The 144179-nt window shown below is 46.3% G+C and overlaps 1 protein-coding gene across 3 annotated transcripts; it reads left to right on the top strand.

The window, feature by feature from the left end:
- The first annotated feature begins 34464 nt into the window (after positions 1-34464).
- Positions 34465-140881, top strand: LOC147429746 (nicotinamidase 1-like). Of its 3 annotated transcripts, none has more exons than XM_086495982.1 (6): positions 34465-34486; positions 50724-50905; positions 126500-126683; positions 126761-126894; positions 140048-140233; positions 140512-140881. In XM_086495982.1, exons 2-6 carry the CDS (start codon positions 50765-50767, stop codon positions 140605-140607), a joined length of 741 nt encoding a protein of 246 aa, XP_086352108.1. In that variant the 5' UTR covers positions 34465-34486; positions 50724-50764; the 3' UTR covers positions 140608-140881. The 3 variants fall into 3 exon arrangements, with proteins under 3 accessions (XP_086352108.1, XP_086352106.1, XP_086352107.1); XM_086495980.1 differs by lacking the exon at positions 34465-34486 and adding an exon at positions 34535-34629; XM_086495981.1 differs by lacking the exon at positions 34465-34486 and adding an exon at positions 34633-34768.
- The last annotated feature ends 3298 nt before the right edge of the window (positions 140882-144179 follow it).

Below are 144179 nucleotides of genomic sequence, written 5' to 3'. Positions count from 1 at the left end.
GAGATTCACTATTTGGGGCATGTAATTTTGGCTATACAAAGTGGTTGCCATTTTTAGATGGCCTTCTCCCAAAAATCAAGAAGGGATTCAAATTTCCTTGGGATTTGTAGATCTTTACTGACAGTTTGTTAAAAAATATGTTCATATTGTTCTTCTTATGATGGAACAATTGAAAGCTAAGGGGAAAACCTTTTAGTGGGGAGATGATCAACAACAAAATTTTGACGATCTCAAGGTTGCACTAGCTACAACTCCCATTTTAGCTAATGTAAACACTGATAGCCTAAGCAAATGTTGCCAACTCACCCAAGTGATATAGGGCAGGGGCGCTCTCGTCCGGGATTGCTTGTGGATTAGGGGTTGGCGTACGAGGGGTCCTTGGGTCCGTAGCTTGGTACGTCGGTGTGCCATATGGTGGCCCAAAGTTCATATGTGTGGCCCTAGGCATAGCAGATGTGGGATGTGACCTTTTAATGTTAGCTGGTATGGCCCCACTGGAAGAAGTGCTTGGATAAGGTGGTCGTGGAGCATAAGCCGTCGAAAAAATTGGGGGTGTATGAGCTACATGAGCATGAGGGACAACAGGTACGTATGATTGATACACACTTATAGGTAATGTTGTAGGCACTGTGCTACTAGGTAGCAGTGCTTTACAAACAAATGATGTCCATGGTGTATTTTTCGCCATGCTCATCACTAAGGTAGACATAGTAGCCGTGGTGTCGTCGAGAGAAAGATGAGATAAATTTGGAAAGGTGAAACTATTGCTTGTGGGCTCAGACTCTCCTCATACTGTACTGAGACTCCCGGTGAAACAACATATGAAGGATCCGTCGCAATCATTGAGGGGGTCTCCATTTGTGATAGGTCGGTTGTATGGCCTTCCCTGTATCCAAGAATTTCATGAGACCCGTTGAAGGCATGCTTATCCCTTTGTTTTGCCTCTCCAACTCAATAACCCTATGGATGACATCACTAACTCTTTGTTGTTGCTCCTATAAGCTAGTAGCGCCCGCTATGGATTGTAGAACGACTAACCAACCCATATGGTATGTGTGACCCATGTATAGGTTGGCTAAAGTCTTTGTTTGTAGTTCATACTCCCAATTTTCATTTAGAAATGCCCCATCTAGGATTGAGGTACTAGGGGTGTCCTTCGAAGTAGATGCAATGTGGCTCCCTATGGTCTGACCCTTGATGACTGCTAATTCGGGAGTACTCGATTGGTCAACTGGCATGAATGTTGTCATAGGGCCCTTTGCCTTTAGTTCTCTGAGTTGTTATGTCTTGCGTAAGCTTTTAATTTCCTTTTTTCTAGCTGCCAAGATATAGCGCTCAACCTCTTTAATTTATAGCAAAAAAAAACCGAGTCAAAATTTTGAGCCGATTGTGTGGCATATCTGTTTTTATTTTGAAATTTTTTTTTCAAAAATTATTAGAAAATTAGAAATTGCCAAAAATGCACAAAGTCCAACCAAAAAACAAAAACTACAGAATTTGATGCAAAAAATGCAAAAATTAATGCAAAGAATGCAGAATTACAACATAAAATGCCGAGGACAGTGCAAAAATTAGTGAAAATGCAAAAAACACAGAAACTACACTATTAAAACACCTTTTCTCAACCAAAACAACAAATCTATACTGTTGTCATAACAGATATGCACAAAACAATAATTGAGCTACTAGATCTAGCATGCCGCACACAAATCTGTGCAAAAAAACAAAAATGTTACAAAAAAAGCTACAGAGTTGCATCTGGAGCTTGACACATAGCGCCTCCTCGACAACGGTGCCAAAAATGTTGGATCACAAGGGCCTTGCTATGCATCGTGTGTGAGTCACTAAGGCTGCAAACACACAACCTAGATGTAGGTAAGCTCACAGACACAGACAGGTGTGTCACTCACCTCTGTGTAGCTGTTGATGCAGGAAACTCGAACCGTCTGAAGAGGGAGCTCGTCACCCGGTGCTCAATCACCTTGTTGTTATCGTACTGCCGCTCTCACATGCGTGTGCACATGCGCGCACACACACACACACACACACACACAACATGAGATAGCACATGAGGAGACCAAGAGTAAAACCATACATTTGAGAATGAGAAAAAGTTAGGGTTATAGACCACTTATGTAAGTTGTCTCGTCCACATATGGGTGCCCACACTTGGCCAACAATGAAACATCTTCTCTCTCTCTCTCTCTCTCTCTCTCTCTCTCTCTGTCTACTAAATCTGGTGGGCGCCTATCATTGGTGATCACCCTATGACTACACATGTGGAACCAACAAGCCTGACGAATAACTCAATACACATAATAATAATAATAAGAATGACGCTCAAAGTTAGCACCTTGGTCTTATCTTGGCAACCAAAAACCCTTTGTCAGCTTTTCCCATGTTGTAGGTAATGCTACGGTCACACACATCAAAGTGATACAACTTAAACCATTAGGTAGTTGTGGACCATCATAGGTATCCTTACTACTAGTAAAGATTGTAAGTAGATCGATAAAGTGAACTTGGAGTGAAGAATCTCTTGTTGAACTCTTATCTATTGCCACTTGATAGCTTAGAACCTCTTTCCTTGAAAGCACAAGTGTGAAGGGGTCAAATAAGTGAGCATCAACACTTAATGAGTGAGTCATACACAAGCTAGCCAACGTAAGGTCTTATTCTTGTATTGGGGCTACTAGGAAAGATTTTTTATCAAAGTACTTTCTGATCTTTAAATTTAGCTATCCTTGGATAGGAGTGGAATTTGTAGTCAACCCTTCAATGGCTAATCCTGAGCTGATTGGAGCTCCACTCTCTAGAGAGCGATTCTGAGGTATCCAATGAAATGAAATTGTTAATTGAGCTTGGATCAACCAATATCAATACTCTCTGCCGATTCAAGTTGCCCCACCCTTTCAAAAGATGTCTTTTACCTTTCTCCTTCCTAGTATTAGCTTGTACATCAAGTATTGAATTGGATGTAGGAGGAGGAGAATATTTCTTAAGCTATGGGAAATCTGATTTCTTGTGGCCTTTCTCGCCACAATAGAAATATTTGCCCCCTTCCATGGAGGCCTTCAACTAAGAGGGAGTGTGGAATTTTCTTTTCTTCACTCCCTTTGGCTTCTTTTTTGGGCCTTTGGGCTGATTTGTGTGGAGGTTTTCTTCTCATTATTGAGAGCCTTCTGCTTTACATGAAACATACTAAACTCTTGATTGCGAGGAGTTCCTTTTGAATTGTTAGGTTTTAGGCCAATGGCCCATGGCCGGGCGCCCGTCCTCTTGTATTCTTTTGTTCATAAGAAGGAGAAGAGAGTTACTCACTTCCTAATGCTCCACCCAAAAGTTGTGTGTCTCCTGTATCCCCTACCCTTGTCTCCTTCCCTCTTGCACTCACCACACGACACAATCTACAAGTGGTATCAGAGCTCAGGCACCCGACCTCGAGCCCCGGCTAATCGCGCAAGCAACAACCCCAATCGAAGCATTGGAATCCATGAGAGCTTGGAAGCTCTACCATTCGAAAGGCTTAAGCTTGCAAGACAATCGAGGAGCAGTGCAGAAACAATTGAAGGCTTTGGTAGCCTCTGCAAGAATTGCAGGCTTGAATTGGATAGCATCGAGCAGAATCGAAAGCAAAAGCTTGCAAAATCAAAGAGAATCGGGTAAGCACTCAAATCGAGCGAGCAGGTGTGTGTAGGCCTTGAGGAGAACAAAAGCCGAAGCAAGGCTTTGAGAGCAAGCTGTAACCCAAGCTGTAACCAGGGCTGTGAGCAAGCTTGAGAAAGGGGTAGCATTAGACATTGAATTGCAGCAGATCTCTGCAGCTGTTCAGATTTGGCAGCATTCAATAGTGCAATAATAATTCGATCTTTAAAAAAAAAAAAGGGCCTTACACATACCTTTGTGTGCAAGTGCCCGCTCCCACGGAGCGCTCAACACCACGACTTTCGACAACTTCATTCCCCGCTCAGACATTCACGTGAGGAAAGAGCTTGAGAGATAGAGAGGTGTGAGAGAGAGCATGGTTTTGCGACATCTCCCGAGTCTTGGGGCCACACCTGAACATCATAGTGCACCGTCTGTCTCGGTTTTGGAGGCTTTTGTCCAATGGCGGAAGGCGACATTGACATCGACATCATCACCACTCTTAGGCTTTGTGTGTGTGTGTGTGTGTGTGTGTGTGTGTGTGTGTGTGTGTGTGTGTGTGAGAGAGAGAGAGAGAGAGAGAGAGAGAGAGAGAGAGAGAGAGAGAGAGAGAGAGAGAGAGAGAGAGCTCTGGCTTAGACACTGACACCACATCTCAGACATCAGGAGGTGGATCGCCTCTCAATTAGTCCTTCAACATCGACTTAGTTTCCAACATCTTTTTGACGGCACGACACATCGGTTTTGACACCGATTTCAATGACCAGAACACTGTTCTTGTGCATTACGTGACGGATTCCAATATTGAACCTTGACGCCAACGTTCCCACGATGACCATCTTCCCACAGACGGCTGTGCTTGTGACATGCATGGGTGAGGTACCTCTACCACAGAGGAGTGACACCCGACATCGGCACCGAGTGCACTGATCGTGCTCTACAATAGTTTTTCGACTCTGAGCACTTTTTGGCAGCTATTCGACTAGCAGATTTCTACCCGGCTGTGAAAATCGACACATGTCTACACTGACATGTAGGTTACATGGGGCTTTCAAGCCGTTTACACACATTCAGGTTTCCAAACACTTACAGACTATCGCTTTTTCAAGCAATTTCAGTAGTTTTTTTGACGTCAGTTTCTCTGCGGATAGTTGTCTTGAAAGATGCATGTTTAATTTAGCACACTATAGTGCTATTGAGCTCTTTTGAGAGCAAATATCCCCATAGGGTTCACTTTTACTGCATGCAGCAGTTTTTGGTGCCTATTTGAGCGCGGTCATTCATGTACGCTGAGTTGCGAGGAACACTACCCATTGTACTTCATGTGGAGTCATTTTTTGACTTTTTTGGCAGTTTTTCCGACCGTTTCTAAAACTTGGACCCAAAGAGCCCTTTCTGAGACTGTGACTAGTCTTTTTGTGTCTGTTTAGCCTTTGGAGGATCGATAGCGTGATGTTTTCTTTGACCTGGGGAATTCTAGAACGTTGAGATACCTTCGGTGATACAGGTAGCTAGTTCCCCTCTTACGGTAGCGTTGCCATAGGATATATATATATATATATATATATGAACAGTTTTGTGCTTTTAATGTCGAGTTGGTGGTCACACATCAGTGGTTTTGAGCAGTTGATGCCTAGTGGTTGTTTTGAGTAGTTTATGCATTTTTTGAGTTGCGTTTTGACTCCTCATACTAAGGAGACTCTGCAGGATTTTTTTGCGAGCCCATTTTATGCATTCTTGGCACTTCTAGTTGTTCTTACACAGTGATTTTATTACTTTTGATTGAGTTTTTGCTCCTATTCTAGGGGAAACTCTGCCCAAATTATCCTAGGCAATTCGCTATAAATTTTTTGGCTACATTCTCCTAATCATGGTTGTGAGTAGTCATTGCGAAAGAGAAGAGTACTACATCAAAAAGCTTGATGGCTCAAACTTTGTCATTTGGCGGTAGCATATGCAAGATGTTTTGATCAACAAAGGCTTAATAGCACCCTTGCGTGCAAGAAGAGAAAATGCATACAATAATAATGAGTGGGATGACTTGAATGAGTGTGCTATGGTGACCATTCGACTACCCCTTGGTGAATCCATTTACTTTATAGTAATGGATAAGACCAATGCCAAAGATTTGTGGGATGCTCTATGTCAGTTTTGGGATGGCAACAACGCCTCGAACAAGGTTTTCTTGATGAAGAAATTGGCATGCATGAATATGAAAGAGGGCACTAATGCTAGTTCTCACTTAAACGAGTTCAACAATGTGTACTCATTTCTTATTTCAAAAGCTCTCAGTTTCGATGATGAAATGAAGGCTATTTTCTTGCTATGTTCGCTACCATCATCATCGGATACCTTCAACACAACCATAAGCAAGTCTACACCAAATGGCATGCTAGTTTTCAACGATGTTACTGGTATGTTGCTCATTGAGGAGATTCGGCATCAATCTCTTTATGCGAGTGGGCATGGTGATGCATATGTGGCTAGTGGCAATCGTTACAAGCAAAGGTAGTGTGATCTTAGCCGTGATTGTTCACAATAGTGCAAGCAAGGTCGTAGCAAGAGTCGTGGCAAAGACATGCAAAATGTTGAGTGTTACTACTGCCATAAAAAGGGACACTTGAAGAAATATTACCGCACAATGCAACGTGATAAGGGCAAAGAGAAAGCAAAGTATGATAAACCTAAAAGTAGCGTGAAGATTGAAGAAATTAATGTGGTTGAGTCTCTAGCCATTGAAAAAGTTTCTGACGTGCCAAATGATGTGTTGATTTTCACATCTGATTTGAGTCTTGATGCATTGTTAGCTCTTGACGAGTGTTATGCGCAGAATTGGATTGTAAACTCAAGTGCTAGCTTTCACGTGACTCCTCACAAGGAGTGGTTTTCTATATACACTGCCACGCATGGCATTGTGAAGCTAAACAAATCTTATGAGCTTGATATATGCGGTGTGGGCAACATCACGTTTTCTATGCATAATGCACTGAGTTTATGCTGCACAATGTTAGAAATGTACCCAAATTGACAAAGAGTTTGATGTCAATTGGATAGCTAGATGATTTGGGTTACACTACCATATTTCTCATGGTTCTTGGATTATCAAGAAGGCAAATCTGGTCAAGCTTAAAGGCTAGAAGTTTGGCTCATTGTACTTACTTTATGTCTCTTCTGTGAAAGAGAATTCTATTTGTCTAGTCGAGCTACCGTCTACAGAGTTGTGACATGCTAGGACATATGAGTCAAAAGGGAATGAAAGTCTTTCATCATTTTGGCTATATCCCTATGTTAAATTACTCTAACTTCTCTTAATGTGAGCATTATATCTATGGCAAACAGACTAGGTTGACATCAGCGCCTTTGGACAAGGAGTTAGGGAGTCCTGTAGATCTTTTTCATGCAACTTGTGCGGACCTATGCCAGTCAAGTCTCTAGGGGGAGATTATACTTCCTAACATTCATAGACAACTCTACTAGAAAGATGTGGGTTTATCTCTTGAAGCAAAAGAGCGATGTCTTTAGTGTTTTTCAAAAGTTTTTAGCATTGGTGGAGAACCAATCGGGTAGAAAGATTAAAGCTTTGTGCAGTGACAGTAAAGACTACATTTTCTCCGAGTTCAAGGACTTTTGCAGTAAAGAGGCATTAGAAGATAGTTTTACCACACCTTACACACCTGCCCAAAACGGTATGGCTGAGAGAATGAATAGAACCATTCAGGAATGGGTCACTTCTATGTTTTCTACGACCAACTTACCTCAAGAATTTTGGGGAGAAGCTGTTATAACGGCTGCTTACTTAATCAATCGGTCACTTAGGACACCACTAAAGTACAAGGTATTGCAAGAGATGTGGACAAGCAAAGAGCCCAATTATGACAGGTTATGTGTGTTTGGGTGTGAGACATTCTCACATGTACCAAAAGCGCTTAGACAAAAGGTGGACCCCAAATTACAATAGTGCATCTTCATTGGATATGGGGTAGACGGAGACCCGAAATCTAAGAAGGTTATACGCAACTCACAAGTGATATTCAACGAGTCTACATAGAAATCCAGTGAAAGACATTGAGTATCGTAGAGTACAGTTTGAGGATGTTACCTCACTACCAGTTACACGGAATGTTGGACGTGCTAGTGATGCACCTTCCACTAGTACACACACACATGTTGCTTTGCAGAGAGCATAATCTAGCAGTGAGGCACTTTGGAGATCTACTCGTACATTCGTGCACCTGAGCGTTTTGAGCTAGGATTAGACTACTTACTAGTCACTAATTGTCGTGAACCCACTTGCTACAAAGAGTCCATTCAAATGGATGATAGCATGAAGTGGGAAGAGGCTATGCAATTTTAGTATAGCTCGATTTTAGTTAATGAAACTTGGGAATTGACAGAGTTACCTACATGTAAATAGGCATTGCCATGCAAATGGTGTACAAAAGAAGTATATCACAGATGATCCCGAGCCTAAGTATAAGGCTAGATTGGTTGCTAAAGGGTTCAAGCAAACAAAAGGCGTGGATTTTGATGAAATCTTTTCTCTAGTGGTCAAGATGACTACATTGCATCTTGTGCTTGGCCTAGTAGCCATCAAGGACTTGGAATTGGTCCAAATGGATGTGAAGACAACGTTTCTTCATATAAATCTTGAAGAAGATTTTTACATGAAACAACCAGAGGGTTTTGCGATAAAGCATGAGAAGCCAACATGGACAAACTTAGTGTGTAGACTCAAGAAAGCTTTGTATGGATTGCAGCAAGGCTCAAGGCAATCATACATCAAGTTTGATAAGTACATTCAGTCCCAAGGTTACGTACGGAGCCAAGAACATCACTGCTTGTACACAAAGAGGTTGAACGATGGTTCCCTCATCATTCTAATTTTGTACATGGAGGATATGCTCATAGCAAAGAAGTCAAAATATGAGATTGCGTTTCTCAAGGATGCCTTACGCAAGCAGTTTGTAGTGAAAGATTTGGGCAATGTACATCACTTTCTTGGTATGCATATCAAGAGAGATCGCAAACATGGTATACTTGAACTTTCGCAAGAAGAGTATATTCACAAGGTCTTGCAACATTTTAATATGCAAGGGGGAAAAGCATTGAGTACCCCAATGGCAACATACAAAAAACATAGCAAGAATGATTGTCCCAAATTGGATGCTGAAAAGGCAGAGATCGCAAAGGTGCCATATTCTTTCGTAGTTTGTTGTCTCATGTTCACCATGGCTAGCACATGGCTAGACATTGCATATGTAGTGGGAGTGGTCAACAGGTTTATGGAAAATCGAGGCAGGAAGCATTGGGAAGCAATGAAGCACATCTTGAGATCCATCAAGGGCTCAACTGGCAAGTGCTTACGCTTTGGGAATAGTGATGCATCCATAGTTGGATACACTAATTCAAATTATGCGAGTTGTGTGGACACTAGGCGATCCACATTTGGCTACATTCTTTTGTTCACTAGAGTGCCAGTTTCTTGGAGACCATGTATCTAGAATTGCACTTTGTCTTCCACCAATGAGACAGAGTATGTTGCAATTTCTAGTTCCAGTAAGGAAGCTGTGTGGTTATCTCGTCTAGTGGGAGACCTTGGTATACACTAGACTCTAGTGCTACATTGTGACAGTCAGTATGATTGCGTAGCAAAGAACCTTGTGTTTCACTCCAAGTCAAAACACATAGAGGTCAAGTATCATGTGGTACGAGATATTTTGGCTAGCAAACACATTGAGTTAGTCAAAGTTCAAAGGGATGAAAAACCCAGTGGATGCTCTAACAAAAAGCCTAGCCTTAGAGCGGTTCGCACATTGCATAGAGATGATGGGCGTAGGGTGATTGTTAGGTTTCAGGCCAATGGCTCGTGGCCCTTTTTGTTCATAAAGGAGAATAACGATAAGAGAGTTACTCACTCTCACCCAAAAGCTGTGTGTCTCCTGCATCCCCTTCCCTTCTCTCCTTTCCTCTCTTGCACTCACCACAAGACATGACGGCTACTAGGTTAGACTGCATCATAATTTGAAGAGTGTTAACTTCACGCTTTTCTGAAGGACCAATTGGAGTCCAGCTTCAAACTTGCACACCTTCTCTTCAACAAGAACTTTCCATAAAGGAGTGACCTTGAGGAGGACCTCCCATAATTTGTCGATGTAGTCAAAACAACTTCATTCTCTTTTTGAGAGAGCCAATCCCATTCTTTCTTCACTTCTTTGTCAAATTCAAGGGACGGAATTGAGCATAGAACTCCTTTTTGAACTCCTCCTAGTCTTTGGATTATGTTTTTCCATGTGATAAGCCACCAATTGCTAGTTGTATCCTTTAGATAACATGCTAACATAGAACAATTTTGAGCTTCTAAGAAGTTACCTTATGCAAAGGCCACCTCAATTATTGAATGAAAGCAAGAGCCTTAGTAACAATCTTGCTTCCATTATAGAATTCAAATTTGACATGTTTATCTTCGACTTTGAATGTCTTCTTGTGGTGTTGAAACCGGTGCTTGGAGATGGCTTTGGAATCTATGTGCATAAGAATTCTGTGTCGACTCTTCCTTTGATCCTCATCTTTTTTTTTTTTTTGGCTCCATTGGTTTTTCTACAACCTCATCTAGATGCAATTGGAGATCCTCATCAAGAACGATATTATCTAGGTTTTTCATAAAAGAGTAATTTGGCAAAGGGATTGAATCTTCTTCGTGCTGTCGGGATGTTCCCACTGGAGGATCCCTCTAGGGCCGTGTTGGAGCCCCAGTCAGAGGTATTTCCTGAGTTAAAACTAGGGATTCTGAGATGGCTCTCCCACCATCTTTGCTTTCCCTTAAGGGTCTTTAAGAACTTTCTGCACTTTTGGCTGAGCAAGTGCGGCTTGCAATTCTACCAATTGTTGCCTGAGCTGCTTGAGCTCTTCTGCTTGTCCTCCCACATGACATGTTTCTTTTTGCCAAGGACCGTCTCTCCTTAAGAAAGGAATAGAGAGGACCTCACTCTGAAACCATTGTATTGAAACGAAAGCGTGCACTTAATACTTTAAAGTTAATTTACTATTTCAAGTAGGATTTTGTACTACATAAAAGTGAGAGAGAACAATGCAGAAAGGCAACAACATTAGGGACCATAAGATGTGCTAGTCCCACCCCTTGAAGGAGATTTACATTACTTTCTGAATTGTTGGCAAGCACGAGAACCCGAAACAATGTTCATTCTTCATGTACCAAAAACTTTTCTGATGCATAAAAATGCATGGATTCATAAACCTACTGGCTGAAATTCATCATACTTGTAGCCGAGAACGACTATGTATGTTTCATACTGGATTTTTTTGTGCAGGAGAAGCTTCTACTATTATCTGCTCAAATAGGAAGTACCCATATGAATACTTCTTGACTGAAAGTGGATTTTGGAGTGGTTGGAGTGCTGAAATCTGTTTGGGCAACCAATACTACGCTTGTCTGAGTGCATCTATTCCCCGCAAGAATGCACACAAGCTCTATGGGCTGTCCTACACCTTTGCCGTGCAATTCGTGGCCTCTATGCACTCTTTACGGACACTAGTGTAGAAAATCATTGTGAAGAGAGAAAGTGGATTGAACTAAGAGCTGAGAGAGGAGACTCTGTGTGTGTGTGTGGAAACTGCTACAGAATATCCAAAACTGGTAGCGCTTCTTCCTTAGCCTAGCGTAAGATTTCTTTGGCCATTTGGCATTGTGTGTGTGTGTGTGTGTGTGTGTGTGTGTGTGTGTGTGTGTGTGTGTGTGAGAGAGAGAGAGAGAGAGAGAGAGAGAGAGAGAGAGATTGCAAACAACAAAACGATGGTTGTTCCAACTTTCTTACGCTAGGAGTTGAGTTTCTTAATGTTTATTAAATTAGGCTCCTTTCAGATTGGCTCGACCACTTACTGTAAAAGGTGTTTAAACTTTACACTTAAAAAACGAGCATTAAAGCTCGTTTTTTTGGCCATTCTGGAGCATTATATACTTGACAAATTTCATGACTCTCCCGACTAAGTCTGTTGGCTCTCGTTGGGTCTTGTTTTCACTGTTTTCAACCGACCACTTTCATGGGAGGCCACCCTCCTCACTATCTCACACGGGCATGGGCTGGATGGGATCAATAGCCCACACCATTTCGGGGATCGGATGCGATATGAGCCATCCGATGCGACTTGTGTAAATTTTGCTGAGGCAAGCCCACTCTCTAATTTAAAAATGATTTTGCCCCATCAGCCCACCTTGGCATCGAATGTGTCCAACTTGTCTACACACGTGTCCACCTTGCCTGTCCCCTAGTCCTCTCCCCTCTCAGGACAAAATGGCATGGGGTCTTGAAAGAAGACCCCGCATGGGATCCACGGACGAAGACTGCACGCACAAAAGCATAGGCACGCTTGAATGTTTGATGTTTAAAAAGTAAACTCAGACATATTTTTGTAAACTCGGACACCCAAGGTGTAAACTGAGACAAGCATAAGTACACGGGAACACGCATCCATTTCAGTGAAATTAACACGCATGCACATTTAGCTCATTGGGCTGCCACAACGCCTATTGTGTGGGTTCGAATCCCTGGGGGTGACCCGTCGTTTTTTTCACCGTCCGATTTCCTCGAGATCCCCCCGTCTGTCGTGCGTTGTTGATCCCATGGCGGGGTCTTCATTCAAGACCTTGTGCCATTTATTCATGAGAGTCCTCTCCCTCTCGGGTCCTTCCACGTGCGCACCTACTCTGTCTAGCATCCACCTGGTCCCTTTCTCTTTTAATTTCCCTCAAGGTTGACATGGAATCTAGTCTGATTCTAGGTAAGCAACTTGATGAATTTCCTTGCCTCCCCCCTCCTCCCAAAACCAAACGTTTTCCTTTTTCTACCAAATGCCCAAAGCAGCACCTTGTATATTCTTCTATGCTGGAATCCATTCCCTGATAGCTTTGCCTGTAGAAGTTGAAGATGGTTTTTGTAACAAAATTTGGGTATAATAGACTGCCACCATCTCTTGAACATGATCAAATAATAAAAGATTCACACATAAATCACATAACCATACTAGAAACTTAGAGACGGAGAGGGAAAGAGAAGATGACATAATATTGAAGGTCGAAATGGCTGACCCCTCCTCCCGCCCAAAAAAAAAGAAACACACGTAGGGCTTTTTGCATTATGAAAGGTTACAAAAAGCTAAATACAATCATGTACATCATCTTGCCCATAAGGTGGTTCTAGCATAGTGCCAACATAATGGCTTTCTTTGATCACAAGCCAATATTTTCAGCCTTCTTTGATTAGGAACATAAGACTCACTCACATAATCACTCTCATTCCTCTCTTTGCAGAAGCGTCTCTTGTTCCATCTTAGAATCCCTCTTCCTCTTGTAGATGCATCACAAAAACACACAAAATACTTCAAAAACATGTGCATGCTTCTTCTTTTGAAGAGCTTTACTTACAGACTTTTATGCATGGTTCATCATCTTCTCCAAAACTGGCGATCAAAGATGTTGTTGCAAAAAACTAGTAGACATGATTGAGCGTGAAAGTGATACCATAGATGCATAAGCTCAAAGAGAGCCATAACAAGCATAGTAGCTATGGAGATCTTTTTTTTTTTTTTTTGGAGGAGAGAGGAGAGAGAGAGAAGAGAGAGAGAGAAGAGAGAGGAGAGAGAGAGAGAAACAGTGAGCGTTTTGAGAGGCATAACCCTTTCTCTGCAAGCTGCAAGCAGCCTCTTGTGCAACAATAATTTTCGTTTTTCACCTCTTTGACTCCTCTGTTCAAAAAGTGCTCAACATGAAGCAGTAGATCTTGTTGTTTCTGGTTTGCAATGAATACCATTTTTTAAGAGCGTCTCTCTATCATAAGATAATCCAAAAATAGTCTCACCAGGTCTCTTTTTGGCAATTCAGCCAGTTCTAGACCTTTCCTTTAGTTATTTACCCACTACTTTCCTTTTGAAGAGTATCCACCACTCCTCCTTCAGAGATGGGTGAGCATGGATAATTAGGGGTTTCCAAGCTTTACTGAAGCTATCCACACCTCCCTTTTAACTGCGATTCGTGCATACTTTTGGAGCATTCATGACCTGCTTTTTAATTTATTTTAGTTTTTCAAAAGCACATTTAATTTTAGAAAGAATTCCTTCTAAAGGTTGCACATCCTTTTGACACCCTAAGTTCTTGAGATGTAGCTTATTTCTAATTGCATTGGCACCTTTAATTTTGCTTCACCCTTTTGGCAACCTAAGGTCCAAAATGCACATGAGAGTTGTCTTCGTAATCTTGGTTGTTCCACTCTTCTTATTTTCTTTGTTTGAAATGGTCAATTTAGAGAGATTAAAATCTTTTAAGTAGACCAAAATTAAATTTTGTGACATTTTTGGATTCGAAAATAGATGCTTTATGTAGACAATATTGGCAGCACTAGCCTAGACTAGTCAAGCACTGCGCGCATGCTGCTTATCCATAAGCCTTATCAATTTTAAAAAAACAATTTCATTATTGCGTACCTATGCATGTGTAGCTTTGTCTTGCTAGAATGGCTTCTTCCCGTCACTTGCAATGCCCTATTCATTCACCTGCCACCTCTCGCTCTTGCCACATTTGTGGATGTGCTTCTGTCAACTGTCTTGCTTTGGCTGACATGATTCTAGCTTCACGTTTCTTCCACTTCCTTCCCAAGGTGGAATCGACAAGTTCTACCTAATTAATGTAGAATTTAGAATCACTACTACATATTTGGCTTGATTCACCTGTCATTAGTAGATGAAATCTTTGCAGACTCCTTTTCGAATTTCTCGGATAGCAACGAGGCCAAAAAGGAACATCCAGCATGATAGCAAGCCGGATGAGTGGCTGACAAAGACGAGATGTCCCAACTCATTCCACCCCACTGGAGTTCTTTGGTTGCCTCATGGTATTCACTACTTTACAAAAAAATACGGTCGGCCCCCTTCCCCAACTATCTTCACCTCTCTTGGGATCGTGTATGCCTAAATAACATAAAAATACATCATGGTCACATATAATAAATAAAAAAATTGTTGGTGCCCTTCCCCAACTTTCACCCTCCTGATCGTGTTGCATAGATCCTTCATGGCTCCTCATGGTCGTGTCGTGCTCATGGACCACATGTCGGGTGACCTTTCCCCCATGCATGCTAGCTGCGACTTGAGGTACCTCATCCATTGCCCTTTGCTTCACCTTTCGTTTTCTCTTTGATCCAAAGGGAGGGTCTCCTCTCAATAAAAGCTCAAACAAATCGTTTTGGCATATTAGATGGAAGGATACTTCAATACTCGCATAGCCAAAAAAAAGATTGCACCCATTTATTGGCATATTAGATGGAAGGACACTTTTATTATACTTACATAGCAAGCAAAAATGAATACTAAGAACTCATGACCATAAACATATTTTGATGTAATTCACTGGAAAATTTTATGCATACAGATGGCGAAGACCATCTACTACAATTCTGGGACTCTCATTGATTAAGGTATATCTTTATAGATACCTGCTTTGGGATGAAATAGGAAACTAGGATGGGTGCCAAATGGTGGGCAAGGTGATGAGGATAGGGAGGCCAGGGCAGGTGGAAAGTAGGGAGGGGGGCCCTAAGGAGGCAGATGGCACGCGAGGCTCTTAGCTGGAAGCAATGCGAGAGCATACAGGCAAGGGATTTTATTTTTAAATGGAGGGCCTCATTTGCCCTACAGGTAACCTCCCACATGCACATGTCAACAAAAGGTGTTCCCATTGACCATGACATCCTAATTTTGAGCTCGATTGTTGCATGCATGCTAATTTTAGTCCACTAGCCTTGACCTACAGATCAAGTGGAATATTTGTAGATTCCACCTAATGAAAGTATGGAAAAGAGCTAGGTATGATAATTTGTGTCACCTTGTGGTATCGTCGCCATGGAAATCCACACCAAAAATGATGGATACTAAAATCCTTCATGAACTCATGTCTTCTCCTATACAATGCAAAATTACTCTCTTAGAGTTATTGAAAATCAAACCGCATCTATGGAGAGAAGTGTGCAAAAATCCTAGCAAAGATGGGAATGAAAATTCCTCTTCAAAATATTCTCGTAGATGACCAAACGAGTAAAATGACACAAGAGAAACCACAAGCAAAACCAATACCTGTGAACAAGGTGGGAGATTATTGTGAAGGAGAAGAAGGAAACACCACCTTGACACTAGAGCACCAGTGAGTGAAAATGATTGCTATACTTGATAGCGGGGCTACAGTGGCCATAACGACAAAAGAGATATGGGAAAAATGGGGAGACTAGCTAGCAACAAAACACAAATGAAATTGCAACTTGCACATGGATTTGTAGAGAGACCAATGGGTATACTAGAAAAAATCATAGTATCCTCATGCGGCATAGAGTATGAGCGTACCTTTGTCATAATGAATTTTGGAAGAGCAGCAATTTTGATGTTATTTTGGGGCGACCATTTATGCGTCAACTCAAAATGGTGCAAGATTGGGGCTACAACCACCTCTACTTGTGGCATTAGGGTGTTACCACGAGGGTAAACATCAAGGATCATAGTTATAGAGATGTTAATCAAACTCTTGTGGAAGATTTTGACTTGACTATTTTCCATGAAAAAGAAATACATGCACGATTGCACAAAAAAGCACATTTTTGGATTTGTGGAGCATCCAAAAGTGGAACCCTGATGCAAGAAGATTACATCCTAGGGAGATTAGTAGAGGATAAAGACCATGTTTGAGAGCCATTTCTTGAAGATTTGTTTGAACCTTTTGGATGGGACCAAATCTTGGATATTCTAGATGTGTGTGTAAATGAAACAATGCCTACAAAGTTTTGTGATAAGGACGGTATGACATAGTTTCCTATTCTATGTTAAAGGTGTTGAAGGAAGCTAATGAAAATTGTAAGTATAAAAGCAAAAAATGTGAGACAAACAAAAATGTCACGAATCATCATGCACAAGCACAAATGAAGAAAGAAAAGCAACCACAAGAATATGTCATATTTGACTTACGTGAAGAATTGACAAATGTTGTTTCGAAGATTTTGATTCTAAAAAAGGTACAAATGAAAGCAGATGAAGAAACAACGTTTCCAAGTTCAACATCAGATATTCAATGAAGTCAAGCTCAAGATAAGAACAAGGGTAAAGTTGAAGATTGATTATCTCCTACACTGATCAAATTCAACATATGTGGAGAAACAGGACTCAAAATTATATGTTCAACAACAATACACCCATATTCTACAAAGAATCTAATGTCTTATGGCACGTGGATAATGATTGAAAACGTGCCAATCATAAAGCTAGAAGAAGTAGCGTACACAAGTTATAAAAATCCAATTCCTAGCTTTGATGTGGCATAAGCCGTATTCAAGTCGATTATTGGGGAGTTCACGAACACTTTCTACATAATGGACTCCCATCACATCAAAGAGAGTTTGGTTTTGACAAACAAGTGGATGAACATCTTCTTTCGACAACAACCAACAGCTTCAACAACAACAAGAGGAATAGTTCCAAAAGCACCTCAAGTCCATGCAAAAAAGAAACGAACAACCATAGCGGAGAAAGGTAAAGCTAAAAGAACCATTGAAGCATATCAACCCCAAGAGTCAACTTTCTCTTCAACAAATCTCCATCAAACTTTCTGATCAGCATCTAGATCAAAAGCCAAACCATCAACAATGCAATGGAAACTTAAGCCAAAAGTTTATCTACCAAAGTTTCCATCACAATAAAGCCTACAAAGAAAGAAACAGAGAATCAACCAAGTGTTAGTATCCAAAGAGCACATTAAAGTGAAAGATTTAGTTTGGATACACCAACCACAAGTTCAATCTCAACAACCACAGGTGACAAGGTGGGTAGCATCAAATGAGTCAATCACTGCTCAAGGCTACTTTGAAGGAAACAAGAATGTTTAAGCGCAAAAGCCTAAAGTAATAGCCTGGAACAAGTAATTCCTTCTACATCAGCACTAAGGAATTTGCTACCCAAATCAATTGTCAGAGAATTAGAGCAACAACTACATGTCAAAACTATGCTTGTCAAGAGCAACTCTTACCTTCGAGAGCAATAGTGGAGCTCCATTAAACAATGGCAAGTCAAAGACTGACATACAAGAACACCAAACACACAATAATAGATTCATCAAGAGAGCTATCAACAACAATCCCAAGAAGCTCACACAATGATTCAAACTTGATGAAATATTGCACATGACTCGTATTGCAGTGGAACCAAGAGCTAGGTCCATCATCAAGTCAGCAACCCAAAGAAATTTAGTTCCCACAATGGCAGTCAACACCAACTCATTGCCCAAAGTGGCCACCACAAAGGAGAATATGCAACCAAATACACAATTGAACAACAATAGAACCCATCTCCATATCAACCAGAACACATCACATATGAACCACTCAAGGAAGGGGGAAGTGTCATAAGCTACAAAGCAAATTCAAAGCAAAAGACCAGCCTTAAAGACAAAGCTGAAAACCACCCTAATGAACAACTTGCACATGGTCGTGTCAAGGGATGACACAAGCTAGGAAGGATGTTAAGCGAATACAATATACGAGCGTCCACCTAGTCGGATACCACATTTTTATCGAATTGTACTTTGGTATTTTTTTGAGCTGGTGTAGCAACATTGTGTGTAATCCTGATTGTTGAGTAGCGGATCTATAAAAAAAAAACCAAACGAATGCAGGAATTGAATTAGAAGAGAACAAAAAAGCATACAAAAATCTGCTCACAAAAGGAGCAAAGGGATACACCATAAACCAAGGATACCCCATATGACAAGGATACACCATATACTAGGGATGAACCATACATCAAGTAGGAATCCATATGTAACTAGTCAAGGATAAATCATACATAAAACCAAACATCTATCCTTTGAGCGCATTGAGCTTAGTTCTGATTCGAGTCAAGAGATTTTTATCGTGTTTTCAGCTGTCTTCTAGAATGCCAATGTTCTCCACCATCTCTTCCTTGATGTAGTCCTTGACATAGTGACGCTCGCCATCCAAACCAACAGCATGAGAAAGTCTCCTGGCCATGTCCAACATTTTTTGTTTCTTTAAAAATATATCCGGCACTCATCAATGGTCAACTTCTCAACCCGTAGGGAGATTTCGTCCAAAAAAAACTTCAAGTTAGGTAGGCTCCTTCATGAACAAAAAAATTTCTCTGCTTCCAAATTGCCCAAGTAAATTCAGCTGTGATATGATTCCACACTTTTGAGGGGATTCCTACTCTATATCCAAGACTATTTCCACACTTTTGAGGGGATTCCTACTCTATATCCAAGACCTATTTCCAAGACAAGGATTGCCTTAAGCTTCTAAGAACCGATTACCAGAAGGGCTTATTGAAAGGACAATTTAGAAAGAGATGGGACAAGATCCCTAAGTTTAGAACCTTCCACATGGCTTCATAGAGAATAAGCCAAAGCAAGGTTGCTTTTTTGGGAGAAGAGGCTTTGGTTTGGTTCATAGTCTTTGCGTATGGATTTGCATATGCTTAGGATGCATGGTTGATGCCTGTCTCGGGACCCAATGGTCAACACCTATCACATTTTGGAAAAAGACTAAAAATTGTCAATCTTGGGAAGCAAGTGACACAACTAGGGCATGGAGGCATGGCAAGAGGTTGTCAATCTCTTGTTTGAACATAGTACACTCCACTTTGAGGTTCACCAATGTGCATTCTATCTACTAAAAATTGGAATCTTTCCTCTAATCCTTCACACATGCACATCCAAATCCACTAGCAAATCAACTCCAAACGACTCCAAACTCAAAAGGCAACATCCTTATACTATACGAAATAGATTTGGCTCGTCAGACTCACAATAAATATGAGCATTGAAAACAAACACAATTTTCTCCAGTAGCCTAATGGAGGGTCACCAACTCAGACATCAAGAACATGCCTACAAGGTTCTCCTAAATTTTGGGAACCTCGTATAATCAACAAAATCACAATCAACATTGGGGTGGTGAGATATGTCACATGGAAGGTTGTGGAGTTTGATGCTTGGTGCTCCTAAATCACTTGTAATGTAGAGTCCACATGTAGAGCTCAATGAGACTAACATAATGGTGCCCTCAAATTTCGATGCGACAACCAAGTGGTGTAGTGCAAAGAAATATAGCTCACAATAGAAAGAAGAAACGCACAGTATATAGAGGAAAACCTTATTTGCTCGTTTCATTCATAATAATGATCCTCAAAACCTTTATAAAGTTTCCTTTTATAGCTTGGCTCTGGTTTTATGTACGAAGGATCAATTTGCCACAATAATCACAGGGGTTACATCTCAGGCTCATAACATTAATTTCCTCGTAATTACAAAATGAGCATGGGGTATAGGTTTTAGCCAAAAATATTAGAATCAGTTTGTATTACAAAGATAAAAATTGTTCTTGGTACAGAATTGGCATTCATTGATGTTGGAATCTTCCAACACTCTCCCCCTCATATTTCATGTCATCCTTGAAATGAGTCAAAATCAAGTTGGTTGTGGAGTCTATACTGGCAAGGACTCCTACCTTCTAGTCACATGGAGACCAATGCCGCCACGAGCTTCACCCAGAGAGAAGATTCTGAGTGGCAAAGAGGGGCAAATATTGCTTTGTATAACTAATTTTGACCCTTGTGTTGGAGTTCAAGTTATCGGTGTTTGAACCTGTATGTCGGAGTTCAAGGCACATGCATATGGCAGGGAATCAATCAGGCATATCTAAAACACTATGGATGAGTGCACCAACCCATTGTTGTTGGTCGAATCATGGTGGATAGGATGTGTTCCACAGTTCATTATCTTGGAGTATCATACATTGGACGTGATCTATTCACAGTTCACGAATGGGGATTCTTACATGTAGTGTAGTCTACAATTCAAAATTTATGAAAGGAAATCAATGCTCAAGATGGAATTCTTCTAAGGAACAAAGTTGAGGGTAGCAAATCCGAGGTGTATCCAGTGAAAGGTACCTCTACTGTGGTATACATGGTAGCTTCTTCATCGACTTGGTCTCACTATTTATGTCCATTATGAGCTACAAAGAGGGTGTTAGAGTTTTGGCATCTCAAGTGAACTACCCAATGTGAGATCTCTCTCTCTCTCTCTCTCTCTCTCTCTCTCTCTCTCTCTCTCTCTCTCTCTCTCTCTCTCTCTCTCTCTCTCTCTCCTCTCTTGGTCTCTACGCTTCCACATCGTCAACTTTGATGGACTACTGGGTCAAAGGTTTTTGAAATTGGACACCGTATGAACCAGATCCATCCATTTTGTCAACTCAAGCCATTTTGAAAAATGGTTTTTGTAGCTTATCCAAATTGAGTCATAACTCGATCATTATTTCCCCAAATTGATTTTTGAAAGTTTCTCTCTCTTCTTGGATTCTATATACATGTATCTTGGTTTTCCTAAAATTTCTTGTTTTTTGGGACATTTATCGCTTAGAAATTCAATAAAAAACCGCAAAAATTAGAAAATAGCAAAATTGATTAAGAATTTTTAAAAAAACAGCTAAATATTTAAAAATGCCAACTTCCAAAGAAAAGTCTTTATCTGTAAGTTTTTGATGGATTGCTCCACTTTTTATTATTACTTTTAGCAAAAAGAATTATTATATCCATATTTACACAAATATAAGGGCTCATCTTTGGCATTTGTCCCTTATTCTTGAATTTTCTCATCTCTCATGGCATAAAATAAAAAATTGTGTCAAAAAGGAGAAATCAAACGCAAATTACAACATGATAGTCGATAAATCAATGCTCTTTTTTCTTTGATCACTAGGTCTACATTCAAAATGCCTCCCCCCTCCTAGTCAATGTTCCAGACAGTGTGTCATACAATCTAATATCTAACCAACCCAAATGGTTTTCTCATATTAAACTAATTATTTAATGTGGAAATATAACGAGAACAAGGGTTAGAATAGAGACATGTGCTTATGGATCCATATCAACATGGAGCCAAGGTTAAAGGGGTCCAAATGAGAGGTGGTCTGTCAAAGAGCAAGACTACCTAATGGAGCTTAAATACCTTAGGGTTAGCTTCATTAAAGACCTCTAAAGGTTAATGTTAAAAGTCCTTTGACCTTACGCAAGCTAGGGCTGTGCTTGAGGTGCTTGTCGTGCTTACTGACTAAGGTGCTTGAGGTGCTTAATGACTAAGGTGCTAAGGTGCTCCATGACTAAGGTGCTTGAGGGGCTCAAGGTGTTCCAAAAGTCAACAAGTATCCCTACTCATGGGGGGGGGGGGCAAGCCCTCATTGTAGGAGCATGAGAGAGAACACACACACCCTCACACAAGTCAGGCTTGCCTAAAGAAGCAACATGGACACATGTCAATTTCCTCTCCATGTTGCCATCATAAGGTGCCTCAAGCCAATTGATTGGCCTCTCAAGGGTCCAATGATACTTTAATTAGTTTAATTAATTGTTTATGCCTTTATCAAGTCCTCTCTCTCAAAGGGGAAAGGGGGACACTTGTCCCAAGGCTAGCGTGGTTACTTGATATGCACTCTGCATGTGATTGGCTAGGCTTGAAGGGGTCCAATCAACTTCGAGCATGAGCTACAAGGGGGGGTTTGAACAAGGAAGCTAGGGGCTAGCTTGGGGGGTATACTCTCGTGACACACACACACACACACACACACACACACACACACTCACTCTCTCTCACTCTCTCTCTCTCTCTCTCTCTCTCTCTCTCTCTCTCTCTCTCTCTCATTGTGTGAGGTGCAAAGTGCAAGAGCTCCATCTCCTTCTCCAAGCTTGTTGAGAAGTTGAGAGCCTACACCAACACTCTTGGCTATGGAATGCAAATCCAACCAATAGCCATGCTTCAATGCTTAAGCTTTCCATCTTCATCATCATCATTATTATGCTATCATGCTATGCTATGCAAGAAGAGTGATGATAAGTGAGGAACTATCTCTTTCTCGCAAATTACTTCTTCTTCCTCTTCTCTACCCCCATTCCCTGCTAGCTCTCTCCACCTTTGAAGATGTTTGAGGCCTTGAGATTGAGGCCGGGGATGGTTAATGCTTTACCAGTTTATGTTATGCTCGTGATGCATGAAGCTTTCCATCTTCATTGCATCACTTAGGTCACAAGGAACACAAAGATTGTATTGTACCAAGTCTCTCCCTTGATGGGAGAATATATAATACAAAAACCTATTCGAGGGGGGACCGGCTCCACATAAATTCGGTCCTCAACTATTGGCATGTTCTCTAGTTCTCTCTCTTGGGAAAGTATTTTTCATGCCAAGTTAAATAAGTATAATGGTTATGTTGCTACTGCTAAATAAGTTCACTCTCTATGTTCTCAAAGTAGTCTCATGAAAATGCTCACTCAAATTCCTTCTCTTGCAAAAGTATTGTTCATGCCAAGTTAATTAAGATAATGGTTATGTTGCTACCGCTAAATAAGTTCACCCTCTATGTTCTCAAATTAGTCTCATGAAAATGCTCACTGTAATTCTCTTAATTCACTATTCTCAAAGTTCATAGGCAATTTTCATTACATTGGTATCTGATCTATTGGTTTGTCTTTTCTTGCTTAAGAAGAGAGGTCCTTAAGTTTTCCATGAAAGGTTGGAGGTGTTCATTGCAATAGGGTAAGTGGGACAGGGATCTATTATCTTGGTTGAGAAGGACTTAGTTCGAGGTACACCATTGGGAACTATAGTCTTAATAATGGAGTCTCTTGAGGCTTGCCTTTGCCTTAACCATTATTGATCTACAAGCAAGGTCAACATGAACCATAATCAACCGAGCAATGTTAGACCCTCTCCACTAGTCTTTGCAATCAACAGACTCTAAACATGGGTGTGGCTACTTGAGAACTAAATTTCAAGGGTAAAGCAGAGTAGCAGGTAAGGTTTTTGAAGATACCAAAGCACAAAGTAATCTATACATAAGTTTAATTAGCATGGCTGACAATAACCAAGAGAGTAGAATAAAAATTGATAACTTTGATTTTGCACATGAAGGTGCTAATGATGATGCCCCCATGTTTGTTAATTACCTTGTTACTAGGTTGCAGCAAGCTATGGGCAACCCTGCTTTGCAAGCCGAAGTTACTCAACAACTTTGTGCTTAAGGGATTTCCCTTCCTCTTCAAGAGGAGAGAGAGCTTAGGAGGCCTCTTGATGAGACTCCCAAAATAAGAGACTCTCTCATAAGAGAGGAGGAATCCAAAGAACGAGAAAGAAGCAAATCCCTAAGTTCCTCTCAAGATGTGGCTCCATGAAGACATCGGCCTAGACGGTCACCAACTCCTCCCAAGAGGAAACGGTCAACCCATAGTCCTTCTCCTCCTCACTCCAAAAGGGAAGAGAGGAAACAAAGAAGAAAAAGGCAAGAAAGAGGTCACCCTCCTCTCCTTTTTCTTCACCTTCCTCCTTCCGATGAGAGCAGTAGATATTCTCCTTTAGAATAGAAGAGGAGAGGACATCGCAAATACTACCTTGTGTGGAGAAGGTCTCAAAAGCTCAATAAATTCAAAGAGGGAGGAAAGAGTATCTCTTTTCTCACCTATGATGCTACTGACAAAGTATTGGCCTTCATCCAGCAATTTGATGCGGCCTTTGGAGACAAGGTCTTCACGGAGTTCTCCAAGCTATGTCATGTAGCTATGAACTTCCAGAAATCTGCTCGTCAATGGTGGGCTAGCCTTCGTGGTAACGGCGAATCCCCAAAGACATGGAAAGCCTACATATGGACACTTTCCTTGCTAGTGTCAAGGATATCAATGAGCAACTTATTTCTGCAGGTGAAGTCATTTCAGACAGTTTCCTTTTGCAGACTGTTCTTGATGCCTTACCAGATTCTTACCAGACTTTTGCTAGTACTTGGAGACTTATGACCCAAGGAAATCCAGAAGTTGTCAAGTTTGATGCATTATGCACATTGCTGTTGACTTTCTAGAAAAAACAGGACTAGACAGCGTGCAGTTGAACAAACTTTTATTGCTTCTCAAAGAAAGGGTGGTAACAACAATGCAACCACTTCTTATGGTTCTACTGCGAGTGGAAAAACTTCTATTCCCAATGCTTCTGCTGGTAGCACTTCGTCTGGCAATTCGGGTGATAAGGGCAAAAAGAAGATGTGTTGCCATTATTGTAAAGCTAATGATCACTTGATCAAGTCGTGTCCTAAGTTGAAGGCCAAGGGGGCTAAGAAGAAAGAGGGTGGTTCCACTGCAAATGCTGGTTCCACTACAAATGCGGCCATTGTTGAGTCTTCTATGAAAGGAGACTGTAATGCTGATGTTGATGCAGAACGGGCTTTTGGAGCAGAGTGCACTTACAATCCTGTTGTCCATGATGCACGCTTGTCAGTTGCTGCAGATTCACATGTGTGGTATTTCGACAGTGGTGCTACAAAGCATATTACCTCACATCATGAATTGTTTACCTCTCTCGAGTCTGTCCCTCATAGGAATTCAACCACTTGTGCCAACAATGCCTCTTATCCAGTTCAGGGAGTTGGAAAGATTGTGCTTACTTCTGCAAATGGAAATTCCTTCATATTGATGCACTTTATGTACCTGGGATCAAAAAGAATCTCTTGTTTGTATCCGCACTTGCTAGACTCGGACTTGTAGTCAAATTTGTGGATGACATATGTATAGTTTATGATGTTAGTTTTGATTATGAAATTGTTGCATCTGGCCTTTTGTGCCGTGGGCTGTATAAGCTCACTTTGTATGACAAGTGTGGACAAAATTTTGCAAATGCTGTTGCATATTCAAGGGCTGTTTCAGATGCAAAACTTTCGCATGCACGTTTTGGTCATTTGAATTTTGCGAATTTGCTGCATTTGCAGAAATCTGATATGCTTGCTTCTTTGCCACCTCTTGAAGCACCTGTCAAACATGTTTGTGAAGGTTTTATTTTGGGTAAGATGCAGCGTTCTAAGTTTCCAAAGGATGGTTCAGTTCGGGCCACATGCAGGTTGCAGCTTGTGCATAGTGATGTTTGTGGGCCCATGCACACTCCGTCCTTGGGCAATTACCTTTACTTCGTGACTTTCATTGATGATTACTCCAGGCATGCATGGGTATTTCCGCTCAAAGCGAAGTCCAAAGTTTTTATGTGCTTCAAGCAATTTCTGGCTATGGCTGAAAATGTCTCGAAATGTACTATGGGCACCCTCCGTTCCGATCGAGAGAGGGAGTATATGTCTCATGAATTTAATGCATTTCTGGCTAGTCGTGGGATAAAACATCAATGTAGAGTCCCTTATACACCTCAACAAAATGGTATTGTTGAGAGGAAAAGCTGGTCACTGACGGAAATGGCACGATGTATGGTCAAAAGTCAAGCTTTGCCGCATTCTTTTTGGCTTGAGGCCATTATGTGTGCCACTTATGTACTTAACAGGTGTCCTACGAAAGCTTTGCAGTCTATTACTCCATATGAAGCATGGCATGATAGAAATCCTTCTATTGAGCACATGCGTGTTTTTGGTTGTTTGGCATATGCTTTGGTGCCACAAACACAACGCAGAAAATTGGATGATAAGGCGATCAAATGTATTTTTGTTGGTTATAGTGTTGAAAGCAAAGGTTAGAGGTTATATCATCCGCAAACAAAGCGTATTCTGGTTTCACGGGATGTAGTGTTTGTGGAAGATTCTGTTCAGTCCTTGTTGTCATGTACTAGAGACAATAATGTAAGCTCACACGACATCTATGACACTTTGTTTCCTCTTTTCAGTGGTGGAAATACGAATGTAATTTCCAATGAGGCAAATGTACAGCCTATGGGGGTTTCTGAAAATGTTACAGATCAGCCTATTAATGATGCAGATGTACATGATGTAATTGATGAGGAAAGGGCTGAAAATGAGAAGGCTAGAGGTATGCCAAAATGGCTGGTGCACACTTTGCGTGACAGTAAATTGAATGCACCTTTGTCTAGTCGTACTCGTTCAGGCTCTCGCCATGCATCTTATGCATCAGATTGTTATGCTTTGGTTGTGTCTAGCTTACATGATGTTGAGGAGCCTCTGTCTTTTGATGAAGCAAAACTCAGAAAATTGGATGGCTGCCATGCAATCAGAATATGATGCACTTATAGAAAATGACACATGGACTTTATGTGATTTGCCTCCTAGAAAAAAGGCCATTGGTACGAAGTGGGTTTACAATTTGAAACGCAAGCCGGATGGTGAGATCGATCGCCATAAGGCTCGACTTGTTGCAAAGGGTTCTGCACAGCAAAAAGGCATAGATTATGGAGAGACCTTTGCTCCCACTTGTCGTATGACTGCTGTGCATTTTCTATGTGCATTGGTAGCTCATTTTGGTTGGGATGTACATCAATCAGACATTGTTAGTGCTTTCTTGAATGGTGACATATTTGAGGAAGTTTATGTAACTCAGCCTCGGTTTTGTCATAAAAGGACAAGAGGACAAAGTGTGCAGATGTAAGAAGGCTTTGTATGGGTTGAAGCAATCTCCTCGTGCTTGGTATGAGAAAGCTGACACTCATTTGGTTAAATTAGGCTTTCGTAACAGTCCAACAGAAAGCACATTGTATGTAAAGCGTGAGGGTGATGTACTTCTCATTGTGGTTCTTTATGTCGATGATTTGCTTGTCATCACTGGACCAAATGAGAGACATATTGCTGAATTTAAGTCTGATTTGAATGCTACTTTCAAGATGAAAGATTTGGGGGCTGTTGCATCATTACTTGGGTATACAGTTTAAGCAGTGTGATGGTGGTATTGCCTTGTGTCAAAAAAGTTACATAGAGACATTTCTATGTAAGTTTTGACTTGAGGATTGCAAACCTATTGCCACTCCCATGGAAACAGGTTTGAAGTTGAGTCTACATGATGCTAGCGATCCTGCTGATGTCACTCTTTACCAAAGTGTTGTTGGCTGCCTCATTTATCTATGCAACAAGAGGTCAGATATTCAGTTTGCAGTCTCACAGGCCAGCAGATTTATGCATAGCCCAGGGTCTAAGCATTGGCAGGCTGTTAAGAGGATTTTCCGCTACCTTAGTGGCACTTTACGTCTTGGCTTGTTTTATCCCAAGGGGGGATCATTGCCACCAGACATACATGCTCTTTCGGACTCAGATTGGGCTGGTTGTTTTGACACGCGAGTGTCCACAAGTGGTTTTTGTTTCATGCTTGGCAGTTCATGTATATCATGGTTGCGTAAGAAGCTGAGTACAAGGCTATGTTCATAGCTACGGTTGAGTGTGTATGGCTCAGACGCCTTATGGTTGATTTGGGTGTTGGACATGACACTTCCAACAATATCTACACTGACAGTTAGAGCGCTGCAAGGACCCACTTTTTCATGCTCGCACAAAGCACATTGAGGTGCATTACCACTATGTCAGGGAGAGGCTCTCAGCAGGAGAGATCAGCTTGGCTTATGTGCCAACACGGGACAACCTTGCAGATCTTTTCACAAAGGCATTGTCTCATGAGAACCTTGCAGATCTTTTCACAAAGGCATTGTCTCATGAGAAGCTTGAAGCTTTCCGCAAAGCTTTGGGCTTACTCCCCTTTGTGGACTGATCATGTCCTCAGGGCATGGCACTTCCCTTTACTCATGTGCCAGCTCTCGTTCACCGCATCACTCCAGGGGGGATTTGTTACCATATACATGTGGTAGTGATGTGTGTGAACACACTAGGACCACCGGAGCATTTTTTCCCTCTTTAGGAGGTTTTTCCCCCCCAAGCATTGTATATACGCCCATCACTCTAGGGCTATCTATCTTTCCATTGCACACTAAGTAACACACTCTCTATTGTGTGCCTTGAGCTTCCTTCGTCTTCTCCAAGCTGTGTGCGTTTCTCTGCAACCCTAATTCCAACACTCAAATAATTGTAAGGATGGTCTCTTTCGCAAAGAAATATACATTATAAAATTAAGATTGATAGTAAGGCCGGTTCACACTGGTCAGTGAGCATCAGTCCGGGCAACCATCCTGATGTCTAGGGGAGAAGCACTTTAGAAAACGGACGTGTTAGTGTCTTCAACTCCACTTAGTATGATGTAGCTTACCAACTTCCCAGTTTTAATTAATTCTGGCTTGATGCCTTTTTCAATGATCAGGCTCCTCAAGGTGTGATCCAGGTGGTTGAGATAAAGCTTGTGTCGATTGTTTTGTCCTTTTAGCCATAGTGAAGGGAGGTCGCTAAGTTAATTCCCTTTTCAAAATGAACATTTGTTGATGTATAAAGTGATATTATTTATGGTTGGATTCTAATTGCTAGATGTAGCTATTTGAGAATATTCTTGATGAGTAGACTCCTTCAATTTACATCTCTTTTATCAAATTGAATTGCACTAGTAACAAAGTGACAAAATCAAATGGAAACATCAACTTACAAATAAGAATTCTAGGTTTTCTAACTCGTTTTTGAATGCCATGCATATGTAGTAGGCCCTAGACTACAAGGCAAGGCACTACTTTCGTTTCTTATAAATTTAGGAGAGACAATTTGCCAACTCTCCACCATACTTATGCATGGCACTCACTTAGTCTATGCACTATCTACTTTTTTTAAAATGCTTTGCATATCTTTTTTTAAAGACATACTCACAAATGTAAGTGGAGAGATTATATAATAGCAAAAAGCATTATAGCACTTACATGCTTAGATCAAGCCATGGATGCCATATAGAGATAGAAAGTACATAATGACACACATATTATTCCATCAAATAGGGCCTTTTACATGGAAGCACATAGCCGTTACAACATAACCTTGATTAACCTAATCCACCCACCTCAAGTTTCATACAACCTCAAACCATATTAAACAAGTATTGTGCCATGCAATCCACCCCCGCAAGGGATATGTCACCCTAGCCTGAGATGCATATGACCCAAATACTAGCCAACACCCAGCATAACAAGAAAAACCAACAAATACAAAAGACAAGTACCTTCATTAACCGCGCGAATAAGATGACCACTGGGAACCAAGATTTTGAGGTGAGCTATGCAACTTCAAAACACGAAGTAGAAGAGCCCAAGGCTACCAAGAAGTGGTTCGTTGCTACCACCACCATTCCACTCCTCCTTTGGCAACTTCACCCCAAGCACATCAATGTTCTCCAATTGGATCTGGCCACCATTTATGCTCTTCACAAAGCTCAAAGGGGTGGCCTCCACTAACTCCAAAAATGGGAGAAGGGGTGGGGGGTTGGGGAAACATTGGAGAGAGATCCCTATACCATGTGCACCAAACACGTGCAGTCTTGCGTGATCTTGCTTCCACCACTTGAGGGTGCCCCCACAAAACTCCCCTGTTGTGAGACTCCCCACTCATGAGACGGAGGGTGGGCACCAAAAGACCTATTTGTAAAGAAGCCCTAGCTCATCACCATGCTTAAATGCTTTGAATAGCTTCTTAAGATAAAAGGTTTACATAGCGTTGTCCTTTTGTAGTTTCTCAAAGGCAAAATTTTGGATTGCAAATTCTCCAAATAAACAGATTAATTTACTCATAAGGTTGATGAATCAAAATCTCTCTAGATCACGTGCATTCAAGAAGTTATTAATATTACCTCAATATGTATATTATATTTACACTACATGCCTATTTGAAAAACACCCACCCTCCTCTAATGCATACATAATAGTATACATTTTGGGAAATTAATAATCCTCTCCAATCAACTCATGTGATATGATACACATTTTGAAAAGTGACTACCTTGGGTCTACGTATGATGTGCCGGAGTGGAAGAAGTTCATGAGAACTGAGCAACTTAGAGTGAGAAGGAAGAAAATGGATCTTCTAGGAAAACATTATCACGTGCGACAAAGGCGCCGAAGAGGAACTTGAAATGAAGCTGAATGAGGATGAACCAACCTTCTTCAGAGGGAAACCATAAGAAATACAGGTGGTTCACTTCAAAGAGCTCCAATGCTACAATGTGCTGTAGCCAAAAAAGAGGTGAGAGTTTTTAGAGCAGCATCAAAGAATCATGCTTATTCCATCCCAAAGGATCTAAATCGTCCTTGGGAAGATCCCATGCAAGCAAAAACAAAGTGAGATCTCACTCAAGAACTCCAAGGTGTATGGCTCTCTGCGCATGACATGCAAAAGTGGAAGAAGGATGTGTCACCTACTATGATTATCGTTAAGTGACCGCCCCAGGTACGCAGAGAGTAGTACATGGTGAAGCTCCTAAGTGAAGCAACCCTCTGAAGTAAACCATCTCTCTAAAGTGGACTTCTCTGACATGTCATATGCAAATCTATATACCATGAAGTTCCTTGGTGAGATCCCACTCTCTAGCATGGGAGCTTCCCAAGAAAGATTCTACTCTCATGGGATGGAAGCAAGCATGGTCCTGTGTTGTTGCTCTCAATTTTTTGGCTAGAACCAATTGTGTCATTATAACTCTTTGAAGTGAACCATCTATATTTACTCGCCGGCATGTCATACACAAAGACCCATACACCATGAAGTTCCTTAGTGGGATGCCACTCTCATGTTTCTAACATGGGATCTTCACAAGGAGGATTCATTTCTAAAGGGATGGAATCAAGCATGGTCCTATGCTACTCATTAGAACAAATTGTGTCATTATCAATCTCTGAAGTGAACGATCTGGATTTACTCTTTGAAGTGAACCATCTGGATTTCTAGCATTTTCTATAGGTGACATATCCTTCTTCCACTTCGGTATGCCATATGTAGAAAGCCGTACACCGTGACTTGCTTGAGTGAGATCCCTATCTCCTTTTCCTTGATGGGATCTTCCCAAGGAGGATTTAGATCTTTTACGATGAAAACAAGCATGGTTCTTTGTTGTTGCTCTTGGAACTCTCTCGTCTATCTAGCTGAACACAAGGCAGCTTTTAGGATTGAGAAGATAATGTGCCTCCGATTTTTGAAAAGTAATTTATTAGTGGATTCTGATGTATATTTTGTTTTTGATTAAAGAAAGGGTGAGGGAAAGGCTTGTAGCAGGCGACAGAGGTCGTCTTTGAGTGACCCTGAGTAGCAAGCGATAAAGTGAACCTGAGCAACAAGCACTAGGGCAAGTTTACGAGGGGCTCAAAGGGGGTTGAGGGTTGTTTTTTTCATCTTATAGGTATAGTACGACAACACCAAGAACATCAGGCTAACGTGGTTAGCATAGGGAATTAATGATGAATGCTCCTACATTTAAATTTAAATGCACTATCACTGATTTTGCTGCTCTGTGTGCACCCCTGGCAGGTAGTGAATATGAAATAAGAATATGCCAATATGTGACCTAGTATGGGGCACCTCCAAGATTTATCGCAAGCCCTCCACAAGCATCTTTTATGGGGCCTATCAAGGAGCCCTTTATGACCACAAACTCACGCAACCTGCCTACAGTGGGCCTTGCTTTCTCTTACCAAAGGTTTTGAAAGTGAAGAGTATGTATGATTTTTCAAGCATGAAACAAAACATTGCAAAAGATTAAAGAGGTAACCTTTATTTGAGAGAGAGAGAGAGAGAGAGAGAGAGAGAGAGAGAGAGAGAGAGAGAGAGAGAGAGAGAGAGAGAGAGAGAGAGAGAGAGGCTCAACATTTTGTTGTTTATGATACATGTCCAATACCCTTGCTAGCTAAGGAAGGAACAACCAAATATTGCATGTTGTGTACTTGGCCTCAAGGCTCAAGCCTTGGCTGAAGAATCGGAATAATTTTCAAGTGAGCATAATTCAATGGGCATTGAAGGACGTTAGTGCCCAAATTTTGTTTTGGGCCTTGTCCTTTGGGCAATGACTCCAGTATGCCATGTGCCTTACCTTTTGATTTCTCCACAACACTATGAGCCTTATCCTTGTCTATCCATGGAACGCTTGCTCAATGTGTTGAATCTTTGCGGCTATCACTTGGTCGTAGGCCAGCTTCTCAATCCATGGCTCCTACACATGCTTTATCATCTGCAACCTGTATTTGCATACAATTTCCACCATCAAGCAATGCCTTTGCTATCACCCAGGATTGCAATGTAGTTGCACGTTGGCCGAACTGCCACCTAGCGCTCATTAATAGTCATCCTCTCCTTTAGAGCTAGCACATCACCATGTCATCAACAATTTGCAATGTGCTCCCAAGCTTCCTTGTGTGTCAAATCTCTTTTATATCGCTTAGAGAGAGAGAGAGAGAGAGAGAGAGAGAGAGAGAGAGAGAGAGAGAGAGAGAGAGAGAGAGAGAGAGAGAGAGAGAGAGAGAGAGAGCACTAAATGACTTACTAACTAATGTGAAATTACTTATGTTCACCCCAACCTACTACAACTTCACTTCTTGCCACTAATGGTGACAATACATTGCCACTAATGGTGACAATACAAATGCACTAAATCGCTGTCTTTAAGCAACTACATTGAGACTCCTTGTTTGATTGTACATGCACAACTGATTGACCATGCAGATAGTAGCTTTCTCTTCAACCCATTGTGCTACATGACTGTGATCCTACCAAAATAACTACAATCTAAAGAGAAACCTCCTTGGACCCATATGTGGACCCTTCCTCAAACGTCCATCGTGTGTGTGCGTGTGTGTGTGTGTGTGAGAGAGAGAGAGAGAGAGAGAGAGAGAGAGAGAGAGAGAGAGAGAGAGAGAGAGAGAGAGAGAGAGAGAGAGAGAGAGAGAGAGAGAGAGAATCAAATAACAGGATCTTGGTTGGGGAAGGGAGCTTGAGAATCATCCAAGAGACTTTTGCAATTAGAAGTCCCCAAAGAAAAGGTGCATAATAGAAAAGAAGGTGTATAGTAGAAAAGAATAGATAGATGGAAGCTTTCAATAGGTATCCTGGAGATGGCCAAGAGCTAGTGGTGGAGAGGAGGTAGCAGCTGTTGATCCTCCTTACGCACCTTAAGCACCACCGTCTCCTGATCTATGGCCAAGCTGCACCTTCCAGTCCTTACATGTGCACGGGGACCCACAACACACACACACACACACACACACACACACACACACACACACACACACACACACACACACACACACACACACACACACACAGAGAGAGAGAGAGAGAGAGAGAGAGAGAGAGAGAGAGAGAGAGAGAGAGAGAGAGAGAGAGAGAGAGAGAGAGAGAGTAGTTGCCAGGTAATTAGCCTCTCTCTCTCTCTCTCTCTCTCTCCCTCTCTTGGCTTGTAACTATTGGCCCTTTTCCTCCCAAGGCCAACGATAGTTCATCTTCCGTGGCCATTACCTCCTCACGGTTCCCGTAGTGGACCTTTTTATCTCACCACCTCAATTCTCCCACCTATAGTCACGTGGCACTACATGAAAACCCTTCTCTATAATAGAGTAATTAGATTAGTAGTAGTTCTACCAAGAGATTTTAGCGTTGAGGACAAAACGCTAAGCAAATTTACCTTAGCTCGCACCCCAAAGTGTGCAATAGATTTTTGCATCTGATCAAATCAGCGTTACCTTTATGCCATAAGGCATTAAGAAAGAATGTCAAGCTCTAGGTTTAGGGCCGCTCAACTTCAATTGCTCCAGCTCTCCCATCCTATCACTTGTATTTTATGTCTGCTACCCAGCTATTGTTGCCTACTCTTTTGCTGATGTTCGTTTGTATCCACCCACACTTACTTTGTTAGCTACTTAATCTTCTTGTTAAGCTTCTTTTGTGTGTGTGTGTGCGTAGATTTAGAAATTTTCTCATGTAGGAAAACATAGTCTTTTTCAATGTTTTTCATACAATGCATAACATCATGAGCTTCTGCTCGAGAGGCATCGCATACCTAGCTAGGTACAATTGGAGGCAAGGGACCGCCAACCCGTTGATACAATTGGGGGCAGGGGACCACCGGTGAGGTAAGTCACAATGTGGGAATTATTGTGAGAATTTATCCAAAACTTCTTTTGTGTGTGTGTAAGAGAGAGAGAGAGAGAGAGAGAGAGAGAGAGAGAGAGACGTACTCAGACTCCGCCTGCAATATGGTCGACCATTGACAAAGGTGCTCCCTCTTTGTCTCTCTCTCTCTCTCTCCATGTGTCGCTCCTACCTAGAGCTAGATGTTGTCTATGGAAGCCTAATCGACACATGCCTCTATCAGAATTAGTGGTGTTTTAGTCTAAGGTTCCATCGAAGTAATTGTGAGTTGAATTTCAAATAATCTCCCTCTCTCTTTCTCTCTCTCCCCCCCCTTCCCCCCCTCTCTCAAATACGGTTCACGTCATTGTTGCTAGTTGCTCCCTCATTTATGCCCCTTCTGGCATGGGTGTGTGCTACCAATATTCCTTTTCCACTACAATTCCCTAGACAGACGTGTCTCCCTTTTATTCATCATCTCCCTCCTCTTATTTGATAAAAAAGGACTTTTTTAGTGAAGTTTGAGCAACTACATGTATGGCAACTAAATGGAGCAGCAGTGAAAGTGCATTGAGATAGGACATCTATGCGTGTTTGACCTCTCTTAAACCTCAAATTGAGAATTCCAATGCTCTTATTATGCATCACGCTTAATCTATATGTATTCTATAACGGTAGAGAGAGTGCCCTTTACACGTGTCGAGAACTGCGAGATGAAGGCTACAGTCCAAAAAGCCTTTGTCGAGAGAGAGAGAGAGAGAGAGAGAGAGAGAGAGAGAGAGAGAGAGAGAGAGAGAGGGCACACATGGAACGTTCAGCCTTGCGTCCGATGGCAGAGTGAACCCATCAGGCAGGTCGTCGCATTGCGCACATGAATTGCTCCGGCCAGCGAGCATTGCTAGCTGATGTACATAGTGCAGAGCGCAGAGCAACCAAATAGCTCCACGTAAAGCTGTTGTAGCTTTTGCAGGCCTGGAAGTTCTTCAGGTGAGCTCCCTCCATGCGAACGCAGTAAACTGTTGCTGAACGGGTTGAAGGGGGGGCTCCATTGCGGCCACAGCGTTGGCTAGCCGTTTCTATACGCGCAGGGGCATGGTGGACCTTGCTGTGCTGGAATGCCCTTTTTCACCGTACGTCCTGCGTGAACGGCGCATGTGCGCACCATAAGAGAGAGAGGCCGCCTTTGGCCATACTAGTGTAACACAATGCCAATCATGTGGTGGTAAATTGGACCTTCACTTTTCATAAAGTTCTTTCTCTCTGTCACACACACGAACGAACGAGGGACGCTGCCTTGCGACGCTTGACCGTCAATCATAAAGTTCTCTCTCTCTCTCTCTCTCACACGAACGAGGTACGCTGCCTTGCGACGCTTCACCTGGACGGTAAAGTAAGTGTCACGACTCACAAACTTAAAAAATAGGATGCACCTTACTGCTGAGTGGCTGCTTGTCAAAGTGATAATCTGCCATTGCCAAGATCTCATTTCCACGAAAGAAGAGGTTCTATAAGAGTTGGAGCATGAAGTCTAACCTTGCTTGATAGAGCTGCTATTGTATGTTGCCATTGTCATCTTCTAGCTTTGCCTTTGTTATTGCAACTCTTTTATGCTACCCTAGCACCCTGTAATATGTGGGTGTGTGTGTTGAGAGAGAGAGAGAGAGAGAGAGAGAGAGATCTTCAACACTCGTCAATGGATCTGTCATGCTCAAGTTAGTTTGCAGCTATGGAGTCAGAAGTCTCTCTTTCTAGGCCATTGTGACCTCACCTTGTTAAGCTTTTTGAAGTTTACCTGCTAACTATTTGCAATCTTATTTCATTTAGGTCACTACTTTCAAGAAAAAACGGGCACGGGCACTTAAGCATGTACTTTACTTTATTAAGCTCTAGAGAACTTTCTCTCTTTATTCTCTAATTTCATACAACCTGATCGTTTAACCGTGTTCCCAGTAATTGTTTGGGCAGAAAAATTACTCGGAAACAATTTGGGCAGAAATTATAATGCTGAAACTTGCCACAAACTATTTGGACAAGGTGGAGCTTATAAGATGACCCTGAAGCTGCTAGAGAGTAGTTGTATGCACTGGAACAAGGGCTGGGTTGAGCCCTAACGCCTCCCTAAGCATGTACTTTACTTTATTAAGCTCTAGAGAACTTTCTCTCTTTATTCTCTAATTTCATACAACCTGATCGTTTAACCGTGTTCCCAGTAATTGTTTGGGCAGAAAAATTACTCGGAAACAATTTGGGCAGAAATTATAATGCTGAAACTTGCCACAAACTATTTGGACAAGGTGGAGCTTATAAGATGACCCTGAAGCTGCTAGAGAGTAGTTGTATGCACTGGAACAAGGGCTGGGCTGAGCCCTAACGCCTCCCTATAGGGTTGTCCCTCGCCTTGGAGCTGGAGAGATTGTGGTTGCAAATCTCTCCTTCAAAGGTGCGCACATGCAAAAGGCATTTCTCTGCAGCCTTCAACTCCAGAATTAGATGCTGCTGCGTTCATTTGCATGCGAGATCCCACTTTCAAGGATTTAGACGTTGCGGACGACGAATCTTCATGTCACATCAGCGAAAATTGCCGCAGCGGTTAGTTTCACCCTTTCAGTGAGATCATAGACGAGGGGCCACTAGGATGTATTTTGTTTCGCATGTCGAACTTCTTTGTCATAACACCGACGCACGACGTTAAACGTTGTCAATCTACTGATCCTATAATGGAGAGCCATTTTGAGGCTCTCCACGTGGCTCAAAGGAAAAGACGGTCGCTTTGGTGAGCAGTAGTCAGGAGTCGTGAAAGCGAATAGCCCTTATGAAGATGAATTGGGAGCCTAACGGCCACTACCGCTTGTAGCCCCTCTCAAGCTCATTATGAGCCTCTGTTGGACTGCTTTGCTTTGTTGCCTAACAGCAGACCTACACTCAAGTTGATCAAGAGCCTTTGGTGGTATACTCTATTGCTACGGCTTGCTTGATGCATGGCACACAAGCTCCACAGAAGAGCGTCTAGGCCCAGATAGCGCATATATGCTACGCTTTGCTAGAGCCCCTAATTATACACATGAGTTGTATGCTCAAGAGATGAGAGCCAATATACAGTTTTGGCCAACATACAGCAATATGCAAGTAGAGATGGGATCAGATGGCTGTGTGGACATTATGTGGCTGGGAGTCTCTCTCTCTCTCTCTCTCTCTCTCTCTCTCCACGAACCTTAAATGTTATCCTTCCACAGTCTCTAGCTCCAAGGCGAGGGACAGCCCTATAGGGAGGCGTTAGGGCTCGGCCCAGCCCTTGTTCCATTGCATACGACTACTCTCTAGCAGCTTCACGGTCATCTTATAAGCTCCACCTTGTCCAAATAGTTTGTGGCAAGTTTCAGCATTGTAATTTCTGCCCAAATCGTTTTCGAGTAATTTTTCTGCCCAAACAATTACTGGCAAGTCCTTTGTCTTAACAGTATTTGTGAGTTTGTTAGTTTTTTATAGGCACTTGAGATAGTTATCTAAGAAGCACTTGCGGCACGATTTTCATGCAGGCCGTCAACATTAGCCTAAGCAAATACTTTCAAATGCTAAGCGCTCTAGTTTTGACGTACTTGATAGCGTTCTAGTTTTGACGATGCACTAGCTACGGTAGACTTCAATAAAAGCTGTCGACCGCCTAATAGAAGGAACTCATGCTTCTACTTTTAGGTTGTTTGAAATCATAGAATGGAGAGAGAAAGCGATCTAAAGCTCAATACAGCAAAGAACACGGTTAAGTGTTTAAGTTGTATGAAATTAGAGAATAAAGAGAGAAAGTTCTCTAAAGCTTAATAAAGTAAAGAACATGCTTAAGTGCACGTTTTTTCTTGGAAGTAGTGACCTATAAGAAATAAGATTGCACAAACACTCTACATGTTTGTGTGTATGATGTTTGTATGCAGCTCTATGAAGATACCTCTTTCACAGAGCTTCTGCTTGTTGGAGTTGAGAGACTGTGGTTGCAAATCTCTCCTTCAAAGGGTGGGCACATGCAAAAGGCATTTCTTTGCAGCCTTCAACTCCAGAATTAGATGCCGTTGTGTTCAACTGCATGCGAGATTCTACTTGCAAGGATTTACACGCTGTGGATGGCAAATCTTCATGTCATATCAACGAAAATTGCCGCAGTGGCTAGTTTCACCCTTTCAGTGAGATCATAGATGAGGGGCTGTTGGGATGTATTTTGTTCCCACGTCGAACTTCTCTGTCATAACACCGACGCACGACCTTAAACGTTGTCAATCTACTGATCCTATAATGAAGAGCCATTTTGAGGCTCTTCACGTGGCTCATTGATGCTATAATGGATAGCCATTTTGAGGCTCTCCACGTGGCTCAAAGCAAAAGACGGTCGCTTTGGTGAGCAGTAGTCTGGAGTCGTGAAAGCGAATAGCCATTATGAAGATGAATTGGGAGCCTAACGGCCACCACCGCTTGTAGCCCCTCTCAAGCTCATCATGAGCCTCGACCCTCTGTTGGACTACTTTGCTTTGTTGCCTAACAGCAGACCTACACTCAAGTTGACGAATAGCCTTTGGTGGGATGCTCTATTGCTACGGCTTGCCTAGATGCATGGCACACAAGCTCCACAGAAGAGCGTCTAGGCCCAGATAGCGCATATATGGCTACGCTCTGCTAGAGCCCCTAATTATACACATGAGTTGTATGCTCAAGAGACGAGAGCCAACATACGGTTTTGGCCAACATACAGTGGTATGCAAGTAGGGATGGGATCAGATGGCTGTGTGGACATTATGTGGCTGGGAGTCTCTCTCTCTCTCTCTCTCTCTCTCTCTCTCTCTCTCTCTCTCTGACACACACACACACACACACACACTCACACACACACACACACACTTTCATGTCTTTTTGTGTGTGTGTGTGTTGCTTTTCTTGTATGCACACAACACTTCTGCAGGCTTGTCGATGGATCTCTCACAGAATCTTGGCCTTTGGGACGGTCGGTAAGGCAACGATGCCCTCTTAGTGCTTTGCTTTATGCGATCGTTACTCACCCCTTGTTTATGTATTTGGATTCCTCGACTTCCACTGGTGGATTACATGACCTGGCATTACCTTCTAGATGGCATTTTGCTGGTCAGGCCTATGCGGATCACTCTTTGTTTATGCCTCGCAATCACTATGATGATGTACAACAAATTATGAATACTCTTCACTTGTTTGGATTGGCAGCAGGTCTCAAAGTTAACTTTCGTAAATCCAAGCTATTGCCTTTGAAAGAGTATGACTGGCATAAGATATTGTGTCCTGTGGAGATTGTTCCTCCGTACGTTGCGGTTTGCCATTTGGGTTATTCGCTAGGTTGGAATGTATCGGCTATGCAGAAACTCGATTGGGTTCTCCAACGTCTGCTTTTTAAGTTAAATTATTGGAAACTGTCTTCGTGGCCACTACATGTGCGTCTCAAGATTGTCCAATGCATCCTTGTGGCTTATGTGCAGTTTTACTTGCCTTTGCTATCCTGGTCTCGGTTGCGCTTGCAGTCCCTCATGTCGAGTATTTTAGAGCATTTTTGGCGGACCTCGTCTAGCACGAAGGGTCTTCGGCTTTTATCTATGGACAAGCTGTGTTCTCCCAAGTGGCTTGGAGGGTTAAATATTTTGGACTTGCAACGTCATGTTTTGGCTGGGAAAGCTATGATGTTGCCAGGTTTGGTGCGGCAGCAGCAACCCTGGGCTCTCATGGTCACATGTTTGTGTACGCAAATTGTCACCCCATCTTTTGGTCATTGGAAACCGATTTATTGGGATGTTGTTTTTGGGAAGCTTGAAGGACACATTCCTGGATGTCCCTTTACTTCTTCTCTCATTGTTGATTGGAAGGTTGTCACTTCACATTTGGCATGGCATGGTGGACAATCCTCTGTGGGTAACTCCCTTCGTTTGGAGAGTCTGCATTGGAGCAGGGCCTTCGCTTCGACTTTGGTTCAACGGTCTCTTTGCCAAGATTATTTTCTTTCCCAAAGAGGAATCTGTCAAGTATATCAGGTAGTTGATGACTCGGGTTATGTTCTTTCGTTTGTTGATGCCATGTCCCTCTTTCAGTTGGGTCCTCACTATTCTCCTCTCTGGCGGGAAATTCAAAGGATGCTTGCTGATCACTCACCCATTCCTCCTTTGGTTGTGGACTCCCGCTTCTCTGATTGGAATCTGGCTACTGCTAGATTGGACTGCATTTTAGCTGGCAATGTCTATGCCATCATGCAGTCTGATGTATAGATTGTGCATCATGGTAATCAGCTGTGGTCGCTTTCCGAGTCATCCTTGTTGTGGTGACAATGTGTGTTGGCACCACAAGGAGCTTGAGAGGGGCTACAAGCGGTGGTGGCCTTTAGGCTCCCAATTCATCTTCATAATGGCTATTCGCTTTCACGACTCCAGACTACTGCTCACCAAAGCGACCGTCTTTTGCTTTGAGCCACGTGGAGAACCTCAAAATGGCTATCCATTATAGCATCAATGAGCCACGTGAAGAGCCTCAAAATGGCTCTTCATTATAGGATCAGTAGATTGACAACGTTTAACGTCGTGCGTCGGTGTTATGACAGAGAAGTTCGACGTGGGAACAAAATACATCCCAACAGCCCCTCATCTATGATCTCACTGAAAGGGTGAAACTAGCCACTTCGGCAATTTTCGTTGATATGACATGAAGATTTGCCATCCACAGCGTGTAAATCCTTGCAAGTAGAATCTCGCATGCAGTTGAACGCAACGGCATCTAATTCTGGAGTTGAAGGCTGCAAAGAAATGCCTTTTGCATGTGCCCACCCTTTGAAGGAGAGATTTGCAACCACAGTCTCTCAACTCCAACAAGCAGAAGCTCTGTGAAAGAGGTATCTTCATAGAGCTGCATACAAACATGATACACACAAACATGTAGAGTGTTTGTGCAATCTTATTTCTTATAGGTCACTACATCCAAGAAAAAACGTGCACTTAAGCATGTTCTTTACTTTATTAAGCTTTAGAGAACTTTCTCTCTTTATTCTCTAATTTCATACAACTTAAACACTTAACCGTGTTCTTTGCTGTATTGAGCTTTAGATCGCTTTCTCTCTCCATTCTATGATTTCAAACAACCTAAAAGTAGAAGCATGAGTTCCTTCTATTAGGCGGTCGACAGCTTTTATTGAAGTCTACCGTAGCTAGTGCATCGTCAAAACTAGAACGCTATCAAGTACGTCAAAACTAGAGCGCTTAGCATTTGAAAGTATTTGCTTAGGCTAATGTTGACGGCCTGCATGAAAATCGTGCCGCAAGTGCTTCTTAGATAACTATCTCAAGTGCCTATAAAAAACTAACAAACTCACAAATACTATTAAGACAAAGGACTTGCCAGTAATTGTTTGGGCAGAAAAATTACTCGAAAACGATTTGGGCAGAAATTACAATGCTGAAACTTGCCACAAACTATTTGGACAAGGTGGAGCTTATAAGACGACCGTGAAGCTGCTAGAGAGTAGTTGTATGCAATGGAACAAGGGCTGGGCCGAGCCCTAACGCCTCCCTATAGGGTTGTCCCTCGCCTTGGAGCTAGAGACTGTGGAAGGATAACATTTAAGGTTCGTGGAGAGAGAGAGAGAGAGAGAGAGAGAGAGAGAGAGAGAGAGAGAGAGAGAGAGAGAGAGAGAGAGAGAGAGAGAGAGAGAGAGAGAGAGAGAGAGAGACTCCCAGTCACATAATGTCCACACAGCCATCTGATCCCATCTCTACTTGCATATTGCTGTATGTTGGCCAAAACTGTATATTGGCTCTCGTCTCTTGAGCATACAACTCATGTGTATAATTAGGGGCTCTAGCAAAGCGTAGCATATATGCGCTATCTGGGCCTAGACGCTCTTCTGTGGAGCTTGTGTGCCATGCATCAAGCAAGCCGTAGCAATAGAGTATACCACCAAAGGCTCTTGATCAACTTGAGTGTAGGTCTGCTGTTAGGCAACAAAGCAAAGCAGTCCAACAGAGGCTCATAATGAGCTTGAGAGGGGCTACAAGCGGTAGTGGCCGTTAGGCTCCCAATTCATCTTCATAAGGGCTATTCGCTTTCACGACTCCTGACTACTGCTCACCAAAGCGACCGTCTTTTCCCTTGAGCCATGTGGAGAGCCTCAAAATGGCTCTCCATTATAGGATCAGTAGATTGACAACGTTTAACGTCGTGCGTCGGTGTTATGACAAAGAAGTTCGACATGCGAAACAAAATACATCCTAGTGGCCCCTCGTCTATGATCTCACTGAAAGGGTGAAACTAACCGCTGCGGCAATTTTCGCTGATGTGACATGAAGATTCGTCGTCCGCAACGTCTAAATCCTTGAAAGTGGGATCTCGCATGCAAATGAACGCAGCAGCATCTAATTCTGGAGTTGAAGGCTGCAGAGAAATGCCTTTTGCATGTGCGCACCTTTGAAGGAGAGATTTGCAACCACAATCTCTCCAGCTCCAAGGCGAGGGACAACCCTATAGGGAGGCGTTAGGGCTCAGCCCAGCCCTTGGTCCAGTGCATACAACTACTCTTTAGCAGCTTCAGGGTCATCTTATAAGCTCCACCTTGTCCAAATAGTTTGTGGCAAGTTTCAGCATTATAATTTCTGCCCAAATTGTTTCCGAGTAATTTTTCTGCCCAAACAATTACTGGGAACACGGTTAAACGATCAGGTTGTATGAAATTAGAGAATAAAGAGAGAAAGTTCTCTAGAGCTTAATAAAGTAAAGTACATGCTTAGGGAGGCGTTAGGGCTCAACCCAGCCCTTGTTCCAGTGCATACAACTACTCTCTAGCAGCTTCAGGGTCATCTTATAAGCTCCACCTTGTCCAAATAGTTTGTGGCAAGTTTCAGTATTATAATTTTTGCCCAAATTGTTTCCGAGTAATTTTTCTGCCCAAACAATTACTGGGAACACGGTTAAACGATCAGGTTGTATGAAATTAGAGAATAAAGAGAGAAAGTTCTCTAGAGCTTAATAAAGTAAAGTACATGCTTAAGTGCCCGTGCCCGTTTTTTCTTGAAAGTAGTGACCTAAATGAAATAAGATTGCAAATAGTTAGCAGGTAAACTTCAAAAAGCTTAACAAGGTGAGGTCACAATGGCCTAGAAAGAGAGACTTCTGACTCCATAGCTGCAAACTAACTTGAGCATGACAGATCCATTGACGAGTGTTGAAGATCTCTCTCTCTCTCTCTCTCTCTCTCTCTCTCTCTCTCTCAACACACACACCCACATATTACAGGGTGCTAGGGTAGCATAAAAGAGTTGCAATAACAAAGGCAAAGCTAGAAGATGACAATGGCAACATACAATAGCAGCTCTATCAAGCAAGGTTAGACTTCATGCTCCAACTCTTATAGAACCTCTTCTTTCGTGGAAATGAGATCTTGGCAATGGCAGATTATCACTTTGACAAGCAGCCACTCAGCAGTAAGGTGCATCCTATTTTTTAAGTTTGTGAGTCGTGACACTTACTTTACCGTCCAGGTGAAGCGTCGCAAGGCAGCGTACCTCGTTCGTGTGAGAGAGAGAGAGAGAGAGAGAGAACTTTATGATTGACGGTCAAGCGTCGCAAGGCAGCGTCCCTCGTTCGTTCGTGTGTGTGACAGAGAGAAAGAACTTTATGAAAAGTGAAGGTCCAATTTACCACCACATGATTGGCATTGTGTTACACTAGTTTGGCCAAAGGCGGCCTCTCTCTCTTATGGTGCGCACATGCGCCGTTCACGCAGGACGTACGGTGAAAAAGGGCATTCCAGCACAGCAAGGTCCACCATGCCCCTGCGCGTATAGAAACGGCTAGCCAACGCTGTGGCCGCAATGGAGCCCCCCCTTCAACCCGTTCAGCAACAGTTTACTGCGTTCGCATGGAGGGAGCTCACCTGAAGAACTTCCAGGCCTGCAAAAGCTACAACAGCTTTACGTGGAGCTATTTGGTTGCTCTGCGCTCTGCACTATGTACGTCAGCTAGCAATGCTCGCTGGCCAGGGCAGTTCATGTGCGCAATGCGACGACTCTGCCTGATGGGTTCGCATTGCGCACTTGAACTGCTCCGGCCAGCGAGCATTGCTAGCTGACGTACATAGTGCGGAGTGCAGAGCAACCAAATAGCTCCACGTAAAGCTGTTGTAGCTTTTGCAGGCCTGGAAGTTCTTCAGGTGAGCTCCCTCCATGCGAACGCAGTAAACTGTTGTTGAACGGGTTGAAGGGGGGGCTCCATTGCGGCCACAGCGTTGGCTAGCCGTTTCTATACGCGCAGGGGCATGGTGGACCTTGCTGTGCTGGAATGCCCTTTTTCACCGTACGTCCTGCGTGAACGGCGCATGTGCGCACCATAAGAGAGAGAGGCCGCCTTTGGCCATACTAGTGTAACACAATGCCAATCATGTGGTGGTAAATTGGACCTTCACTTTTCATAAAGTTCTTTCTCTCTGTCACACACACGAACGAGCGAGGGACGCTGCCTTGTGACGCTTGACCGTCAATCATAAAGTTCTCTCTCTCTCTCTCTCTCTCTCACACGAACGAGGTACGCTGCCTTGCGACGCTTCACCTGGACGGTAAAGTAAGTGTCACGACTCACAAACTTAAAAAATAGGATGCACCTTACTGCTGAGTGGCTGCTTGTCAAAGTGATAATCTGCCATTGCCAAGATCTCATTTCCACGAAAGAAGAGGTTCTATAAGAGTTGGAGCATGAAGTCTAACCTTGCTTGATAGAGCTGCTATTGTATGTTGCCATTGTCATCTTCTAGCTTTGCCTTTGTTATTGCAACTCTTTTATGCTACCCTAGCACCCTGTAATATGTGGGTGTGTGTGTTGAGAGAGAGAGAGAGAGAGAGAGAGAGAGAGAGAGAGATCTTCAACACTCGTCAATGGATCTGTCATGCTCAAGTTAGTTTGCAGCTATGGAGTCAGAAGTCTCTCTTTCTAGGCCATTGTGACCTCACCTTGTTAAGCTTTTTGAAGTTTACCTGCTAACTATTTGCAATCTTATTTCATTTAGGTCACTACTTTCAAGAAAAAACGGGCACGGGCACTTAAGCATGTACTTTACTTTATTAAGCTCTAGAGAACTTTCTCTCTTTATTCTCTAATTTCATACAACCTGATCGTTTAACCGTGTTCCCAGTAATTGTTTGGGCAGAAAAATTACTCGGAAACAATTTGGGCAGAAATTATAATGCTGAAACTTGCCACAAACTATTTGGACAAGGTGGAGCTTATAAGATGACCCTGAAGCTGCTAGAGAGTAGTTGTATGCACTGGAACAAGGGCTGGGTTGAGCCCTAACGCCTCCCTAAGCATGTACTTTACTTTATTAAGCTCTAGAGAACTTTCTCTCTTTATTCTCTAATTTCATACAACCTGATCGTTTAACCGTGTTCCCAGTAATTGTTTGGGCAGAAAAATTACTCGGAAACAATTTGGGCAGAAATTATAATGCTGAAACTTGCCACAAACTATTTGGACAAGGTGGAGCTTATAAGATGACCCTGAAGCTGCTAGAGAGTAGTTGTATGCACTGGAACAAGGGCTGGGCTGAGCCCTAACGCCTCCCTATAGGGTTGTCCCTCGCCTTGGAGCTGGAGAGATTGTGGTTGCAAATCTCTCCTTCAAAGGTGCGCACATGCAAAAGGCATTTCTCTGCAGCCTTCAACTCCAGAATTAGATGCTGCTGCGTTCATTTGCATGCGAGATCCCACTTTCAAGGATTTAGACGTTGCGGACGACGAATCTTCATGTCACATCAGCGAAAATTGCCGCAGCGGTTAGTTTCACCCTTTCAGTGAGATCATAGACGAGGGGCCACTAGGATGTATTTTGTTTCGCATGTCGAACTTCTTTGTCATAACACCGACGCACGACGTTAAACGTTGTCAATCTACTGATCCTATAATGGAGAGCCATTTTGAGGCTCTCCACGTGGCTCAAAGGAAAAGACGGTCGCTTTGGTGAGCAGTAGTCAGGAGTCGTGAAAGCGAATAGCCCTTATGAAGATGAATTGGGAGCCTAACGGCCACTACCGCTTGTAGCCCCTCTCAAGCTCATTATGAGCCTCTGTTGGACTGCTTTGCTTTGTTGCCTAACAGCAGACCTACACTCAAGTTGATCAAGAGCCTTTGGTGGTATACTCTATTGCTACGGCTTGCTTGATGCATGGCACACAAGCTCCACAGAAGAGCGTCTAGGCCCAGATAGCGCATATATGCTACGCTTTGCTAGAGCCCCTAATTATACACATGAGTTGTATGCTCAAGAGACGAGAGCCAATATACAGTTTTGGCCAACATACAGCAATATGCAAGTAGAGATGGGATCAGATGGCTGTGTGGACATTATGTGGCTGGGAGTCTCTCTCTCTCTCTCTCTCTCTCTCTCTCCACGAACCTTAAATGTTATCCTTCCACAGTCTCTAGCTCCAAGGCGAGGGACAGCCCTATAGGGAGGCGTTAGGGCTCGGCCCAGCCCTTGTTCCATTGCATACGACTACTCTCTAGCAGCTTCACGGTCATCTTATAAGCTCCACCTTGTCCAAATAGTTTGTGGCAAGTTTCAGCATTGTAATTTCTGCCCAAATCGTTTTCGAGTAATTTTTTTGCCCAAACAATTACTGGCAAGTCCTTTGTCTTAACAGTATTTGTGAGTTTGTTAGTTTTTTATAGGCACTTGAGATAGTTATCTAAGAAGCACTTGCGGCACGATTTTCATGCAGGCCGTCAACATTAGCCTAAGCAAATACTTTCAAAAGCTAAGCGCTCTAGTTTTGACGTACTTGATAGCGTTCTAGTTTTGACGATGCACTAGCTACGGTAGACTTCAATAAAAGCTGTCGACCGCCTAATAGAAGGAACTCATGCTTCTACTTTTAGGTTGTTTGAAATCATAGAATGGAGAGAGAAAGCGATCTAAAGCTCAATACAGCAAAGAACACGGTTAAGTGTTTAAGTTGTATGAAATTAGAGAATAAAGAGAGAAAGTTCTCTAAAGCTTAATAAAGTAAAGAACATGCTTAAGTGCACGTTTTTTCTTGGAAGTAGTGACCTATAAGAAATAAGATTGCACAAACACTCTACATGTTTGTGTGTATGATGTTTGTATGCAGCTCTATGAAGATACCTCTTTCACAGAGCTTCTGCTTGTTGGAGTTGAGAGACTGTGGTTGCAAATCTCTCCTTCAAAGGGTGGGCACATGCAAAAGGCATTTCTTTGCAGCCTTCAACTCCAGAATTAGATGCCGTTGTGTTCAACTGCATGCGAGATTCTACTTGCAAGGATTTACACGCTGTGGATGGCAAATCTTCATGTCATATCAACGAAAATTGCCGCAGTGGCTAGTTTCACCCTTTCAGTGAGATCATAGATGAGGGGCTGTTGGGATGTATTTTGTTCCCACGTCGAACTTCTCTGTCATAACACCGACGCACGACCTTAAACGTTGTCAATCTACTGATCCTATAATGAAGAGCCATTTTGAGGCTCTTCACGTGGCTCATTGATGCTATAATGGATAGCCATTTTGAGGCTCTCCACGTGGCTCAAAGCAAAAGACGGTCGCTTTGGTGAGCAGTAGTCTGGAGTCGTGAAAGCGAATAGCCATTATGAAGATGAATTGGGAGCCTAACGGCCACCACCGCTTGTAGCCCCTCTCAAGCTCATCATGAGCCTCGACCCTCTGTTGGACTACTTTGCTTTGTTGCCTAACAGCAGACCTACACTCAAGTTGACGAATAGCCTTTGGTGGGATGCTCTATTGCTACGGCTTGCCTAGATGCATGGCACACAAGCTCCACAGAAGAGCGTCTAGGCCCAGATAGCGCATATATGGCTACGCTCTGCTAGAGCCCCTAATTATACACATGAGTTGTATGCTCAAGAGACGAGAGCCAACATACGGTTTTGGCCAACATACAGTGGTATGCAAGTAGGGATGGGATCAGATGGCTGTGTGGACATTATGTGGCTGGGAGTCTCTCTCTCTCTCTCTCTCTCTCTCTCTCTCTCTGACACACACACACACACACACACTCACACACACACACACACACTTTCATGTCTTTTTGTGTGTGTGTGTGTTGCTTTTCTTGTATGCACACAACACTTCTGCAGGCTTGTCGATGGATCTCTCACAGAATCTTGGCCTTTGGGACGGTCGGTAAGGCAACGATGCCCTCTTAGTGCTTTGCTTTATGCGATCGTTACTCACCCCTTGTTTATGTATTTGGATTCCTCGACTTCCACTGGTGGATTACATGACCTGGCATTACCTTCTAGATGGCATTTTGCTGGTCAGGCCTATGCGGATCACTCTTTGTTTATGCCTCGCAATCACTATGATGATGTACAACAAATTATGAATACTCTTCACTTGTTTGGATTGGCAGCAGGTCTCAAAGTTAACTTTCGTAAATCCAAGCTATTGCCTTTGAAAGAGTGTGACTGGCATAAGATATTGTGTCCTGTGGAGATTGTTCCTCCGTACGTTGCGGTTTGCCATTTGGGTTATTCGCTAGGTTGGAATGTATCGGCTATGCAGAAACTCGATTGGGTTCTCCAACGTCTGCTTTTTAAGTTAAATTATTGGAAACTGTCTTCGTGGCCACTACATGTGCGTCTCAAGATTGTCCAATGCATCCTTGTGGCTTATGTGCAGTTTTACTTGCCTTTGCTATCCTGGTCTCGGTTGCGCTTGCAGTCCCTCATGTCGAGTATTTTAGAGCATTTTTGGCGGACCTCGTCTAGCACGAAGGGTCTTCGGCTTTTATCTATGGACAAGCTGTGTTCTCCCAAGAGGCTTGGAGGGTTAAATATTTTGGACTTGCAACGTCATGTTTTGGCTGGGAAAGCTATGATGTTGCCAGGTTTGGTGCGGCAGCAGCAACCCTGGGCTCTCATGGTCACATGTTTGTGTACGCAAATTGTCACCCCATCTTTTGGTCATTGGAAACCGATTTATTGGGATGTTGTTTTTGGGAAGCTTGAAGGACACATTCCTGGATGTCCCTTTACTTCTTCTCTCATTGTTGATTGGAAGGTTGTCACTTCACATTTGGCATGGCATGGTGGACAATCCTCTGTGGGTAACTCCCTTCGTTTGGAGAGTCTGCATTGGAGCAGGGCCTTCGCTTCGACTTTGGTTCAACGGTCTCTTTGCCAAGATTATTTTCTTTCCCAAAGAGGAATCTGTCAAGTATATCAGGTAGTTGATGACTCGGGTTATGTTCTTTCGTTTGTTGATGCCATGTCCCTCTTTCAGTTGGGTCCTCACTATTCTCCTCTCTGGCGGGAAATTCAAAGGATGCTTGCTGATCACTCACCCATTCCTCCTTTGGTTGTGGACTCCCGCTTCTCTGATTGGAATCTGGCTACTGCTAGATTGGACTGCATTTTAGCTGGCAATGTCTATGCCATCATGCAGTCTGATGTATAGATTGTGCATCATGGTAATCAGCTGTGGTCGCTTTCCGAGTCATCCTTGTGGTGGCAACACACATTGTCTCGCGTTTGGCAGTCATCTACCTTTGAAAGAACGTGTTTTCTTGTGGTGCTGCTTGTGTGTCAGAGCTCTACTTGTTGGCAGTGTATTACATGCACATCATATTGTGGCTTCCTGTTGCCTAAGATGCCTTGAAGCTGAGAAGACCGTGCCACACTTACTGTGGGGTTGTCACCACTCCAGAGTTTTCATTTCAGAAAGTGTCAGTTGCTCTTTGGCTGCGTTTTCCTTCCGGCATTTTCATAGATGCTTTTGGCTTTTTGGGGTGCTCCAGTCACGGCAATCTCAGTTTGCGGTGTTCTTTACTTGGGTTAGATTTTGGATTGTGTGGGCCATCTGACACCATAGGAACTCCTTAATGTTCCAAGGTACCTATGTTGAACCCTTTCCCTATTTCAAATTATCTCTTGGTCAAGCGTTGTATTTTGCTCATGATGCTGGAGACATCACTCTTGATGCCTACAGGATTTACTTTGATTGTTTCTAGCCTTCGGAGCCTCATCGTGCTTTGTTTTTTGCATCCCTTTCTTTCTGTCGGTTTTCCTCGCTTTGAGGTTTCCCACCAGTAAATTCTATCAAACAAGATTTACAAAAGAGAGAGAGAGAGAGAGAGAGAGAGAGAGAGAGAGAGAGAGAGAGAGAGAGAGAGAGAGAGAGAGAGAGAGAGAGAGAGGTCACTTAACTACGTATTTTTCCATTTTGTTATGTAGGAATTTGCATTTACAGAACTCATTTTCTACACAGTCAATCAATGGGAGTGGACTTGCTTAAGCAGTTGCATTGCAATATGCCTCTTCACTCCGATCCCTTCTCCCTTCCTGGAGGTCAAACCATTGGACTAGTAATTGTTGATGAAGTAAATGGCTTTTGCACTGTTGGAGCGGGAAACCTGGTATGGTCTCTTCTTATGCGCATTATTTCTTTGTGCGTGTGTTTGAGAGAGAGAGAGAGAGAGAGAGAGAGAGAGAGAGAGAGAGAGAGAGAGAGAGATTTATTAATTTCTTTTCAAGGCTGAAATTTGCTTATGAGACAGATTGATATACATTAGTGTGTCGTTCGGCTATCAAGAAGAATGATGACGGTGGTACATACATGTGTGGGTGATGAGGGAGATGGAAAGTCATGGGTGTGAAACTATTTACTAAAGGAGTACAATCATGATATGCATGTCTCTAGCTAGCTCTATCCAGTATTGAATGGGGTTTGTAAGAAATCATGCATGGATAAGGTATGGGATGAACAGTCCACAAAGGATAGACAAACTAGGGTTGTAAGATATCATGTATAAATGGGATGATGAAGGATACTAGCAGGATGATCTGAGAAATCCCTTCCACAAACAGAGTAGTGTATTGGCTGTGTGGAGTTGTGGAGTAGAAGAATAGGACCGTTGTTGTGTAGGGTGCAATTGCAGTGGAAGTGAATGTTGAACTTTGCTCAAGATGAGTGCTCTGAACTATGCTCAAGGGTTTCTTTTACTTACGGAAGGAAGAGCCTTCTGTTCCTTTAGTGAGAGAGTGCAAATGATCACAAACAAAGTGAATGACACTTTGAATGAAGGTGCTAAGATTGAGAGAGAGAGAGAGAGAGAGAGAGAGAGAGAGAGAGAGAGAGAGAGAGAGAGAGAGAGAGAGAGAAGAATACGACACAGACGGTTGTCAAACCCTCCTTCAAGGGCCCCCCTCTCTATGGCGAGAGAGATATATGCTATTGATTGCACAAATCTGGTACAATGGTCTAGATGCAATGGACTTGTCGACGATGACGACGACAATGATATAGACGACAAGACGGACTGAAATCTGAAAACGCTAGGGGCTGAAATCTGCAAAGCTAGGGGCGGGATCTATTGTGTCGAAGTGCTAAAAACTGAAAACACTGATGCTAGGGGCTGATCTGTCTTTGGGAATCTGCACAACGCTGATGCAAGATGCAAAAACGCTAGGCCTCATCTGGGATCTGCAAAACACCAGGGCTGATCTGGGACTGTTGAAAACGCTAGGTTGAAACTGAAGCCAAACGCTGGTCTTGATGTGCTGTTGGCTGGAAACGCTAGGTCACCTGCCGGTCTTGTTGAGAAGGTGCACTGTAAGTTGGTGGACTTCTGTTGCCTCTTTTGCCAGAAAGTGCTAGCGCTAGGTTTTTATTTATACATGATTAGCAAAGCTGCCCTACCCAATTTCCCAACAAAGTCACTTATCAATAATAAGTGAAAAATGGATAAAATAGGGAAAATGGGTTTTGTGCACTGTAAAATGCTCATGATGGGTTTTGATTGTAATGTTGATGATCATGCTGTGTGCAACCAGAGGATATGCAACTACCCTAAGTGCCTGGACATTCACGGCTTGCACATAGGCTCACAAAGGTGCTAGAACACTTCCTAAACTGACCTAAACCCGGGACCTGAAGTAGCTTGTCCATAGGCACATAGGGTTAGATGTGCACGTGACATGTTGAGCTAACTAGGTCGTCCTCCATTGCTGGTGATGGGTGACTAGGGGAGTGACTCTCTACGTCTCCATATCACAAGTAGGAAGCGGCCCAATTGACGTTGGTCTCTCTAGTAGAGAAGTGTATTGGCTTTATGGAGTTGTGGATTGAAATTGTAGTTGAGATAGCCCAAACTATGCTTGAGCATTGTGAGCTACCTAGGGCTTGTGGGCAAAGGCTTTTGCCACAATTACCAACATTCTCAACTAGTTTTCTTGTTATAGAGATGCTTCGAACGCTTTGTCTTTTGTCAGCAGTTTGACATCGCTTTCGCGGGAGGGCGTTACTCAGAGCACTCTAAGATTCGGAGAGCTGCCTCTTATTTTAAGGGGAATGCTCGAACTTGGTGGTCCACCTTCTATTAAACGAGACTGCGCCAGTTAAATGGCTGAAATTCAAGAGGCTTTTTATTTCTTCTTGACTGACTCGAGAGTATGAACGCGATATACGAACTGCTTGGAACCATCTTCGGATGACCAAGAAGGATACAGTGGACGCTTATTGCGAGAGATTCTGGAGCTCTTTTCTACCCGCCTCTTCATTTAAGAAGATCTCGTTCAAGGAACAGATTGAGCGGTTTACCTTGGGTCTACCTACAGAGATCCGAGATCACTGCTTGGAACAAAAGTCAACTTCCATTTGGGAGTTGGTGAGTTATGTGAAATGGGGTTTTGCCATTCACTCTGGCAGCTTGACCTACCCCACAAATGAAATCATGACTCAAAGAGCGGAACAGACTTTGACAAATGAAAGTAGAAAGAGGAAGAGCAACCCAGAAAAGAAAGATGCACGACCCAAACTCACTCCTCAGGAGAGAGCTCACTACATCGGGAAGGGAAGTGCTTTGGATGCGGGGAAACTGGACATATCTCCGCGAAGTGCCCTGATAAGGATGACGAGAGGCCTGAGAGTTCGAGAGCAGCTGAGGAACGTGGAAGAAAAGGCAAGATGAAAACAGGAGTGGTTCTAGATTGCGTGCGTACCGATCCCAACATGTTGGACGAGAGTACAGAACTTTGCCGAGCTTGGGGCAAAGTGAAAGACAAAGAAGCCCTGATCTTCTTTCATGGAGGAGCCAAGGCCAACTTCATTTCACCGGAATTGGCGATGCGGCTCGAGATCACTCCCAATCGGATGGGACCACTTGCGGAGGCTGTTCTAGTGGCACCTGGCAGGGACGTAGCCATTACACCTGTCATTGGGAAACTTCGGTTGCACTATCAGGGGTATTTGGGGCATGAGGACTTTTACATAATGCCTTTGGAAGGTTGTAATGTCCTCTTGGGAATTCCCTGGTACCACAAGAACAACGCCGTGGTCGACTATCGGGCGAGGAAAGCGACATTGACCACAGAGAAGGGCAAAACCATTGTACTTGATATTAAACTTAAGGGCGAGTGTGTCCCTATTGTATCGGCTTCGGCCATTTCTAAATTAATGAAATCCAGTATGTTTGTTTACTCGATCTTTTTGAAAGAGTTGAGTGATGAGGATAGGACAAATATGTCTGAACTTGATAAAGAACGCCAAGATTTTCTCCACTCTCATGCCGATTGCTTCTCAGAGGGCCTGCCAGGCGAGTTACCACGCGCTCGTCCTGAAGATCATACTATTGACCTGAAGATCATACTATTGATCTGATACCTGGAAGCACACCACCGAACGGGCCACCTTACCATGTGAGCTGAGCCCAGAACGAAGAGATTATGAACCCAGTGAAAGACCTCTTGGAAAAGGGTCTTGTCCAGCCTAGTACTTCACGGTATTGCTCTCCAGTGTTGTTGGTTTTGAAGAAAGACAGATCTTGGAGAATGTGCATCTATTATAGAGCTCTCAACAAAATCACCATCAAGAACAGATTTCCGATTCCTAAGATCGATGATATACTTGATAGATTACAGGGATCCTCGTGCTTTAGCAGGATCGATTTGAAGAGTGGATATCATCAGATCCGAATCGCGCCGGGAGACGTCTACAAGACAGCCTTTCGGACGACTTTTGGATTATTTGAGTTTTTGGTCATGCTTTTTGGCTTAACCAATGCTCCTGCAACATTTAACCGGATAATGGACATGATTTTTTAAGAGTATAGACTATTTGTTGGCACTTTCTTTGACGATATCATTGTTTTCTCCAAGGATGAGGTCTATAAAACATAGAGATCATCTGCTTCAAGTCTTTCAGGCATTACGAGATCACAAGTTGGTGATTAATGCAAAGAAAAGTGAATTTTTCCTGCCAGAGATACACTTTTTGGGACACATTGTGTCAGCAGCAGGAGTGCAGATGGATCCGGCCAAGATAGAGACTATCCGTGATTGGCCCGATTTGAAGAATGTCCATGAAGTTAGAAGCTTCTTGGGATTGTGCTCGTAATATAGGCGGTTCATTCAAAAGTTTGCAGAGGTTGCTTCCCCTTTGCATATCTTGACACAGAAAGGAGTCCCTTTCTCGTAGAGACCCACAGAGGTGACTGCTTTTCAAACATTGAAAGAGAAATTGACTATGAGACCAGTTTTGACTTTGTCGGACTTGCAGAAGTCATTTGAAGTATATTGTGATGCTTGTGGTCGTAGTCTGGGTGCGGTCTTATTGCAAGAAGGCCATGTCATTGCTTATGAGAGCCGATTGTTCTCAAGGCCGGAATTGACAGCACAGATTTATGAGAAAGAGCTTTTGGCGGTTATCCATGCTCTTACTCAGTGGCGGCACTACCTACTTGGAGCGGATTTTACTGTCTTTACAGACCATCAGAGTTTACGCTACTTCTTGTCACAGAAACAGCTATCGAAAAAGCAGATGCGGTGGGCAAACAATTTGTCACAGTTTCACTTCTAGATTGTCCATGTGCAGGGACATAAGAATTTGATGGCAGATGCTTTGTCTCGGAAGCCGTTGGTTCTGGCTATTTCCGCGATTCACCATAGGAGCTTCGAGGATACGGTCGACCAGTATGCCACAGATACGAATTTTGCAGACGTTTTCACACGGATACGGGATGGGGAGACAGTAGCGGGATATTCCATTCGAGATGGCTACTTGATGAGGAAAACCATGTTGTGCGTTACACAGCCGTTGAGGGAAAAGGTTATGACTGAATGCCACTGTCCGCCTTTTACGGGTCACCGCGGCATTGCTACCACCATGAAAGAGGTAGAGAGATATTTCCTTTGGTCGAGACTCAAGAAGGATGTGGACGAGTTTGTGTGTAGGTGCTTGGTATGCAAGAAGGTAAAGTTTGACAGGCATAAAGCATAGCAATTGTTGCAGCCTTTGCCCATACCCACCCGCCCTTGGGAAAGTATTGCAATGGATTTCTTTTTTGATCTCCCGAGAATCTGAACTGTTATTGATAGATTTAGGTAGCAGGCTCATCTCATTCCAGTGAAGAAAACAATCAAGCTGGATCACTTAGCGAGACTGTTTGTGGCCCAGATTTTTAGATTACATGGCATGCCTGAGACGATTGTCTCCGACAGAGACCCCAGATTCACGAGTTTGTTTTGGAAGGCAATTTGGGAGAACATTGGTACGCGGTTGCAGTTCTCGTCATCTTTCCACCCGCAGACTGATGGGCAATGTGAGATTGCCAATTCAGTGGTTTTAGATTTATTGAAGTCTTATATCTCGGATCAGAAGACTCAATGGGAAAAGTATCTACCTTTGGTGGAATTTGCCTACAACAACACGATACACTCTTCGACGGGGAAGGCGCCATTTGAGATTATTAAAGGTGCTGTGAAGGTTCCACCCTTCCTAAGCACGAAAGATAAGATTTTTGAAGCTGATGAGTATACGTCCGACTTAGACACGGCTTTTGCCAAGGTCCGCGAGGCTTTGCAAAAATCTCAGGAAAGACAGAAAAAGGCAGCGGATCGCCATTGTCGCGATTTGAAATTGAAGAGGATGATTGGGTGCTCTTACGTTTTGAGAAGGCATGTGTGAGAAAGAAGAAGGGAAAGGAGAGGCTTTTTCCAAAGCTTAGTATGAGATACTACGAACCTTTCCAGATCTTCGAAAAGATCAATGATGTCTCCTTCCGACTGAAACTGCCTGACACTTGGAGGATTCACAATGCATTTCATGGGAGTCTCTTGAAACCTTTTAAAGGTGACGTGCCCGAAGATGGGGAGCCCGATGAGCAACCCGAAGTGTAGGAAAACGAGGAGATCCTTGTTCCTGAACAGATTTTGGCACATAAGGACTGAAAGATTAAGGGTAAAGTACGAAGGCGGTTCTTGGTTAAATTCAAGAACTATCCTGCATTGGATGCGAAGTGGATGGAGGAGGAGGACCTAGCAGATACTCCTCAGATTGTGAAACTTTACCTTGAAGCTTTTGGTTTAGCATAGTCTACTCCAAATGGAACCCAGAATTCAGCTTGGTCGGAGATTTGGTCCAGTGGGTTTGCACAAGAGGGGAGTTACTTCGCTCCTTTGTCAACAGATGCCTTGATTTTTAGAATACTAGAGTCACTGATGTCTCTTTGAGCTTCAGGGATACTGAGAGCTGATAGTATTCTGTTGTATGACTTTATGAAATGGAATTCCAGAATATGAAACTGATTGGTTCTTGACTTGTTTTTAAGTGCAGGAACTGATAGACGAAATGACTGTAGCATTTTGGTCTGAATGATCTCGAATAGACATGGTTGCAATAGGGGTTAGTCGATCGGGCATCTATGAGGTCCTGAGTGGATCTAGATGCGATTGCTAACTGCATTGCCGATAAATCATGGTCTAAGATCCGAATGAATGTTGAATGTGATTTGTTATGTGATGTCAAGTGATGTCCTGTGAAGTGACCGTCGAATGGTACATGTACTAGATGTGTGTTCCTAGTGTGTCGTTACTAACAGTCAGTGTCTGCTAAGACAGTTTATGGCCTCTGTCTGTTTTACAGGCGTAATTGAGGGCGATTACAATGCTTTCAAGAGGGGGGGGGTATGTCACAATCTGGACACGTGGTTGCCCTTGGTACACACACATTTGGCTGGCTGGCTGTAGAGAAACCCTAAATGCTGATGTGGCTGGGTGCACGCGGAAACTGCGGAGGGTATGCCACGTGGCAGGCTGTACGGACGCCAGCGCGTTTTGCGGCGCATATTACGGCAGCTTTTGGCTATGCAATGGACGAGAGAGAGAGAGAGAGAGAGAGAGAGAGAGAGAGAGAGAGAGAGAGAGAGAGAGAGAGAGAGAGAGAGAGAGAGAGAGAGAGAGAGAGAGAGAGAGCTTTTTATTGCTTTATTCTCTCATGAGAAAGAGAGCCAGTGAGAGAGAGGGAAGCCTCTCTTGCTTTATTTTTCAAAGCTTTTGATTTTCAGCTTTTGGGCTTTGCATTTGGCAACCCTTGTAAACCTTTATATAGACCCTTGTAAACCTTTTGGGCTCTGCTTTTGGCAACCCTTGTAAACCTTTATATAGGTAGTTGGGCTCTCACTTCTCAGAGCATCTGGACGCAGAGTCTGAGAGTGAGTCCCGGCTACCCACTTGTACATTGCAACAAATTAATACAAAAAGAAATACCAAAAGGGGCACCAGTCTTTGGGGCCAATATCTCTAGGCACGGAACTCCGCTGGGCCAGTGTCGAATCAATTGTGAACTGTGAACTGTGAACTGTTTGAAGTGATTATTTGTGGTGTCGTGGTAGATTCTTGACTTGGAGTGTCCAAGTCTGTTACACCTAGACAGATGGTCTTAGGCATGAAGTTACTCAACGACTACCTCCTCACTCCCTTCGCAAATACCTTAAAAAGGTCGGGGCCATGAGCTTAGAGGACTGATACTCACTCACCATAGCGCAACCTGCGTCACTTGGAGGTTCTCAACATACAACTATACGCTCCCCAGATACCCGGTCTACGTCGTTCAGAGGTTTCCAGCATACAACTAAACGCTCCCCAAACACCTGATGCGTGTTGTCCAAAGGTTTTCTAGCATACAACTAGACGCTCCCCAGACACCCGAGCTTCGTCGTTCAAAGTTTTAGAACAATCATGAACAATCGTGCCAGGAGTAAATTATAAACCATTGAAACCAAAACCAAAATCAAACAAACTTGAATCGGCACCAAGACAAGTTTAAAACAGATAACATCCATTTCAAACAAATTTTAAACAATACTTTTTTTTTTTCCAAGAAAAAGATCCTTCTATTAGTTAATGAAAACTGCCCAAAGGGCTACAACCACCTCTGCAAGAGAGGGCTACAACAAGCATGATGGGGAGACTCTCCCAATGAAAAAACAACATATATACAATGAGGCTAAATCAGGAGATGGGAGGAGGGAAGAGCCCCATAGGTGGACAGTAGTGCCATCTGAGCACCCCCTGGACTATGGTGTAGAAAGGCCCAGGGCGCCAGAGTCGAAGGAAAGCCTCGCGGCGCTCCCGCATGCGGTCGGAGCTGCCCTGTAGTCCCTCAAGCTGTCCTCTGAGAGTATGGATCAGCTCTAGCCAAAAGTCACGAAGAGTCTCTGCTGGTGGCACAGGGCGAGCCTCATAGATGCGGAAACAGCAGGCCCGCCAGATGAACCAAAGTGTCAGGCCACTGATGAGCTCCCAACACTCCTCTCTCTCACTGCACCACACCTGTGGAGTAACCTCTGTAGCAGGCTGGAGTGTAGGACGTCCCCCCTGCATCACTATCATCCTGCTGGTGGAAGATAGCTCAAACTGAAGTGTCGGGCCCGTGAGGGTGGACCAAGCCGCTGCCCCCCAAGTGTACTGTCGAGCCGTGGAGAGAGCAGACATCAGCCGAAGAACTCGTAGCCACACCTGCTGGGCCGAGGGACAGTCCCAAAGACAGTGACGCTGACTCTCCACCAAATGGTCACAAGTTGCACATGTGGCCGAGAGACCACTATGCACTAGCCAGCTCCCTACTGCTGTGGCTCTATGTGCGACCAGCCACTGAAACAAGGTGACTCGCCTCGGCTGTCTGGAGTCCCACAACCTCTCCCAAAAGTCTGCCAAGAACTCAACTGTGAGACCCTCCTCCTGCCAATGACGTGCTACAGCGGGGAGGGCCTCTCTCTGTGCTGCTAGTATATGCCATCCAAGCCGAACAGTGTACTGAAAGAAGGGGACTCCTAGGTGGTCTGCAGAAGAGAAGGGGTCCCTCCATAGCCACTCCCCAGGATCCCGCTGTACTCGTGCCAGTGGACAGCACTCCCAAACCCAAAGCCTCCAGTGTCCAGTCTCAAGAGCTGCTGGGTCAGGGTCTATGACGCAAGTCCTCCCACAGATGCCCACAACTCGGATCCTCTGAAAACAGCACTCTGCTACCTGCGGGGCCTCTATTGCAACTCGCTGTAATCGTCCCCCACCCTGAAGCTCGAAGAACAGGGTTGGGACAGTCTCTGAGCAGGCCCTGACTGAAATGAGAACCTCCAGTCGTGTGAAGGCTCCCATCCACCGGGGTGCTACTGGCTCGAGAGGCGTGAGCCACTCAGCTGGAACTGACTCTGAGATGTCGTGACACATGCTCTGCACCCCTCTCATGCCCTGCAGTTGGAAACCTGTACCTCCTCTGACAAACCTGTGAACTCTAGTCAGTCACCTAGAGAGCGCGCTGGACCTGCTGCCATGGGACCCCAAGAAACATGAGGTCGACTACCAACCAAGTGGCCTCTCTGAGTGCTAACCATGGGGTTCCAGACGAGGGGCTGCCGTAGGCGCTCCTCCGTGCACATCGGCTGTCGCTGCTCCAGGCCACGCCGTAGGAGCTCCCAAGAACAAAGCAAACTCACAGCGAAACGGTCCTCCAGTCTCCTGCTCAAACCAACTCGGCGCATCTCTGTAAAGATCCATTTGGTCGAAGGTTGCCAAGGGCCTCCTGACTGAGGCACCCTGGCACGAAGCCTCTGCAACAAGAACTCCTTCCAGGGCTCCTCACCTGGAAGAAGTCCTCTGACTATGAACTTCCCTAGAAGGGCTCTGCTCTGCTGTGTTGGATCAATGATCCCAAGCCCTCCCTGAGAACAAGGAAGCGTGATGACCAACCAAGCCACCTTGGCTCGGGCCATCTGAGTGTCACGTCCTGACCAGAGGAAGTTCCTAATCAGCTTCTCTACCTGGCTGATACAAGAACTCGAGAAGATCCAGCAGGAGGTGATGTACCACATAGTCGCCAACAGCACCTGGTTGGCAACTACTACTCTACCAGCCAGCGACAGACGTGTTGAGCTCCAATGTAACAGCTTTCTCCTGATGGACAGGAGAAGAGGAGCAATCTGTTGCTCGGGAGACAAGTCCAAACCAACCTGACAACCCAAGTATCGAACTGCAGTCCTTGGGGGAATCCACCTGAAACCCTCTCGTGGCATCCAATCTGGCATAGGAGCACTACCAACCGAGAAAGCCACTGTCTTTCTCCAGTTGATCAGTGCGCCCGATGCACAACAGAAGGTCTCCAGAGCCTGCTCACATCTGTGAAGATTGGCCTCCTGGCCATCTAAGTACAAGGCTGAGTCATCGGCAAATTCAGCGTCCAGTAGCTCCTCTCCCCGAATAGGGAGTGCTAAGCCCCGAAGACCAACCTGCCGTGACACCAAAAATCTGCTCATCGCCTCCGCACAGAATAGAAAGAGAAAGGGGGCAAGAGGACAGCCCTGTTTGACCAAGCGTGTGAGCATGAAGCGCTCACTTCTCCCCCCTGCCAAAAGCACCTGACTGTGAGCCTGCCTGTACAAAGCTGACACCCCTCTGATCCAAGCATCTGAGAAGCCCATCCTGCGAAGAGTGCCCTCTAGAAAGTCCCAGTCAACTCGGTCGTAGGCCTTCTCAAAATCGAGAAGAAGAATCACAAGGTCCTCACCACGGAGCCGTGCCAGGGCAGAAGCCTCCCAAAAAGTAAAGATGTTGTCAAGGATACTGCGTTCCTTGACAAAACCTGTCTGAGTCCCATGTATAAGGCTCTCTAAAAGTGGCTGAATCCTCAAACTCAGAGCCTTGGCAAGAATTTTGTAGGTTGAGTTGAGGATGGTTATGGGGCGCCACTGTCGAATCTCATCCAAGGAGCCACCCTCCTTGGGAATGAGGAAGATCAGGCCGTCGCTCATGCTGTCAGGCATCACTCCTGTGTGCAAAATAAAGCACTACAAAGATCTGGGCCAAGCAGGTCCCAGTACTCCAAGAAAAAGCTGGGAGTCAACCCATCCTCACCTGGACAGCTACCACGAGGGAGGGCCCTCAGAGCTGTGTCTCCTCAAGCTGAAGTGGCATCTCTAGCCTCTGGCGCATCTCCTCTGTCACAAGACATGGCACCTGTGCCCAAACTTGCTCCCTGCATGCATCCTGCCGCTCTGACTGAGGCTCAGCCGACAGTAACTCACGGTAAAAGTTAGTAGCGATTGCACGCATATCCTCGAGCTCACAAGCAACTGACCCATCGGGCCTCCTCAACTGACTGACCTTGGCATGCGAATGCCGAGGCCGCACTGTCCCAAAGCACTAGTCACTCTGTCACCCACCTGAGTCCACTGAGATGCCTATTGGTGGAAGGCAAACTCATGACGCCTCTCCTCTGTGCTCGAGCCTGCTGTAACTGCTCCTCCAACCATGGACTGTCTGGATGCTGCTCCTGCATCCTCTGCAGTGAAGCAATGCCCCGTCTGAGACGCTGCTCCGCCTCTCTCGCTGCAGCCCGGCGAGCCAGAGACTCCTGAAGAAAAAAGTGGCTAAGCTGAGCTAGGCCTGAGGCCACTCTGTCTGCAGGTGAATCTTGTCTGTCCATACCCTCTGTCCAGAGAGCCTCTACCCTCTCTCTGAGTGCTGAGTCCAACAAGACCCTCTTTGGGATGCGGAGCATCGTGCTCCCACTCCTCTACCTGTCTACCACTGTGAGGATCACTGGTGCATGGTCCGAGAAGGAAGTCCCTGCCAGGATGCCCTCTGAACTCCCCAAATCACTGAAGTGGTCACTAGTGTAGAAGCGATCTATCCGCGATAGATTCACTCCTCCCACTCTGCGGTCCGATCTAGAGAAGGCAAGACTGTCTGGGGGCCTCACAAAACGTGAGTGCTGCCATGTATCTGAGACCCTCAAAAGTCATACAAAACCTCTCCCAAGCTACCAACTCGACCCCATGCACAGTAGCATGGCTGCCACCAATCCTGTCAGAAGGGTCCTCCAACATGTTGAAGTCCCCTCCTATACACCAATGAACGGCCTGCGGCAAAGACTCAACAATCTGTGACCAAAACTCTGCACAAGCACTCGCCACATTGGGCGCATAGATGTTCAGGAAGCCCACAAGGCCACCCTGAACCTGCATAGTAATCCACTGAGCCCTGCCTGGCACAAAAATCCCTCTGCCTACAATGGCCTGCTACAATGAGTCCGCAATAGTCATACATACCCCTCCCTGGATGCCTCCAGGTCCAAAAGCAGCTGACCAAAAGGTATCATACCGTCCACGCAAAATTTGACCACAATGCCGAATGCGGCTCTCACACAGATGGTGCTCCTGAAGCATAAGGAGATCTCTCTCTCCTCCCACAAGGCAACGCTGAAGCTCCTGACGCAATCGGCCTCGTTGTCGCTGAAACTGGGGCCCACCTAGTCCCTGCACGTTCCATGAGACAATCCTCATGGGGAGCGATAGAGAACAGATGCTGCCGCAGCAGCAAGACGGGCTATCTTCGAGGTAGGCTTGGATGGGGAGTAATCCGCATCCGAGCGTCCTCTAGATAGGCGTGACTGCAGTGAGTGCCTAGCCCAAGCCCAGGCAGAGCGAGCCGTACGTAACGCAACCTCCTCTGTCCAGGAGTCCTCATGAATGTATACATAGCAAGGCAAACACTGCGTATCAGCAAAGAAGTACACCACAATGTGCCTACATCTTGCTGAGTCTGGGGGTGTCACCGCAAACTTGGCCAATGGCCACAGAGTCTGCAGCATATCTGTAACTCCAAGTTCTCCCATGTGGTGAGAGAACTCTAAGACCTGTGTATGCAACCATCCCACCACTGAGTCAAGGGACCACTCTGTTTCGGTCCTACCACAGAGGGGGAAGGAGAAACCAACTGCTGAGTCCAGGGCCTCTGTCCGCCTAGCGGCGAGGAACAAAACATGGACCCTGAAACAGGCTGCCTCATGGTCTGCTGCGGAGTTGTCGAGAAAATGAGTGAACCCATAGTCATAGAAGTCCCAGCGGCGTCTGATGTCAATGCTCGTCAGCCCATGAGGGATGGCTGCAAGGGAGGATGTCTGAATCTGTAGAGGGGGCCGCAAGAAGGGCTGACCCTCTCGCGCTAGGCGACTTGTGGCAAAGGCGCTGCCAAGAGATCTCCTAGCCGCCGGAGAGGAACCAGTCGCCTGAGCCGACTGAGGAACTGGAGCAGGAGGAGGAGAGGGAGCTGGGGAGAGTGGCGGAGAAGAGGGGCTGGATGGGGCGACAGAGGTAGAGGGGCGGGGTGGAGAGGCGATGGGAGCAGAAGGCGGGGAGGATGAGGCAGAGGGAGGGAACTGTGGGGGGGGGGGGGAGCGGCTGTCGAGGGAGAAGCGGAGGTGGAGGCTGGCGTAGGGATCTCCTCCTGCTCAAGAGGACCAAAACGGTTCCCCGTGGGAACCCACTGCTGGTGAGTAGGCACCTGAGGGCCACTCTGAGTGCCAGGCTGACGCTGTGGCCCCTGGCGTCGGCGGCCACAGGCCTGCTGCCACCCCTCCTCTGCTGGAGCCCAGGCTCGGAGGGTGGCTCTGCATCTGTACGCTATGCCGCTGGCTGTGGCTGCGGGCCAGCCCTGGTAGGCTGGGGCTGAGGTTGTGGTGCAAGTTGCGGCCTCCTCCGTGGATAGGCCTTCGCTAGATGGCCCATCTGGCTGCAAATGAAGCACTGGTTCGGGAGGCCCGAGTACTCCACACTCTGTCGAAACCAACCCCTACTCACCCGAGGTAGAAGGATAACCTTCGGGAGCGTGTGGGTATCTCTGACCAAAACTCGAACTGAGGGAATGCCAACCGCCTTGGCAGCTACTGATGTTGCCGTACGAGGTGTCTCCAGGACGGTCCCAATGGCGGAACCGATCCTGGAAAGAAGTGGTAGGTACTCCCTCCGTAAACCCAGAAAGAAGACTCAGATGGGGATGTCTGCCTCCTCTACTAGAACATCCGAAGCTGGGTCAAAACCATGTCGCCACTGTCTAAAGTGGGCACGTGAGGCTCGGATGGCCAGTGGACTCATAGCTATGACCTTGGACGCCATCTCGGAGGACTCAAACTCGATCTGGTAGTAACCCCGTCCGAGAATGTGGACATCCAAAATCTTTCCCACCTCTGCGAGAAGGCGGGCCTGGAGAAGGTCTCGCAGCTCTCCTCTGCTAGGTCGGGTGCCGAGAATCTTGCAGACGACCGAGGTCGCCTGCAATCGCTCTACCTTGGCGGCAAGGCTCGCTTGCTTTGTAGGCGAGAGAGCAAGTCGAATGGTGGGCTGAGCGGGGTCGGGCGAGGGGGCTTCTGGCGAGTCCCTCTGTTGCGAAGCTGGAGCCTCCATCTGTGTCTACTGCTGTGGCGTAAGAAGAGGACGACGGGAGGGTGTTGCAAAAGGGCGTGCCAACACTGCTCCAAGGAGTTGGAACAGATGCCGAAAGTGCCGAATCTGCAGGGAGCAACCGAGGCGGAGGGTCCAAACTGATGGGTGAACGGGCTGAATCGGGGGGGGGGGGGGGGGGATAAAGCGGGTTGGGGCTGAGGGCTGAGGGCATGCGGCGGCAGCAGGGGTTGAGGCTGAGGGCGTGCGGCGGCAGCACGGGCTGAGGGCTGGCGGACTGGCTGGAACAGGGCAGCGTGTGGGGGGGGGGCAGCAGGGGCTGAGGGCAGTGCGAGGGAGGGCAGCAGGCAGCACGCGAGGTCGGGGGGGGGGGGGGGGAGGCGATGGCGATGGCGATGGCGCAGCGTGAGTGTACAGCAACAGCGAGCAAGCGCGTTGATTGGCGTAATGTTAAACAATACTTTCTGAAACAAAGTTCAAAAAGTATCTAAATACAAAGCAATTAGAAAATTTATTCGGGGTTTTGTTCGGATAGTGAATCTTTAAGGACGATTGGCTTGTCCGTCCGAATCAGTGAGTGATTGTACGGTTCTGGATCTGGAGTGTCGCATCATTTTGTCAAAGGTGGTAGTGGAAGATGCAATGAGGACAAGAACTGACTTGTGATCCGGTGGGTACCTTGACTCCGATCTAGAACACCTGCAATGCCAAACACATGAACAAGGCACACTTGTCGAGAAGAGAGATCACTCAGGTAGAAAGAGATTGGACATCTGAGAATGAGAGAGAGAGAGAGAGAGAGAGAGAGAGAGAGAGAGAGAGAGAGAGAGAGAGAGAGAGAGAGAGAGAGAGATCTGGGAGAGGCTCTCCATGCTGATAACAAATTTGCTGATACAAGTGACCAAGGGTGGTCCAGCATAGAACTGACATGCCCAATGGATAGACCCGGGGCACACACAACTGCGACTGCTACTGACACTGCCAACTGCTCCTGCACAGGAGACCACTGACACGGCCTCGGCATGTGCATCACCTCCAACATGCTCTGAGATCATAGATCTGGTGCATCTCCTCCTGGCTAGATCTAGATGTGGATCTGGATCTCGGTCGAGGAGACCTGCTACTGCATGGGCACACGGCCTGTGAAAGACCGCCGTGAGATAGCGCTGCACCGTAGAGGTGATCTCCAAGCAATGCATTTGCTGCCCATGAAAAACGTTGGGTGTCACGTGACACATCCCAACCCTATGTGTCAGTGGACAAGCTACACTACAACAGGGTTCAGTCAGTTCAGTCAAGTCTAGATTAGCAATGATTTGGCACTTTTGTGAGTCTATTCGTAGACCGTGCATGCCCAGTCACTTAGCATAGATGCATATCCTCCGGTTGCACATAGCATGATCATCGGAATTCCCATCAGAACCCATTTGCATCAGTTAGGGGAATTTTCCAGTGCATTTAGCCTATTTTCCTATTTATTGGGATTTTCACTTATTATTTTTAAGTGACTTTCCAAGAAAAGTAGGTAGGGCAATTTTGCTAAGTTAATATATAAGCAAACCCAAGTTAGCACTTTCTGGCAGAAGAGGCAGCAGGAGCTTCCCCCTCAACAGGCAACTTCTCAGCAGTACCCCCCCCTCATGACCTGCCATCGCCATACCTCCCACTTCCTTGGCGTTTTCACAGAGCATCAGCATCACCTGAAGTATTCCCCCTTCTGGCGTTAGTCCCTTGCAGATCAACCCCGCCCTCGGTGTTTTTCCCGCGACAGAACCACATCAGCATTAGCGTTTTCCCACAGTTCAGCCTGGTAGCGTTTTTGCCTTTCCTCAGCCATACGAGATCCCATGGCGATTTCAGCCTTTGCTTGATTGCCCTCACTCCCCAAGTCATCTAGCAGTTGCAGATTCATCCCGTTTGTAGCAGCAGTACCCATAGCCTTACGTTTTTGAACCAGCGTTTTCAGCCATAAAACGCAGTAGCACCTCTGCCATTCCAGCGTTTTTGGATCAGCAATTCAGCATTGGAAAACGCAGCATTATCAGCAGATGAAGCACAGCAGATCAGCCCGAGATTGGTTGCAACAGTTCCCCTATCTTTAGCCCAAGAAAACGCAGCCAAAACAGTCATTTTCAGCCACCAAAACAGCCCCCGAATTCAGCGATTAGAAGCCTACAGATTTCAGCCATTGAGTCGTCGTCGTCATCACCGTCGTCACCATCGGCATAGTTGCATTGCATTAGTCTATTGCATTCGCATTGTACACCTTTGTGCAATCAAAGTAGACCACTCTCGCCGACGAGAGTGGGGCCTTCGGAGGAGGGTTTTACAACCTCTCGGTGTCTTCTCTCTTCTCTTTCCTTCTCTTAGTCTCATTCACTTGCACGCACAATATCCACTCACTTTGTTCGTGATCATAGCACTCTCCACAAGACGGAAAGCTCTCTCTTTCCCTAAGAACTAAAAGGAACCTTGAGCAATAAAGATCACTAATCTTGAGAAAATACAACATTCATTCCGCTGCACCTTACATTGGTATCAGAGCTTTGGAAGTGTTCTGCAGTACTCAAGGAAAGAACCACAATAATTGTTTTTGCTTGTTGCGATCGCACGAACCCAAGTTTACTTGGGCGTGGCGATTCCTAATCGTGTTTTGTTGAAGAGTGAAAGGAATCCGAAGAAAGAAGGGTTTGTTTAGCCTGCCCTTGTGTCTCTTTTCACTCATTGAGAGTGGACCGTGCACTTAGCGGCCGGCCAATCGACGTGAGCGCAAGGCCGCCAAGCGGTGCGCCTGCGCAGAAAAGGGTAGAACTTTGGTGAAGAGAAGATCCTTCTCCAACGCGATCTACAAGCGAAAGAAAACCTCAAGAACCCCAAGCACCCAAGTACCTCAAGACTCAAGAACCTCAAGAACCCAAGATTCTCATGAATCAAGGACCTCAAGAACCTCAAGACCCTCAAGAACCCAAGTTCCTTGCGAGCTTAAGACCCCAAGATCATAGTGCATGGTCGTCACCCGAAGCGGCATGGATACTTCGCATTCAGGTGATGAGCATGAGAGAGGCGACGAAGGATTCTCCCCACCAGGAGATTTTTCCAACCCTCCCCCTTCGCCATCTACGCCAGACCCTATGGAGGCAATGATGAAGTAGATGATGGCCATGATGGATAGACAAGAAGACAAGCGCCTTGCTTTGGAACGCGAGCGCGACGCAAGAAAAGAAAGAAAAGAACTAAGGAAGGAAGAAGCGGCAGTACGAAATGTAGCATTGGAGGCCGATCGTGCCGCTCATAGATTGGCTTTGGAGGCCGAGCGTGAGGATCGACGAGAGCTATGCACTCAAGAATTGATTGCCCAAGTCCTAGCCTCAAAGACCAAACCACCCAAAGATCGTGGAAGTTCGTCAGGTGGCGCAAGCCACGACGCGGATTCCAACCATCCAGTCACAGAAAAGTTGATTTTCAGTAAGTATGACGGTAAGATGGATGCTACAGTTATTCATTCTTGGTTGCATCAATTTAATGCTTATTTTGCGACAACTAAGAAGACGAGCAATAGCAAAGTTTTGACGACATCTATGTACCTTGCCGGTGATGCCATTAATTGGTACCACGCATGGCAAGAGGCACAGCTAGCCGCGCACCTTGAGGCAGCCCGACGATTTCATGCCCCTCTTTTAGTTGGGCTAATTTCCAAGACAAGCTCAAGGCGCGGTTTATGCCACCTCAGTACCTCGCACGATTGAAGGACGATTGGCGCGCTCTCAAGAAAAATGGTATGCCGGTCATGTCTTTTTTCTAATCGTGTTTTGCAGCTAGGTACCCAACTACGCATGTCGGATGATGAGCGCAAAGAGGCTTTTCTCTTTAGATTGGACGAGTATATCAAGTACGATGTCGAGGTATTTGATCCAATCGATCTCAACAAGGCGGTAGCGATTGCTCTCGCACAAGAGATGAAGCACAACAAGGGAAAGCCTAAGGAGAACAAGACTTCTACAAGTACCTCGCAGACTTCTCAAAACCCTCAGAACGGTAAGAACGGTAAGAATGATAACTCTTCTAACCAATCTACCAACAGTATCTCATCAAAGAATTCTTCCAATGAATCTAAGGGTAAAGCTAACACAACTGCTAAACCTAAGCTTACTCCATATGAAAAGGTAGCACAAGGAATTGTAGGAGGATACATCACTTCTGAAGAACAAATCACTTATTCTAAAGAAGGTCGTTGTTTTCATTGTCACATTAAGGGTCACATAAAAAGAATATGTCCTAAGCTTGAATCGAATGAATCTAAAGAACCCACAGCACCCACTACATCTGTCAATGCACGATTGTGCCCGAAGTTTCTCAAGACCCTCCCATTGATGATTTTCTCATTAAATGTTATGGTCATACGTCGGGGCACCGTTTTGTCAATTTGTTTGACCCAGGTAGTATGCATGATGTGATCAGTTTCTCTCTTGTTGAGAGAGCCCGCCCAGCGTAACCGCAAAACGTTTCAGACCTGAAACGTTTCACCCGAAACGTTTCACCCAAGCGAGGAGCCTCGGTGAAACGTATGACTGAAATGCCTTTTTAGGGTGTATATAGTATTATATATATATACAGAATAGGTGTGCACATGTTAAAAACCCCCAAAAATTTTAGGCGTTCCAGCAGAGGCGTTTCACGTGCATGCTGAAACGTTTCAGGCTTTTCACGTTTCACCCTTGCCGAAACGCGTTTCGCGGTTTCGCTAAGTCCGCCTCGAAGTTAGTCCGAGATCTCCTATCGAGGTCTCTGGCTTTCATTCCGTATGGACGCTCTCATCACGGAGGAGTGCCTTGATGTGCTGTTTGCACTTCAACAGACTGCCTTCACTAGAAGATTTGTTGTTTCTCCGCTCTCAGGATGTGATATGATTTTAGGCATTAAGTGGTTTCGTGAGACTGATGCTGTCATAAAATTTGCGGCTAACACTATAACTCTCAATGCCAAAAGTGATTCTCCTACTATCTTTCATGGAGTGGACACTGTTCCTTCTCTATCTCTCATTGCTAATATGCAGGACAAGATTGAAAGGATTCGGGATAAGGAGATTCTTTCAATCTCTTTTTCTCCACAGCATGATACACAGAACTTGCATGATTATGAGAAGCATGATGATTTGAAGGATAATGATTTGTATGATGCTTTGGATGAAAAAGACAAGCATGATGAATTGCATGAAGATGATGTGATTGTTCACAAGGATGATGTGTTAGTTGATGCTTTTTCTAGCGAAGCTAACCTCGTTGTAGAATCGATCAATCACCAAGAATCGATATTGGCTCTGGAGTCGAGGTCCACAGATCCCCCACAAGACGATTCGATAGATCCCGCAGAAGCGATCTTGGCTCTCGAGCCTTGGTCCAAAGAACCATCATAGGAAGTATTATGTGTTCGCATGATTGATACACACGCATTGTTCGAGTGTTTCATTCGTGAAGGTTTCCAGTATTTTAGTCAGCATCGTTATGTGATCCCTTTTCCTAGGCATGACATATTGTATGTTGAGCACGTTTCTCTCATGGATGAGCACGAATGTATGCGGATTGTTCATGAAAAGTTGAAATGTTTGTATGTCAGGAAGTAACATTCCATGTCTCTTCCTTGGCATGACACAGTTTCCGAACGAGCACATGATAGTATGAGCACCAAGCATGGGCATTTCCATTGTGATTTGCCATAGTTGATTGATTTAGATCAAACAGAAAAGATTCGAGCGCATTGTTTGCATGTGTTTGATGAACGGGTTGTCACTCCGTCTCTATGTTCATCTACATTGCATACAGTCTTTAGAGAAGACGAGATTTTTTTCCTTCACTTTACATGGAATGGGTATGTTCATGGTTTTGTGTTGGAGATGGTTTCAAGAATTTTTAGCCATGGAGATTCTTAAAGATGAAAGAAGCAGGACTCTAGACAAAGTGGAAGCATCAAAGGAGCCACAGAAGACTTTGAGTCGCTTTCGACGTGGCCCAAAGAAGCAAGCGTTGCAAACCTTTATGAAGTTCAAGTACCGCGCGACCCACACATCAGAGTGGGTCGGCGAAGAGTTCCTTCCAGGATTCCGGATGCTGTTGGCGATCTCCCTTGACGCCATACAGTTCGGTACCAGTATCTCACTTTGAAAAGGAGGGGATGTCACGTGACACATCCCAACCTAGTGTCCGTGGACAAGCTACACCACAGCAGGGTTCAGTCAGTTCAGTCAAGTTTAGATTAGCAGTGATCTGGCACTTTTGTGAGTCTATTCGTAGACCGTGCATGCCCATTCACTTAGCATAGATGCATATCCTCCGGTTGCACACAACATGATCATCGGAATTCCCATCCGAATCCATTTGCATCAGTAGGGGAATTTTCCAGTGCATTTAGCCTATTTTCCTATTTATTGGGATTTTCACTTATTATTTTTAAGTGACTTTCCAACAAAAGTAGGTAGGGCAATTTTGCTAAGTTATTATATAAGCAAAGTTAAGTTATTTCTAGGCGAAGGCAGCAGCAGGAGCTTCCTCAAACAGGCAACTTCTCAGCAGTACCCCCCGCTCATGACCCGCTATCGCCATACCTCCCACTTCCTTGGCGTTTTCACAGAGCATCAGCATCGCCTGAAGTCTTCCTCCTTCTGGCGCTAGTCCCTTGCAGATCAACCCCGTCCTCGGTGTTTTTCCTGCGACAGAACCACATCAGCATCAGCGTTTTCCCACAATTCAGCCTGGTAGCGTTTTTTCCTTTCCTCAGCCATACGAGATCCCATGGCGATTTCAGCCTTTGCTTGATTGCCCTCACTCCCCAAGTCATCTAGTGGTTGTAGATTCATCCCGTTTGTAGCAGCAGTACCCATAGCCTTAGCGTTTTTGAACCAGGGTTTTCAGCCATAAAACGCAGTAGCACCTCTGCCATTCCAGCGTTTTTGGATCAGCAATTCAGCATCGGAAAACGCAGGATTATCAGCAGATGAAGCACAACAGATCAGCCCTAGATTGGTTGCAACAGCTCGCCTATCTTTAGCCCAAGAAAACGCAGCCAAAACAATCATTTTCAGCCACCGAAACAGCCCCCGAATTCAGCGATTAGAAGCCTACAGATTTCAGCCATTGAGTCGTCGTCGTCATCACCGTCGTCACCATCGGCATAGTCGCATTGCATCAGTCCATTGCATTCGCATTGTTCACCTTTGTGCAATCAAAGTAGACCACTCTTGCGGACGAGAGTGGGGCCTTCGGAGGAGGGTTTTACAACCTCTCGGTGTCGTATCTCTTCTCTCTCCTTCTCTCAGTCTCATTCACTTGCACGCACAGTATCCACTCACTTTGTTCGTGATCATAGCACTCTATACAAGACGGAAAGCTCTCTCTTTCCCTAAGAACTAAAAGGAACCTTGAGCAATAAAGATCACTAATCTTGAGAAAATACAACATTCAATTCTGCTGCACCTTACATTGGGCTGAACTGCTGAGCAAAAACGCTGGGCTGATCCATGCCAAAAACATTGGCTGATCTGCAGCAAAATGCTGGCTGCTCTGCCTCTGCACCAAGTCCCCTTGGGGCACCCAAGGGACGGGCGCCCCCCTCTGGGCTATACTGCTATGCTATAAGAGGTGACCCTCCCCTTGGCTATATAGGCCATACATCAGCCTGCCCGACCCAGCCCTTTACCTCCAAACCTTGGGAAAAAAGGGAGAATAGTTGTAGAGGGTAGCAGATGACCATAGTGCTTAGGGAAAAAATATGACAAGCCTACAGGAGTACTAAGGACCATGGAACCAAGCCAAAACCGAGCTAAACATGGCGAGATGTAACAGGCTTGGACACTCCAAGCGAGAAATCAATAGCAACATACAAATAGAAGCTTCAAAATCACTGAACTTTAATAAAAAAAATTAAAAAAAATTATATATAATATATATATATATATATATATATATAATATATATATATATATATATATATATAGTATAATATATATATATATATATATATATATATATATATATATATATATATAGATATATAGGAGAGAGGAGAGAGAGAGAGAGAGAGAGAGAGAGAGAGAGAGAGAGAGAGAGAGAGAATCGACCGGCCCGGCGTAGGTTCGTGCACAAAGGTATGGCCCAAAGTTTGGCCCCCCTTTCGGTATTTCTTTATCATTAATCATTGCAAAGTACCAACTCTCGAGGGACCTCTGCTCTTAAGAGTAGAAGTGTAGAGAGAGAGAGGAGAGAGAGAGAGAGGAGAGAGAGAGAACGAGGCCCGAAGGGGGAGGGAAAGGTATTGGCCTTTAGGTTTTAGACTCTATGTCCAGATGCTCTGCAGAGTGGCCCCAGGGCCTCTATAAATTTTCAGATGCCAAAAGCAAAGCCCCAAAAGCAGTTAGTCCAAAAGCTTCAAACTCAAAAGCTACTAGCCCAAAAAGCTGTCAATGCAAATTATGGAATTCCGTACAACCTGCCATGTCAGCAATTGGCAGCACAAAACGCGGAAATCCGTACTGCTTGCCACGTCAGCACAGCCAAGCGCAAATCACGACGTCCGTACAGCCTGTCAGTGCAAATCACGACGATCCGTACAGCCAGTCAACGCTTTTCTTTTATTGATTCGAGTGTCCCTAGGTCCCTAGGGCATTGTCGACAGGTGCCCTATAAGTTGGGACAACTTATGGACATGCCACGTCATTAGTTTCTGTCACTAGACACAACCCGACATGAGAAACCTACCTCACACTGCCTGGGCACAACCACAAAACAGCCCTCACTCCCTAACACCTATCCGTGGGAGGAACTGGGACCGACTGGACGAATCAGGAGAGATGCCTGAACTCTTTAACACATTCGTGGCGTGCCAAGGCATGCCCAAGAGAGCGTCACAAATTGCTCAACTGCATGATGTGAAAATTTACCTTTCCATGGTATCCTTGGATGGTTATTGGGAGAGGTAGTTTTCCCATTGGCTAGCTCGGCTTCAAGTTCTCCACCTTGTAAAGTCCATCTGCTTGAGGAAGTCGGGATGAATGAAATTCTCGGTAGCGTTGTCGACAGCCCTATAAGTTGGGACAACTTATGGACATGCCACGTCATTAGTTTCTGTCACTAGACACAACCCGACATGAGAAACCTACCTCACACTGCCTGGCACAACCACAAAACAACCCTCACTCCCTAACACCTATCCGTGGAGGAACTGGGACCGACTGGACGAATCAGGAGAGATGCCTGAACTCTTTAACACATTCGTGGCGTGCCAAGGCATGCCCAAGAGAGCGTCACAAATTGCTCCACCTGTAAAGTCCATCTGCTTGAGGAAGTCGGGATGAATGAAATTCTCGGTACCTTGGGTCAAAAAAGATAAGGGCTTTCAAGCTGTTGATTTTTCCATAAGCTTTGCACAAATTTTTATTTTTTTTCGAGAAAAAGATCCTTCTATTAGTTAATAAAACTGCCCATAGGGCTACAACCACCACTACTAGAGAGTGCTACAACAACCATAAGGGGAGACTCTCCCAACGAAAAAAACAGCATATGTACAATGAGGGCTAAATCAAGAGATGGGAGGAGGGAAAAGCCACACAGGTGGACAGTAGTGCCATCTGAGCTCACCCCGGACCATGGTGAAGAAAGGCCCAGGGCGCCAGAGTCGAAGGAACGCCTCTCTGCGCTCCCGCATGCGGTCGGAGGCCTTGAAGTCTCGAATTGCCTCCTGAAAGTAAGGATCAACTCCAACCAAAAATCTGGAATAGTCTCCGTTCGTGGCACAAGGTGAGCCTCGAAGATGTGGAAGCAGCAGACCCCGCCAAATGAACCAGAGTGTTAGGCCACAGACGAGCTCCGAACACACCTCTCTCATTGCACCACTCCTGTGGAGTAAGCTCTGTAGCAGGCTGGAGTGTAGGTCGACCCCCTTGTATCACTATCATCCTGCTAGTGGAGGATAGCTCAAACTGTAGTGCAGGGCTCGTGAGAGTGGATCAAGCAGCTGCCCCCAAGTGTATTGTTGTGCGGTGGAAAGAACTGGCATCAGCCGAAGGACCCGAAGCCAAACCTGCTCTGCCATAGGGCAGTCCCACAGACAGTGACACTGACTCTCCAAAGGATGGTCACAAGCTGCGCATGCTGCCGGAAGGCCACTATGTACTAGCCAGCTCCGCTCCCCATTGCTGTAGCTCTATGTGCAACTAGCCACTGGAACAAAGAGACTCGCCGCGGCTGTCTAGCGACCCACAATTTCACCCAAAAGGCTGACAAGAACTCAGTTGTGAGACCCTCCTCCTGCCAATGAGGTGCTGCAGCAGAACGAGCCTCTCTCCGTGTTGCCAGTATTGTAAGGTGTAGCGGAATGAATGTTGTTCTTTCTCAAGATGAGTGCTCCATAATGTGCTCAAGGTTCCTTTTTGTTCTTATGGAAGGGAGAGCCTTCCGTTCTTAATGAGATTGTGCTATGATCACAACAAAGTGAATGGACACTGTGCGTGCAAGTGTATGAGACTGAGAGATAGAGAGAGAAGAGAAATACGACACCAAGACGGTTATAAAACCCTCCTCCGAAGGCCCCACTCTCGTCGGCGAGAGTGGTCTACTATGGATTGCACAAACTGGTATAATGAGGATGCAGGTGACTCATGCAAGTCTAGACTATGTCGGTGTCGTCGACGGGGGTGATGAGGCCGACGCTAGGGCTGAAAACTGAAGGTATGTATTTGCTGTCCAAAAACGCTCAAGGTTGAATTCTGCGACTGCTGAAAACGCTGTGGAAAACGCTGATTTTGCTGGTCTTTATGGCTGAAAATTGTCGGTGCTCATCTGCTGATGCTAATGCTGAAAACGCCATGCACAAGGGAGGGTGATATGGCTCCAAAAACGCTAGGGCTGCAAATCTGGAAAACACTAGATGCTGGAATCTCCATGGCTGAAAATTCCTGAAACCATTTCGAACACAAAACCATGAACATACCCATTCCATGTAAAGTGAGTGGAAAAAATCTTGTCTTCCTCAAAGACTGTGCATGCAATGTAGATGAACAAAGAGACGGAGTGCCAAACTGTTCACCACACACACGCAAACAATGAGATCGAATCTTTCTCTTTTGATCTAAAGCAATCAATCGTGGCAATTCACAATGGAAATGCCCATGCTTGGTGCTCATACTTTCTTGTGCTCTTTCTACAAATGTGTCATGCCAAGGAAGAGACATGGAATGTGGCTTCCTTGAATGCATACTTTTCAACTTTTCATGAACAATCCGCATACATTCTTGCTCATTCATGAGTGAAACGTGCTCAACGTACAATATGTCATGCCTAGGAAAAGGGATCACATAAAGACGCTGACTAAAATACATGAAACGATCACAAATGAAACACTCGTACAATGCGTGCGCTAATCATGCGAACACATAATACTTCCTGTGAGGGTTCTGTGGACCTAGGCTCGAGAGCCAAGATCGGTTCTTCGTGATTGATCGTCTCTGCAATGAGGTTATCTTCACTAGAGAAAGTATCAACTAACACATCATCCTTCTTGTGAACAATCACATCTTCATGAAAATCATCATGCTTGTGAGAAATCACATCTTAATAATGCAAATCATCATGCTCATCATTATCATCCAAATCATCGTGCTTATCATTGTCATTCAAATCATCATCATGCAAATCATGTGTGTCTTGCTTTAAAGAAGAAGAGACTGAGAGAGTCTCCTTCTCCTGAATCCGTTCAATCTTCGCCTGCACAGTTGCAATGAGAGAGGGAGAACGAACAACTTCGTCTCCACGAATGACAATGGGAGAATCACTTTTGGCATTGAAAGTGAATGTATTTTCCGCCCAATTAATGAGAGGGTTATTCTCACAAAACCATCGAATGCCCAAAATCATATCACATCGTGAGAGAGGAGAGACTAAAAATCTTCTACGGAAAGCAGTTTGTTGAATAGTAAACAACACACCAAGACACTCTTGCGTGATGAGAGAGTCCATACCGGGAACAAAGCCAGAGACATCGAGAGGAGATTTCTGACTAACCTCTAGGCGGGCTTTCTCAACAAGAGGATTGATCACATCATGCATACTACCTGGGTCAAACAATATGACAAAACGGTGCCCCGTCATAAGGCCATAACTTCTAATGAGAGAATTATCAATGGGAGGGTGAGGAGAAACTTGGGGCACATTCGTGTTATGAGTAATTGCATTGACAGAGGAAGTGGGTTCTGTGGATTCTTTAGATTCATTCGATTCAAGCTTAGGACATGTTCTTTTTATGTGACCCTTAATGTGACAATGAAAACAACGACCTTCCTTAGAATAAGTGCTTTGCTCTTCCGACGTGATGTATCCTCCTAAAATTCCTTGTGCTACCTTTTCATCTAGAGTGAGCTTAGGTTTAGCAATTGTGTTAGCCTTACCTTTAGGTTCATTAGAAGAGTTATTTTCTGAGAGACTGTTGGAAGATTGGTTAGAAGAGTTACCGTTCTTACTGTTCTGAGGGTTCTGAGAAGTCTGAGAGGTACTTGTGGAAGTCTTGCTCTCCTTGGGCTTTCCCTTGTTGTGCTTCATCTCCTGTGCGAGAGCAATCGCTACCGCCTTGTTGAGATCGATTGGGTCGAAGACTTCTACATCAAACTTGATATAGTCGTCTAACCTAAAAAGGAATGCCTCTTTGCGTTCATCATCCGACTTGCGTAATTCGGTACCTAGCTGCAAAACACGATTAGAAAAAGACATAACCGGCATAGCATTTTGCTTGAGAGCGTGCCAATCGTCCTTCAATCGTGCAAGGTACTGAGGTGGCATAAACCGTGCCTTGAGCTTGTCTTGGAAATCAGCCCAATTGAAGGAAAGGGCGTGAATTCGTCGGCTTTCTCTACGTGCGCGGCTAACTGTGCCTCTTGCCATGCGTGGTACAATTGATGGCATCACCGGCAAGATACATGGCTGCTTCAAAACTTTGCTATTTCCCTTCTTCTTAGTTGTCGCAAAATAAGCATTAAATTGATGCAATGAAGAATGAATAACCGTAGCATCCATCTTACCATCATACTTACTGAAAGTCAACTTCTCTGTGACTGGGTTGTTGGAATCCGCATCGTGGCTTGCGCCACTTGAAGAACTCCCACGATCTTTGGCTGGTTCGGACTTCGAGGCAAGTACTTGTCGAACCAATTCTTGAGTGCGGAGTTCTCTTTGAGCCTCACCCTCAACCTCCAAGGCCGCTCGTCTTGCTTCAGCTTCTTCTTGTTTTTGTGCTTTTCTTTCTTCTCGTTCATCGCGCTCGCGTTCCAAGGCAATGCGAGTCGCTTCTTGTTGTATGGCAATTCTTTCGTTGCGTTCTTCGCGCTCGCGGTCCTTGGCTTCCCGTCGTTCTGCTTTTCTTTCTAGTTGTGCCATCATCTCCATCATCGACTTGACCATCACCTCCATGGGAGTTGGTACAACTCGTGGCGTAGATGGAGAAGGGGGAGGGTCGGAAAAATCTCTTGGTGGGAAAACTCTTCGTCACCTCTCTCATGCTCATCACCTGTATGCGAAGTATCCATTCCGCTTCGGGTGATGACCATGCACTATGATCTTTGGTTCTTATGTTCACGAGGAACTTGGGTTCTTGGGTTCTTGAGGTTCTTGAGTTTTCTTTCGCTTGCAATCCGTGTTTGAGAAGGATCTTCTCTTCACCCGAGTTCTTCTCTTTTCCGCGGGCGCACCCCTTGGCGGCCTTGCGCTCACACCAAGGTTGCTTTTTTCCACCTCACGTCGATTGGCCGGCCGCTAAGTGCACGGTCGCTCTCAATGAGTGAAAAGAGGCACACGGGGAGGCTGGTCAAGCCCTTCTTTCCTGGGATTCCTGTCACTCTTCAAAAACACGATTAGGAATCGACACGCTCAAGCGAACTTGGGTTCGTGAGACCGCAACAAGCCAAAAAAATTCTTGTGATTCTTGTGGTTCTTTCCTTGAGTGATACAGAACATTGCCAAAGCTCTGATACCAATGTAAGGTGCAGCGGAATGAATGTCGTTCTTTCTCAAGATGAGTGCTCCATAATGTGCTCAAGGTTCCTTTTTGTTCTTATGGAAGGGAGAGCCTTCCGTTCTTAATGAGAGAGTGCTATGATCACAACAAAGTGAATGGACACTATGCGAGAAAGTGTATGAGACTGAGAGATAGAGAGAGAAGAGAATAGGACACCAGAGACGTTGTAAAACCCTCCTCCGAAGGCCCCACTCTCGTCGGCGAGAGTGGTCTACTATTGATTGCACAACTGGTACAATGAGGATGCATGTGCTGATGCAAGTCTAGACTGTCGGTGTCGTCGACGGGGTGACGAGGCCGACGCTAGGGCTGAAAACTGAAGGTATGTATCTGCTGTCCAAAAACGCTCAAGGCTGAAATCTGCGACTGCTGAAAACGCTGATTTGGCTGGTATTTATGGCTGAAAATTGTCGGTGCTTATCTGCTGAAATTTGCTGATGCTAATGCTGAAAACGCCATGCACAAGGGAGGGCAATATGGCTCCAAAAACGCTAGGGCTACAAATCTGGAAAGTGCTAGATGTTGGGATCTGTTGGCGATGTGCTTGCTGATGAAATCGCCCATGGTTGAGGTTGATGGGGTCTTTGCTTGGAGGAGGAACATCCACCAAGGTTCTTGTTGAGAAGTGCTTATTGAGCAACGGTGCTCCTGCTGCCTCTTCTGCCAATTAGTGCTAGTTTAGGTTTACTTATATACAAACTTACTCAATTAGCCTACTACCAACTAAGTGGCCTCTCTGAGTGATGACCATGGGGTTCCAAACAAGGGGTTGTCTCAAGCGCTCCTCCGTGCAAGTGGGTTGGTGCTGCTCCAGGCCTCTCCGCAGCTGCTCCCAAGAGCGAAGCAAACTCACAGCAAAACGATCCTCCAATCTCCTGCTTTGACCAACTGCGTATCTCTGTGAAGATCCATGTGATGAAAGGTCTCCAGGGGCCTCCTGCCTGAGGCACTCGAGCTTTAAGCTGCTGAAGCAAAAACTCCTTCCAGGGCTCCTCCCCTTGAAGCAATCCTCTGACAACAAACTTCCCAAGAAGGGCTCTGCTTTGCTGTGCTGGGTGATCCCCAAACCCCCTGAGAACAAGGTAGAGTGATGACCTGCCAAGCTAATTTGGCCCGGGCTATCTAAGTGTTGCATCTTGACCAAAGAAAGATTCTGATAAGCCTCTCTACCTGGCTGATGCAAGAGCTCGAAAAGATCCAACAAGATGTAATGTACCACAAAGTAGCCAACTACACTTGCCTGGCCACTACAACTTTGCCTTCCAAAGAGAGTTGTGCCGAACTCCAATGTAACAACTTCCTCCTGATGGACAAGAGGAGGGGAGCAATTTGCTACTCAAGACAAGTCCAGGCCAACCTGGCAGCCCAAGTAGCAAACTGCACTCCCTGGGGAAATCCATCTAAAATCCTCACCTGGCAACCAATTAGGCATAGGAGCATTGCCAACCCAGAAAGCCACTGTCTTCCTCCAGTTGATCAACAAAATGTCGCTAGAGCTTGCTCACACCTGTGCAGGTTGGCCTCTTGGCCCTCCAAGTACAAAGCTGAGTCGTCTGCAAACTTAGCATTAAGTAGCTCATTGCCCCGAGTAGGGAGCGCTAAGCCACGCAGACCAACCTGTTGTGAAACCAAAAATCTGCTGATCGCCTCAACATAGAACAAAAAGAGGAAGGGGGCTAGAGGAAAACCCTATCTGACCGAGTGTGTGAGCATGAAACGGTCTCCTCTACCTCCTGTCAAAAGCACTTGACTGCGTGCACGTCTGTAAAGAGCTGACACACCTCTGATCTAAGCATCTGAGAAACCCATTTTGTGTAGAGTGCCCTCCAAGAAGTCCGAGTCAACTCTATCGTAGGCCTTTTCAAAATCGAGAAGAAGTATCACCAGATCCTCACTTCGGAGGCGCACGAGGACAGACGCCTCCCAAAAAGTGAAGATGTTGTCAAGGATACTGCGCTCCTTGACAAAACCTGTCTGGGTCCCATGTATAATACTCTCTAGAAGTGGCTGAATCCTCAAACTCAGAGCCTTGGCTAGAATTTTGTAGGCTGAGTTGAGGATGGTGATGGGCTGCCACCCCGAATCTCATCCAAGGAACCACCCTCCTTGGGATGAGGTAGATCAAGCCCTCACTCATGCTGTCAGGCATCTCTCCTATGTGCAAGATGTACTGAAAAGCATTGCAAAGGCCTGAGCCAAGCAAATCCCAGTACTCCAAGAAAAAACCGGGAGTCAAACCATCCTCACCGGGACAACTACCTCGGGGAAGTGCTTTAAGGGCCGCATGGAACTCCTCTAAGTGAAGAGGCAGCTCAAGCCTCTGGCGCATCTCCTCAGTCACAAGACAAGGCATTTGTTCCCAAACGGGCTCTCTACATGCATCCTAACGCTCTGACTGAGGCTTTGCTACAACAGGTCACGATAAAAGTTAGAAGCAACTGCACGCATATCCTCTGGCTCTGAAGCCACTAACCTGTCAGGTCTCCTCAACTGGCTGACACTAGTGTGCGCATGGCAGGTCCAACTACCTCAAAGAACGCCCCGGTCACTCTGTCACCCACCTACGTCCACTGAGTTGCCTGCCGATCGAAAGCAAATTCATGTTGCCTCTCCTCTATGCTGGCAAGCTCCTGGCGAGCCTGCTACAACTGCTCCTCTAACCAAGGACTGTCTTGGTGCTGCTCTTGCGTCCTCTGCAAGGAAGCAACGCCCGTCGGAGATGCTGGCTCCTCCTCCCTCGTTGCAACTAGGCGAGCCGTAGACTCCTTATGAAAGAAACGACTAAGCTGAGCAAGTCCAGAGGCCACTCTGTCAGCATGAGAGTCTTGCGTGTCCAAGCCCTCTGTCCAAAGAGCCACCACTCGCTCTCTGAGCTCTGAATCCAACAAGATCCTCTCAGGGATGCGTAGCATCGTGCTCCCCCTCCTCTGTCTATCTGTCGTAGTGAGGATCACTGGTGCATGGTCCGAAAAAGATGTCCCAGCCACCCAAGTCACATATGTGGTCATTACGTAGAAGCGATCTATCTGAGATAGATTCACTCCTCCCAGTGTAAGGTCCAAGCGAGAGAAGGCCAAGCTGCCTGGGAGCCTCACAAAGCTAGAGTGCTGCCAAACATCTGAAACCCTTAAAGTCATACATAGCCTCTCCCAAGCTGCCAACTGAGCCCCGTGCACAGTAGCATGGCTATCTCCAATCTTGTCAAAGGGATCCTCTAGCATGTTGAAGTCACCCCCAATGCACCATTGCTCTGTATGCGGCAAAGACTCTACAATGTGAGACCAAAACTCTGCACGTACACTTGCCACATTGGGCGCATAGATGTTCAGGAAGCCCAAGAGGCAGCCCAAAAACTGCATAGTAATCCACTGAGCCTTGCCAGACACAATAATACCTCTGCCCACAATGGCCTACTGCCAAGAGTCCGCAATAGTCATACATATCCCTCCCTGGATCATAGTTACTAGGGAACGTGCCTAGGGGGCCTTGGAACGCCGAAATAGTGTTCCGGCCGGTTGATCATGCCTGGAACGTCCCGGAACGGACGGGCGTTCCGACTGACCGGCTGTGACTGGAACGGATGGGCAAGAACGGACTGGAACGGGCTCGAACGGCCATAGACGGGCAGCAACAAAACGGTCATTCCAAGGCAGCCAACGGTAAAAAACAGGCATATACAGCCATCAGGAAGGTTATATATTCCTCCCTCTTCCCCCCATTCCTTCACAAATGCATCAAGGCCCTCTCTCCCTTGCTCTCAACTCTCAAGCCATAGTCTCGCCGCTCGGGCCTCAAGGCTCAAGCTCTCAACCTCTCTCTCTTGGGCTAACCCTCAAGGCTCAAGCTTTCTCTCCCTCCGTCTCAACTTTCAAGAGGTGAAGCTCTCTACCTCAAGCTCTTACGGAGTCAAGCCTCTCTCTCTCAAGTCCTCTCTCTCTCTCTCTCTCTCTCTCTCAAACACTCAAAGATCAAGCTCTCTCTCTTTCATGGATAATCCATGGCCTCTTCTTCTTGTACAAACCCCTCCGTTCATGCGGGCAACACTCAAAAGGTGAAGGAATGGTCATAGTGGGATGAAGTGACCTCGGAGGGCACCTTGTCGATGGCGGAAGGTTCTCGTGCATGGGCATGCAAGCTATGCTCTTACACGCGGAAAAGGGGGCATGACAAAGTGAGGGCACACTTTCTTCGAGTGCCGGTACATGAGGTGAGATTTTGCACCAACGTAACCATCGAGAAGAGGAAGGAGCTCGAAGAAAAGGATCGGCAATTCAACCATAAAGCCAAGCTTGCACGCAAATGTATCGACCCAAAGACCGTCATTTTCCCTTCTTCTTCTCTACCCGGTGCCGGTGGCGTGGATCTTCACCGGGTCCGATTCGTCGCCAAAGGACCCTTGCCACCTCTTGGGACCCAAAGAAGAAGGAAGAGGTGGATGCCGCTGTGGCCTGATTCTTCTATCACGACCATATCCCATTTAGGGCGGCGAGGTATGCTTTATCGATCTTCTCTCTCATTTCTTTTGTTATCGTCATTTCCGCCACTATGATCTCTAAAGTTTAAACTGTGAATAATCAATTATGATTTATTATACTAACCTCTTCTATGTGTGATCGAAATAGGTCGGAGTATTGGAAAGTTATGGTGTAGCGGATAGGAGAGTACGGCACCGGCTATGTGTTGCCATCTTCAGAGGCTCTCCGAACCACTTTGCTTGATTGAGAGAAGGTGATCGTGGAGCAAGCAACACTCAATATTCAACGGCTTTGGGCAAAACATGGCGTTTCCCTCATTGTCGACGGGTTGAGCGATACAAGGAAGAGATCTATCCATGGCCTCGTCGCATACTCGAGTGGAGAGATGTACTTTGTGCACTCTCATGATGCCACTGAGAGTGGCAGGTCTGCCGATGTCCTCTTTGCAGAGTGGACATCGGCCATAGAAACGATCGGTGAGCAACATGTGGTGGCCTTTGTCACAGATGGGGAGGCATCAAACAGGGCAAGAGCAGCTATTATAGAGGGCCACTATCAGCAATGTGACAGTGTGCTTTGTCACAGATGGGGAGGCATCAAACAGGGCAGGAGCAGCTATTATAGAGGGCCACTATCAGCAATGTGACAGTGTGCTTTTGCATGGCACACTGCTTGAACAACCTTCCAAAAGACATCAGCAGGCTAGACTGGATCGCTCCAGTCATTGCTGATGCAGTGAAGATTGTTACTTTCATCAACAATCACAACTTGGTTCGGAGTGAGTACCTCAAGAGGTCGGGCAACAAAGTGCTTCTAAAGTATTCAGACACCTGCTTCGCATTCAACTGTCTTCTTGTGCGTAGGCTTTCCGAATGTCAAAATGCGGTCCGACAGGTCTTCATCAGTGATGAGTTCACCACCTCCCCCCATGCAAAGACAGTTGCAGGGATTTTGTGCAAGGATAAGACAGAGGATCTTGAGTTCTGGAAGGAGCTCAAGAATCTAGATGCACAGGTAAAACCGGTGGTTCATTTGCTTCGAGTTCTGGATGGCATGGATCCTTGCATTGGCAAGATTTATGAGGCAATGGACCGCATGATCGAGCAGCCTGCACAGCTTGAGCCGAACGCAGAGCGATAGATCCATACGCTTTGCAGCTTGAGGTGGAATTCATATGCCTCTCCTTTACACGGGGCAAGGTACATGGTGGATCCAGAGTTCCAAGGTGCAGGGCAAGAGACAGATAGAGAGAGTTCATGAATCAATTTACATAGATCTTAAACAAGATGGTTCTAGACAGAGATGGGCGAGGCATTGTCAGAGATCAGTTGAGACAGTACAGAGAGATGCGGGGGTCATTTGGCAGTCTAGATGCTTAGCTTGATCGCAAGAAGATAGGTTCAGTGCTATGGTGGGAGGACTATGGCTATGATGGCCCTGAGCTTCAAAGATTGGCGATTCGTATTCTCAGCCAGTCAGTTAGTACCTCATGCTTGGAGCAATTGTGGAGTACCTTGAGCCACATTGCTTCCAAGAAGAGGAATCGGCTTAGAGTGGAGAAGGCAAATGATCTTGTCTTTGTTAGCGCAAATTTGAAAATGCTTTGCAAGAGTACAGGCAAACAGCCAGATCCTTTTACACAGTGGGAGATGGAGCAAGAGACTCCTCAGGCAGGTGGAGATGCACAGCCACCGACACCAGGTACTTCATCCATGGCTGAGATCAAGCCGAGCCTAGAGCTCGATGATGAGGAATGGGAGGATGTGCATGATTTACAGTCGGCTATACGAATTGGGAGGCCTCTCAGGCTAGTGGGTTTTGAGTCTTGAGTCTTGAGGCTCGAGAGTTTGGACTTTAGGACTCCTATTATCCTTACCTTTTTGTATGGCTTCGTGAGCCTTGCCCTCTCTTGACATTTGTAGATACTAGCATCTTTATGGTATATGTCACCTTCGGACTTTTGGTATTGTGGTCACTGGTTTGGCCCCCTTGTAGTCTCGACTCTCATTATGGTATATGTCACCTTTGGTTTTTTTGTAGCGCATTGGCGGGCCTTGTTAGCCAGAATTAAGCGAAAAATGTTATCTCTGACTTCTACTCTTGCAATTATTTGAGAGCTCTAATCTGTAATTACATGTGTTATTGTGTATGGGCATTGTGTTTGTTCAATGTTATGTATGTACCATCATCCATGGCCGCGGCTGTCGCACATCCCAATCAAGTCATAATAAGGTTGAACAATGGTCTTTGAAATCGTGTTTTTTTGTGGGTATTAGAGTCAAAGGACTCTAGTACTCTACTTGTTTTCAAACACACAACGCTAAAAATAGCATTATTTGGGTGTTTTTTTAGCCTCCCGTTCCGCGCCGCTCCCGTTCCGGACCCCTTCCCGTTTCCCCGTTCCGCAGGGAGGCCGTCGCCGTTCCCGTTCCGCTTTCCGGGTAATTATGCCTTGGATACCACCAGGTCCAAATGCAGCTGACCAAAATGTCTCATATCGCCCACGCAAAAGCTAACCAGATTGTCTAATGCGACTCTCACAAAGATGATGCTCTTGCAGCATAAGAAGATCAATCTCTTCGCCTACAAGGCATCATTGAAGCTCTTCACGCAATCGACCCCGTTGGCGCTGAAACTGGGCCCACCTAATCCCTGCACGTTCCATGAGACAATCCTCATGGGGAAGGAGAAAGAACTGATGCTGCAACAACTCGCGCTATCTTCGAGGCTGGCTTGGATGGGGATAATCCGCATCCGAGCGTCCTCGAGATAGGCATGAGTGCAAAGAATGTTTAGTCCAAGCCCAAGAAGAGCGCGCCGTGCGCAGGTAACCTCCTCTGTCCAGGAGTCCTCATGTATGTATACATGGCATGGTGGGCTGTGCGTGTCAGCAAAGACCACAATGTGTCTACATCCTGCGGAGTCTGGAGGTGTCACTGAGAACTTGGCCAACAGTCGCAAAGTCTGTATCAGGTCTGTAACCCCCAAGTCTCCCATGTGGTGAGAGAACTCGAGGGCTTGTGCCTGCAGCCACTCCATCACTGAGTCCAGAGTCCACTCAGACTGGTCCCTGCCACATAGGGGAAAAGAAAAGCCAACCGCTGTGTCGATGGCCTCTATCCCTCTAGCTGCAAGGAACAGTACATGAACTCTGAAACAAGCTGTCTCAAAGTCTGGTGAAGGGTCACCGAGTGAAGTCGTAGGCGAAGAAGTCCCACCTACGACGAATGTCGAAGCTCGTACGTCCACAAGGAATTGTTGCGAAGGGAGACGTCTGCACCAGAAGGGGGGTTCGCAAGAAAGGCCGTCTCTCTCGCAAAGCGACTCGTGGAAAAAGCGTTGCCAAGAGATCTCCTAGCAACTGAGGAAGATCCTACCCCATGGGTTGGTTGGGGGGTAGGAACAGGAGTACATGTGGAAGCAGGGGGGGTAGTGGGGGATGGAGGAGTGGGGGGGGGCGGGGAGCAGCAGAAGGAAAGGGGGGAGGCGGGGAGGGAGGGGCGCAAGAGAACTCGGGGGGAGGAGGAGCTGTCAAAGGAGAGGCTGAGGTGGAGGGTGGAGCGGGGACCTTATCCTGCTGAAGAGAGTCGAAACAGTTCCTTGTGGGAACCCACTGCTGCTGGCCTAAAGCCTCTGGCGACCACCCGGAGGGCCAGGCCAACGTGGTGGTCCCTGTCGATGCCAACCATGAACCTGCTGCTAGCCCTCCTTTGCCTGAGCTCACCTTAGGCTTGGAGAGTGAGTCTGCCTAAGTACCGTGTGACACTGTTTGCTTCTGCTGGCCACCCCTAGGAGGCTGGGGCTGAGCCTGAGGTGAAGGTCGGGGCCTCCTCCGTGGATAGGCCTTCGCAAGATGGCCCATCTCTCGACAAATGAAACACTGATTCGGAAGGCTCGAAGCCAACCACCGCTCACCCGAGGTAGTAGAATGACCTTCGGGAGGGTGTGGGTGTCCCCAACTAGAACACGTACTGTGGGAATGCTAGCTGCCTTGGTAGCTACAGAGGCTGCCGTGCGAGTTGTCTCTAAGACAGTCCCAATCTCTGAGCCAATCTTGAACAGGAGCGGAAGGTTCTCTCGGTGAGAGTGCGCGTGTGCAGAAGCTTGAGAGAGAGAGAGAGAGAGAGAGAGAGAGAGAGAGAGAGAGAGAGAGAGAGAGAGAGAGAGAGAGAGAGAGAGAGAGAGAGAGAGAGAGAGAGAGAGAGAGACAGTAGACCACAAACGCAAGATGTAGAAAGAGGGGGCGATCAGCTCCCATGACTAACATGAGCAGAAGACCCTGTCAATACATCAGATGATCTCTGTGTGATGAGATGTGAAAGTGGGTACCCCCCTGGTCCCATAAATAGGTGCCCAAGGGGAGGTAGGGCAAGGCCAATTAAAAATCCCCACGATCCAACAGAAAAATGATATGGAAATATATGTGGGCGCCCGGACAAAGTGGACGGCTAGCCCCAAACTCGGGCGGCCGGACCAGGTACAACCTAGACTATGGGTGGCCAGCCCGGAGACATACTAGCCGTACAAGTATGCCCTAGACATGTGAAGCAGCAGAGTGGTGTTAGTCTAACACCCCCTCTCAGCACTAGATGCTGAACAAGCCGCATGAAGCCGAAGATGTGAGGCAAATGATGAAGATGTCTGCTGCAATGTCCAATGAAGGACAATACTCCATGAGTGTAGCAGCAGTCTGGGGTGTTTGAACTGCTGAGAGATCTCCATGGTAAAGTGCCGTCACGAGCAGTGTAGCACAAACTGATGTACTCCGCTAATGCAGGGTGAAGATACTGCGTGAAGGTCCCGAACTAAGTGTGAAAACAACTCCTTGTCGTGAAAGAAGTGCCAATAGACCTGCAAGTGTCCTGCCCCGTAGGGTCTGTGGTGTCTGTGGCCAAACCGTCTGGAGAAAATGGAGAAGCCCAGGAACCGTCATGAGAATGACCGGAAGCCTATCAATGCATGAACCTGTAACCCAGTGTGTCTAGGTGGCTAAGCTGTGTAAAACTCCAGGAAGGTCAGATGTAGTAATCTGCGCCATAAACTCCTCCGAATCAAGGAAAGCCGGACTAAGCAGTTTGTACTGTAGAAGCTACCGTAAGCTGCAGCAGTCACTGAGAGACCACACGGACCACCACTGGATGCTATTCTGTCAGTAGGTAGGGTAATCCAAGATGAGGGGAAAGCGAGACTCTAACAGTGTGCGCTGTGAAGGGTCTTTGAGAAGAGGTGTGGTCAGTTTGCGTCGTCTTGCCTATATCTCCCGCCTCCAATCCTCCGGTGTCAACCTAAACAGAATCCGTGCCAAACACGCCACCAAACCGCAACTCGGTGTGGCTCTCAATGTAAATGAGCTTGGAGTGGCCTACTGCCCAGGTTGAGGGATTAAGTCTGCTGAAAGGTTACCGAGGATGAGTGTAAGCAACTCCGAAGGTAGCAATCCAAATGATCAGGAGTGTAGAAGATCAACTGCACTACCATCCAAGCCAAGCTCCGGGTGACTCCAGATCATGGATGTAGTCGTGTAATGATGTCTGATCTCCCGCATCTCGCGGGTAAACTCTCCAAGAGAGTCCAAAGCACTGAAGTCCCACTCTAGTCTGTAGATCCAAGCAATGAACTTGTCCAAGAAGAGATCCAAGATCCTCTCCCTAAGTCCATGTAAATGCTCCTGTGTAAGCAAGTGATCTGACGTGTCGAGGTCAAGTGGTAAGTGTCTATCCACCCAAGATGGTGGTGTCTTCTCTGGGAATGTGGGAATCCCATATGCCATGAGCATGGCCATATCTCGTGTGAACTCCTCTGATGAGTGCATAGGTGTGTCCATAGCAAGCCACAAGTCACCACCCCCTCTGGAGTGCGCAACCGCCGAATGATGGCTGGAATGAATGGATCTCCCAAGGATCGTACGCCCGTAGATGATCAAGCCAATGTATAAGATACTGTATACTGCAGCAGTCACTGAGAGACCGCACGGATCACCACCGGATGGTGTCCTGGCAGGAGGTAACTTCATCCTCTGTGAAAAACACAAACCATGTGTCAGCTGTCCACCCAAAAACGCAACTGCGAGGTGATGAAAACGCTGCTGTCCAGCAATTCTCAGCGTGCTCGTACGCTCCCGGCAAGGTCCGGAGCGGTGCAGAGGGGTGTAGGGAGGGTTTATCTCTGTGTGCACAGCCGTCGGAGGGCTGAAAACAGAGAAAAAAACAGCAGGTGTATATGGTTGAAATCTGTAGATCTAAAGAGGAACTTCGCCGGCAAGGCACCGGATGCCAGGTGTATATGGCCATGCTCATGGCATATGGTATTCCGACATTCCCAAAGAAGACACCACCATCTTAGGTGGACAGACACTTACCACTAGGGCGAGGGGGTACCCACTTCCACATCTCTCATCTCACAGAGATCACACATCTAATTGTATTGGGTCTTCTGCTCATGGTAGTCATGGGGGGCTGATCGCCCCCTCTTCACCATCTCTGGTGTCTCTCTCTCTCTCTCTCTCTCTCTCTCTCTCTCTCTCTCTCTCTCTCTCTCTCTCACGCTTCCGCACGCGCGCACTCTCACACTCTCCTCAAGCCGGGGAAGTAGACTGAGATGGAAGGTCTGCCTCCTTGACAAGAACATCGGTAGCAGGGTTGAAACCGTGGCGCCACTGTCGAAAATGAGCTCGAACTGCTCGGATGGCCAGGGGGCTCATCGCAATGACCTTGGACGCCATCTCGGGAGTCTCAAACTCTATCTGGTAGTAGCCACGTCTAAGAAGCTGAACATCGAGGATCTTGCCCACATCTGCGAGAAGGCGGGCTTGGAGGAGATCATGAAACTCCCCTCTGTTGGGCCTGGTGCTGAGAATCTTGCAGATAACAGAGGTGGCATGAAGGCGCACCACCTTTGCCTCTAAGGTCGCTTGCTGCATCGGCGAAAGAGCAAGTCGGATGGTGGGTTTTGCGGGGTCGAGCGAGGGGGCTTCAGTGGAGTCCCTCTGTGGTGGAGCAGATCCTCCATTTGTGTCTGCTGTTGCGAAGGCGAGCGAAGGGGAGTTGAGGGCGTCGATGAGAACGAGGTGAAGCGATAAGGCGAATTGATACCGCCGGGAAACAACACCGAAGGATAGCACGAGGAGGGAGTGGGGGAATGAAGGGCATGCTGCGGGCAGCGCGAGGAGGAAGTGTGGATTGACGGGCAACCTGGGGCAGGGCGCGGACGTGGCGGGTAGCTCAGGGCAGCAAGAGGGGGGGGAGGGATGAGGCAGGGCTAGTAGGGTCAAGGCAGTGCGTGGGGGAGTAGGGAGGATGGCAGGGATGGCGAGCGCGAGAGAGAGCAGTAGTAGTGAGCGCCAGATTCAAGACTTAGTTACAAGTTTGCAACCTGCTTCAACAAAAGTCAACATCCTAAACTTTGCGTAGTGAACATCCTCAAGCTCTGCACAATTTATTAGAACTTCCAAGAACAATGCCCTAAATATGAGGTACAAGCCCATTGGCAGGTTTAGCTCTCTTAGCCGGAGGTGGTCCTGCAGTTCTATCTGCTCTTGGAGCGGAAGTTTGCTTGGAGGACGTGTCTGTTCTTGGAGGACATGAAATGTAAGCATGCCCTGTCTGAAAACATTCAAAGCGTCGACATTCTTGTAATAGGGTTTCGCGTTGACGCTGTGTCAAACAAGGCCTTTGAGGTTGACTTCACGAGATTCTCGGGGGTTGGTTTGTTGTGGCCGAGAGTTTCGAGTGCTAGACGGAGTTTCTTTTGTAGTAAACTCTAGCCTCCCTTTCATAAGCTTGTACTCGACAGCAGCATGGTCCATAAGCTCTTGCATTGTCGATACTTATTTAGAAAGACGATATTCTTCTAAGGGTGATGGTCCAATGGTATATCGCTCGCCGTGGTCATCTAAGAAAATCAACTTGAAGAAAGACACCCGAAGATAGACGTCAAGGAACCTTTGGTTGTACTTTGTGGCAAGCATTTTCAAGTTTCCCCATTTTGATAAAATTTGGATGCTATCTTCGAGAAATCCTGTAGCTCGAGAAATCTTTGATTCTTCCGTGTAGTTTCCCAAAGCATAAATGTTTTCAAATTGTTGGAGGAACTGCAAAGCTTTCTTCCTATCCTTCACTCCAAAAAAAGCGAAAAATTTTACTTTCCTCCTATCATCCTTGAAATCTTTTGGCTGGTTTGGTGCAAACCCTGGATGTGGATGGTAGGGATATCCATACGGGCTCGAGCCATTGTACTCAAGTGGCGGTGGTGGGGGAGGTGGTGGCAACGGCGGTTGTACCATGTGTGTTTAGGTTGAGAGGGTTGTCGGTTGCATTTTCTGGTGGCGAAGGAGGTGGTACCACTTGGGGCAACATGTAATTCAGAAACTATTGAAAACTTTGCTACATCGGGAGATTTTGTCGAGGATGCCACGAAAGTATGTCGCGAAGCTCATCGAGATGAAGCTGCAGGTACTCTGTAGAATCCAGAAACGCCATTGTGCTCTGTCTATTCTTGGTAGGACCGGTATGCTTTCATAAAAGCACACGACTGGAGCTCTGATACCACTATAAGGAAATGGCACCACGTGCTTGTTAGAGTTCAGATTCCCGTCTGGTGGTAGCTTGAGTATCTCCCAGGAGCAGCTTAGGGAGTAAGGGTTGTTTTGTGGCTGTGTTCGGCCGTATCAGAGGTAGATGTACATGTTGTCGACGATGCGCTCCACGGTTTTGCTCAACCAGTAGGCTGGGATGAGGTAGGACCCCTGTTCCTAGGGTTTCCCTGGGCCAGAGTCTTGAGTGATGTGTAGTTTTGCTACTAAATATATGTGTCAGATCACTTTTAGTGAGTTTACATATTTATTAGCATTTGTTAGCCATTTATCAAGATCGTGGGGTTTTGCAATAGGTAGGGCAATTCTTGGAATTACCTACATATGCAACCCCTCCTATGCGTTGTGATCATTACAGAGCTTTAGCGTTTGGGCACACATCTCTCTCTTCTCTCTCTCTCTCTCTCTCTCTCTCTCTCTCTCTGGCGTTTTTCTCCTGCCAGCGTTTTGTGTTTTGCACTCCGATTTGCGTGCTGATCACTTCTATGCATGGCCCTCGAGCTCTTGCACCTCTAGGGTCACTTGCCCCTTGAATTAGACGAAATTCCTCGTAGGAAATCTCTCTAAATTGTCCTGTACAAGCACCCAATACTTTCCTGAGGCTCCCCTAGCAAAATAAACGATCCGAACGCTTCCACCTAACCCTCACCAAGCTGTCCAAACCTGTCCATGGCTGTAATTGCAGGTTTTTGACCCAATTTTTCGCTAGCATAACGGCGCAAAAATCCCTGTAGATCAAAAGTACACGTCAAGGACACTTTCCCTTGCCTGGAAGCTTTTCAAAGAGCTGCACGTCAATTTCAGCATGCTGTAATTTTCTGTTTTGCCACTGTTAGGTGCCTACTGCCTTGTACAAGCATCCCAAGGCCTTTCCGAGGCTCCCTTGGCAATTCCTTGCAGTTTGGGTGCGACACCCTAAACCTGCAGAAAAACACAGCAGGCTGTAATTCTCTGTTTTGGACTGTTTTGAGTGGAGGGAGCACGCCTACGTGTGTCTTAGGTGCTCCCGCACACAACGGGACAGTTCCCCTGTAAATCGGACAAGTTTTCATGCGAGAAAACTCTCCGTTTTTGCATTCCTTCGCGATGGAACTGTGCGTACCTGAAGGGGATTAGCAATTAGCTAATCCACTTTCTGTACAGAGGCTCTTGCCTTGGCAAACATGCATAAAACCCCAGAACTGTACATGGTCATTTGAGAAGCCCAACTAGTGGGGCAGTACCATATGTGCAAAGGGGAGAGAGAGATGCCCAAGAGTAAATCGTCGCGCTACATAGAGCAAGGGAGAAGGCAAGCTTTCCATTAAAGCTGTGAGTACCTGCACCCGCTACTCACACACTATAGCACACTTTTCAAGTCAAATCAGCCCCCACTCTGGAAATGGGCGCCCCCTCTTGCTAATGCTTCTGGCAGATGCATTTGGAGCTGCCATGTGTCCAGTTTGCCTCTTTTGAGTTAATTTCCTAGTACCCACCAACTTATGAGTGTCGTGAGGGGCCTAAATGACTTTGAACTATACTCGGGTTCTATTGCCGATTGGCCAGACCAACTTGTGGTGACGTGACCTTCCCGATTGTGGTTGAAACTCTTGGCCATCGACCGTTCACATTGGCCACACAATGTCCGGCCATTTGCACCTTCAGAAAGAGGGTCCCAAAAATTAAATAAGAATTATCGGAAAGAAACCAACAACTCACGTTAGCAATTGCCACGTCCTTGTGACATTACCACCCTCTTAAAATCGCAAACATCCTCGATTGTGTGCCATATATACATGTCATAGATCCCTTTTAACATCGCATGTATCCGCAAGAAAGACTGTCAAATCATGTGTACAAATGACTTAATGAGACCTTCATACTTTTGTCAAACAACGTACACTGCTATTGCACTGAATCCATGAGTACATTTCATGTGCTAGTTCTATCATTACCCCTCCTTTGCAAACGTTGGGCTGGGGCATACGTAGGCTGTAACCCAAAGGCCTCAAGGTAAAGCTGCAATACATTTGGTGACTCTGACAGTTCATGCTCTTCCATCCACTTTGCATCCATGGGTGGATAGTTCTTGAACTTCGCCAAATAGCATCTTGCAACCTGTCCCTTAACTTTTACCTGTGCAAGAGGCTCTTGCCTCTGCAAACGAGCATAATTCCACAACACTGTAGCGTACTACCCACGACCAAGTAAGCTCAAATTTCAAGATGATTTACCAATGCGTCAAAGAATCCAAGTAATCGCCTCAGAGAATCGACGAGCAGCGTGCCACCTGGCATACCCACATCACTCTCGCAGGAGATCGAGTGGCCAGTCTACTACCATGAGACCTCTCCCTATCTCATCTTGGTTCATACTTGCAAACCCTAAAACGCAACAAAAAATCAGCCCTAATTTGACCACTTTTTGGCAGGGCGAACGTTGAAAAAAATTATGTGGGAACATGCGGAATTTCCTATCTGTCTTGTGAAGAGAAACCCTCTTCCTTGGTGTCATCCGTCTTGTCAGCCATAATGTAGTTCCAAGTTCCTGTGCTTTGTGTCTTTGCTCAAAAACCAACCGAGGCTCACTTCTTGAGGAAAGAGTGCTTCTGTCCCGACAACGGAACCATGAAACCGGCCCGTAGGGCGGTAGACGTAGGCTTTCACTTGAAACTTTACTTTAGGACACAGAAGAACTTCACGAATAAGCCTTTGACTGGAATTCAACACTTCAAGACATTTCACGACTTGGTAGCTAGAACGCTCCCAAGCAGACAGCGACATCCTGTTGGCCCCAAAGACTGGTGCCCCTTTTGGTATTTCTTTATTCTTAATATACTTTAGAAAAACTTGTAAACTTCTACAAGCTGTGCCACTTTGATTGGACTGAAATTCCTCTACTCTTAACCAGATTTCGACAACATAACCACCAAAGAAGTCTCCACGAGCAAAATCCCAAGTAAACATTGACTTTCCATGCACTTTAGAGCACTTTATAAAACCTGACGAGAAATTACAGCTCGCTGAATTCTCTGTTTTGCGCTCCAACTCGCGTGCTGATCACTTCTATGGATAGCCCTCGAGCTCTTGCACCTGTAGGGTCACTTGCCCCTTGAATTAGACGAGATTCCTCATCGGCATTCTCGCTAAATTGTCTTGTATAAGCACCCAATGCTTTCCCGAGGCTTTCCTAGCAAAATAAACGATCTGAACGCTTCCACCTAACCCTCACCAAGCTGTCCAAACCTGTTCATGGCTGTAATTGCAGGTTTTTGACCCAATTTCGCCAGCATAACGGCACAAAAATCCCTGTAGGTCAAAAGTACACGTCAAGGATACCTTCCCTTGCGGTATGGAAGCTTTCGAGTGAGCTGCAGGTCAATTTCAGCATGCTGTAATTTTCTGTTTTGCCACTGTTAGGTGCCTACTGCCATGTACACGCATCCCAAGGCCTTTCTAAGGCTTCCCTGGCAATTCCTTACAGTTTGGGTGTGAAACCCTAAACCTGTAGAAAAACATAGCAGGCTGTAATTCTCTGTTTTGGACTGTTTCGAGCGGAGCGAGCACGCCTACGCGTGTCTCAGGTGCTCCCGCACACAATTGGACAGTTCCCTGTAAATCGGACAAGTTTTCATTCGAGAAAACTCTTCGTTTTCGCATTCCTTCACGATGGAACTGTGCATACCTGAAGGGGATTAGCAATTAGCTAATCCGGTTCAGTACAGAGGCTCTTGCCTTGGCAAACGCCTTGAATTGTACATGGTCATTTGAGAAGCCCAACTAGTGGGGCATTACCATACCTGCAAAGGGGGGAGAGAGATGCGCGAGAGCAAATCGTTGCGCTACATAGAGCAAGGGAGAAGGCAAGCTTTACATTAAAGCTGTGAGCACCTGCACCCACTACTCACACACACTGTAGCACACTTCTCAAGTCAGATCAGCCCCCACTTTGGAAATGGGCTCCCCCTCTTGCTGATGTTGCTGGCTAATGCATCTGGAGCCGCCATGTGTCCAATTTGCCTCTTTTGAGTTAATTTCCTAGTACCCACCAACTTATAAGTGTTGTGCGGGGCCTAAATGACTTTGAACTGAGCCTAGACACCCTTTTACTACTCGGATTCCAGTGCCGATTGGCCAGACTAACTTGTGGTGACCTGCCCTTCCCGACTGCGGGTGAAACTCTCGGCCATCGGCCGTTTCACATTGGCCATACAATGTCCGTCCATTTGCAACTTAAAAAAGAGGGTCCCAAAAATCATCGGAAGAAACCACCAACTTAAGTTAGCAATTGCCACGTCCTCGTGACACCTCCCTTGGCTTTGAAGAGTATATATGACAATTTGGGTGATTGTCTGTCTTTGTGTGTGTAGGGCCCCTTAAAGGCACTTATAAAGTCTCCCTTCAAAAAATTTACTTCATCGTAAAAAGTCATAAAAAGGCTTACTACTGAGTCGATCTGGACTCTTGTGTGTTGCTGTGTTGATAGCAAGTGGCCCGAAATGCGCCTATTCTGAGAGCGTGCCAAGATGCCCAAATGGGCTGCCAAGTGTTGTGCTGACTCAAAATAGGATGCACCAATTTGAAGACTAGACAAGCTCGAGATGCCTAAAATGCAGTGTGTACGCTATTGGAGGCTGAAAATAGCCCTTCAATTTACTTTTGCCGACAGTTGCAAGTGTTGAAGCTGCCGATTTCAAATGAAGCTATTGGTTGCTATTAATTGTGTTGCTCGGCATTGCTTGTTGTCAAAGGTGCAGCGGAAAAGGGTGAATTGAGTGATGATCTCGTCTGCAACCGCGAGCAAACCTCCTCTCGGGACCAGGCAGCCAACGGATCTACGATCTATTGTGATAGATCTCCTCGTACACAAGCTCCTAGCGCAAAGCGCCCACCATATGGGCACTGCAATCACATGCAAGTATAAACATCGCATGCTGGGAGTCTACATGCAAAGGAGAGGGAGCACCAGAGAGAGAAGATGAGATCACTGGAGAAAAACGCTAAAGAGAGAGAGAGATCTTTGGTGGAGAGAGAAAATGCTAGAGAGAGAAAGTGGCCTTACACATTGCAAAACGCTAGCAAGCTGAAAACGCTAGAGAGAGAAAGTGTGCCCAAACAGTGGATGTCTGCATTGAACAACAAGTCAAAAGTACAAGGGGAGGGGGGGGGGGGGGTTGCATATATAGGCAATTTGCAGAATTGCCCTACCTACTTGGAAAACCCCACGATCGCGGAAAATGGCTAAAAATGCTAACAAATATGTTTAACTCACTAAAAGTGACGTGACACACATATTTAGTAGCAAAAATGCAAAAGCCTCCAAACTCTGACCCCGAGAAACCCTAGATATGGGGGTCCTGCCTCGTGCTAGCCTATCGGGTGGGCAACACTGTGGAGTGCATCGCCGAGAAAGATACGTCTACCTCAAATATGGCCGGGCACAGCCACAAAACAACCCTCACTCCCTAATCTGCTTTTGGGGATAATGGACCGACCCCTCTGTTAGATTTACACCGCTCTGATGCTTCACAAACAGGTCTAGGGCATACATGTACGGCTAGTGTGCCTCCGGGATGGCCACCCATACTTGCGTATGGATATAGGGTCCATTGTCTGGCCGTCCACTTCTAGGCCGGCAGCACCCTCTATATTCCTATTTTTCCTTGTTGGATCGTGGGGGTTTTTTCCTTGCATTGCCCTACCTCCGCTTGGGCACCTATATGGGGCCAGGGGGGTACCCATAGTCATAGTTTGACATACGGTTGTATTGCAGGTCTCTTGCTCTGGTAGTCATGGGGGGACTGATTGCCCCCTCTCCCTACATCTAGCGTTTGTGGTCTCTCTCTCTCTCTCTCTCTCTCTTAGAGGATAGTGGATTGTGTGTAAACCTTGGTAAAACCAAGGTTATGGTGTTTAACACCACACCACAATGGATCAGGAAATCAGCACCTACTTTCACATATGGTCAGGAGATTGTGGAGTATACAGATACGTACACTTACCTGGGGGCAGTCTTCACTGGGCGATATTTTCTTTGAGAAGAGCAGCAGAGACTAGACTGACTAGAGCTTATGCGGCTTTGGGAGGACTAGAGAGGATGTGTTCGCAGGTTCAATTTCAGGAACCTAGGACAAAGCTATGGTTCTTTGATACTTTGGTTGCATCTTCTATGCTATATGGGGTGCAGGTTTGGGGACCGTCTGTAAGCCAGGATGGTTGGAGACATATGGAGAGGCCCTTGGTATCTATGATCTCTTGGCTGATTAGAGCCAAGGTGTCTGTACCACATGATATCATTCGAGCGGAGTTAGCTGCCCCCCTATGGAGATCGAGGCGCTTACCAATCAGTCTCCTTTGTACACAACCTATGGGATACTACCAGAGACAGATATGCCAGGCTGGCCCTAGAGTCCTCCAGACAGCTAGCTCTACAGGGGGATACATCATGCTGGTATGCACAAATGACATCATGGTTTCAGACACATGGCTTCACCATGGACATGCTGCCTCCTTTTTAGTACTCTCTACAGGCACCCTTGATGTCTCTGACACTGGTGGAGATTACTAAAGTCATTCGTCAGGATCTTATCCAGCTGGACACGAGGAGGACATGGATAGAGCCGGTACAGGAGTTGGGCACGAAGATGGCTTTCTATAGAGAGCATCTTCTCCACCTCAAAGGGGATGGGTTTGTGATTTGACCTAGCTATATGGACACACATCTTTCTCATGGCTTGCGTTGTGCCATTGGCCAGATACGCACATCCTCCCATCAGCTCAAGATTGAGACTGGCAGATTTAGAGGGATACCAGAAGATAGCAGGATATGCCGCTTATGTCATCTAGAGCTAGAGACAGAGTTACATTACATATGTCATTGCACAGTATACTATGAGATACGAGGCCGTTTTCATTGTCTATTCAGAGAGGGTTTTGGGCTTCTATCTAGGGTCATGAGCTATGAGGATCAGAGATGTCTTGGACTGTATCTACTTGAGTTACACAAGCACAGAGACACTTTACTGAGGAGAGCTGGAAAGAGATGGTCCCAGAGACAGATTACAGATTTCTTTACACTAGATATCGGACCCCCAGAGGAGCAACCAGAGGAGCAGACACCATTGCAGAGCTCTGCCTGCGCTCAATACTACCGTTGCTGGCATTCTCATAGACCGAGCATTGGAGCTAGGGGATCTAGATGCCCGCGATTGAGGAGAGGAGCTACACAACATCGACGGAGACTACAACAGAGGATTTGAGCCATACTCTCTCGACGTCTAGAGTGCAGATTAGGATGGATCTCCACCATATCTTTCCCCCTTCTTTCATTGTACTACACATTGTATTTTGTTTCAGTTCTTTTTGATTCCGGACATGGTATCAGATTCACTATGTTGTAACGGCTTGGTCTCATAGGTCATTTTGGCCTTTTGAAGACGTTAATATATCATTTCATTTCATTTCTCTCTCTCTCTCTCTCTCTCTCTCTCTCTCTCTCTCTCTCTCTCTCTCTCTTTTGCACACGAGCACTTTCACATGGTATTAGAGCTTCAGGCTCTTCATGTTCTGGCGCTTCACTTGCAGAGGTTCTCCTCCCAAGAAGATCAGATCAGCCAACTTTTTTTCTGCAGATCTGCCAACGTTTTGCAAAAGCCAGGCAGGCGATGGATTATGGAGTTTTCTGTCGTGGAGGACCCCACCTCCACCTGCATTTTTTTTGCTCCCATACCTGGCGATCACCTTCTGGCTGCTAGCGCTACACTTCTGGGACCATTCAGTCGCCGGAAAACCCTCTTCTCTACCTGCATTTTTAGCCAGATCTGCGTTTTTGGACAGCATGGCAGCATTTTCAGCAGAGGGGGGCAGCATCAGCCTTGGCCCACTCAATCTTGCCTCGTACACGGCTCGGCATCCGGTGCCTTGCCCGGCGAGATTCCTCTGATTCTACTACAGTTCAGCCATAAACACCTGCTGCGTTTTCTCTGTTTTCAGCCCACTTTGGGCTGCTACATTGATTCCCCGCCCTTCCTACACCCTCTGCACCACTCCGGACCTTGTCGGGAGCATACGAGCACGCTGAAAATCGCTGGACAGCAGCGTTTTCATCACCTCGCAGTTGCGTTTTTGGGTGGACAACAGCCTCTTGGCTTGGATTTTTCATAGAGGATGAAGTTACCTCCTTCCAAGACACCATTCGATGGTGGTCCGTGCGGTCTCTCAGTGACTGCTGCAGTACACGGTATCTTCGACATCGGCTTGATCATCTACGGGCGTACGATCCTTGGGAGATCCATTCATTCCAGCCATCATTCGGTGGTTGCGCACTCTAGAGGGGGTGGTGACTTGTGATTTGCTATGGACACGTCAGATCACTTGCTTACATAGGAGCATCTACATGTTTCGGAGGACATTATGGATTGCTACATCTGGCCTTCCTGGAGTTTTACACAGCTTAGCCACCTGGCCACCTTGGTTTGCAGGTTCATGCATTGATAGGCTTCCGGTCATTCTCATGACGATTCCTGGGCTTCCCCATTTTCTCCAAACGTTTGACTACAGATACCACAGATCCTATTGGGCAAGACACTTGCAGGTCTATTGGAGTTTTTTTACGTCAAGTTGTTTTCACACTCAGTTCGGGACCTTCACGGAGTATCTTCACCCCGTATCGGCGGAGTACAACAGTTTTCTACACTGCTCGTGACGGCACTTTACCATGGAGATTTCTCGGAGGTTCGTGACACCCCAGACTGTTGCTACACTCGCGGAGCTCGCGGAGTATTAGTATTGCCTTAAGTGGACATCGCAGCAGACATCTTCATTATTTGCCTCACACCTTCGGCTTCATGCAATTTATTCAGCATCAGGTGTGCTGAGAGGGGGTGTTAGATTTACACCACTCTGCTGCTTCACACACAGGTCTAGGGCATACATGTACGGCTAGTGTGCCTCTGGGCTGGCCACCCATGCTTGCATATGCATATAGGCTCCATTGTCTGGCCCGCTGCTTCACAGGTCTAGGGCATGCATGTACGGCAAGTGTGCCTCCAGGTTGGCCACCCATGCTTGCATATGCATATAGGCTGCATTGTTAGGCGGCCCATCTTTTGGGCGGCCGTCCACGTTGTACTGGGCGCCCTGCATATTTCTTTTTCATTATGCTGGGTCATGGGAACATATTTTGCATTGTTCGACCTCCCCATTGGGCACCTATATATGGGGCCAGGGGGGGTACCCACTTTTCAGTCATAGACTCACACATCGGATGAATTGAGGGTCTCTTGCTCTGGTAGTCAGTGGGGGCTGATCGCCCCTTTCCCCATCTCTGGCGTTTTGTGCTCTCTCTCTCTCTCTCTCTCTCTCTCTCTCTCTCTCTCTCTCTCTCTCGGCAAGCTATGGCTGCTGCTCTGTAGCGTGCTCACCTGCTGTGGCTGCTGCTTTGTAGCGTGCTCACCTGCTGCTGCTGCCCACACCAGTAGCTGCGCGTTGCCCATCTGCGTGACCTGTTGCCTGCACGCGAGTTGCCCAGCTATGCGACCTGCTGCGGCGCAGCTTGTGCGAACGCGCGACCTGCTGCACTTGCCTTGGCCACTTGCTTAGCAGGGCTTTGAGTAGGGATAATTCGACGCGGCACTACAACAGGTATTTGAAGGCAGCTCTGGCAACAGGCAGCTTCAGCAACTTCAGCGACGACATTAGCAGACCCATGTACGTCCATCGAGCAGCTTCACAACCAGCAGCAACTGAAGTGCCTACCCGGAGCAACAACACACCCAGCTGCAGCCTTGCAGGACAATTTGCAACAGAGCAACACGCAGGATTTTGGGACATTTTGGGACAACCGGGACACAATTGCCAGAAGCCAACACGGAAAAACCGGACATGGCGCCTCTCGATAAGAGAGAAGTGGAAGAGATGATTGCAAGGGCGGTCACACAAGCCAAGAAGGAGGCCGACAAGGCATTGAATGCCGAGGTACGCAAGATGGTGGAGAAAATAAAACAAATGGAGGAAGAGCGGAAGCAACTAGAGGAGCAAATCACTGGACTCAAAGAGGAGGTCAACGTCTTGAAGAGAGAAGTGGCGGTGGCGGCATCAAAAGACCTCAAGGAAGAAGGGGAGATACATGAGGCCGATAAGGAAGCCATCAAGGAGGAAATCACCAAGGAGCTCACCAAAGCCATGGAGGTCAAGATGGAGGCCACCAAGGAAGGATGGGTAGATGTCATGCGTAAAAAAATCACAGAGTAAGTAAAGGAAGAGAAGCGGCATGAAGAGACACAATGGATGCATGCCACCCTTGAGGAGAAGAAGATGAGAGAAGCCCGTATGCTCAATGGAAGGGTAAGTGGTATCAAAGAGGAGCATGGATCATCATCGGAAAGTGACGGGAAAACTTTGTGTGCCAAACTTGGGTACACCAACACCCCTTTCACCAAAGCATGGAGGGTAGGGAAAGACCCTCAAAAGAGGGTGCTCAAGCTACAATTCAAAGACCTCATGGACAAAATCACCTTCCTAAAAAAGAGGATTGCATTGAGAGGATTAGGAGGAGCCCCCATTTACATTGATGAGGATCTCACCAAGTCACAAGTGGAGTATCGAAAGCTTTGTATGCCCAAAATAATGCAAGCAAGGAAAGAGGGCAAGAAGGCTTTCTATAGAGATGGGCGAATCTTCATAGATGGAAAACCCATCGCATAGGGATTCGCGGCCTATGAGACTAAGGAGGCGACACGACATGAGATCACACTCGGAGTATGGAATTGTGACGGATGCCTATGGACTCAGCCAGGCAGACTGGAGGAGGTGATGGAGGGGAAAGACATTGTGATGCTGACAGAGACACATGAGAGCCAGGAGAGAGGTCTACCACATGTCCGGGGCTACCACTGGGAGTCCACATACAGGCGATCCACAGGGAGGTAGGGGACATCACGAGGATCGGGGGGTATACCTCTTTTAGTGAGGAGAGAGCTACAGGTTAGGGTCACAGTAGTGAGCAGAGATGTAGAGGCCCGCTTCATGTGGGTAAGGATACAACTAGCCCCAGACAGAGCCATACATGTTGCACTGTGCTACTTCCCCCCACGCGGGTCACATTTCGCAGACCATAGAGATACGACGAGCATCTACGCAGAGGAGCCACCAGAGGAGGATGCCGATGAGAGTATGGCAGAGGAGGAGGAGGAGGAGGAGGAGGGACCACAGTCACAATCACCCTTTTCGGTTCTCTCGGAGGACCTCCTACACTACCAGCATTGGGAGAGATCCTACTTGTAGGTGATTTCAATGCCTGCACATAGAGCCGACAGTGCGAGATGTATGACTTTGATGATTCCACCCTACTCCATACCATAGCGGCGGAGGATGTGGGACTAGGGAGGACATCAGAGGACAGAGGAAGTGACTCTACCAGATACGGATCACACTTATTGGCACTAGGATCAGCGCACCACCTCCTGATCTACAATGGGATGCCCCGTTGGCCGATGTCAGGTGGATACACTTGCTTCCAGAAGGGAGGCAAGACAGGACAGGACAGGGAAGGCCAGAGCACAGTGGATTACATCTAGGCTCCACAGGAGCCATGGATATTGTACGCTCCTTTACCATACCACCACGGCCCATCGGCGCGGATCATACATATCTCAGCCTCTCTCTCAGGACCAGTTTATCGACACCACCTCCCCAGTCCCCCACGCAGCATACCACTATACACTTCAATGAGGAGCTTTCCGAGATTTACAAATACCATGTGTACGTAGGGATCAACGAGCTAGACCCTGACGCCCCACTCTCCACACTCACCACTGAGCTCACCTCCATACTCCACTCAGCAGCGCTCGAGAGCTTTCCCTCGACCATGCACTCCAGCGACACATCACGATCTGGGACGATGCCCCAGAATAGATGGTATGATGATGAGTGCAAACAGCTATATCAGAGGCTTAGGGCACATCATATTACTGGGTAGATATCTGAGAGACAGATGCACCGCCAGATGGGTACTCTTACTAGACGTAAGAGGAGAGCCTTTGAGGAGACACAGTGGTGGGATGTGTACCATACACTTCAGAGTCGAGAGGCAACGATCTCTTGGAGAGATATGAGACAGCGGACCCCACCCACGCCTATAGAGGACCCAGCAGTATGGCATGCATATGCAGAGACACTCTATCAGATGCCGGCTCAGCCCCCCCTTCCACACCCGGTGGCTCCCCGACCTACAGCTCCCACTCTCTTTACCATAGATATGGTGAGACGAGGCATTCAAAGTCTACAGCACCGCCAAGCCGCGGACCACACCGAGCTTTAGGGTGAGCATTTTATATACACTACACACACTTTGGCTCCATTGATCGCACACTTGTTCAACAAGGCATTGGCAGAGGGGTTTCCAGAGAGCTGGACTATGCATACTATTGTGCCTTTACATAAGGCTGGAGACCGCATGGATCCAGCCAACTATAGGACTATCATGATTGGTCATATGATAGCCAAGATTTATGGAGCAGTTTTAGAGTCAGAGTTGAGCAGATATGCAGAGACCGAGGGGCTACGTGCCTCCGGACAGGCAGGCTTTAGACGCACATTCTCTACTGTGGACCACATCTTCACTCTCAGATGCCTGATAGAGCAGTCGCGGAGCCGAGGGAGACGCCTCTCCTGTTGCTTTGTGGACTTCCGCAAAGCCTTTGACACAGTTCCTAGAGAGAGACTACTATAGCGACTCATATCTCTTGGGATACCCCCGGACATGATATGGGCCATATATGCTTTGTATGAGAGAGTGTCAGGCAGGGTCAGATGCCCAGGAGGACTATCAGATAGCATCACTAGCACCATCGGGGTGACACAGGGGTGTCCACTCTCCCCTACTCTATTTGGTCTGTACATAGATGAGATGGAGGCCTACATCCGATAGAGAGGAGGAGCAAGCGCCGACCTATTAGGCACTTAGGTACATATTATGCTGTATGTTGATGACAATATTTTACTCGCAGAGTCACAGGAGGATCTCGAGCTCCACATACAGGCTCTAGAATTATTTTGTACACAGAGAGGAGTGACAATGAACCTTGGCAAGACCAAGGTTTTGATATTCCACACATCAGGCATTGTTCGGAGGAGATCAGTTTTTCCTTTTGAGGGCAGCCAGATTGAGGTAGTAGAGTCATATGTATACTTGGGCATCACCTTTACAGCCAGGACTGGCCGCTTCTCTATGGTACAAGAAGCCCGAGATCGTACCACACGAGCGTATGCAGCTCTAGCCATGCTTGAGAGGGGTGCCATCAAACACATTTCCAGGAGCCCCGCACGAAGGGCTGGCTATTTGACACTTTGGTGACACCATCTCTTCTATACGCTGCCCCAGTGTGGACCCCAGGATTATCAGAGCAGGCTCGAGAGGCCATAGATATTGCTGCTTGCCCGAATGATCCGGAGCAAGCCATCAGTCCCACATGACATTGTGAGAGTAGAGTTCGGTGCCCCACCCATGGTAGGGGAGGCGCTATTTCAGATAGTGGGATACCTCCACAGGCTGCGAGACATGAGGGTAGATAGACTACCTCGCCTTGCTCTTGAGGCCTCCCGCGGGCTAGCAGACTCTGGGGATGAGACTTCATGGTACGCGAGTGTGACTAGCTGGCTTCAGACATACGGCTACTCTATGGACAGATTGCCTCCCTCAATATGATCCAGATGCACTGCGCGAGGCCCTCTCACACACTGAGAGGAACACAGTTGTCAGATATGAGCTCATACAGAGACATGTAGAGCAGACTTGGCTCACACCTTTGCGGCCATTGGCCACGAAGATGGCATATTACAGAGATCATTTCCTTATGCTCACAGAGGACAGGTTCATACAGAGGCCCCACTACATGGATATATACCTACCACATGGCATGAGGGTAGCCATCGGACAGCTCAGAGTATCATCCCACCAGCTTGACATTGAGAGCGGCAAAGCAGCACGGGTCCCACGCGAGGCCAGGATATGCAGATTATGCAGGCAGGAGGTAGAGTGTGAGAGCCACTTCTTATGCAGATGCCCTCACTATGCGGAGATCAGATCACGGTACCCCACTCTATTTGACAGGCCAGAGGTCTCATTACAAACAGTGATGACATCATTAGATCAGAGACTACTTGGGAGACTCTTGGTGGAGATGAACCAGCATAGAGGGAGAGCCCTCCAGACGGGGGAAGGTGGAGAATCAGACAGGCAGACACCTTACAGACTACTTCCTGGCTAGAGTACCCATGCAGCCACAGCCACCCACACATCAGGGGATGACTTTGATACGGGCTGAGGAGGCTAGAGCTAGGCGGCGACGACGACTACCAAGATATCGCTCCAAGGCCTCTCAGAGACACAGACGAGAGGTCCAGGCCATCAAGGATCGACATACAACATATATTCAGAGGAGGGCAGAGCAGACACTAGACATGGCGGGCATAGCCAGAGTCCTCACATCAGGCTCACGGATGTACCAGATACTACACCCTGCCATCACTACTGGATGGAGCTGATGTACCACACCACCCCCCTCCCTCCTCCCCTCGCTCTCACTACACACATACATGCCTCTTTATGTACACCGGATGTTTTGTTATTACCCGGTCACCCCCACATCTGCACACCGGATGCTTTGTTATTACTCGGTCACTTACCACACTACACTTTTTACATCGGATGCTATTATTACCCGGTTATTTTGCACATACCAGATATCCAGAGGATATTCACATTTTTGTACATGGATCTGTCTCATAGGCCAGTTCTCTTTGGCGTTTTGAAGACGTAAATAAAATCTTTCTTTCTTTCTCTCTCTCTCTCTCTCTCTCTCTCACACACACACACACACACACACACACACACACACACACACACACACACACACACACACACACACACACACACACACACACACACACACACACACGCACTCTCACACCATCTCAGCTCCTGGACGCGAAACAAGTCCAAGGAAGCTGGCATGAGAGGATAATGTTGCCTGTGGAAGAGGTTTGGTAAAGATATCAACAGGGTTATCTGGTACTCTAGTCGAATAGAGCCATCCTTGGTCTTCTCACGAACAAAATGGTATTGTATCTCTATATGCTTGATCTAGGCATGGAACATTGCATTCCTCGCAATGGCTATACAACTCTGGTTGTCAGAGTACATCATGGTCATCTGTTGGGGAAAGCCAATCTCCGGAAGTAGTCTACGTAGCCACACTAACTCACTTGTAGCATTGCTTACAAACCTGTACTCTGGCTCTATGGAGGATAATGCAACTGTCGGTTGTTTCTTACTGCTTCATGAAATTGCTCGTGAGCCAAAAGAAAAGGTGTACCGTGTAGTCGACCGTTGTTGTTACAAGCTTGGTCACTCCAAGCGAGAAATCAATAGCAACACACGAACAGACACTACGAAATTACTGAACTTTAAGAGAGAGAGAGAGAGAGAGAGAGAGAGAGAGAGAGAGAGAGAGAGAGAGTTGTTATTTGTACACAAATAACAAGAGCTTCCAAAAACATCAATTAGGTCTCCCCAATCTCATAAAATTAAAAATTCTTTCAAAACATATTAAGTGCATAAATGAAGGGCGAGTTTAGGAAATGAAAAGACAAATGAAGGTGGAAAGTCAAAAGACGAATGAAGGTGGAAAGTCAAAAGCCAAATGAAGATGGAAAGTCAAAAGACCTTTTGTGTCCATATAAATAGGTGTTTTTCTACTCTTTCACTTTTCCTTTAGCGTTTTCTTCTAAGTTCTCTTTAGCGTATGTTGGAAACCCTAATTTTCAGAGTTATCGGAATCAAAATCAGTTTGGGTCAATGCGTAGAGCTCGTCCAAGAGGATCAACTTTGACTTCTGTTGCATATCCCAAATTCAAACCGTTTGAAGAGTTATTTAGACGCCTTTGCAACACAGAAAAACATCAAAAAGAATGTTTTTAGAGCTTTTTAGGGCAAAAACGAACTCCTTTTTTAGTTTCTTCTTCATTCAACTCCATAGCTTCCATTTGTTGGTTCATGTAGGGTCGGTTTTTCTCTTGAAAAAGGAAATAATTTTTTTTTTGTAGAATCTCTGAATGTTGTTAGGATCGTGCTTCGATTTGAAGAGGGCAAGGAAGCAAGCTGTGGTCTATATCACTGTAATCACGTTCGACTAGGGATCGAACAAAAACGCAGAGATACTTGCAATCTGGGCCAAAGCATGTTTTGGTGGTCCAAAAAGTGGTGTCTTGGACACTACTTTGATAGCAACTTACGGATCCCAATTTCATGTGTCCCGTATGAACATACCAACCATATTGTATATCATTGGAAAGCTTTTGACAAGGAGAATCCAAAATTGCAATGTCCGCAAAATTTTGATAAGATTTGCAAAAATTTAACTGTGTCCTACTTTTTGCTAATCCAACCACCAAAAAGTGAAATAGTGGTATCACCAATGCATGCTTTTACCCATCTATATACTTGACAACGCCTTTGTACTTCAAAACACTTACATAACTGTGAAAAAGAGAGAGCAAGTAGTTGACACGGCACGACGGAGTTCCAAGCCAAGACGCACTAGCCCCAAAGACTAGCACCCCTGTGGGTATTTCTCTATTATTACACTTTGCAAAGTACAACTCGTGAGGGTACAACTCTCTCCGAGACTCTGCGTCCAGATGCTCTTGAGGAGTGGCCCCTCGGACACTTATAAGTAGTTCAAGGGATGCCCAAAAGTAGAGCCCCCAAAAGTTTCAGTCCTAAAAGCATTCTCATCCAAAAGCATCTGCTCTCCAAAAGCCACGCAAAAATTGCGAGAAACCAGCGAGTGTGAATGACAGAAATCTGTACAGTGCCACGTGGCAGTCAACGCAAATTGTTAGCGGCCGTACATTTGCCCATGTCTCAGTCCTTTACGGAATACTTGAGTGTATGTGACAATGTGTGTGTGGCTCCTCAACGAAACTTTAAGTTAGGTGGGGGTTAGGATTTAAATCCTAACCACTCGGCAAGTCTTCACAACTTGGGGATTCCTTCTGCTGTTTGTTCTTCTCCTAAGTCTTAGCCAGTACGTGCAAAATTCTTAGGTTAGTCCAAGACCCGAAGGTCACTCAGATGTCCTAGGGCCACGTAGATGATCACAAATGCAAATACAGTGCATGGAAGAGAATTAATCACAGCGTAGAGGATTCTGCCTTGATCGAGAGATTGGTATGGACCACCTTTCTAAGGAGAGTGAGTTTGTGACTAGCCAAAAGAACGCATGGATCAATTGTGTTTCTGATCTCGACGCAAAAACCCTAACCCTAAAACTCATCACAATCCAAATGAAATGGGCACTCGTGTCTTAAGAGAATGGCCTCTCCTCCAGATCCTCGGGAAGTATTCTGGCGTGCACACTTCTGGTGAGTGGACTTTCACTCGAATCCATGGATCCTCGATAGGCCCCTCTGTAGGCTCTTGTGCGTTTTTATGAGCAAGCAATGTCTCAATTGCTTATCACCTCCTCTAGTTTCTTTGGATGTGTCTATCACAGATTGCTGACGTGGCAGATTGCTGAGTACGGTCGCTGACGTGGCACACTGTACGAGATCCCCATGAATCGCACTGATAGGCTGACGTGGCACAACGTATGGATTTTTGCTTTTTGCGCTGACATGCTGACGTGGCCTATTGTACGGAATTTCAAAATCTGCAGATTTTAGAGCCTGTTGCTTTTGAAACCCATTGCTTTTGGGCTCTGCTTTTAGCATCCCTATGTAAGAACAAAAGGGACCCAAGGGCCTCACTTCTCAGAGCATTTGGATGCAGAGTCGGAGAGCTGAGGATTGGTGGGAGTTGTCAAAGATTAATACAAAAAGAAATACCGAAAGGGGCGTTAGTCTTTGGGGTCAATCTCTCTTAGCATGGAACTACACCGTCCCGTGTCGAATCAATTGAATTGTGAAGTGTGTTAAGTGAATCTCTCTTGTGTCGCGACAAAATTTTAGACTTGGGGTGCCCAAGTTTGTTACAATGGTATCAGAGCACGGCCGATTTCTCTTCTACCGGGAAATCTGGTCCTTGCGGCACCTATGGATTTCGAAAAGAATCAGATGACTCTATCTACCACCCCTGAAGCGGGAGGCAGTACGGGAAATTCAAGCGGATTAGCAGAGAATGAGTACGGGCCACCTCGGCCCTCGCAGCATGAACTCATGGCGATGCAACGTCAACAGCAGTCGACAAGTGCGCAAAGCAAATGCTTCAGTTTGCCAAGGATCAACCAAGAAACTTCCTACTCCGAGGATGTTCTTTGAAGAAGAACTCCATGATGTTGTCGAGACCCGAATCAATTAGCGTCTAGACACGAAGAAGCCATCAAAGAAGCAATTGAAGAAGCGCAACAAGGGGATTGACCACCCCGGTTTCTTGTTTGCAACTACACGAAAACGGAAGAAGCATGTGCGTTTTGAAGGACTACCGAGTTCTTCTTCCTCTTCCATCTCGAGCGAGAAGGACAGAAAGGGCAAGACGAAGCAAGAAACAAAGTTTTGGAAAAAGGCAAAGAAGATCAGATTTTGACCAGTTTCTGACAGTTCTATGGAGGAGTCATCCTCTGACAGTTCGGACTCCGACGATCACATGTTTTATGCAAAGAAGAAACACTTTCACAGAGTCAACCAACATGATTTCCTCAAAGACAAAAACAAAAAGAATAAAGGAATTTAAAGAGGGTGGACAGTCAGTGAAATTTGAATCCTTTTCCAGATTCCGAGATGCTCCGAAGGCTTTGGCTTTCATTCAGCAGTTTGATATAGCCTTCTCCGCAGGACACTACTTAGAGCACTCCAAGATCAGGAGGGCAAGACATTTTTGAAGGAAAATGCACGAAAATGGTGGTCCACTCTTCTTCTGAGGAAAGAAGCCCCAATCAAGTGGTTGAAGTTCAAAGCACTCTTTATTTCTTCTTGGTTGACCCAAGAGTACGAACAAGATGTGAAAACCGCTTGGAACCATCTCTGGATGACCAAGGGTGACACTTTGGACGCATATTGTGAAAGGTTCTGGGATTCTTTTTTACCGACCTCTTCGTTTAAGAAGGTCACTTTTAAGGGACAGATTGAGCGGTTTTGCTGCGGACTCCCTAAAGAGATCCGAGACTACTGCCTTGAGCAAAAGTCTGAGTCCATACAACAACTGATGGGACATGCTAAGCGGGGATTATCGATACATTCGGGTAACTTGACCTACCCCACTACGAAGTTTTGACACAAAGGACCGGATAGAACTCGACAAACGACAATAGAAAGAAGAAGAACTCCCAGAAAGCACGACCCTGATTGACTGCGGAACAGAGAGTTGACTATCTCAAAGAGGGGAAGTGTTTTGGTTGCAGGGAACAAGGGCACATCGTTGCAAAGTGCCCCAAAAGGCACAAAAGAGGACAAATTGAAGAAAGGCCTGAGAGTTCTTAGGATGAAAGCAGGACTGGTACTGGATTGCATGGGAACTGACCCAAGTCAGATAGATGAAAGTACGAAACTTTGCCATGCATGGGGCAAAGTAAAAGATCAGTATGTCCTCATTTTCTTTGATGGAGGAGCCAAGGCCAACTTCATTTCACTTGAATTGGTGGCTCGACTCGAGATTTACGCCCGACAGGATGGGGCCACCAGCGGAGGCAGTTCTAGCGGCGCCCAGACGTGATGTAGCCATTACACTTGTCATTGGCAAACTTCATTTGCATTGTCATGGGTATTCAGGGCATGAGGACTTTTACATCATGCCTTTGGAAGGGTGTGACGTCCTCCTAGGAATCCTTGGGTACCACAAGAACAACGCCGTGGTCGACTATCGGGCCAAGAAAGCGACTTTAACCAATGAGAAGGGCATGAAATTTGTACTTGAAATGTAAAATTGAAGGGCAAGTCCGTCCCTATTGTATCGGCTTTGGCCATATTTGAAAGAATTGAATGATGAACAACGAACGAACATGTCTGAATTGGACAAAGAACGATAAGAATTTCTGCACACACATGCTGAGTGTTTCTCAGAAGGCCTACCAGGCGAGTTATCTCCATCTCGTCTTGAGGACCACACTATTGATTTGATCCCTGGAACCACACCACCGAACCGGCCATCTTACCGTGTTAGCCGAGCCCAGAATGAAGAAATCATGAACCAAGTGAAAGACCTTCTTGAAAAGGGTCTCATCCAACCTAGTACTTCACCTTACTGTTCTCCAGTTTTACTAGTACCAAAGAAAGACGGATCTTGGAGAATGTGCATTGACTATAGAGCTCTCAATAAAATCACCATCAAGAACAGACTCCCGATTCCAAGGATCGATGATATTCTTGACAGACTTCAGGGATCCTCTTGTTTCAGTAGGATTGATTTGAAAAGCGGATATCGTCATATCATAATCACATCGGGAGGTGTCTACAAGACAGCCTTTCGGACAAGCTTTGGTTTATACGAATTTTAAGTGATGCCCTTTGGGTTTACAAATGCACTAGCAACTTTTAATCGAATGATGGATAGGATTTTCCGAGAGCATCGATCTTTTGTGGGTACTTTCTTTGATGACATTATAGTTCTCTCTGAGAATGAACAGAGCACCGACACCATCTGCTATAGGTCTTTTAGGCATTCCGCGATCCTAGATTGGTTATTAATGCCGAAAAGAGCGAGTTTTTCTTGCCGGCGATGTATTTCTTGGGACACATCGTCTCAATAGCATGAGTACAGATGGACCCGGCCAAAATTGAGACTCCGCGATTGGCCTGACTTGAAGAATGTTCATGAAGTTTGAAGCTTTTTGGGCTTGTGCTCTTACTACCGGTGGTTCGTTCGGAAGTTTGCAAAGATAGCTTCGTCTTTGCACTTATTGACTTAAAAAGAGTCCCTTTCTCGTGGGGACCGACATAGGTGACTGCTTGTTAGACACTTAAGGAAAAATTGACTACTGGACCACTGTTGGCTTTGCGAGATTTGTAAAATCTATTTAAAGTTTATTGCGATGCTTGTGGTCGTAGTCTAGGAGTGGTCTTGATGCAAGAAGACCATGTGATCGCTTATGAAAGCAGAATGTTTTCATGGCCAGAATTGGTAGCCCAGATTTATGAGAAAGAGCTATTGGTAGTGATCCATGCTCTTACACAGTGGCAACATTATCTATTCGGAGCCGATTTTACAGTTTTTACAGATCATCAGAGTCTGCAGCTACTTCTTGTCACAGAAGCAGCTTTCGGAAAAGCGAGATATTGGGCTAACACTGTCACAGTTTACTGAGATGTCCATGTTTGGGTAAAATTTTAGTGGCAGTTGCATTGTCTCGGAAGCCCCTTGTCTTGGCTATTTCCGCAATCCATATAGAAGATGAATGGGTTTGGGGACTAGTACGCCACAGATCCGGACTTTACTGATGTTCTTACTCGGATACAGAAGGGGAGACAGTCCAAGATATTCCATACAAGATGGCTACTTGATGAAGAAAACGATGTTGTGTGTCACACAACCTTTGAGCGAAAAGGTCTTGACAAAGTGCCACTGTCCATCGTTTACGGGTCACCACGACTTCGATGCCGAGACTCAAGAAGAATGTCGACGACTTTGTTCGTAGTTGTTTAGTATGCCAAAAGGTGAAGTTTGATAGGCATAAGGCACACGGATTACTACAGCCTTTCACCCATTCTCACCCGCCCCTTTCAAAGTATTGCAATGGATTTCATCTTTGATTTCCCGAAGACAGAGTGGGCACGATGGCATTTGGACTGTCATTGGCAAGCAAGCTCACTTCATTATAGTAAAGAAAATAGTCAAGCTAGACCATTTAGCGAGACTGTGCATTGCACAGATATTTTGGTTACATGGTATGCCTGAGACAATAGTCTTCGACAGAAATTTCCGATTCACAAGTTTTTGGACGGCTATTTGGGAGAACATTGGCACAAGGTTGCAGTTCTCGTCATCTTTCTACCGGCAGACAGATGGGCAATCTGAGATGGCAAATTTAGTTGTTTTGGATTTGTTGAAGTGTTACATCTCTGATCAAAAGACTCAATGGGAAAAAAATTTGCCTTTGGTGGAATTTGCCTACAGTAACACGGTTCACTCTTCGACGGGGAAGCGCCATTGAAGGTGCTCAGAGGGTTCTTCCCTTTCTCAGCTTTAAGGACAAGATTTTGAAGCCAACTAGTACACGAGGGACATGACTGCTTTTGCCAAGGTCCGCGAGGCTCTAGAGAAGTCTCAAGAATGACACAAGAAGGCAGAAGATCGACATCGACGCGACTTGAAATTAAAGGAAGACGATTGGGTGCTCTTATGTTTTGAAAAGGTACGCCTAAGGAAGCGAAATTGAAAGGAGTGGCTTTTTCGCAAGCTTAGCATGAGGTGTTATGGCCCTTTCTAGATTAAAGAAAAGATAAATGATGTCTCCTTTTGACTCAAGCTGCCAGATACTTGGAAAATTCACAATGCATTCCATGTGAGTCTCTTGAAACATTTTAAAGGTGACGTGCCAGTTGTGGGGAGCCTGATGAGCAATCCGAAGTGAAAGAGAGCGAGGAGATACTCGTTCCCAAACAGATTTTGGCACACAAGGAAAGAAAAGTGAAAGGTAAAGTGATTCAGCGGTTCTTAGTTAAATTCAAGAACTATCCGGCATTGGATGCGAAGTGGATGGAGGAGGAGGACCTAGCAGATACTCCTCAGATTTTGGAACTTTACCTTGAGACATTCCATTTAGCTACGTCTACTCCGAGAGATGCCGCAGATCAGCAGGGTTGAATCTGGTGCAGAGGGATTGCACAAGAGGGGAGTCACTCCGCTTCTTTGTCACAGATTACATGGATTGAATAGAGTCACTGATATCCCTTTGGGTTTCAGGGATACTGCTGTGCGGACAGGATTTTGCTATATGACTTTATGAAATGGAATTTCCTAAATTGAACTTGAATGTTTTGTACTCTCTCATGTGACTTGTTTGAGTGCAGGAACTAAAAGAAGAAATGACTGCAGCATTTCGGTCTTGAAAATCTCTATAGACATGATCGCAATAAGGATTAGTTAATCTGACATCAGTGAGGTTCGGGATGGATCTAGATGCGGTTACTAAATACGTTGTTGGAGGTCATGGTCTCAGATTTGGAATGAATTTTCTGTGATTGAATTGTGATGTGATGTCATGTGAGGTGATATGACTGTCGTCTTTGTACACGTGCTAGATGTGTCGTCTCTAGTGCGTCGATACTTAAGAGTGAGTGTCTGCTAAACTGGTTTATGGCCTCTGTTTGTTTTGCAAGCGTAATCGAGGGCGATTACAATTCTTTCAAGAGGGGGGTATGTCACAAAACGGTGACGTGGCAAACTGCTGATGTGGCAGGCAGAGTACGAACGCTGACGTGACACGCTATGCGGATCCCCGTAAATCGCATTGACTAGCTGATGTGGCATAGCGTACGGATTTCCGCTTTTTGCGTTGACATGCTGACGTGGCCTGCTGTACGGAAAAATCTGTGCTAGTTGCTTTTGGCAGATTTTAGAGCCACTTGCTTTTGGAACCCATTGCTTTTGAGTTTTTGCTTTGGGGGGCTATGCTTTTAGCATCCCTATGTAAGAATAAAAGGGACCCAAGGGCCTCACTTCTCAGAGCATTTGGACACAAAGTCTGAGAGCTGAGGACTCGCGGGAGCTGTACTTTGCTCAAAGATTAATATAAAAAGAAACACCGAAGAACTCATTGCTATTCACACTCACGCTCCTCCCTCGCCATCGCTAAACCAGCAGCTCGCGCTGCCCCCTGCTCTTTGCCTTCATTCTCCCCTACCCTCGCGCTCTCGCCTTCTATCCCGCCCGCCCGCCCGCTCGCTCCCCCATAGCTTGCCCGCTTGCGCTCGCGCTGCCCCCTGCAGGCTGCCCACCTGCGCTTGTGCTACCCCCTGCCCACCTACGCTCGCGTTGTCCCCTGCCGCCCTGCATTCCTCCCATTTCCCCTTCTCCCCCCCTTTTTCTTTTGTTTCTCTTTGGTTTACTCACCTGAGCCTGGCTTGGGTATTGTTTCGTAGCGGCAGCGGCCCAACCAATTTGCCCCTTTTAACCTCTTCTTCGACGCTCTCGTTTGCCTTCGCCCTGGCCCTCGCCCGTCTTCACAACAGTAGACACTGATGGAGGATTCCCTCTGCCACAGAGGGACTCCACTGAAGCTCCCTCGCTCGACCCCACAAAACCCACCATCCGACTTGCTCTTTCGCCGACAGAGCAAGCGAGTTTAGAGGCATAGGTGGCGCGCCTCCAGGCCACCTCTGTTACTTGCAAGATTCTCGGCACCAGACCTAGCAGAGGGGAAGTGCGCGACCTCCTTCATGCCCGCCTTCTCACAGAGGTGGGCAAGATACTCGATGTTTAGCTTCTCGGACGTGGCTACTATCAGATAGAGTTTGAGACTCCCGAGATGGCGTCCAAGGTCATTGCAATGATCCGCTTGGTGATCCGTGCAGTTCGAGCACATTTTCGACAGTGGCGCCACGGTTTCGACCTTGCTATCGACGTTCTTGTCGAGGAGGCAGACGTGCCCATCTTAGTCTGCTTCGCCAGCCTGAGAAGGGAGTACCTTCCGCTCCTTTCCAGGATAGGCTCAACGATTGGGACCATCCCGGAGACACCTCACAGGGCAGGCTCCGTAGCTGCCAAGGCGGTCGACATCCCCACAGTACGTGTTCTAATTCGGGACACCCACACTCTCCCGAAAGTCATCCTACTACCTCGGGTGAGCGGTGGTTGGTTACGATAGAGCGTGGAGTATTCGGGCCCCCCAAACCAGTGTTTCATTTGTCGACAGATGGGCCATCTTGCGAAGGCCTGTCCACAGAGGAGACCCCGACCTACACCACAGTCCCGGCCCCAACCTTCAAGGGTTGGCCAGCAGCAGCGGATAGAGTCGTAGAGTACGCAGGCAGAACCACCCTCTGAGTCTGGAGCTCCAGCGGAGGAGGGTTGGCAGCAGGTTTGTGGTCGATGTCGACCACGGCCACCGTGCCAGCCCGGCACTCAGAGTGGTCCCCAGGCTCCTGCCCAACAGCAGTGGTTTCCATAGGGAACTGATTTGATCCTCTTCTGCAGGACGAGGTCCCTGCTTCAGCCTCCACCTCAGCCTCACCTCCGACAGCCCCTCCTCCCCCCGAGTTCCCCTCTACCGCCCCTCCAACTCTACCTCCTCCCTTTTCCTCTCCATCTCGCCCTCCTCCCTCTGCTGCTCCCCCACGCCCCCCCTCTCCCCCTGCTCCCACATCTCCTCCCGCTCCATCCCTGCACCCGTCTCGGGGGGCAAGACCTCCCTCGACTGCTAGGAGATCTCTTGGCAACGCTTTTGCCACGAGTTGCTTGGCGAGAGAGGGATAGCCTTTCTTGCGACCCCCTCTTCTGGTGCAGACGTCCCCCTTTGCAGCAGTTCCTCGTGACGAGTTATGACATTCAACTTCGTTGGGATTTCTTTGCCTACGACTTTACACGGTTTCTCGGCGACCCCTCACCAGACCTTGAGGCAGCTTGCTTCAGAGTTCATATATTGTTCCTTGTAGCTAGGGGGATAGAGGCCTTGGACTCAGCGGTTGGCTTCTCTTTTCCCCTATGCGGCAGGGACTAGTCTGAGTGGACTCTAGACTCAGTGTTGGAGTGGCTACAGACACAAGCCCTAGAGTTCTCTCATCACATGGGAGACCTAGGGGTTACAGACTTGGTTCAGACTCTATGGCCGTTGGCCAAGTTTTCAGTGACACCTCCAGACTCAGCAGGATGTAGACACATTGTGGTTCACTTCTTTGCTGACACACAATGTTATGTACACATACATGAGGACTCCTGGACAGAGGAGGTTGCTTTGCGCACGGCTCGTTCTACTTGGGCTTGGGCTAGACACTCTTTGCAGTCACGCCTATTTCGAGGACGCTCAGATGCGGATTACTCCACATCCAAGCTTGCCTCGAAGAAAGCACAGTTAGCTGCTGTTGCAGCATCGGTTGCCTCTCGCTTTCCATGAGGATCGTCTCATGGAACGTGCAGGGATTAGGTGGGCCCCGGTTTCAGCGTCAGAGGGGCCGACTACGTCAGGAGCTTCAGCGATGCCTTGTGGGAGGAGAGATTGACCTTCTTATGCTATAGGAGCATCATTTGTGTGAGAGCCGCATTAGACTTTGTGGTCAGCTTTTGCTTGGACGATATGAGACTTTTTGGTCAGCTACATTTGGACCTGGTGGAGGGGTATGTATGACTATTGCGGACTCTTGGCAGCAGGCCATTATGGACAAAGGTATTATTGTGCCTGGCAGGGTTCAGTGGATTACTATGCAGGTTCAGGGGTGCTTCTTGAGTTTCGTGGACATCTATGCGCCCAATGTGGCGAGTGCACGTGCAGAGTTTTGGTCTCACATTGTAGAGTCTCTGCTGCATGGCAGAGAGCAATGGTGCATTGGGGGTGACTTCAACATGTTGGAGGACCCCTCTGACAGGATTGGAGGTAGCCACACTACAGTGCATGGAGTTGAGTGGGCAGCTTGGGAGAGGTTATGTATGACTCTACGGGTTTCAGATGTGTGGCAACATTCTAGCTTTGTGAGGCCCCCAAACAGCCTGGCCTTCTCTCGCTCGGACCGCAGAGTGGGAGGAGTGAATCTATCTCGGATAGATCGCTTCTACCTAGCGCCCATTTTTGTGATTTGGGTGGGACAGTTTGCATTCTGGCCGGAACTTCTTTTTCGGACCATGCACCATTGATTCTCACAGTGACAGACAGACAGAGGAGGAGGAGCACGATGCTACGCATCCCATAGAGGGGTCTTGCTGGACTGTGTTGAGAGAGCGAGTGGTGGCTCTTTGGACAGAGGGCTTAGACATGCAAGACTCTCCTGCTGATAGAGTGGCCTTTGGACTTGCTCAACTTAATCGGTTACTTCTCCAGGAGTCTATGGCCCGCCTGGCTGCAACGAGAGAGGAGGAGCAACGTTTCCGACGAGGCGTTGCTTCCTTGCAGAGGATGGAGGAGCAGCATCTAGACAATCCCTGGTTGGAGGAGCAGTTACAGCAGGCTCGCCAGGAGTTTGCCAGCACAAAGGAGAGGCGCCATGAGTTTGCTTTTCATCGACAGGCATCGTAGTGGACCCAGGTAGGTGACAGAGTGACGGGGGCTTTCTTTGAGACAGTGGGGCCCCGACATGCGCATGCTAGGGTCAGTCAGTTGAAGAGGTCTGGCGGGTCAGTTGCTTCAAAGTCGGAGGACATGCGTGCAGTTGCTACTGACTTTTACCGTGACCTATTGTCTGCAGAGCCTCAGTCAGAGCGTCAGGATGCATGCAGAGAGCAAGTGTGGGCACAGATGCCTTGTCTTGTGACTGAGGAGATGTGCCAGAGGCTTGAGCTGCCTCTTTAGCTAGATGAGCTGCATGCGGCCCTTAGAGCACTTCCCCGTGGTAGTTGTCCAGGTGAGGATGGTTTGACTCCCCGCTTTTTCTTGGAGTACTGGGACTTGCTTGGCTCAGATCTCTACAACGCTTTTCAGTACATCCTGCACACAGGACAGCATGAGTGAGGGCCTGATTTACCTCATTCCCAAGGAGGGTGGCTCCTTGGATGAGATTTGACAGTGGCGGCCCATCACCATCCTCAACTCATCCTACAAAATTCTTGCCAAGGCTCTGAGTTTGAGGATACAGCCACTTTTGGAGAGCATTATACATGGGACACAGACAAGTTTTGTCAAGGAGCGTAGTATCCTTGACAACATCTTTACTTTTTGGGAGGCTTCTGCCCTTGCGCGTCTCCGTGGTGAGGATGTGGTGACACTCCTTCTCGATTTTGAGAAGGCCTAGGATAGAGTTGACTGGGACTTTTTGGAGGGTACTCTTCGCAGGATGGGCTTCTCAGATGCTTGGATCAGAGGTGTGTCAGCTCTTTACAGACGGGCACACAGTCAGGTACTTTTGTCAGGAGGTAGAGGTGATCGTTTCATGCTCACATGTTCGGTCAGACAAGGCTGCCCTCTTGCCCCCTTCCTCTTTCTGTTTTATGTTGAGGCGATGAGCAGGTTTTTGGTTTCACAATAGGTTGGTCTACGTGGCTTAGTGCTCCTATTCGGGGAGATGAGCTACTGGATGCTGAGTTTGCAGACGACTCAGCCTTGTACTTGGATGGCAGGAGGCCAACCTTCACAAGTGTGAGCAGGCTCTTGAGACCTTTTGTTATACATCAGGCGCACTGATCAATTGGAGAAAGACAATGGCTTTCTCGGTTGGTAGTGCTCCTACGCTTGATTGGCTGCCAAGTGAGGGTTTCAGATGGATTCCCCCAAGGACTGCAGTTCGATACTTGGACTGTCAGGTTGGCTTGGAACTTGTCTTCTGAGCAGCAGATTGCTCCTCTCCTCCTTCCATCAGGAGGAAGTTTTACATTGAGCTCCGCACGACTTTCTTTGGCAGGAAGAGTTTTGTGGCAAACCAGGTGTTTGTTGGCTACTATGTGGTACATCACTTCTTTGGTTCTTTTCGAGTTCCTGTATCAGCCAGTAGAGAGGCTGATCAGGAACTTCCTTTGGTCAAGGCGTGACACTCAGATAGCCCGGGCAAAAGTGGCATGGCAGGTCATCATTCTTCCTTGTTCTCAGGGAGGGTTGGGGATCATAGACCCAGCACAGCAGAGCAGAGCCCTTCTAGGGAAGTTTGTTGTCAGAGGACTTCTTCCAGGGGAGGAGCCCTAGAAGGAGTTTTTACTTCAACGGCTTAGTGCTAGAGTGCCTCAGGCTGGATTTTCGACCAGATGGATTTTCACAGAGATGCACAGAGTTGGCCTGAGCAGGAGACTAGAGGATGCTTCGCTGTGAGTCTGCTCCGCTCCTGGGAGCAGCTACGGAGAGGCCTGGAGCAGCGTCAACCTACTTGCACGGAGCAACGCCTGAGACAGCCCCTTGTTTGGAACCCCATGGTTAGCACTCAAAGAGGCCACTTGGTTGGTAGTAGGCCTCATGTTTCCTGGGGTCCCATGTCAGAGGGTCCAGCACGCACTTTAGGTGATTGGCTACAGTTCTCAGGCTTGTCAGAGGAGCTTCAGGGCATCTAGCTACAGGGCTTGAGAGGGTTGCAGAGCATATGTCAGGACATCGTAGAGGCGGTACCAGCTGGGTGGCTCATGTCGCTTGAGTCAGCAGCACCCAGATGGATGGGGGCCTTCACTCGACTGGAGGTTCTCATCGCAGTTCGAGCTTGTTGAGAGACTGTACCCTCCCTGTTTTTCGAGCTACAGGGTGAGGGACGCTTACACTGAGTTTTAGTAGAGGCCCCACGGGTGGTAGAGTGCTGTTTTCAAGGATCCGAGTTGTGGGTATCTGCTGGAGGACTTGTGTCATAGATCTTGACCCAGCAGCTCTTGAGATTGGCCACTGGAGGCTGTGGGTTTGGGAGAGTTGTTCACCAGCACGAGTGCAGTGGAATCCTGGAGAGTGGTTTTGGAGGGACCCTTTCTCCTCATCGGACCATCCAGGTGTCCCTTTCTTTCGGTACACTGTTTGACTGGGACGTCACATACGTTAACACGGAGAGAGGCTCATCCTGCTGCAACACTCCATTGGCAGGAGGAGGGTCTCACAGATGAGTTCTTGATAGCTTTTTGGGAGAGGTTGTGGGACTCCAGACAACCGAGGCGAGTCACTTTGTTCCATTGGCTGGTTGCACATCGAGCTACAGCAGTTGGGAGCTGGCTAGTACATAGTGGTCCCTCGGCAGCATGTGCAGCTTGTGACCATCTTGTGGAGAGTCAACACCACTGTCTTTGGAACTGTCCTTTGGCACAACAGGTTTGGCTTCGTCTTCTTTGGCTGATGCCAGCTCTCTAGTACACTTGGCGGGCAGCTGCTTGGTCCACTCTCACGGGCCCGGCACTTCAGTTTGAGCTATCCTCCACCAGCAAGATGAGAGTGATGCAGGGGGGTCGACCTACACTCCAGCCTGCTACAGAGCTTACCCCACAGGAGTGGTGCAGTGAGAGAGAGGAGTGTTGGGAGCTCATTTGCGGCCTGTCACTCTGGTTCATCTGGTGGGCCCGTTGCTTCCGCATCTTTGAGGCTCGCCCTGTACCACCGGTGAAGACAGTTCGGGATCTTTGGCTAGAGCTGATCCATACTCTCAGAGGACAGTTCAAGAGACTCCAGGGCAGCTCCGACCGCATGCGGGAGCGTAGAGAGGCTTTCCTTCGACTCTGGCGCCCTGGGCCGTTCTTCACCATGGTCCAGGGTGTGCTCAGATGGCACTATCGTCCACCTGTGTGGCTTTTCCCTCCTCCATCTCTTGATTTAGCCTCATTGTACATATGTTGTTCTTTCATTGGGAGAGTCTCCCCCTCACGATTGTTGTAGCCCTCTCTTGTAGAGGTGGTTGTAGAGGCAGTTTCATTAACTAATAGAAGGATCTTTTTCTCGGAAAAAAAAAAAAGAAATACCAAAAGGGGCGCCAGTGTTTGGGGCCAATCTCTCTTGGCACAGAGCTACGCCTCGGGCCGTGTCAAATCAATTAAATTGTGAAGTGTGTTAAGTGAATCTCTCGTGTCGCGATAGAATTTAGACTTGGGTGACCAAGTTTGTTGCAGTGTCCATAGATCATCATTGCAGTTCCAAACCACAATGTGAATCTCCTCATCCTCCTCGGTAGGCCCCTCTTTGGGCTCTTGTGTGTCTCTGTGAGTAGGACAATCTCTCAATTGCCTCCTCTAGTCGCTCTGGACATGCTGTGTCCCATAGGCTGCAAGTCCCTATGCAATGACCTTGCCACTAATGATGACGCAACCATTGCGGTATGATTCCTTCTTCCCTTGTTCTCGTGCTTTGAGCATCCAGGTAGGCATGTCTGTCTATGTTCTACTTGTATTGGTGTCAGGTTGTCATCTAGGTAGATTTGGGGGGAGGGGTTGGGGCTATGAGTTCTCGTAGAGTCACCCTCTTTCTAACGAAAGAGAACCTTGCCTCTTCGGAGAAGAGTTGGAGGATGAGGGCCCTCCAAATCTTGTTGAAGGGAGGTCCCTCTTCTTCTTTGTACCCAAGCTTGGTACATAGTTCTCTACCATCCGTGTTGGTTGTGGAGTCTTTCTTCTCCACTATGCCGGTGACTCTTATGTTGAGTCGGCCGGCTTGTCACATCTCCTCCTCCTCAAGGGTAGTGTGTACGAGAAGGGATTTCTTCTTCTTGGCGTCCACTTAAGCCTCTTCCTTCTCCGCCGCCTTCTTGACCTCTTTCTTGATGTTTCGCTTCACTACCTTCACCCATCCTTCTATGATGGCCTCCCATCTTTCCCTCAATGCTCTTAGTGATTGCTTGATCTCTTCCTTCTTTGTTCGCCTCGACAATTTCCCCTTCTTCACATGATGGGCAGTCTCGGAGGGAGGCAATTTTTGCCTTGAGTATTTCCATCTCTTCCTTCATTGTGTCTCTCTCCTTATTCCATTCCTCTCCATATTTCAGCCACTCTTTCAGCAAGGTCGCTTTCTCCCTCCATTCCTCTATCTCCTTCCTCCATTCTTTCATGTTGGTCTCGAATGTGGAGGCGCTTATTGGTGGCCGCAAATGTGGAAATTTTGCTTGCCATGGGAGAAGCCACTTTGCTTGTCACACAGAGAGAGAGAGAATGATATATTAACGTCTTCAAAAGGCCAAAATGACCTATGAGACCATCAGATACAAAGTGGTGAATCTAATACAATGTCTGAAGTACAAGTACAAAAAGTACTGAAAGTAAAAATGAAAACTGAAAATGAAGTGTGAACTGTGAAATGTGAAAATGTAGAATAGGCCCTCAATGACAGTCTGGGTGTCGTGCTAGAATGCCTCTGATCTTCTGCTGGAGTCTCCGTCGATGTAATGTGCTCCTGTGTCTCGGTCGTGGTCGGAGAGAGAGAAATGTTATATTAACGTCTTCAAAAGGCCAGAATGACCTATGAGACCAAACTGATACAAAGTGGTGAATCTGTTACAATGTTTGGTTACCTTAGTACTAAAGTACTAGGTGTGAAAAGTGTGAAAGTGAATGTGAAAAACTAAATACAAAGTATTAAATAAACTTCTTAGGAGCATTCTGGGTGTCTGGCTAGAATGCTTTTAATCCTTTGTTGTAGTCTCCTCCGGTGAAGTGTGCTTCTGCCTCTTGGTCTTGGTCGTCTCGATTTCCTAAGCTCAATCTCTCTGTCAATTAGGGTGCGTTTGGTATGAATGTGGGTACTCCTTTGTGTTGGCTGCTGGCCTCCTGCTTCCCCTTCCTTCCACTCCTGCTTCACTCGATCCGAAGAAATCTGTGATCTGCCTCTGAGGCTGTAGTGCTCTTTGTCTTCTCATTAGATTATCCCTGTGCCGATGTAGTTCCAGTAGGTACAAGCCTAAGCATCTTTGATCTTGGTATTGCATGACTCTATCTAGAGGTCCAAAGCCTTCTTTAAATAGGCAATGGAAACGCCCACGTATCTCATAGTATACGGTGCAATGGCATATGTAGTGTAATTCTGTCTCCGGCTCCATTCCGCATAACTTGCAAATTCTGCTCTCAGGTGGGATTCCCCTAAATCTGCCAAATTCAATTTCCAGCTGGTGTGAGGATGTACGAATCTGACCAATAGCACATCTCAAACCATGAGACAGGTGGGTATCCATGTAGCTCGGGCGAGTCACAAATCCATCTTCAGATAGCTGTAGGAAGTTTTCTTTGTAGTCGGCCATCTTCGTGCCCAATTCTTGTGTAGGGTCTACCCATGTCCTCTTAGTATCCAACTGTATAAGATCCTGACGGATGATTTTATTAATCTCCGTTCGTGTAATTGCCAGTGATGGAGCCTCAAGAGAGTATTGGTAGGGGGGTAATCTTTCCATACTGAACCCGTGTCTCTGAAATCACGAAGACAATTGCGCATACCAGCATGATGTATACCCTTTCATTGCTAACTGTCGAGAGGATTCGAGGGCCAATCTAGTATAGCGGCAATTATTTGTATCCCACAAACCATGTATAAAGGACACTGATCTGGTAAGAGCTTCAATTTCTATCGGAGGGGCAGCTAGTTCCTCTCGGATAATTGCGTGTGGTACAGAGGCCTTGGCTCTAATCATTCGGGAAATCATAGATACCAAAGGTCTCTCCATTGGCTTCCAATTATCCTGATCCACAATGGTCCCCAAATCTGGACCCCATATAGCATAGCCGAAGCCACCACAGTATCAAAGAGCCAAAGTTTTGTTCGTGGTTCCTGAAATTGCACTTGTGAACACATCCTCTCCAACCCTCCCAAGGCCGCAGAGGCTTTGGACAATCTAGCCTCTGCTGCTTTCTTAAGAGTAAACTTCGGTCCTACAAATACCACACCAAGGTATGTGTATGCATCTGTGTACTCTACTGTATCCTGGCCATATGCAAATGTAGGTGCCGATCTCCTAACCCACTGCGGTGTGGTGTTAAACACCATAGCTTTGGTTTTACCCAAATTCACTGACAGTCCGCTATCCTCCGCAAATTTATGTAATGCATCTAACTGCCTCTGCATTCCATCTGGTGATTCTGCTATCAATACAATATCATCTGCATACAACAACAAAGGGATCCATGACCCTGCAAGTTGAGCACCTCTGTCACCCTCTCTATCAATGTAATCTGATACCTCATCTATATACATACCAAATAAAGTAGGGGACAATGGGCATCCCTGCTTTACTCCAACGGTGGAATGAACAATGTCGGAATCCCCTTCTGGAGTATGTACATAACCAGTTACTGACCCATATAAGGCCATGATCCCCCATATAATCTCTTTGGGGATCCCTAACTCTTGCATCCTGCGCATCAATCTGGCCCTTGGTACTGTATCAAAAGCTTTCCGAAAATCCACAAAGCAACAATACATCCTTCTCCCGCTTGCTCTTCCTTCCTCAATAATGGCTGTGAGCGTAAGAATATGATCTAGAGTGGAATAACCCCTCCTGAATCCAGTTTGTCTTGTTGCCCTTATGCCCTCATTCTCTGCCCATCTACTCAGTTTTTGTTCCAGAATGGATGCGTACAGTCGGGTCAATGTGTGACCCACCATAATGGTACGGTAGTTCCCGGGTATCATAGGATCCCCTGACTTGAAAATAGGTATGATAGTAGATAATTTCCAAGATTCAGGTAATCTTTCACACATGACCCGATTAAACAGACGAGCAAGGACTTCTGAAAGTAGATCCCTTGCATGGATCAAATGTTCTGCTACTAGACCCTCATGATCATATGCTCTTCTTGTCTTCATCTTATCAATGGCTTTTTCCACCATTTCCGTAGTAGAGAGAGAGAGAGAGAGAGAGAGAGAGAGAGAGAGAGAGAGATTTATTTGCTAAAGTTTTTTCGTTTGGGTAGGCTCCACGTTCATTTGATTCACAAATTACTGCCATGGTTGAAGAGACTAACAGGCTAGCAAGAGAATTTTCAATCAGGAATTGGCCCATGCTAGTACTTCTAGACACTCATGATGCTAGCAAGCCAGAAAATCCATATCCACCTCACTGCATCGTAGGGTCTGGTGAAGAGAACTTGGTGCCTGGTATGCTGTCATTCAATCGGACACTTATTTTGTCTCTCTTTCTGTCTTTCTCTGCTACATGTTCGTCCTGAATGCAGCTCTACAGTGGCTAGAACACGATAAAAACGCCTTTTTAATGCACAAAGATTGCATCAACGGCTTTATTGGAGGCTTGCAAGCAGATGGGAGCAATCTGATTGTAGACTGGGTGCAGAAAAACAAAGTTCAAGTGGTATGTTTTTTGCAGTTCGTTGTTAAACTGGGTCTTTCATTGTTCTAAAAGGATCTCCTTTACTCAAGAGGACTCTGATGTTTACTAACAAGATCTGGTCTATGCTATGTCATTTGTATTGTTGAAACATTAGTCTTTTCTTACTGCTGCAATTAGTGTAATTTATGTGCTATTGTGGTATCCACACATTACTCGGCTTTTTCTTAACAAGAATGGTTAGCACATGATGGCTAGAGTTTGTTAGGCAAAAGAAAAGCAGAATTAATCATAATCTGTACCTACCTATACCCTTGCACAAGTGTCACACTATTCACACTATACTTTGTGTGCACGTCGTGCGTGCACACATACAGAGAAGCAAGTTTGTTTTTATTTACACCACTAAAGACTCTCTTTTAAGCATTTGCATGCTCCAAATGCCAACTTAGTAGGTTCTCTCGAATCGTGCGATAAAAGTGTTCCTTTTTGTGACTTACCAGCATTATTTTGTAGCATCAATAGCGTTCCTTTGTGATGTGTGCTTGCTGGGCTTCATTAACCCCAGCTAGGGGAACGTACTGCAGGCTGGAAACTACCCTGATGTGCAGCCTTCAATTTGGCCCTATATTGTCTTCATGAGAGCCACCCGATCAACCACTTAACTTGTTTGTTTGGAGGTAGTGGACAGCAGAGGGGATTGATGCATTAGATCTTGTCATATTAGCCCAGAATTGCTCCATTTTTTGAGAGTTACCATGGAAAGTATCTCCTTTGAGTATCATATAAGCCCAGAGTTGTTCAGTTTTCGGAGAATTACAGTAGATCCCTCATTGGAGAGTCACTTGGAGGTTTGATCAACTGATCATTGAGGTAACTCGTCCATCTATGGAACATACAAACAAATACCACTATAGTTATGGGTCGGGGGCCCTTCAGAGAGTTATTGGGAGCCCATGACTGTGTGATCGTCTCTTTTCATCAGTGTTGAATAGGAACTTGCAGCCTGTGAGATATCAAATCCAGAAATACATATGGCATTTTGGAACTGCAATGGGTCATTATGGACACACCCAGGGAGATTAGAGAAGGCAATGGAGGGCAAAGACATAAATCATGATGCTATTTACAAGATGCATTAGAGCCTAGAGCAGGGCTTGCGGAGAGTACATGGCTACAGGTGGGAGTGACTACGTAAGAAGTGTTTGCGCCACAACACTTCCAGAGGCTCAAGGGGTGTAGCAGCACTTTACAGACGAGAGCTACATGGGTGGGTACAGATCGTGGCAAGAGATCCAAGGTGTGGGTGAGGCTACAACTATCTGAGGAGCACTTCATATACATCCTATGTTAGTTCAATCTGTCAGCATCGAAGGTTGCGTGGCGACAAGGGTAGACCCAGGGAGGGGGCCGAGAGATGGGGAAGGAGAGGAGGAGAGAGATGCACACTCACCATACACATGCATAATAGAGGAGATATGAAGTATGCTAGTCTAGGAGCGGTCATCTTGATGGGAGACTTTTAAGGTTGGACACAGAGCAGGCTATGGTTTTGAGAAGGCAGAGATGCTACACCCCTTGATAAGTCGGCAGCTTAGAGGACTTATGAGGACACAGGGACTCCCACGGCCTATGGTTGCCATCTTTTCTGGCTAGGGTCAAACAAAGTCTCGTTATAACGAGATGGCCAGTGACCCAGCTTAGGAAGATTGACATGCATCTTTCCGACTGTTTGAGAGGGGGTAGTACAATGGACTACATACTCTGGATTTAGAGAGGTGGTACATCTCATCTCCTCTGTTGCCATCTTCCGATTACCTATTGGTGCCAATCATACATATCTCTCACTCTCCCTTACTTATGTAGCATCTACTTACATACCACCTACATACACACCTCATACTGCTATATACTTCATATATGATCTTCCCATGATCTTGCCGACGCCTATACCCACCAAGTATATGAGGGCATCTATCAATTGAACCCTTTGACACCGTTTGGGACACTCACTAATCAGCTATCCTCCATACTGTATACTTCAACTACTGTCATTAGCTTTCCCCACCCCAGAACAAGTGGAAATGCACCGTGTGGGACTATACCCCAGAACAGATTGGTAGAATGATGGGTGCAGAGAGGTGTACAATTGTCTCCTTGCACATCATGCATTGGAAGAGATCTCTCAACACCCAGAACTGCAACCAGATGAGGATTCTCACCTGCAATGAAAAAATGGCGATTCAAGGAGTCTCAATAGTTGAGACTTTTATGGTCACCTATGCATGGTTAGACATGTTGCCATGGCATGGCGCCAGCTCAGAGAGCTCTTCCACTCATTCCCATCAGAGATGGCACGGCTATGGAGAGGGACTATACCTTGCACCTCGGCTGCTAGTGATACCAGAGCCCCCATAGCCATTCTCACCTCATCTACTTTCTTCTTTACAGAGATGTGGAGCAGGCCATATGCTGCCTACAACATGGTGTTCAGCTGATTGCACAGGCATGTAGAGTGAGACCACATGAAATGCCAAGTGACAACATTTTTTATTATGAGCTAGCCAAGTGAAACTATTTGACAAGTCCCAGTGGCACCCCTCGTCAACGCCCACCAGCACCAAATGACTTGTGCCAGTCGACCATAGCCGCACTGGTAGACAAGAACAAGAAACTTTTGCTAGCAAGCTTGTTAGCACACTCAGCGGGATAGGCCAAAACAATGGCCTATTAACCCATCAATAGTCACTAGAAGCTGATCTGTAAAGCAATGCCACACCAGATATCCATTGCTCTGGGAAACCCATCTGCTGTATAGTATCCATTAAAAAACCCCAATCAACATGATTGTATGTCTTCCTAAATCAAGAAAGATGATGGTGAATAGATTGTCCAAGATGCATCTGACATGAACATAGCCATTTTTGATGTAGGAATGAGTTCCGACAAGAAGGCACATCCTCTCTCTCTCTCTCTCTCTCTCTCTCTCTCTCTCTTGATTCAACTCTCCTTGTCAGATCTTAAGGTCTCTTGGATAGTTCCTATGATGTTAAAATTCTCTTCTTCTTCGTCTCTCTCTCTCTCTCTCTCACTCTCTCATCTCTCTCTCTCTCTCTCTCTCATCATCATCATTCTAGTTTCATCATAGTTACGGATACATAGATTTAGTCAGTCAGTATCACTAGTATTTTGCTCCTTGTTTACAGTATTAGATCTTTGACTCTAATACTCACAAATCGTTTTGAGATTCACTATTTGATGAGAGAGATTGGATTTGAGAGAGTAAGACCTTGATTGATTGATTGAATGATTTTGAGATCTTGATAAGGGAGCTTGAGCTTGAGGATTAGCTTGTGAGAGAGATCTTTAAGGTCCTTGAGGCTTGCTTTCGAAGCCCAAAATTTCTTCTTCTTCTTTGTCTCTCTCTCCTCTCTCTCTCTCTCTCTCTCTCTTTCATCATCACTCACTTCCTACTTCATCAACCTAGGGTAATTTCAATGCTAGACTGCACATCATCAGACAGTATTTTATGATACTTCAGAGGAGATGCTGAGAGAGTTGGATGTTGCAGAGACGGGCCTATCTAGACTATCACAGGATGGAGAACACATTGAGTATGGACAACACTTGATAGACATGGGGATTGCACATGGATTGGCCATCTTGAATGGCCTACAGAGATTTCCCGCTGCGGGGGGTTTTACATGCTTTCCACATAGACATGGACTAGCACAGTGGATTATGTCATGGCACAGCCGAGCCTCATCTCTAATATCCAGGATCTCACGGTTGGACCCAGACCTGTTGGTGTGGCAGTGGATCATGCTCTTGTGTCGTTGACCATCTCTTTTCAGTTTAGTGTAGCACACAGGCTATGGGCAGCAGCCCCTACTCTCTACACCTTCACGCGGGAGACGGACTCTGTATACATAGATGGGATCTATAGACGCCTGTGCACAGAGGAGCCAGGGCGACCTCTGGAGGAGCTTACTACTATACTGACTTAGACACTACATGATGCAGCAGCAGAGGCATACCCACATACCCAGCCTGAGTAGAGACGCCGTTCGGGGAGCATGCCCCAAAATAGTTGGTATGATGAGGAATGCCGGGACACTAGAGCTAGACTTCAGAGGGAGGTGCTTTTGGGGGACATCACTCACAGACAGTCACAGATTGACTTCCGACGCCTAGTGCGGCGGAAGAAGAGGGCATTTTTGGCTCGCTTAGAGCAGGATCTATACCAGCTATTCTTGAGTCAGGACTCACGTGAGGCATGGCGGCTCTTTCATGAGCACCCCCCCCCTGCCATCACTTCTACAGAGGCCTGGGGCCAGTATGCATCATCTCTGTACACAGTTCCTGAACAGCCCCCCCTTCTCGACCCCCCCAATCCATGCCCACACACATGTGCTTTTTTCATCGTTGAGATGGTGAGGAAAGCCATTGACAGGATGAGGACTGGGAGAGCATATGATCATGATGGCTTAGTGGCTGAGCATTCCATGCATGCCAGAGATTTACTAGCAGAGCTTCTAGCAGTTATGTTTAACCGTGCCATGTGTGAGGGCTTGCCTGACACTTGGAGCCTATCTACTATTGTACCTATCTTCAAGTCGGGAGACCCTATGGAGCTTGAGATTTATCGCACTATCATGATTGGACACACATTGGCACGGTTGTACGCATCTATTCTTGAGCAGCAGCTGAGTAGATGGGCCCAAATACATGGACACCCACTTGTCTCATGGGATACGATGTGCTATTGGCCAGATACGCACATCCACACCAGCTGCGGATCGAGAGTGGGAGATACAGCGGAGTACCAGCAGAGGCCAGGACATCCCCCTGTGTGACATCGAGCCTGAGACAGAGTTGCACTACACATGCCACTGCCTCGTCTACTACGAGATACGAGGCTGCTTCCATTGCTTGTTCAGAGAGGGCTTTAGACCATTCTCTAGAGTCATGCGGTACGAGGATCAGAGATGCCTGGGTTTGTTTTGCTCGAGCTGTGCAGACATAGAGAGAGCGTGATGAGAGGAGAGGCTAGCCAGGCTCAGAGACAGATCACAGACTTCTTTAGAGCTGCCACTGGACACGCGGAGGAGTTACTGCCACAGCAGAGCTCGTCGCCTCACACCAGAGGCACACTGATCAATCGAGCGACTGAGCTGGGGAGATCCAGACGCCCACGACTGCGGAGGACTACATAGCATTGACGGAGGCTGCATCAAAGGATTCGGATCACTTTGGCTTGACATGCACGACGCCCGGTTAGACTACTGACCATGGAGGAGATTGATGAGACCCGCCAACGACCGATGTTGGATCTCTTGTGATCTAGCTATCCCAGCCAGCTGTTTAGCTGCTTAGTTCACACGTAGCAGTTCAGGATTCCATAGTATTTTATTTTGTCATTTTGTCATCTTGTTACTCTGACTTTGTATTAGATCCACCACATTGTAACTTTCTGGTCTCATAGGTCACTTTGGCCTTTTAAAGACGTTAATATAACATTTCATTTCATTTCATCTCTCTCTCCCCCGCCCCCCCCCCTTTTCTTTCTTGGCTAGAAAAGGGGCTGTATTCTGTGTACAGAAGAGACCTCTGGAGATGCTCAATGGCCGCAGAGGGCCAACTGGAAGAGTGGACTATGTACACCGTTGTTCCTATCCACAAGTCCGGGGCACTTTTGACCCCCCAAAACCCCCCCAAAACCACATCATGATTGACCATTCATTGGCCAAGCTCTATGCGCAGTACTTGAGGTAGAGCTTAGTACACATGCAGAGCAGGATGGCCTAGAAGCACCTTGACATCTACCTGAGCCGCTGAGCGTCACCTTTACTTGCTCTGCATGTCGGGTATGTAGCTCCGGTGATGCTAAAGCACCAACTTTTAAGAGCCTTGCACAAAGGGTGGGTATTTGACATTTAGTCACACCTGCTATGATGTATGCAGCAGAAGTTTTTGACTCGTAGACTCACAGCCTCATGATGTACACGGGGTCACAGATTATGATGTTATGACTATCATCCACAGCCCCACATTATAGTTTTAGACCAGAGCTAGCCCATGCTAATTGAGGTAGTCTGTGACAATGTAGCAGAGATTCGGCCGGACCTAGATCCCTCCTGGCCAGTCTCTACGAGTCCTCTGAGCTCTCTCCCAACTACTGACCATCCTGATCACTGACATGCGTTTCAAATTGTGGGCTGTTTCTCTATCTCTTCCACACACTGGGGCTGTTGATGGATCAAACCGCTCTAGGATCAATAACACCCCCATTGCATTCTCCCTCAGCATAGAAGAGAAGTTTTAGCTTACGAGGAACAATGTTACGAGACCTCAAGGTCTATAAGATGAGCCTTGATAATGATAGTACACCATGCAACTCGAGGACGGGTGTCTCTAGTGCCATCAGAACGAGCCGATAGAAAGTTGCACACTAGGCATTGCAGCTGAGATAACCCTTGGATGCAACATCCAACAAGAGGTGGTATACCTGGTACACAACCATAGCTCTCCCGAGTGGTAAGTGCATGCAAGACCAATGGCAGAGCTCCCTTGAAGTGGACTTCAAAACTGGCTCAAACTTTACTGTGCTGAAACATCAAAGCCCACATGAAATGCCAAGTGACGACATATTTGATTATGAGCTAGCCAAGTGAAACCATTTGACAAGTCTCAGTGGCACCCCTCGTCAACGCTCACCAGCACCAAATGATTTGTGCTAGTAGACAAGAAAAAGAAACTGTTGCTAGCAAGCTCATTAGCACACTCAGCGGGATAGGCCAAAACAGCGGCCTATTAACCCATCTATAGTCACTAGAAGCTGATTTGTAAAGCAATGCCACACCAGATATCTATTGCTCTGGGAAACCCATCTTCTGTATAGTACCTACTAAAACACCCCAATCAACATGATTGTATGCCTTCCCAATTTAAGAAAGATGATGAAAATTGGCTGGGCTGACTGTCATCCCCACTCAATAGCCTCAAAAGGGTGAATAGATTGTCCAAGATGCATCTGACCTGAACATAACCATTTTGGATGTAAGAATGAGTTCCGACAAGCAGGCACATCCTCTCTCTCTCTTCTCTCTCTCTCTCTCTCTCTCTCTCTCTCTCTTCTCTCAACCTGTAGCCCGCCCCTTGGCAGCGTAGCCTGCAGCCCCTCCCCCTCGCGTAACCTGCAAGCAGTGCGCCACCCCCTCAAGCCAATCCCCCCCCTCCTCCCCTCCCCCCCCCAAGGTGCAATGCTCTCAGAAAACAGAGTTTCAAAACAGTTTTTTCAGCCCTGCAGGAAAACAGAATTTGCAGAAAATAGAGAGCGCAAAATTCAAAAATATACAGAAAATTCGGAAATCGCAGAACTTGCAGAAATTGCAGAGTTTGCAGTTGCAGAAAGCAGGACTTTGTTCTGATTTGCAGAAATTGTAGGAATATGCCATGTATGCTTAATGTGGGAGAACATGTATGCATAATGTGGTGCGTGTAGTGTGGTCTCCTACTACCAGTGCAAATTTCCTCTCGTTTTTTGGCGGCGATCAAGCATGAGGAAACAAAATGATAAGCCCGACCACTTAGAGGATGCAGTTCAAAAGTGCAAGGAAGAAATGACCGAAACCATTAACAAGATTAACTGCAACCTATTGGGCACAATAAAAATGCTCGAAGAACGTGTGTTGGCCCAAGAAACCAAGATAACTACACTGGGGGATCGTGTGACGGCCCAAGATGAAGAGATTGCGTCACTCAAGAGGGAGCTCGTTGAGGCACGAAATACACTTGAAGAAGGAGAATAGCAACCTTCAGTAATAGAAGAGCTCAACACGATCAAAGAGCAAGTGCAAGCCATCAAGGAGGGGGAAGAGCAGCACAAAGAAATGACGACCTCTTGGGTGGACGTTATTACAAAGACTCAACGGAAGGCAGATGATGCCGAGAAATGGATTGAGGTTGCCAAGAAAAGAAAAAGCAAGGAAACAACGTCCCACCCCACCATTATTAACCTGACACTAGAAGGGGAGCGAAGAAGGCGTGTGCGCTCTCTATATGTGAGAATTTGCGGCCTTAAAGACAAAGATAATGTGGACGAAGAGGTAAAAGAACTCATGGCTTTGATGGGGGTTCATGACCCGATGCACTCAAGAGCTTGGAGAGTGGGCAACAAGAAAAATGGGAGCAAGGGCGAAATCTCGAAAGAAAGGGCACTCATCCTTCGTTTTTTCTCCATGGAAGCGAAAAAGGACTTTTTGAAGAAGAGACTAACTCTAAAGAAAACGGGCATCTTTCTCGGAGATGACCTTACCCTCTCAGATTGCTCATATGCAGGAGGTAATGCCAGAGATTAGAGCGGCAAGGGAAAAAGGTAAGATTGCCTTTTACCGAGATGGGAGAGTGGTAATATTAGAGCGACGCTCCACATAATGGTGTGAGGCCTATGGGACCACACTCAAAGTTGCGACCTGGAATTGTAATGAATCTATGCGCCTTGATGTGGGTGCTTTTGAGGATACTTATACGGGAAGGGACATCGTCTTCTACTCTGAGACACATCAGGCCCCTGGGCAATCTATGCCTCACATGAGTGGATACAGATGGGAGACAGGCTGTAAATAGGAGACACGATTCAGAGCGTAGAGGGCGGGGCTCAGGAGGAGTAGCAGTGTTATTCAAGGAGGAGTTGCAGCCATTGATACATATAGCTCGCAGGGATGAGCAAGCTAGGTACATGTGGGTGAGATTGAGAGCAGAGACATGCAGATATCTTTACATTGCTATTTCCTACTTCCCCCGAGTACGTTAGTGTATGCACCACCCAGCGGATAGTCCCCCTTTTCTATTTTGGATGATGACATATGGGAGTTCTCTAGAGATGGGGACATCATCATTCTAGGGGACTTCAATGCTAGGACTGCCCATCATCAGACAATTTTTTATGATACCTTAGAGGAGATGCTAAGAGAGCTGGATGTTGCAGAGATGGGACTATCCAGACTATCACAAGATGGGGAACATACTGAGTATGGACGACACTTGATAGACATAGGGACTGCACATGGATTGGTCATCTTGCACATGGATTGGTCATCTTGAATGGCCTATAGAGATTTCCCACTATGGGGTGTTTTACATGCTTTCCACACATACATGGAACCAGCACACTGGATTATCTCATGGCACAGCCGAGTCTCATCTCTAGTATCCAGGACCTCACGGTTGGACCCAGACCGGTTGGTGTGGTAGTGGATCATGCTCTTGTGTCGTTGACCATCTCTTTCTAGTTTAGTGTAGCACACAGGCCACAGGCAGCAGCCCCTACTCGTTACACCTTCACGCAGGAGAGGGACTCTGTATACATAGATGGGATCTACAGAAGCCTGTGTACAGAGGAGCCAGGGCGACCTCTAGAGGAGCTTACTACTATACTGACACAGACATTACATGATGTAGCAGCAGAGGCATACCCACATACCCAGCCTGAGCAGAGATGCCGTTCTGGGAGCATGCCCCAGAACAGCTAGTATGATGAGGAATGCCACGAGACTAGAGCTAGACTTCAGAGGGAGGTGCTTTTGGGGGACATCACTCAGAGACAGTCACAGATTGACTTCCGACGCCTAGTGTGGCGGAAGAAGAGGGCATTTTTGGCTTGCCTAGAGCAGGGTCTATACCAGCTATTCTTGAGTCAAGACTCACGTGAGGCATGGCAGCGCTTTCATGAGCACTCCCCCCCCCCCCCCCGCCCCCCTTTCCTCCGCCATTACCTCTACAAAGGCGTGGGGCCAGTACGAGTCATCTCTGTTCACAGTTCCTGGACAACCGCCCCTTCCCGACCCCCCGATCCATGCCCCCACACATGTGCTTTTTTCACCGTTGAGATGGTGAGGAAGGCCATTGACAAGATGAGGACTGGGAGAGCATATCATCATGATGGCTTGGTGGCTGAGCACTTCATGCATGCCAGAGATCTACTAGCAGAGCTTCTAGCAGTTATGTTTAACCGTGCCATGTGTGAGGGCTTGCCTTATACTTGGAGCCTATCTACTATTGTACCTATCTTCAAGTCAGGAGACCCTATGGAGCCTCGGAATTATTGCACTATCATGATTGGACACACATTGGCACGGTTGTACGCATCCATTCTTGAGCAGCAACTGAGTAGATGGGCAGAGAGGGAGGGGATACGCGCAACCGGGCAGGCAGGGTTCAAGAGAGGTTTTTCTACTCTTGACCATATCTTGACGCTCAGAGCCATCATTGAGGAGGGCAGATCACTTGGGAGACGGATCTATTGTAGCTTTGTGGACTTCTGCAAAGCATTTGACACAATACCCAGAGCTAGATTGATGCGCAAATTACAGGAGATGGGAGTACCCACAGAGCTCATTTGGGGGATCATGGCATTATACAGGTCAGTAGTGGGGCATGTACGCACCTTAGAGGGTCTATCTACACCGGTTCACTCCACTATTGGGGTGAAGCAAGGTTGCCCGCCCTCTCCTACTCTATTTGGTATGTATGTGGATGAGGTTTCTGACTACATTGAGAGAGCTGGTGATAGAGGTGCACAGCTGGCAGGGACATGGATTCCACTATTGTTATATGCTGATGATATTGTGTTGATCCCCGACTCTCCGGAGGGGATGCAATGTCACCTGAATGCTTTGCATAGGTTTGCCCATGAAAGTGGTTTGTCTGTCAACCTTGGTAAAACCAAGATCATGGTATTTAATACCACCCCACAGTGGATCAAGAGGTCAGCGCTCGCATTCACATACGGCCAGGAGATAGTGGAGTATATAGATGCTTACACTTACCTTGGAGTGGTTTTTAGTGGACTAGCATTTTTGTTGAGGACAGTAGTAGAGACTAGATTGACCAGAGCCCATGCAACATTGGGTAGATTAGAGAGGATGTGTTCACAGGTTCAGTTTCACGAGCCTCGGACGAAGCTCTAGCTCTTTGACACTTTGGTGGCTTTTGCATTGCTCTATGGAGCTGAGATTTGGAGACCTTCATTGGATCATCACGGGAGGACTGGTCGCACTGATGGATGGGGGGACATGGAGAAGCCACTAGTCTCTATGATCTCGTAGCTCATTAGAGCCAAGGCTTCAGTACCGTGTGCCATTATCCGAGCAAAGCTAGCTGCCCCCCCACTAGTGGTTGAGGCGCTCACCAGATGTGTCTCCTTCATACACCGCATGTGGGAACTTCCCAGAGACAGATGTCCACCTTGCACTTGAGTCCTCTTGACAGTTAGCCATGCAGGAAGATACAGCATGCTGGTATGGGGAGATGACATCATGATTTCAGGCGCATGGCTTCAGCATAGATAGATTGCCCCCCTTCCAATACTCATTGCATGCTCCCTCTTTGACCTTACACAATCCGAGATCACTAGGCTCATCCACCAAGACCCGACTCAGCTGGACACCAAGAGGACATGGATACAGCCAGCACAGGAGTTGGGCACGAAGATGGCTTTCTACAGAGAGCATCTTCTTCAGATTACAAAGGACGGTTTTGTGACGAGGCCCAGATACATGGACACCCACTTGTCTTATGGGATACGATGTGCTATTGGCCAGATACGCATATCGTCACACCAACTGGGATCGAGACTGGGAGATACAACGGAGTACCAGCAAAGGCCAGGACATGCCTCCTATGTGACATGGAGCCTGAGACAGAGTTGCACTACACATTCCAGTGCCCCGTCTACTACTAGATACGAGGCCGCTTCCACTGCTTGTTCAGAGAGGTCTTTGGACCACTCTCCAGAGTCATGCGGTACGAGGATCAGAGATGCTTGGGTCTGTTTTTGCTCGAGCTGCGCAGACACAGAGAGAGCCTGATGAGGGGAGAGGCTAGCCGGTCTTGGAGACGGATCACAGACTTCTTTAGAGCAGACACTGGACATCCAGAGGAGCTACTACCACAGGAGAGCTCGTCGCCTCACACCAGAGGCACACTGATCAACCGAGCGACCGAGCTTGGGAGATCCAGACGCCCACGACTGCAGAGGACCACACAGCATCGACGGAGGCTGCATCAGAGGATTCGGATCACTTTGGCCCGACATGCACGACGCTTGGTCAAACTATTGTTCATGGAGGAGATTGATGAGGTACGCCAGCGACCGATGCTGGATCGCTTGTGATTTAGCTATCCCAGCTAGTTGCTTAGTTCACACCTAGCAGTTTAGGATTCCATAGTATTTATTTTGTCATTTGTCATTTTTGTTACTCTGACTTTGTATCAGATCCACCACATTGTGACTTGCTGGTCTCATAGGTCACTTTGGCCTTTTGAAGACGTTAATATAACATTTCATTTCATTTAATTTCTCTCTCTCTCTCTCTCTCTCTCTCTCTCTCTCTCTCTCCCCCCTTTCTTTTTTGGCTAGAAAAGGGGCTGTATTTTGTGTACATAAGAGACCTCTGGAGATGCTCAATGGCCTATCACCCAGAGGAAGTACAAAAGCGAGGTAACAATGCGTAGGCTATGTAAACATCAAGGTGGTCTGTACGATGAGAGTAAAATGAATCACTGGGAGGTGCATAATGCCATGTGATGTGGGCATGATCCCGCCTGAAAAGAACTGACAATCTTGCCCATGTGTGAAGAAAGGCACATCTATGCTGCTCCGCTGCCCTGGAGGAGCTGGCTGAAGAATCTCATTGATGGTTGGGTGGTGAGCTTCTGTCGTCCACCTCCTCTTGCTGTGTGAAGCACGAAGAAGGCTGTTCCAGCCTGTGCACATGTTTACAGTTGGAGGTAGTTCAAGAGCCCTGTGGCCATTTGATGGGATGCAGTGTTGCTTGCGTCTCAAGGATAAGCTTTACTGGGGCTCCTTGATGGTGGTGCCTTGAACCGTTTTTACAGCCAGCACGTGCTGTGCAGGCATGCACAATGGTGTTATAAACAACGGGGATGGGTGGGGTTCAGTAGCAGAGCGGAAGACAACTTGTGGGTTCTTTTTTACCGGCAAAGCGCGTGTCCACATAGTAGTACAAGCACACATGACACTACTTGTTTGTTCAAAGTACGGCTACATGTTCATATCATGAAAATTTTGTCATGGTTATCTAATAGTATGAAATGTTTAACGTGTTGTCATGAACAATCACTTACACCAATTGTATGTTTTGATCTTTGACAGATGGTCGTCGTTGGCATATGCACAGATGTTTGTGTGCTAGACTTTGTGGTCACTGTGCTTTCAGCAAGAAATCATGGCATTTTGTCTCCTCTAGAGGAGGTTGTTGTGTACAGCAAAGCATGTGCAACTTATGATCTACCTGTGGAGGTTGCGAAAGGGATTGATGGGGCTTTAGCTCATCCACAGGCAAATTTCTCTTTATCCCTTGTTCAATCTTTGCATTTATGCACATACACGTGCTTACCTCACATAAAATCTTTGGACGTATTATACTACCAACAGAAGCTGAGAAAACATATACATTTGTCAAAAACCAGCAGGCTCGAACATAAATCTAAAACTAGCACATGTGCACAGCACACTGCACGTGCCCATATCTTGAACAGGCATAAGCACAATTGCTCATGGTTTTCTGAACTACTTGATTATGCACATCTCAAATGTTTTTTCCTTATTTTTTCCAGGATGCAGCCCACTATCTTGGTTTATATATGGCAAAGTCAAGAGGAGCTGTTGTTGCTGATAGCATAACTTTTCCTGAAGCCAATTCTCACCGTTGAACAGCAAACAACCATTAGCTTTTGGCTAGGGATGCTTCCCAGTGGTGGCATTTGTATAGTGGTGTTCTGCAGTCCAAGATAGATAAAGGGTGGAAAATCACCATGAGCTCAACTAAAAGAAAAATTAGGTATAAGTAAACCTTGAGAATGTACAATTATGTTGTAAGATTTATTGCAAAAGAGGCCATAAAAGATTTCAAGGGTGTGAAGGCACCTAACTAATTTTTTCATGGTTTATATTGTTTATGTGAAATGTGAGCTTGAATTTGTTGTGTATGGGTCCAGTATAACTATCATGTATCCTCTATCCTGACCTGTGTCTGAGTCTGAATGCTACATGTTAATATTCTTAGCTACCATTGTCAGCATCGTACCTGCTTGTAGCATGCACGGACAAGTGCATGAAGCACACCGTGGATGCAAAGTTCAGGGGTGAAGTCCAAATGGGATGTGAGGAGGCCTAGATGGCCATAGGGATGTTCAGCGTGGCATACCATAGACTTGGGCACAATCGGCCAATGTCGCAGTCAAGTATGGATGACCAGGTCTACATAAAGGGGACTCCTATGGTTGAGTGGTGAGCTTCTGACTGTGCTCCTATGTCAGAGAACTCTTGGAGGAGGCTTATGTCTCGGGGCGTTCCCCCCTCGGTAATCCAACACGTCCACCTCCTCTTGCAGTGTGAAGCACGGAGAAGGCTGTTCCAGCCTGTGCACACGCTCCACAAACCAATCAGCTCTAGACTATTCCATCAACCTTGCACACTGCCTCCGCTTGTTGTGTAGCGGCTGCGTGCACCTCAAAGCAAAAGCGGATTGTACCAACACCTCCGTCAGAACGCTTGGTGGGAGGGGGGGCAACATGTGCCAGCTGATCTGTCACCGAAAACTGTACTCGCCTGCTCCTGCTCCTCGCCAGCTGATCTGTCATGAAACGAAGCTGGCACGATTTATTACGACAGCTGTTATGTCAGAAGCTTACATGATTCCGTGTGCTGACGAGAGGTCATTGGCTGCATGTCTTGGCATCCCGCTGCAGAATTGTCGTGCATTCAACACTGCAGTTGATATTCTGGTTTAGAATCGCCAGTAAGTGGATGGCAACGATCAGCTGCCCCTCGACCACCAACCTTGACGGTGGGGAAAACCATATCAATCTAAATATCTTCTGTACTGCATCAGGGCTTCATAGTAAAACACACCTTAAGAGATGAAGGCTATGTTTTGGGAACATACACACACACACACACACACACACACACCTGCACATGCTCACACGGGCATAGATCGCTGCCACCAATAATAAAAAAGAGCAGCAAAGGTGTGTGCATGCATGCAAGCGTGCGTGCACACTCACCTCTCAGCTGCAAGCTCACATTCTCTCTGAGGATCGCTAAATAGCAGGTTCTACTCTACTTATGCACCTCTCCTCTCATTTGGCTGAGTGCACCTTCTTCTTCGAGAAAATGCAGCAGCATATGGAAGCTGAGAGAGTGAGAGAGAGAGCCCAGTCGCTTTGGGACGGAGCTTCCGTAGCTTATTACAGCAAACTTAAACTAAGGATTTTGTCGTGTCCGTTAATACTTCTTTTGGAGATTCATATAAAACACTAGTAAGGCCGAAGGCGGCCTCTCTCTCTCTCTCCCCCCTCTCTCCCTCTTTCGCGTGCAAAGGGTTTTTTTTTTTCGTTTTGGATTTTAGCTTTCAGGTTGCAGATTGCGATACGTGTAAAGGGATCTCCCTTCCGTCGTATTATGTTAGTAGACTAGTACGGCCGAAGGCGGCCTCTCTCTCTCTCTCCCTCTCTCCCTCTTTATCGCGTGTAAAGGGATTTTTTTTCGTTTTGGATTTTAGCCTTCAAGTTGCAGATTGCGACACGTGTAAAAGGCTCTCCATTCCGTCGTATTATGTTAGTAGATTTCTTAATTGATTTTTTTTTCACACTTTAATATTACAATGGGATTCAGACGTTAATTTTTTGGATAGAGAGGCACACCTTGCCAAATGCAAGGGACGAGTCTTGCAATGAGAAGAATCCAAAAGTAGACACATTGTTGGCATATCGTTTGACACCTAAGGTTATGTTTAGTTTTGTCAAATATTAAAGCGTGGTCACGCTTAAATGATTTTTTAGGCATCAAAATATAACCTTTGACACACAAATGTAGTTCCAGTTAATATGCGTCTAAACAGTGGGCCGTTTTTTCCACTCAGGGAGCCTCATGACAAATGCCATCTGCCACCCTCCATACTATCTCGCACGGGCGGCTTCAAATGGGATCTACGATTGAGGTGATTCGCACCGTGAGATGCACATTTGTAAATTCGGAACATTTGGTAAATTCAAGGAGAAAAGTAAATTCGTGGCAGTCTGCACCCCATGTCTTGAACCTGTGACCTCCCCATTGCGAGCCATGTACACTAACCACTACGTCCGCATGCAGTCGTTGAAATATAGGGGATTCGAGTATGTCATATTGTAAATTTGGGCCGATTAGTAAATTCCGGACAAATTTGTAAATTTAGGCAGACTAGTAAATTCAGGACGATTGCTGAATCTGACGGTCCACGATTGGCGCACCCCGTGCTTTCCTCTTCCACCATTGATCCCATTTGAACATGTCCGTGTGATATAGTGATGAGAGTCTGTCACTAGAATATTTTCTAGGGATTTTGACACGCTTTTTAAAGATCAAAATTGAACACACATACTCGTATATATTCCTAATGGCTTCAAAAAAAAAAATCACTGCCTACATAGTGCAAGAACACTCTAAAGAGAAGAAAACGTTGAAAGAAAATAAAGCAATAGAAAAACACAAATGTATCAATGTGCACTCGACCACCTCTCTATAAAGACCACCTCTCTATAAAGACGTGAAAAGTCTTTTGACTACTACTTTCATATGTCTTTTCATTTCCTAAACTCACCCTTCACTTATGCATTGAAAGGACTTTTACTTTTTTGAGATTGGGAGACCTAGGGTAAAGGGGCCATGTTAAGGCCACCTAAGCTTTGGAGCAAATTGCAAGCTCGCTGTTGCACAGATCTTTTGTTGGAGGGGCGCTATCAAAAGGCCAGTGCAAGGCGCAGCTATGACAAAAAACTTGTCGCGATCGAAAATGCACAGGCGACGCGAGACGGCCCGTATTATTTTCTGTGTAACAAAAATGGCCTTGAAAAGGCGGCCAATAGTGGGGGTATAATGAGACATAGCGGCCAGCAAGGATCGAACTCACATCCAATGGCCCTCATCACTTTTCAAACTGATGTGACCACTTCAGCACGGGGCTCTCATGAAGGGTCGAAACTCTACTTAACATTGGGGGGCCACAGGTCCCTATAAAGGGACCCGGCCTTTTATTGGCCCCTTTACCCTACTTGAGATATGAAGTTAGCAAAAATTGCAATGTCGCAAGCTTTGGAATGCCACAAGCTTCGTAAAACATTCAAAAGCCACCAAGAAATTTTCTAGGGGTTCAAGCATGCTTTTTTAGGGTCAATACAATCTCAGAATGCCATGAGGCGGGCGGAAGAAGAGGAACAAAGCTAAGAGCACCAAAAAGCCATAC

The sequence above is a fragment of the Adiantum capillus-veneris genome, chromosome 22 (genome assembly GCF_014529385.1).
Source record: "Adiantum capillus-veneris isolate H3 chromosome 22, ASM1452938v2, whole genome shotgun sequence".
In the NCBI taxonomy this organism is placed as follows: domain Eukaryota; kingdom Viridiplantae; phylum Streptophyta; class Polypodiopsida; order Polypodiales; family Pteridaceae; genus Adiantum; species Adiantum capillus-veneris.
This window is presented reverse-complemented; position numbering and strand designations above follow the sequence as displayed.

Bases quoted from the DNA above. Each gene is read 5' to 3' on its own strand.
- LOC147429746 (XM_086495982.1), top strand. From the start codon at position 50,765: ATGGGAGTGGACTTGCTTAAGCAGTTGCATTGCAATATGCCTCTTCAC. The intron at 50,906-126,499 runs GTATGGTCTCTT...TCGTTTGGGTAG, and splicing joins CTGTTGGAGCGGGAAACCTG to GCTCCACGTTCATTTGATTC. The intron at 140,234-140,511 runs GCAAATTTCTCT...TATTTTTTCCAG, and splicing joins GGGCTTTAGCTCATCCACAG to GATGCAGCCCACTATCTTGG.